The 144,179-nt window shown below is 35.0% G+C and overlaps 2 long non-coding RNA genes and 1 other non-coding gene across 3 annotated transcripts; 1 reads left to right on the forward strand and 2 right to left on the reverse strand.

Moving 5' to 3' along the window:
- Positions 1 to 50,511: 50,511 nt before the first annotated feature.
- Positions 50,512 to 57,893, reverse strand: LOC141577106 (uncharacterized). The gene is made up of 2 exons (XR_012505704.1): positions 57,806 to 57,893; positions 50,512 to 50,851 (listed from the first exon to the last, which is right to left on the reverse strand). It is a non-coding gene; the product is annotated as an uncharacterized LOC141577106 (long non-coding RNA).
- Positions 57,894 to 59,371: 1,478 nt separating this feature from the next.
- TRNAA-AGC (transfer RNA alanine (anticodon AGC)) lies at positions 59,372 to 59,443 on the forward strand. Its single transcript has one exon. It is a non-coding gene; the product is annotated as a tRNA-Ala (tRNA).
- Positions 59,444 to 78,288: 18,845 nt separating this feature from the next.
- On the reverse strand, positions 78,289 to 120,293 carry LOC123617332 (uncharacterized). The gene is made up of 3 exons (XR_006725452.2): positions 120,192 to 120,293; positions 119,926 to 120,097; positions 78,289 to 79,756 (listed from the first exon to the last, which is right to left on the reverse strand). It is a non-coding gene; the product is annotated as an uncharacterized LOC123617332 (long non-coding RNA).
- Positions 120,294 to 144,179: the final 23,886 nt, after the last annotated feature.

Genomic DNA, 144,179 nt, shown 5'->3' on the forward strand with positions numbered 1-144,179 from the left:
CCGCCCACCCTTTCCCAGTGCCAGTCACTCCGCTACTCTATGCAGCTGCCTATTGCACCTTGGGTCAGTGCTCCAAAGGCAAGCTTGTGGAAGACTGCTGAACAGCCCCATCCCTGCTCTGTGCCAAATCTCAGCTCCTTGTTTTTCTTGGTGGCGTGAGTTCTCTGAGGTGCCAGGGCAGAAAGATCCCATCTGCCTTGGGCTGTAAATAATGCCTAGGAGGTTGCAGAGCCCCCAGGTGCTGATTCAGGTATCAGCCCCAACCCCACCCAGGTGCTGGTCACAGAAGGAGATGGCGGCTGTGGCTGCGCCCCACCTCTCTTCTCACTTGAAGTGCCAGTAATGGCGCCATGGGTCTGAGGAGACAAAGGCTATGATGTCCCTCCCTCCAGGGCACACCAGCCGTGTTGCTTTGCTTTTCTCACAATTTATGAGTGACTGAGGTGGTTCTGCTCCATATCCCCTCCCAGCCACGGTGTGCAGCACCCTGCAGTCCCCTGGGGCTGCCTCAATGCAGCCGCCCCCATCCTCCACCTGGCTTGGGCGGCCTGTCCCGGCCCCCAGCTGCTGGCTCGCATCTCAGGCTGGGTGTCGTGGGGACACTCTGTGCCCATTTAACTCAGTTCTGTTGTTAAAGGGGTGCTCGGGGCAGATCTGAGCCTCGGAGGCTCCCCCTCTGTCCCGCTGACCTCTCTGTTGGAGAGGGGAGACCCAGCAAATGAGTGCCAGTCCTCCTTTGTCGCTCTCTCCCTGTGGGATTGGTCCTGCACTGTTTTACTTTTCCTTTTCTCCAACCAGATTTTTGGCATCTTTGTCTTTCGAAGAGGGCAATGTTCTGTCAGATTTCGGCAGGTGCTCTGGTTGGCAGAGTAGGTCCATAGATGTGAGTTTTGGTGTATTTGTGGGAGAGGGTGAGCTACAAGCATCCTTCTACTCTGCCATCTTGCTTCTCTCGAGAAGAGTATTTCTCGTACTGAAAATTTATCCTTTAGAACTACTTCTACTTCTTAGATCTACAGAGGAAGCTGACTCAAATAATTGAATCATGATCACCTCTTTTAAATTAAATATATGCATGGCTTTTGCATCAATGTTCTGATTTAATTAGTCCGAGTTTGTTTAACCATTCTTCATAGGACATGCTGTTGAAATCAGTATTCCTGATCTTGCCATTCCCCTTTCACACACACACACACACACACACACACACACACACACACACACACACACGATACTGAGAAGTGAAGTTAAATACTGGATAAAATCTGAAAAGTGCATGGTGTGAAGGTGCTAGCTTCTATATTTCTACAAAGCCCTAAGGTTACTTAGGCTTTTTTGATGGTTGTAACACTATTCAGTCACAGTGAGCTTTTCCCCACATTTTTTGCTTGAAATGTTCTCTTGTTGAATCATGTCTCTTTTTACATGTAACATTGTCTTAATCTGAGTCTGTGATGTGGGCTGAACCTGGATCTAGGTTTCCAGATGGGTAACACTGTACACGTGGACACTGAGCCTGAGAACTAGCTGGGAGACATTATTTCCCCCCTAGTAAATATGTTAATCAGATCATCAATGTCTTCATTAATTCCTGATTTAAAATAATTGAAAGGACAAGGTAAAGCATAAAGTCCCGAGACATATCCTTTGAAGTCTATATCAGATGATATTGTGAAAGACTGATGGATACACTTTGGAAATATAAGTGCGTAACATTTTGTGTTGATGTTCTCAGCTGGTAGAGAGGTGTCAGTATCCCTGCAGGAATTTAAAACATACACATTTCTTTCAGACCCTAGAGGACAGAAAGTCTCCCTCAGAATCTGAGTAATTTATGTGGAATGAGAAAATGGTTTGATCCTAGGTATTTTTCTGTTCAAATTTATTCATTCATCTAAGTGGTTGAGGTCTTACGATATGTCAAATCCTACCCTAAAGTCAATATTATGTGATGAGGGAAAAGATCATCTTTTCATCAAGTTAATGTTTTTATGACACCCCAGATTGTAGGGAGGATTTTCCCTTAATTTAGGGCCAGGCAGATGCTTAAATTAAACAGAATTAAATGTGTGTGATTACTCATCACCTCTAAAAGGAACTACTCTCATTGATTTTTAACCTGAAGACCTCTCATTCTCTGTTTTATCCCTCTTTTGAGAAAGTTGTAGATCTCTACAAAGAAATAATTCTTTACACTGTAAAACTGCATGAATGATGAGAAATGACAGCTGACAGGTTGAGAATTGAAGAATATTAGGGAGTGGTGGGGACTGTGGTAAACAGACAAGCACATTCTTTTCTTGTTGGAGAGTCATTCCATCCATCTAGCCAACTGTTGTCACATAGGAATGTGAGCCCAGTGTTGCCAGATCTTTCAGTTTCTTCAGCAGAAACCAGAAATCTGGGGGTTTTTATGTGAAATTTCCCAGTTTTAAATGTTGGTAACATTTTTTAAAACAGTATAGGAGCCAAATAAAACATAGCTGTGGGCCAGGTTCAGCTCTCAAGTTGCCAGTTTGAAATCTCTATTCTAGAGACATCAAGCTGGAGCTTGACTGAAAAAGCAACCTGCCCAGTAACGTTGCTCCCTGAGGACCTATGGCTCTTAACAGAAACAGAACCTTGATAAACCTTCGCTGGCACCCTGCCCTTCTGCATCCTGATTCTGAAGGTGGCAAGCCTGATACATTCCCTTAGGGAGTCTCACTGCATAGAATTTCACCATTAACTTTCCCACCAGACCATGAATTCCTCAAGAGAAGGGAAAGACTTTGTTCATGAGCAAATCATATGGTTAAGTGAGGCAGGCTAATTGCCATGGATGAACCTCATTGACCAAAAATTCTACAAGAGCATTTCCAACACTTCTTTCCCCAATTTTGAGAAACTACGCCCTTGAAATGCTGACTTACATTTTTTTTTTTTAATGTTGAGAGTGAGAGATAATATTTGATCTTTTGACTAAGCAGTCCTTCTAACTCAAAGGAGGAATTAAGTCTTTACTGTTAAAGGCATAGCACAGTGGAGAATAGAAACAAATTGATAAGCTGTCCATGATCAGGAAATAGTTACTGAGGTTCCCCCAAAGTGCCCCAAAGCTATAGAAACAGAATCAACCACACATGTTGTGGGGAGCAAGTGTCTCCTCAAAAGCCATCATGCATAAAAGGGACAGGTGTAGGTCAAAATCAGCACATGAGTCAGAGGTGCTGAGCCTCTTGGGTGGAAGTGGCATGTGTGCACTAACCAAAGCCATCTTGCATATGAGACTCAAGGCCACCATGGATCTGTTCCTGCAACTCTGGACTGCTGGCTCTCCTCTGAGACTACTCCAGAGACAGGTCTGAAATGAGCCCCTCTGTCACTGCCAGATTCTCCAATCTTCCGTTTCATGCCACTCCCAGAAATCCCAGTGAGGACCTTGGACCACATACACATTTAAAAAGAACACTGAAAGAAGAAACCTAATAAATGCCAAGGAGTTACTTATACAAGATAGGCTTTTGGGTAATCACATCTAGAATTGTAATTTGGGGCTAGTATCATTTTAGGAAAACAATTCTGAAATCAATGTCATAGTAATAACTATTATTTATAGAGTTGGGGGCCATATATGTCAGATATTATTCAGCTGTTACTTTGTTGAATCCTCACCACAAAAGTGATCAAGGACAATTTATGTGCTGGATGTGTGACATGTGTTAACTACTTACTACCCACCAAAAAATAAAATAATCAAAAAGCTATTATTATTTTACTTAACATTTGAGGAAAATGAGACTTAGAGAGGTTTAAATATTTTGCATAAATATACCTTGCTGGTTAAGAGATTAAGTATGGGTTTGAACTCTACCTCTGTGAAAGTGGTGAGTTTTCTATCACACTACAAAGTCTCTTTTGTTAGGGTCTAAAAATGTTAGTTTCACCTAGTGGTTTCTATTTAAGGAGCATCTCACCAGTCTTCCAATTGTCTCTATATACTCATGTATAAATTAGGAATAATTTACTTCTGCAAGTCACAGAAAATCTAACATTGGATTAAACAATATAGCAATTTGGGTTTTGTCAGAAGCCAGTTCGAGACAGAGACTAGCATCAGAAGTTTTTAGAAGGAGTGTTCTCAGAAAGATCAACTTAGGGGATGTGAAGAAAGCAAGACTCTGGAGAGAGAGAGTTGGGCTAAGATTATTTATAACAAGACCTCAGCCGAACTTGTGGGGAGCTCCACACATGGGACCACTCTTCAGAGACAGTTATCCTGTGCTGAAGGGAGATACCCAGGTATGTGCACTCACATCAGCCAGGCACTGGGTATGGGCTTCTCTAGCAAGGGGACGTCTCCTCAGCAAGGAGGTGTTCTTCAGCAGACACGATTCCGGAAGAGAGCTTGACAGCCGAGAGATGTCAGCTCATACTCGTTTTAGCAGCTGGTAGAATCAATCCTTCGATCTTGAAGGGGGGATACAGACATCCCATCACCTCATTTGCCATAAATAAATAAATATCTTCATTTTCTCCCATATGACAAGACTAGATATTATTAGCTGCTAAGGTTTTTGTTCAGCCATTCAATAATGTTAGGACTTCTGCATATCTGCTTCTCTAGTCTTTATTTTTTTAATTTTTTAAATTTTTTTGGTCTTTCTTTATGATTGCAACGTGACAACTCCAGTGCCAGGCGTCAAGATAAGAGAAAAGTGTAATACACTAATCATGATTCTCTTACCAAGACAGATAAAGTCCTCCAGCAGATGTACCTTTAATTTGTATAGTCCAAATTGGCCCAAATCTCAGGGCAAGGGAGATTGGCAAATTTCATAGTTCTCTGAAGGACACAGGGTTATCTTGATTGAGTTAGATTAATTTTATGAAGCTGGGCATATTGTTGCATGATATGGTTTATTAATAAGGGAAAAGGAGGGAATTAATATGTTGTAAGCAAAAAATAAGCAGTATTTCCGACAGGTCTTTTTATTCTTAGTTTGTAACCACACTGATCCCTAAACTGCCATATGCCTTAGAACCACAGACAGGGAATCTGAGTATTAGGGTCAGGAGAGGAAGGAGTCAAGGCTTGGAGAAGGGCAAGTACTACTCCGCTCAGCCTGGTGCTTTTCCCCACTCAGTCCCTCTGAATCTTTTGAATACACCTGACGATGAAGAATTAAGTTAGGATGGAACAGAGAATGGAGATAATACACGGAGGTTAGGGAAGAATTCCAACCTTACATGTAAGAGGCAACAAAAAGAATGATGGGAGAAATCCAGTTATACCTAATGAGAACTTAACTGTGCTTTCCTTTATATCAGTGTCTGTTTGCACCATCAAGAACATTTAGCTTCTTCTTCGCTGTTTCTCAGTGCTGATGTGTATTGGCATTGACGCTGGACAAGAGTGCATCTGTGGTAAATTAGCTTAGTAAGATTTGGAAATGGGGTCACAGAGTCCTAGTAATTTACGGCTGGAGAGACTGGAAATCGTCTCATGCAAACTCATCATTTCACACACAGGAAACTGAGATCAAGAAGGGGCAAGTTGCTCAAAATAGAGGTAAGAAATTTTTAAAAATCCTTTTTTTTTTTTTTCTTTTCCATTTAGCAACAGTGATGTGTTTTGCTGGTCTTGGATTTCTCTTTGGGCAAATTTTGACCAGAGTGTCATGGTCACACACACACAAAAAAGAAAATGATTCATTCGTATTCAGGAAAAAGAAACGTAGATAGTTTAAGGAATTTTCACAAGATTGAAGTCTACTTCATGAGCCAAAAAAATCAAACATTAGAAGTACCACCTTTTGACAAAGTAATTACTTTAAAGTAATACTTGATGATTGTTGCTAAATTCGCAGAACAATTAACATGTTTCTGAATCAGCAAAATAAAACAGATACTTCAGCAAGCATCTATTTAACTTGGTGATGTCCCAACTGCCCAAATCTAAACATAGATTTCAATGGCAAAAGTTTGTTTAATGGGAAAATCTATCCAAAGAGAAACATTTGTTTCATCTGTAGTGGGGAAATAGCCATCTGCTATTAGGTTAGCACAGAGAGCCAAGAGTTTTGCAAAAATTTCCACTGGCTGGTTGTCGCTTGTGATCCAAGTGAGGGAATTATTTGAAAAAAAAAAAATTCAATGGGGGTGGGTCAGTCACTTAAAAATGCTACTTTGGCAAAAATTTAATGAGTATTGGGTAGTTCAATACGTAACACTTTTCTGTTATTGGATGTGTTACATTTGGGAGTGTAAACAGAGCAGCATGAGCGAACTGGCATAGGCGAAGTGTCTTCTACATGGCAACATCATTTGCAATTGTGACTATTTTCAGATAGACTCTTAAGACGTGTGAAGATTTTTAGACTGACTTTTAGCTTACATTAATTAGCAAGCCATCCAAATTATTACTTTTCTTCTGCAGTAATTGCTTCAAAAATATGTATTAAATCCGATCAAAAGTTTGTCATAAAAATGTATGTTTAAGAGGCGACTCTAGAACTATTGTTGGTAAAACTTCCTCATTTTAAAAATGAAGTAACAAAAGCCAGATAGGGTAAATGACTTTGGCAAGACAACAGAGTTAATCAATGGTAAGCTTCCAGAACTTTCATTACATTTCATTTGTCTGTAAAGAAAGACAGGAGGCTCCTTCAGGCTGTACTGTCTTAACATAGTCTATAAAATTAGACTACTCATTGAACCAGCATGGTTCTTATTTGCAGAACAGGACAGTGTATGAGACACAGACCAAGGGATAGCTATTCAAAATTCACATATATCCTAAATTGCCATCAGAGACTCACTTCCCAGCTAAACTGAGATTATTCAACCTAAGTGTAAACAGTATGCTACATATGCAAAGAAAGCTCAAAGCCGAGTTCCCCCTCCACTCCTTTCCAACAAAATGTCACCTTGGGGATGTCCCTTCCCCCCATGCAGAAGCATCGCTGTTTTCAACATCATCCAAATCGACTTCTCTCATTTTTGTTGCCTAAACTAGGGGTCAAAATACTGGTGGCCTGCAGGCCATATGAACCACATAGATGTGTGTTGTTTTGGCTCATAAAAGGAATCAAAATTTAAATTAGAATGATTTATCTTTAATACACAGAATTCCCTATTCTGAAAAAAAAAGAAATTGAGGAATCTCATCTACATGGTTACAAGTGGTGAGAACCTCATAGGCCTTCCTTCCCTCCTTGAACAGCCCAAGCCCATTCTTGTTTCCCACCAAGGCCCATGGCCCCTGCTCCAACAGTCTGTGCAAATGAAATCAATACTAGTGTCAATTGTTTGCCTTAGTGACTTATGCTTTAGATATTCTCTCTACAGAAGTGTTTCAATATAAAAGCATCATTTGGGATTAAGTGTGTGTATGTGCTATATCGTTTACCTCTATATAACTCAGATTTATTTCTATTAGACATGAAATTAAAACAAAGGATTTCAAGAAAAGGAAAAAAAGGACACACATAGGAGAGAAACAGAAATGCTATACAATGTAGAGGTTTCTTATACTTATCAGAGAGGTAAATAACATACTTCAAAAGACCTTAAAAACAGAACTACATGAAGCACACTTCAATTATTGGGGTTCATATTGTCCATTTTGAATTATCAAGGTATTTCCCAATATGTGTACTATGTCTGTATACAACTAAAATCTTCAGGGGTTAAAAAAAAGAATACAGGGGAATTTAAAATCTGAATAGAGCAAATTTTGCATATTGCCTCTAGCACTTAGAGGCAAAATGAAATTCAGTAATGTGCAAAGATTTCTTGGGACTTCTGGTAGAAAATGAGGTATTGACATAATAAAAATCAAGGCACTGTATAATTAAATTAGATTTTATTAAAGTGATTCTAATATTCTGGTTCTTACTCATTCAAATTTTATTTCTTTTAGCTCTAGTTAGAGATGGATTACTTATAATAGTAATTAATTCAAATAAACTTGTTCTTTCCTCTTATAATTTATAACTAAATTTTGTTTTCAAACACAAAGTCATCATAGAAATAGATTTCTTTGACTTAGGCATCTTCAGTACAGGATATATGTGATGTTTGTTGCTCATCAGTCATTATTTTATTATGAAATATAATGTAGGCTTAACCAAACTTAACAAGAAGGAAACACTAGCACCAAAATTATTTTAAATGAAATATTTCATGACCTTTCTTAAGTATTGAGTTTATTAAACTGATAGGTAGAACTCTATGAAATCACTGATTACAAAAAATAACTCCTCCAATCAGGAGAGAACTAGAAAGTTTCATTTATTCTCATTTCCCTACTCCCTTCTCTTCTCCCCAAATTAGACAAGGCTTGACATGATTCATTTTTGAGTTTCCTGCAATTAAAATTTTTCTTTCCTTCTCTTTTTAATTATAAAATAATTAGGTAGAAACTCCAGTGCTATTCTCTTCTATTTTCTGTTAAATCCCTTCCCTGACTATGTCTTTCATGGTGAGAAAAAAATTGTAATGGAGCATGGGGAGCTGTTTCCTGTCTCTCACAGTCTTCATGGTCAGTCTCTAGCATCAGTTGAAAAAGACACAGACATCTCAGACAACACCCATGCCTGACATTAAAATAAAACATTTTATGTTAAAATAGTTACAAGTTTATTCCCCAATATTATAGTTAAAACCATGAGATTATTTTAATCAAGGGTTAGTCATGAAAACTGATGCTGCGAAAATCTTGAAGAGTAACATGACCATGCGACAAGCCCAGTGCCAACATCAAAGCAAGCTAAGATATGGGATGTTGCCACTTGGAAAACAGCTTTCAAGTTTTCTCCATATACCACCCAAAGAAAAGTAGAGCAATAAAAAATAGATAGGCAATGATAAAAAAGCTGAATGAGTATCCCCCTTAGTGTAATATCTCACAAGGTTGAAATAATTTATTTTTAAAAGGCACCTAATGTAAATGCATTTCCACTGAAAATCTTGAGTCATTTATAAAAATTGACTGTGTATATTATAAAAACAACTAATACATATTATGGATTTATGAGTTATATTTTGTAATATTCAAGTAAGTTACATATTTTTGTTCTTTCAGTAACTGGTTAAGTAAATATAATCATTATATTTATATTTGACTGTAGAGATGAAATAATTGGAAATAATCATGTACTGTGAAGGTCTAGCCATGGAACAAAAGCTATGGGAACGACTTACTGTTTGTAAATAGGTGGTATGACAATTTCCTATAAAACAACTTAGACTCAGGCATGAGCATGTGGAATAACTTATTAAATGCCCTAGCATATTTATGTTCTATTCTTTCTTTCTTTGTAGTTCTGGTAAATTTCAAATGCTATTGGATTTTGCTGTTGAATTAAAATGACTAAATCTCAATAAAACAACAAAAATACAACACTAAAATGATACTCAAAATCTTATTGTTAATAGAAATTTTTGCTATATTTAGTTTCATGGTTCTTTCTTGCTTCTTCCTCACATCTCTACTTAACTTTTCCTTTAAAAAACTCACAATTTGACTTTAGACAATACTACAAAGCTACAGAAGTCAAAACAATATGGTACTGGCACAAAAACAAACATAGATCGATGTAACACAATAGAAAGCCCAGAAATAAACTCATGCATTTATGGTCAATTATTCCATGAAAAAGAAGATGAGAATATACAATAGAGAAAAGACAGTCTCTTCAATGAGTGGTGTTTGGAAATCTGGACAGCTACATGTAAAAGAATAAAATTGCAACATCCTGTAACACTATGTACAAAAATGAACTTAAAATGAATTATTGAATGTAAGTCCTGAAACCATAAAACTCCTCGAGAGAAACATAGGCAGAACACTCTTTGATATAAATGGTAGCAATGTATTTTTGGATCTGTCTCCTAAAGCAAAGGAAATAAAAGCAAAAATAAACAAATGGGACCAGGTTAGACTTAAAAGCTTTTGCACAGCATAGTAAACCATCAACAAAACAAAAAAGACAACCTACAGAGTGGGAGGAAATATTTTCAAATGACATGGCCAATAAGGGGTTAATACCCAGACTATATAAGCAGCTCATACAACTCAACATAAAAAAAAAAAGAATAAAAAATAGGCAGAAAACTTGAATAAACATTTTTCCAAAGAGGACACGCAGATGGCCAAAAAGCACATGAAATGATGCTCAACACTGCTAATCATCAGGGAAATGTAAATCAAAACAACAGTGACATACCACCTCACGCCTATTAGAATGGCTAAGCTCAAAAAGAATGCAAATAAAAAATGTTGGCAAGGATGTGGAGAAAAGGGGACACTGTGCATTGTTGGTGGGAATGTAAATTGGTGCAGCTACTGTGGAAAACAGTATGGTGGTTTCTCAAAAAAGTGAAAATAGAACTCCCATATGACCCAGCAGTTCCACTCCTGGATATTTATCTGAAAGAAACAAAAAAGCTAATTTGGAAAGACACATGCACCCTAATGTTTATAGCAGCACTATTTACAATAGCCAAGATATGGAAGCAAAATGTCCATTAACGGATAAAGAAGATGTGAGATACACACACACACACAAACACACACACACACACACACACACACACACACACACACACAGAGTAGAATACTACTCAGCCATAAAAAGAAGGATTATCTCTTCAGCTGTTGATGAACCCTTGGGCTTCTTACAGACTGGAGATATTATGAATAAAGATGCTAGAAGCACTTTTGTTCAGGTGTTTTGTTGGATATATTTTTTTTTCTCTTAAGTAAATGCCTCGGAATGGTTATCCTGAGTCATACAGTACGTGTATTTTTAACTTTATTAAAAACTGTCCAACTGTTTTCCAAAGAGTGTACCATTTTTCACTTCCAACAGAAATACATAAAATGTCTAGTTGCTAAACATGCTCTCCAACAGAAAGAACTTATGATCTATTGACTTATGACTGATCTTTTAAAACTTTTAGCAGTTCCACTCATTGTATGTGGTATCTCTCTGAGAAAATTTTTAAAATTCAACTTTATTGAGGTACAATTTTTATACAATAAAATGCATTGACTGCGGTTTGATAAGTTTCTCTGAATGCACATATCAGTGTGATAATCACAATCAAGAAACAGAGTGTTTCTGTCTCCTACAAAGTTCCTTCATGCTTTTTTGTAGTCAACTTTCTCCACTCAACCCTGGCAACCACTGATCTGATTTCTGACAGTGGAGATTGGTTTTGCCTGTTCTAGATGTCATATACATGGAATCATAAAATGTATTCTTTTTTGTGTGTGTATCTGACTCCTTTCGCTCAGCATAATGCATTTGAGGTTTATCTATGTCATTTTGAGTATCAGTAATCCATTGCTTTTTATTTCCAGCTAGGATTCATGGCATGCTTATACACAATTTCTTTTCCATAGTAGTTGTTCCATTTTATATTTTCAACAGCAATATATGAGAGTCCCCATTGCTCCAGAATCTCTGTAACACTTGAGTTTGTTAATTTTTTTAGCCTTTTTAGTGTTTGTAAAGTCATTATCTCACTATAATTGTAATTTCTGTCTTCCTAATGATACTGTGCCATCTTACTTCTATTTGTCACTGCATATTTTCTTCTGTGAAATATCTGTTCAATTTTTTGCCTGATTTTTGAACTGCTTGCTCTTATTAATCTATAAGAGTTCTATATAAATTCTATGTTTAATGTTTATTGTTATTTCATAATGAGGAAAATGCCAGAATTAAATTTCGAAGTAAAATTTCAAATTATACAATTTATAGTAAAAACTAAACTTTGTGATACAGGCAAGAAACTAATACAATGAGATTAACATGCCTTTGTTTCCTTTTCTAAATGTTTCATCGTTAAATAAAAACATGACCATGGAGAAGAAGAAAAAAAGACGTTACTCAAAATGGAATGCAACTGAAGACATTTAATTTTTTTAGCTTTGTTGAGGTATAATTGACATACAAAAACTGCACACATTTAATGTATGTATTTTGATAAGTTTGGATGTATGCATACACCTGTTATACCATCACCACAAGCAAGACCCTGAACCACATATCTATCCTCTTATATAAAGAGTACAATATTGTTGTTAATTATGGAGACTGTTTTACAGCCAGTCCATAGAACTTACTCATCTTGCATAGCAGAAACTTTATACCCATTGAAAAACAATTCCCCATTTCCCTTTGCCCCAGTGCCTGGCAACCACCATTCTACCTCTGCTTCTATGAGTTTGACTCTTCTAGATTCCTAGTATAAGGAGTATTATGCAATATTTACCCTTCTGTGTGTGGCTTATTTTACTTAGCATAATGTCTTCAAGGTACATCCATATTGTGACAAATGGCAGAATTTTTTATTTGACTACATAACTAATCTTGCTAAGTTTATTTATGAGTTACAGGAAATATTTTGTAGATTATTTAGAATTTCCTACACACATATTTACTATTTGAAAAAAAAATCTGCATTGTATTGTATGTAAGTATGTATGTATGTGTTATTTATATTATTCCACTGGCTGGATCTTTTAGTGCAGGGATGCGTAAACATGATAAAATGTATATCACTGCCTTGTTCCTGATATTAAGCAGGATTGGTTCAGTCTTTCATTATTAAGTATGATTTTAACTGTAGAATTTTTCTTTATACATAAACTTTATCAGGTTGAGAAAATTTTCTCTTATCGACTCAATGTAATTAGTCTCCCTCAGCAACTTGTATTCTTTGTATCTTTTGTTTTTCATGTAACTTGTTTCTTCATTATTAAGTCTCAAATTCTTCTCTATGTGGTTCTTCTTTTGGTTTCACATGGGGTCTCCCATGTGGTTGCAGTAAGGTAGTATCTGGGGTGGGAGTAATGGAAGACTCAGTCAGAAGGCTAAGACAGCTGTCACTCTTTCCCCCAATATGTGGTCTTTGGGCATTTCCATAGAGTCTCTCCAGCTGGGTAACTGGCACCTTTTGTGGTGGCTCAGGGTTCCCAAGAGCTCAAAATTAGAAACCGGAAACTTTCTTAATGTATAGGTTAAGAATTGGCTCTTCATTCATTGTGGGCATTGACTACACAAGAGTTCAAATTATGGGAGGCTGGTTCACTGGGAGCCTTCTTTGGAGACGAGTTACCACAACCTGCCACCGTACATTTCATTTGTAGTATTTAAGTACTTTTCTTAGCTATTTCTGTAATATGGATTTCAGGTAACATCCCTCAGATACGATCTAACAGTCAAGATTGTAGATTACAAGTAACTTTTCTACCTATGTATCTCCCACTGACTTTTCTAAATTATTTAAATATAAATTACAGAAAATATATAATCATAGATCTGTACTCTTACTAATTTACATTTTGTGCATATTAACATAAATAGTAAAACTATAGTGCTAAACTCCTAGAAAAATATTTGAAACAAATATCAAGGTAATTTATTTATACAAAAACCTACATGAACATGAAAATAAACACTAAGCCTCTAATAAAACTAAAAGAAAAACTGGGAGACTGAATCAAAAATGCTCAAGAGTTAAGATACATGAATAACAATATGAATAAGAAATAAAGCTATGCTTAATTTTTTTAAAATTATTTATTACTTGAATTTATGCTTAATTTTAAATAATGCTATGTTTACAAAAACCAAAACAAACTGAAAAAAAAGACGTGCAAGTATTTCTAAACTAAAACTCTAGACTTAGGCTTGTCCTGCAGAGGATTTCTGCAGGTGTTTGCCTTCAGGAAATTTGTGCAAAAGAGAGACAGTGTGTCACAAAAGGATTTCTCCCTATGAAAGTAAGTGATTTCTACTGAAATAAATACAAAAAATTGTATAGATAAACAAGGTAAACATAACTGATAAATATTGTACTTGTGGAAGTAAAATTTGCTACAAGATGTTGTAGTTAAAGTAATTTCTTGATCATTTGAAGATGATTGTCTAATTGTGATTTAGTCAGTCTGGGACCTTATTCTCAGCTCCACCTTTCAGCCCTTGCTCACGCTGTTCAGATTCTCAGTAATTTATTTATTATGCTTTCTCTTCCCTTTTCTGGACATCTAAATTGGACAGTGGTAAGCACGGGTCATAACTCTCCAACAAAGCCTTCCTTAAGGATGTCGGTTCATAGGCAACCCTGTCTTCTTCTTTCTCATGCAACTGTCACGTTGAACCACTCAGGATTGTCATCTCTTACTCTTACTTCATTGTTATTTTTTCTTTTGTGATTTTCTCATTGAGATTCTTAATGCCTCTGTAACTAAAGACCAAGCCTTGTATCCATTGTTTCCCTCATATTTTAAACAGTGAAATCCTATTTTAAGACAGTAAATATTTGTTAAATTAGGCAGAATTCAATCTAAAAATGTTAATGTCTTTCTTCTGTTAGCCTAATTTTGACATATTTTTCACCAACTTCTCAAGTAAAAGTCAATAATTCAAAAATGAGGTTCAAAATAATTTGAACATGTAGTAGTCTGATCTTCAAGGATTCAGGTACAAGAAAGTGCACACACACACAAACACACAAGCCATAGTTCAGATTCTTCACATTGAAAAACAATGAAATATTTTATGTGCCACTTAACCAAACCATTTATTGTGTTCATTTTAAACTGTATTCTGCAAAAAGCATGGTGTTTTGATACTTACTAAAATAATAATTACTAATAATTCTTAAGCATTCAATTCCATTTGGCATCACTATGTCATTCAGCTCCACAAACTCCATAAATTTAGACGCTGAGCTGGAGAGAGCACTTAACTCATCCAGGCTTAGGTAGCTCTGGGAGGGCAGGGGGTGTGTCTGAGCATCACTGCATCCTTAGCAGCTGGCAGGAACAGTACTACATGAGTACTCTAGCAAATTTTCAGAGCCGATAATTAATTGCATTAAAGGATCTGCTTGGATATTTGCAAACATTATTAAATCATTTTCTCCACAAGCTTCGTATATTTTGGTGATTGCCATTATAACTCAACAAAGTTATTATTATAGAGGATAAAATCTACCTGGAAAAAAACTTCATTCGGGTCATTTATGCAAAAGGTTACTGTAGAAAGAACTTCAAATAACTTTTTATCTCTGAGTGGGGAAAGAAACAACCTACCCAAATCCAAACCTTCTTGTTAACAATAAATGGTTTTTCTGTTGTTAAAAATACAAGGAGCTGAGGCCAAAAAAGTGGAGACACCAAGTGAAGCAGAAAACACTGCTAAAGCACATATGTAGCAACATTTTCACTTACATTTGTTTTAAACAAGCAGTTACATTTTGTGGGAGACAAATGTCAAACCTACACAACCATTAATGAGGTGCCACTATAGTCTCATGATTCTAGTAGCAACTACTAAGGTCAGAAAAGCAAATTTCTGGCAAAGAGTCAAGGTGTGAACTCTAGCCATGAGATAGCGGTGGTGCCTTACCTTCAGGCCACATAGAGAGAAACACCCAATAAAAGCAGAGCTTGGTTCACATGAAGCAAGAAAATTCATATTATTAAATCACTATAGAACATAATTATTTGCTGCTTTACTGCTGACTTCCATTGGCTATTTGCCATTTATTATTCACTACTAACCTGTGCTTAGGTTAAGTGTTTGTCCTAGAAGCGAAAATGTGCCTTATACACTAGCAAGTCTCTTTGGTACCGAATGGTCAAAGTCCTTGATTGCGTGTATGTGTTGGTGGGGGGGGAGGGTGGGTAAGGTTTTAACCAGAATTTCAAGATACTGCATTTAGGGCAGAAATTCAGATTTGGGGGAAATACAATATTTTAATATATGTTTAATTATGTCTTAGATAAATTTAGAGAACAAGGAAGCCTCAAAATATTGGTCTCTTTGTTTGAGTCTTCTCTCTCCCCACCCCTCTACTGTTTGTTCTGAAATTCAGGGTATTTGAACCTTCCAATTTGATCTGATTTTCTTTTGAATAGAGAGCATGGTACAGGTAAGCCATAAATTGCATTATTCCACACTAAATACTTTTTAAAAGCATGGTAGGAACTAGCTGTTGCAAGAACTATTATTTATCCTAATTGATCCCAGCTGAGCTTGGAAGGGAGTCTGGCCCAAGAGCCTTCAAAGACTTGCCAAAAAGCTGTCAGGTTTGATAACTCACACCACTCTGAACTTGGCTCAGAGAGGTCAGTTACAGAGTGAACTCTAAGCTCCCCCCAATATCCAAACCTGCTGAAAAATGCAGATACGCTGCCAGCTGACTTGCAAGCCACTAGATCTTCAACTTTGTTTTAAGAGGCTCATGTGTTCTTGGAACTGGGGATGTGCTGCTTAGTAGTGAGAAGATGTTCCCATGTGGAGCTACAGAGCAGATGCGACTATCCTGTGTGCTGGGAGGCATCTGTTTTTTTTAAAAACATGCTTTAGACATTGGCCTAAAGATTTAGGATGAACAGGGGGTATAACAAAACCTTGAATTATGCTTCTTTGCTTAAATAACTGAATCCACCCATGAATTTGTATTTTATATTTTTATGTTACATTAATCTTGTTCACATAAATATCCTTATCTACGGATGACACAAAGGCTGACGTTGTGCTGCATTATCAGGGCTCCAGAGGAAGGATCTTCCCAGTTCATTTATAACATGAAGTTGTAAGCACCGTGAAGGAAAGAAAACAACATTTGTCTTTTCCTTGTTACAGCTTCTTTGCTTAACACAATCCTTGGTCTCATGATGAGCCCTCAGGAAACATTTGTTGGACAAATAAATAAATGCAGAAACAATTGTATGAATGAAGAAACCAGTTAGTCTATTTGAAGACTTTTCTTCTTCTTAGTTCAATAAACTTCCTCAAATAATAGATCTGTTAACTAACCGTATCATGTAAACATTTTGCAATACATGCCATCATGTTATAAACCTTAAATTTTCACAATGTTGTATGTCAATTATATCTCAATAAATCTGGGGAAAATATAATTTTTAAGTAAATAAATAAAATTCCTCACTATTGCCACTTTTGAAGACATTTTGGTAGAAATACATCATTTAAACTGTATGCCTTCAGCAGTCTGTTCAAATTTTACCTGCAGGTTTCTGAAATTTCATACTATTCATGGAGAATTTTTTAATGTTGCCCAGATATTGAGGAGATAATTTTATATTGGAAGTTTTTTTCTTTTCCTTTTTCTAATTTATGGATTTGTGCAGCTTCTTCATATTTTTACCTTCGTATCTGGAATCTGGCTTTGTATCATGATGGATGAAAGATGACCACATTCTTTGCTCTTCCTAATTGAGAGGAGGGGTCTCTTTTCTTTCTTCTTGAATCTGGATGGGTTCCATGACTCATGCTGACAGTAGATTGCCTTAGAAATGGCAAGGTATAACTTCCAAGCTTGAGCCATAAGAGAATTGCACTTCCCTTTGTCCCTGCTGTTGGAATGCCCCCGTGGAAGCCAGTGTAAGAAGCACAATGACCACCATCTTGTGAGGAAACCTAGTCTTCCTAAATGGAGAGGAAGAGAACACATGAAGGAACACATGGGTGCTAAATATCCGAGTGAACTTCCTGGACCTTCCAGCATAGTGAAGGAAGAGAGCGAATGATGCCAGTGCCATCTTGCCTGACAAGCCCACTCCTTCCCAAATTCCTGATCCAAGTATCATGAGCAAATTCAGTGTTTGTCAAGCGAAGCCAGTAAGTTTTGGGGTATTTTGTATACACAGCAGTATATAACACACTTGCACTTCCACTATGAAAAATATTACTCTTCTAAATACAATAGTTGAAAACATACCAAATATTCTCATAATATATACTTTGAGAAACATAAGAAACGACTCCATATTATAACTTGTTGCCAGCAAGAGCTCTCTGGAGATAAGTCTTTCATTCTAGTATGTATCTATAATGTTAACTTTTCTACACTCCTAGTTAGAAATAAAAATGATCAAAGCTTTACCCTGCCATTGTAACACTTTGTACTCAAAAGCTCAACTTTATAAAAATGACTTTTAAATGTAGATGTTTGCTAGAGTTTATTTTATTAACATTTTTAAACTTGATTATAGTCACACTAGACTTCAGTTGGTTATATTCTCTTTTCCATAAACAAATACCCCATGTCTCCGAGTTATTTATAAAAATGTTATTCAGTAAAGGGCTTCTCCCCTGCCTAACAATTGCAAAATGCCTTTCATTGTTTTTCTCTATGACTTGCTACGAAATAATTCAAACAACTATTGACTTAGCAATTGCTATTACAGCTAGGTTGGGCTGACACTGTAAGAAATGTTATATCTTACTACACTCTCTTTCTTTCTGCATTAGTCAGTGTTTGAGTTTGAATGTAAGCAAGAATCCAAACAAGAGTAAATTAAAATCCAAACAAGAGTAAATTAAACATAATAGAAGTCTGTTTTTTTCCATAAAATTCCAAGCAGCTCTGACGGCTCCACTCAGCAAAGTCAAAAAAGGCGCCTAAGTTCCCTCTATCAGGTGGCACTCTATTACCCCGTAGGATGCTGTACTTAACTTCAGGGTTGATCGTGGACCAGCGAGAAGAGACAAGGCTGCCGGGGATGGCACATCCTTTCCTACAAGGACGCTACCTAGAAGGTGAACTGATAACTTTCACCCAAATCCCAACAGGTCTAAGTTAGTCACATGATCATGCCTAGATGCAAGGGGGCTTGAAATACGTATTTTCATTCTGGGTATCTACTTATAGAGCTAACATTTTTATTGCTATGGGAAAAGGGAAATACAGATATTTAGATGCAACTAGTGTTTGTCACACTTCTTTATCCATAAAGGACTGAATAACTGATAAAAAGGTGATGTCCTTCCTTCTCCCTAACCAATGCTGAGGAGACTGGGGGGTGGAGTCCTGTCCCCTGAGTAGCACAAGTGCAGGAAACCAGCTCATTGCCTGAATGTTTCTGTATGTCTAGGTCAGTATCCTCTTTTCATCTGGTGAATCCAGGAGCCCCAAATAGCCCTGTGATGTTAATAACGGAGAGCAAACATTTCCAATTTTTGTACCTAGGACAGCTTTCACACAGCAGTTTTGGTTCATCATTTAGCCTCTGAGTTTTTCAGAGAAATATATGAATTTCTATTCAACATTAAATGTTTTTTGATTGCCTCTCCCAGGCACAATATGATTTTTTTAGAGAAACCTTATTAATATTCTTATGTAATAATTAGAAAAATGCGGGTTCTAATGCTCCTTTTCTTGGCCGCGTTTTGTATAAGAACTTCCTCCACACCTGCTCTGTAACTGGAAGTGACTTTTCTCTAACGGCTGAAATTCTCCTTATCTTTGGCTAGAGACCTTTTTTTCCATCTGGGTAAGGAAGAGGCATCCAAGATTACTTGCACACGACTATCGTTTTGAGACATCTTTTTCACCACTGATCTTTTCTGAGATATTTGCCGTAACATATAGTTTCTTCATCCTGACAGTCATCCAATCTACAACCTCTTAACAGTCTCATTTCTTGAATACTTGGTCCACTATTTTTCTCTCCCCCCTAGTCCGATTATTAGCTTCATCATCCAAGTGAGTGATTCTTCTAGCATGCTGGCTCAGAATGCTTCAATCCTTATAAAACCGAGGTCTGCCCATTTTATTTGGTATCTACAAACATAAATGATGTAACCTTGATTGAAATTATCACCTTTGTTTCGTCTCTCGCTACAGTTTTGAATGCTGAAATTTCTCTGCCTTGAAAGCGAAGAATTACAAGAGTAGTTCTTTTTAATATACTTTATCTCTCTCACTTCCATAACCCTATTAAGCCTGTTCTTTTTAAATCTTAATTCTAACATTTGCTGTTCCTTTATTCTCCAAATCCAAAGCCTACTTCTAATTTCACTCTCCTTCATTGCCAGCCAGGATACTAAAGGCAGCCATGTGATTTGTCACACAAGCCTCCAAAAGCATCAGTATACAGGCTACACCACAATGACTGCATTGACAATCTGTTATTATATCCACTGATTGATTTTTCTACGTCTGCTCTCCAAATTGCAGTTGCTAAAAACTCAAAAACATGCCGACCACATCCACTTCGAGTTAATGTTATTCTCATCGTTCCTCACTTAAAAAAAAATCATTATCATGTTCCTTTCAACAGGTGTTCCAAGTGGACTCTCAACTAACTGCCAATTCCCCTATTCTCAGAGGATCCAATTTCCTCCATCCTCCCCAAATAATGAAATCATACGACAAGAATTATTTTACTTCCACGAGTCCATTCCATAAACCTATGTTGAGGAACCTGCCCTGTGTCAGGTGCTAGAGATGAAGGGACATTAAGCCAGGATTCATCTATCACAAAGTTCATGCCTGGAAGGAGAAACACATGAACAGTAATTTTAAGTAAGTATGTTAAAGTTTACACATGTAGTTCTTCTTTCTCTCTTTCCTACTTTTTTTTTTCCTCTTTATCTTCATTTACTTTTTTTGCTTCCTACCTAGGAGAAACAAAAGCCCCCTCTACCTTCCAATGTTCTTTCCTTAAGCAACTAACATATGCCATCACCATACAAATTCTTGGATCTTTTGATGCTATGCTAATAAGTTCCTTCCTCCTTCACTGTGTCTATTTTTTTTAAAGTCTATGAACATTATCAAGTCCTAAGATGAAAATTGTCTTCCCTGGGTCCAGTTATTTCTCAATAATAATAGTTTAAAAATCATTTTCTCTACTCTGAGTATAATTTGTTCATTGTAAACTTAAAATCCAGCTTCATATCCACCATACACTGAAGTTTGCCTTGCCAACTTCCAATCCAATTATCTTTATTTTTTCTTTATCTTCTTAGAATATCTTACTTCCTGAAATTCTTTTCAACTGTTTTTTTTTTTAATTATTGTTCCTACCAGGAAAAATCTACTCATCTTTCACATGTTAGTGTTAGTGTTTCTCTTTTGTGAAGACATCTTGACACCACCAGCCTCTCAAATTAATATCTTTAATTTCACTTATTGTTTGCTCAGACTGCAATCACACCTAATTCACAATAGTTTATATTTTAGAAAAAGTTAATTAATTTGAGCAACGAAACAGAAATAAAATTCTAGACTATAATAAGTCATTGGATTTGATATATTTGAGTTAAATGAGAAAGTGAATCCAGTAAATAAATATGAGTGGTAGATTACTTATTGTGGAGGTCCTAGAAAGCCACACAAGCTTTCTGAACTCTAGTACCATTTCCCTCCATATTTATGGTGCCAGCCCCATTTCTTATTTTACCTTTTGGTAGGTAGTTTTGACAGTGGCAAGGGTGAGCTGGACAGAGTTATTTAATCAAATGTTAAAGAGGCAGTTTCTGGGACACTTGACATTTGTCGTAGGTTTACTATTTATTTCATTCTGATGTGTATTAGTATTTATTTGATTTTGATGCAATTTTCTGATAACACTGACCTGGATCATCTAACGTATTTCTTTTTCTTTCTTTTTTTTTTTTTTTTTCTCCAGCATTAAGATCTTCACTCTTTTTTTTTTTAACATTTTTTATTGATTTATAATCATTTTACAATGTTGTGTCAAATTCCAGTGTTCAGCACAATTTTTCAGTCATTCATGGACATATACACACTCATTGTCACATTTTTTTCTCTGTGAGTTATCATAACATTTTGTGTATATTTCCCTGTGCTATACAGTGTAATCTTGTTTATCTATTCTACAATTTTGAAATCCCATTCTACCATATGTGTGTATGTAGATCCCTTAGCTAGCTGGAACCAGTTTTAACAGACTTCAGAATTGTATGTATTCAAAGCTTCTTAAGTTAAACTAATTTGATGAGAAGAGTTTAACATCAGGATTGAGGATGATCTCCTGAAGCTTCATCCATAGGAAATCTGGATTGTGGAGATTACTTTCCTATGGCTATTTCCCTAGGGGTAGATGCCTGAATAAAGGGGGAAAAAATCAGTGTCCTTTATTTCAACACTTATAATTCTAAACTGCAAGTTATAGAATGTGCTTAGGGAAAATTTCAGAAACATTATTAATTATACACCAGCTTTAATAAATGAATATCAATTATCATTTTATTTTCCCTCTGCTTAATATGTCTTAGAGTAGAGTTTCTTTAGAACATATTGAAAGTGACCTTTCCATGACTTATACAACAAACTTGATTATTCATCTAATTGGTGGGAGTGAGATTATGGAAGTAATTTACTCTCTTCAATTGCATAAGTAAATCCACTGATGCGAAAGAAGACACATTATTTAACTAAAATGGTCTTTTGAAATGGAGGAAACTTTTATCTAATTACATACAATTGGATTTTATAAAGGTTTAAATTAGCCTTGACTACCACTTATCTGGGCAACAGTTTATCCTATATTCTGAGTCACTGAAGACTGCTGAGAAGCAAAAATGAAAGTTTTATCTTGCCAAAATTAGCAAAATAATGCTGTAAGATGCTCTTAGATAAGGTCAGGATAAAGTTCAAACTAACCTCATTTTAGCAATATCCTTCGGCAGTGGGAAGAAAGGGAGTTAACAAAGATTTCCTTAGGAGACTCCGGGCTGACCTATCAGGACCTGAAGTCGACAGAGATTTGGAGATATAAAATATGCCATGGCTTCTATAACAGGATAAATAGTAGTATTTTCCTATACCATGACTGACAGAATAATTTACTTGAATTTAAGTCTTAGAAAGCTCCATCTGCATCTTATATTGTCAAGAATTCTCAGTAAGATTCTAAACTATTTCACAAACTGCTGAAAACTGGAAAAGATCCAGGAGAAGCTCTTCTGCCACTGGAATTGTTCCTGTTGTCTGATTTGACGAGCCTCAACTATTGTTAAAAAAACACGTACACTTGCCCTACAGGAAAAGTTCCCTAAGCATAGAATATTAAAAATTGTTCCTAGAAAAACGTATTGAAAGTTAACAATTCCAAGTGTTATCTAGGATGTGAGTAACTGGCACCTTCATATGTTGCTGGTGGGTGTATAAAGTGATATAATTACTTTTGAAAGATTTGCTATTTCTTATAAAGTTAAACATACACCTACCCTATGACCATGTAATTTTACTCCTGGGTGTTTATCCAAGAGAAATGTTAATATATGTCCATGAAAAAACTTGAACAAGAATATGTGTAGTAGCTTTTATGCAAAATAGCCAAAGACCAGATATAATCCAAATATTTATCTACAGAAAAGTTAGTAAACAGATTGTGAAATAATATTCCATGCTGAAAAAGAATCAACAACTGATGGATACAACAAAACAGATGACTCTCACAAGCCTTATGCTAACAGAGAGATTCACAAATGAGGATATACAGTATGACTTCATTTATATGACACTTTAAAGTAAACCAGTGGTTTTCTGGTGCTTCAGACAGAGTAGGGATTGAGTGCAAAGATCTTGTGTAGTAGACATAATTGTGTATACACTCGTCAAAATGCACCTAACTATACAGGTAAAATATGCTCATTTTAATGTATGTAAATTTTATGTTACATATAATATATATCATGTTTAAATTGACTTAAAACTAGGAAATCAGTGAATACTATAACACATCAATCATTCTGATAAGAAAACCCATATGATCATTTCAATTGATTACAAAAATAAAAACAACTTTAACTCCCATTTTGATTAAAAAGAAAAGAAAAACAAAGGAAAACATGTATAAAGGTAAACTAGAGAGTTATTTTTTAAAATATGGTTAAGAATATATGAAATCAATAGCCATTAGTATATTTAATTATGAAATGGTTAAGACTTTCCAATAGGAGTTAGCTAAAAAAAGGAAAGAAGAAATTCCTCTATTAATGAGATGTTTAAGTATTGGAAAGAGATCAGTATTTGCAGACATTTTGATTAATTCTAGAAAACTCAAGATAGCTAAATAAAAACAAACAGAATTACGCAGGGGTGCAGTTAGGAGAATAAGAACAAACAGAGAAGGCTGAGGTTTCCTGCATAAATGATGAGTTAGAAGGAAATATCTACACACAAATTAAGTACACAAAAGAAGTGTATCTTTACAGGATAGTTATAAGAACTGTAGAAAGAATATTATAATAATTATGGGTATGTGCATATGTAATATTTTGAATGAATTGAAATATATTTTGGTTAAACTATTTATTGAAAGTCTAAACATTGTCAAGTGTCCCAGGATTAATTTACACTTTTCTGGTAGTCAGGCAGCAAGAAATGAGGACGTCAGTGTGACAGCTGTGAGGAACAGATTCTGCCAAGAACAGAAATGAACTTGGGAAAGGATCCCCAGCGCCAGATGAGAACACAGCTTGAACAGAGAGCCCAACCACAGTGCACTGGACTTCTGACCTACAGAACTTTGAGTTGCTAAATCTGTGATAATAAATTACACAGCAATAGAAAACTAATGTGACATGTACATATTCCCAGTCAGAGTCTGGGGGAAACATTTTTAATATTAACATGCTAAGTCGATTCATCTGGTGAAATGAAGTTTTTTTTTTTTAAGTTACAAATAATCTAAAGAAAAGTCAGAATAAAAAAGAAAGTACACTTTCAGATTTTATAGATATAATTGTGTTCTACTGTCTCAGTCATTTATAAATATATTGTGAAAGAGATGAAAAAGCCAATAGACAACCTCTAGTTTTCAAAATTCTTATTAAATGATTTTAAAATCATCAAAATTCATGAGACAGACATTTTTCACTCAATAAAATGTGCTTGAGAAATTACCCAGGAAATAAAACTAAATTAGATCCTAATCTTACAAAGATAATTATAGTTAGGTTAAATATTTTAAACAAACAAAAAAAATTAAACCACATAATCTAAGAGAAAATAAGCTTAGAATTTTCAGTGACTTTCTACATGTAAAACCAATGCAAGAAAATAAAAACTTCTGCATGGAAAAATATAAAATTAGAAAGATAAGTGAAATTGAGAAGTATTAGCAAGGAATATATCATTAACATAAAAAAGCTTTAAGAAATCATTGAGATAAAGGGGAAAACATACTGATGGACAGAATAAGATTCTCAGAGCAGTAGTAATAGAAACGGCTAGAAGCATGCTAGTAATAAAATAAGCCAAATAAAGTAAACTAGCTTTCATTTATGAAATTGATAAACATATTTTTAAAAGTAATAATGCCGAGGTAGATATGCCTATGCAATTTGATTCAGAGTTTTAAAATGTCCATAACCTTGGATGAGGTAATTTAACTTCTAGAAAACCTGTCATAAGAAAATAATCAGGAATGTTAAAAATTATTTACCCACATATTACTTATACTAATAAGACACTGGAAAGAATTTAAATACTTCATAGTATTGAACAAATAAGTTATCGTATTAACTACATGGCAAAAAATTCTGTACAGTTTAAAATGTAATTATAAAAAAATAATTACATGGGGGACATGCCCATGATTTGTTAAGTAACAAAGTGAGATGTAAAACTCTGTTATCTATTAGTCAACTATGTCTAAACAAAAATAACTGGAAGGAAACTCCCACATATGCATGATTATTTCAGGAGTTAAAGACTACAGGACTTTTTTTTTTTAATTATTCTTTAGGGTTTTCTTTCTTTCCTAGATTTCATTAACTTTTAATCAGAAACAGTTCTGCATAAATTCTTATTTTAGATGTTGCCTGCACCCTTGTTAGTGAAAATGTAGGGTGGCCCATCAGCATTAGCACCACCTGGGAGCCTGTGACCCATGGGGTAAAGGATAGGGGGGCTATTTAAAAATCAGATGATCCCCAGGGACCATTTGAGATTCCTCTATGGTCAAAGAAGCACTTTTTTCCCCTGCTTCCAAACATTTCACAATATTCATTGGTTTCCTCCATGTGTTTTACTTTAATATCTTTGTGTCTTAATTACTCCCATGTCTAAGCAGAGCAAAGCATTATTTTTTAAAGAAAAACATATTAGTATTTTGGCCATAGTTTTAGATAACAGTGGTCTTTGTATAAGTCTCTTATTTTTTTTAATGACAATGTTGATGATATTATTAGGGGACATAATGTTCTAAAAACTGATTTTGCTTTGAATGGACACATAAGATGTTGTCTTCGTAGACCTATACATAGTTCATTTAGACGGGAATTAAATGAAATCTCCCATTCGTCCAGACTTCACTTTCTCAATTGAAAAATCTTACTTTAAAAAAATTGAAGGGCGCCATTAATTATCCATTACTGGAAATCCATAATTTTAATCTGTGTATTAAAATTTATGGTTTGAATTTTCCATGAATATGCTGCACCCTTGGCTCTTAAAGAGAGATGTTAACAATGATCTAATCTAATTACTTTGACCATAAAGTTATGCAATCTAGCATAATTTCTCAAGATAAATATCTTCCTGCTAGAAAAAAAAGGTCTGCATAGATGAGGCTGCTGCTTCCTCTTATGAAACTGCAAGCACTGTTGAAGATAAATGTTGCTCATTGAAATACATTTCATTTTATTTTAACATTTTCAAACTTAGAGCTAATTCAGTACTAAAAACTCAGTCATTTATTCATCCAGAGTGACTTGTATACATACCTTTCTTCACTCATATGCCTTTCCACTTCTTTTCTTTAACTTATGCAGATTCCTCATGTGTAAAGGAGAAGAAACCATACTTGACATGGTGGGTTTTGAGAATTAAATGAGGTAATACTTGTTCCTCAGAGTTTACCTGTCAGATATATGGTGATATTCTGTAAATAGCAGCTATGGTTACTATAAATTTCCCATATACAAAGTATTTTAAAGTATAAGGCAATACAAATTTGGGGGAGTAGATAGAAATACAAATATTGTTATTTCTATAAAAGCTCTGTTAAGAACTTCTTAAAACACTTCCATCTAAATGTTGTAATATATTTTTATACTTTTATAATATGTTGAGATTTAATAACACTTATCAAAAGAAGCTTATTAGTTTCTTGACTATTAATTTTAAAGCAATTTATCTACAGCATTTCAATTAATCATAAATCGATTTTAACAAAATGTTCGTCAAGGAGGAGGAATAGATCAATGCTGCATTTTGGATTCATTATCCACTGTCCTAAGAATTAAAAGACTTCTTTTTAGACCCAATTTTTCAATTAACCAAATCATTTAATTTTCTTGAGCTTTAATTTCATCATCTATACTATGGCAAGATGAGCCAGTTTCTTGATAACTTTCTTCTGACTAAAAATTTCAAAAAGTCATTTATATCTCTCTAATCTGAATTTGGTTCCTTACCGTCAAGAATAAGGATTTTTACTTCTCTTATACTATTCAAAACATATATTGGAAAGTTTAAAATATATTTGCATTTCCAAAGTGCATGTCCTGAAAAAGATTTGGGAAGAACACAGCGATCCATAATCCAATATTCCAGAAACATACTGGATTTTTCAAATTTTGGTTTGTTTTCTTGGAAGTCTGAAGCTCATATCTGCTTTCCTGGTCTCTGCTTCAGCTAGTTTCTTGGGAAGCTGGAAATACTGAGACAATATGATTCTAGTGGGCTATTTAGTTAAAAGCGGAGAAACTCTCCAGCAGTAAGCTAGATTAAGTTCATCCAGGAAGATGGATTAAGTTTGCAATCATAAGCCTTCCTTGCTCTGTCTATCTGTCTGTCTGTCTGTCTATCTATCTAACGATCTAACTCTCTCATCTGTCAATAAATCTATATCTATCTACCTATCTTAATATCTAATTTGCTCCACAGCAAGCAAGCCAGTGCATTCCAAAGAGAGAAATTATGTGCATAGTAGTCACGTTTGCTTCTATTTCTTTGAAACAATAGTATTAAGACTGATGTAATGTCAATGAGACCAAAGCTATCTGTCAGTAGGTCAGAAACTGGATATACTGATGTATGAATGTTCTAACTGCTATTACACGAATATTTCATTTTTTTCCTTAAATAAAAAGCAACATATTGAATTGCTTTGTGAATGAATGTATTTAGTTTAAGTTGTAGACCATGGAATATATACTAACAGGATGGTGATTATAGTTAAACCAGATGGAGTTTCTGGGTGGTCAGTCTTCCAAGCCAAGCTCAGTCTAGGATCCATTGCAGCAAGGTAATTTGAATGAGTTCATAAAAGTTGTAGATCAATATTGTGTGGTCTATATTACATTGCAAAAAAAACCCTTAATATTTTTGTAGAGCTCTCGAATGCAAATATATTTATTTGGCATGTAAAAGTCCTGTTCATAAGATCAGTTAATGGATTACCTCAAAATATTTCAGACTATGAATTTAGTTGAATCAGGTTTAGAACTTGATCTAAATTAAATTCAATTTATATGAAAGTTCAGTTTCTAAATTTAGAGATAAACCAGATGTTGGGTCAGATTTATTCTCAGTTCTTTAAGAAAAGATAGCAAAATTGATGTAACACTTTTCAAACAAATTTGTTCATGCCTCTTCTCCTTAATACAACTTCTATGAGATTATATCCACATAAGTAAAAATAGGTATCATTACCAGAGAAGATTTATTTTAATAAATATAAATTCATACCATAGCTTTTATTTAAGGGATGCTTACTAAACAGAGAGCATCATTATAAGCTTTGTGTAGGGTGCTATTTGTGAAAATGTTTAAAAATCTTGAATAAAAATGTCTTATGCAAGTGGCATATTGAATTATTTGGCTAAAATGCTCCTTCCAGTTAGCAATATCAGAAGACTTTTTGATAAGAAGATCAGGTTGCTTTTCCAATGCATTTTTAAAGTTTTATCACTGTCATTTACAATGCACCTAACCGTTCAGAAATATAGCTAGTATTTTTCAGATATAACTGTAGCTTCAACAACACTATTACTGAGAAACAGAACTGGGTCTTCTGATCCCAAGTTCCTTGCTCTTTTCCCCAAACCACAGGATGTACCCTCAGAATTCTCTCATATTAATGCAGTTAATTGAGAAAAGAAGACCAAAGACAACAATTCATGTAATCAAGTGTAATTTCCAATTTGATATTTTCCCTGATTGATTTGCAAAATTTGCCTCATTTTAGTCTGACTGTGAGCATGTTTGCTGGCAGCTGATTTTTTTCAATTTATCTGCTATGAAATTGTAAAATTCACAACTTTTTGTGGTATGTCTGTGCACAGTAACTGGCAAGTGTTAGTTGGAACACAAGTTACTCAAGTGTTTTTGGATATGTTGTACAATGGTGTAAGGACAAGCCATTGGCTTTTGACTGTTATATCCTTGTCAATACTGATCCTATTTTTTAGAATTACACAACTTGTTCAGAGTTCTCGGAACTGCAGAATTTAGAGGAAAAGAATCAAGACTATAATATTTATCATTTGTAATTAGATCAAGCTTTTGAAAGTGACTTTAGTAATAATTGAATGACTTTGCAGACAAAATAATTGAGAGAGTATTAATTATACTCCTAAAAATCTTAACCTAACACATGGTGAATGCTGTTTTAATGTCATAATGTTAATTTATAGTCCCTGCAAAGTAATGCACATTTTACAAAATGTGCTTTAAATTTCCGCATTAGTACATTTACCGTTAGAATATTTAGTCTATAAAATACTTTTCATTGCATATTTTATTTCTTAAATGTATTATGCATAACATACACAAGTGGAATAATGTAAGTAATCTATCAGGACTGAAAGTCATTTTATCATCATCGACTAATCTGGAATGTCTGATTCACCATGCCAAAAATGTTCTGCCCCACAGGAGCTACTAGACCAAGCAGAATTTAAGGAGACCTAATTAGCCCCAGGGTGCGTGTATTAAATGTTGGGTCAAGTTATCAAACTTCTCTTGTTCTCCATGCATTCGTGCTGCTTATTTTACAATCCATTTTTGCCAAGAAATGTAGTCAGTATAAATTAATTTTGTACAATTACTTCAGTAAGACCTTTGAAAAATGTAGTTATATAAAACAGACCATTTAAACAAGCTCTTAATTAACAGCATAGTTCTTAATACAAAAACCAGTATCAAATTGTTGGTCTTAAGCAAAAGTAGAACAGTTAACCAATTAATGTATTTCACCCAGCCCATGGCAAACATTTTAGTGAAGCTGAAACTAAAAGCATTTGGAGACACATATCAGAGAAAGGTAGTAATTCACAATGGAACAGTTTATTTTTAATACATGTAATTTTTTTTTCTCTTAAACTCGATGTAGACCTAAACAACCAATTAGGATACACAGTAAATGTGAATTTGATATGTGTTTTAAAACAATAAATTTTAATAAATCTTTTATTTATTCATTCACAAAAAATATTTGTATTGAAATATGGAAAAATTCATACCAAACTATTGGCTGGTCATCTGTCAAGAAGGAAGTGGCATTTGATGGAAGAGGAAAAGTTTGGAGGGATTTTTATTTTTTCTTGGACATTTGTAATTATTTGCTATTTTTAATAAGGATAACATATTTGTGCATTACATAGTAATTAAATTAGTTTTTTTTTAATTGCAGTATAGTCAGTTATGATGTGTCAGTTTCTGGTATATAGCATAACGTCCCAGTCATGCATATATATATATATATATATATATATATATATATATATATATATATATATATATATATATATTCATTTCATATTCTTTTTTACATGGTATTTTAAAACAATTTAAATTAAATATAAAAGTTACATTTTACATTGACGCCTTATTTAGGCACCCAAGCTCTTAATTTGGGATGGGACATGTGTAATGAGAAAGGTACAGATATAGACACCTGTCATGGAAACCACATCCTTGCTTTGATTCTTTGCAATGATGTGCTGGTAAATGAGGTGGTTGCAGGGGAGCCCTGACTGGTGGCATTTGTGAAGTTTTATGGTGCCCATTTTCTTGACGTGGTCAATTTCAAGCTACCAACATGATGTCTCTGAATGTAAAACTCAAAGGGGCAGTGCAGTGGCACCCAGATATGACAGACAAACTCAAGAGCATAGAGAATAATAACACATAAAATAATTAGGAAGTGACGAATCTGAATATTTATGACTTTTGTTCATAATATAATTTGATTAATTTTACATTTGTATAATCTATTTTTTAATAATGCATCTAAAAACCAGCTTGCAAAATTCCTAGAAAGTTAAGAATCAGCTTTTGTAAGTCAGTACTGGTTGTTCCTAGCACACTATTGGTCCTTCGCCTCTTTGCTCCCCATGGTTGCCATGTTTCCTCAAGGGCCCATATACCAGTCATGGTTAGCACCTTGGCCATGCATGAGGCAGAAAACCAAACCAAGCCATGGAAAAGGCAAGAAGTGAATTTCTATCTTTCTGATCTATTTACTGTCAATGTGAACTTTTGATGGCAGGGAAATTAGAATACTTTAAGAATACTTAGAATACTTTAAGATTATGCTATTGTCTTGATAAGTTGGGGTAAAACAGAGCCATAATACATTATCTATCTATCTATTTATCTATCTATCTACCTACCTACCTATCATCTATCAATCTATAAGTGATGTTGATGTTTTATGGTGTTTGTGTGTATGTGTGATGTCTTAATTTGCTTTGCCTCTCCTGATGCCATGTTGAGTCATGGAAGTCCAGCCTGAGGTGCAGGATAATGCTGGAAATGTTAGTAGTACAGGTGATCTTCAACTTACTGTGTGTTTTCTTTCAGAACAAGATGCAGAGTGCGGATCTAAGTGGGTCGCTTGGCAGGATGATAGGGAAAGCAGAGAGGATCCAGCATGTCCCACAAAGAAATCCTGTGCACTCATGGCAGTGGATGTATGTCACATTCCAGAGCTCTGATGCTGTTAGCGTACCTTCTGAATGTCTCCGTTCTAACAAGGTTTGTTTAGAACTCACTCAGATGTAGATAAATGTCTTCTCTGTTTTGATTTGAATGTGACCATTTTCCTTATAGAATGCTATGAGTGGGTTGAGCCTAAATAGAGCCTCTTGAAATGATTTAATCTCCATAGCAGCCTACATCAACCTTAAAAACATGGCTGATTTGGTGACATTTGATCATCAAGATTACCATTAGTGTAGAAAAGTGTCAGTAATATCACCAATGTGTATTGATTTAAACCTTACTTTTTTCTTTCAAAAGAATATATTATATAATGGACTAGAAGAGAACTGTGACAGCTACATATCTTTTGATTCATTTAGTTCTCTGCCCAGAGCGAAAATGCCAGCATCAAAGGGACAGTCAGGAAAATGACTTCTCCAAGTATGAAGAAGGGAATTTCATTTCTCTGAGTTTCCAGTTTAGGAAGGACATGAAAAAGGACATGACCAGCAAGAGAAAACATGGATTTGGGGAAATTCTATGCTTTTTGTTCTTTATAAGATGGCCAGAAGTTTGCTGATGATATCATGCTTGAGTAACCTGCATGGCTTCAATCCTTTGAGTGATAAATTACGAAATTATAAAGAAAATGAATCTCATTTTTCCCCTAGTCAGAAAATTTAGTCATAGAGTTCCTCCAGATAAATTTTTCTCAACACTTCAAAATAGCTGTGATATGATGCAAAAGGGGACCTGTGTTTTCCATCATCATTATAAAAATGAACAATAAAACGACCAAATTAAGAGACATTTTATGCTTGATATAGTACAGTTTGAGCCAGAGTAGACTGAATATTTTTATAGTAAGAGGTTGATTTAGACCATAATAAACAATAAGCAATCCCTCCAATTTGCAAATTAAAAAGGTGCACTGTTGCAAGAGGGAAATGGATCAATAAATTCTGCAAATGAAGGCTACTTCTGCTGGAAGTTAGACTTCGATGTTAGACTCAGAAGCATTGCTATAAACCAGTGGACCAGCGGTTCTTGACCTTCGGCATGCGCTGGAATCCCACGGAGGCTGTGCCCCAGTTCCAGAGTTTCCGGCATGGTACATCGGGGACGGAGACCGAGATCTTGTATCTCTAACTTGTTCCCAGGTGATGCTGTTGGACTGGAGACCACAGGCTGAGAACCCCAGCTAGAACACTATGTATCAGAGGGAGATATGACCATTGATCTAAAGTTATAAAGAAATGCCTGGGCACAGAAGTTGCCAGATTCAGAATAACGTGTGTGTGCGTGTGTGAGTGTGTGTGTAAGCGCTCGCACGCATGTGTCGGGGAGAGTGATGTGGGAGGAGTATATAGAAATTTCAACCCTATTAGAAAAAATATTTCTAGTAATTTAGCTGAATAGGTTGATGAGTCTTTGCTGGGTCATTTGTTTATAGATTTTGTATGTCTTGGATGTTTCATAATTCACTTTTTAAAAAGAGAAAAAGTCATATTTACTAAATTAAGTTGTAATCACTCAATTTGTATAAAGTACTACCGATCAGGTACATACCAATTAACCAAAAAATACACAACTGCTGGCTTTTAAGATTCTTTTAATCACATAGTTTAAATAATATATCTGAAAACACTTAGAAATCCTTCAGAAACACACATATATAAAGTGACACCATACAGAAAGATACTGGTAATAATTTTGCTCTCTTCTATTCATTAGTTTATTTAACAAATATGCATTGACTGCCTAATATGTGTCAGAAACTGTTCTAAGCATGAGAATCCAACAGTGCCCAAACTGACAACAATCTTGCCCTCATGGAGCCCAGATTCTATATGTTATTTTATTTTTGCTTAGTAACAAGCAAAACAAACAAACACCACCACCATCAGACTTGAAGCTGGTGAAAAGAAAGACTAGTAAATCTGAATTTAAAAAAATAAATCCAGCTTTGAAATCTAAAAAGAGTAGTGAGAGAGTAAAGATAATTCTAAGATAAGGAATTTCTTCGGGATATGCTAGTAAGGAAAAGTGAGTCTCAGAGCAAATGTGCAAGTTGAAATTATAAGTTTAATACAATTTTCATGGGAAAAACTGGTAAGATGAAATTTTCCCCACTTTAAAGTCATAATTTTCCCCAATGTTTTTCTTCTAAATCAGCCGTATGTAACAGTTTTTTGCCCTCTATGAATATCTAATTCACACATGCGATGCATTTTTCAAGCTGCCATCTCTAAACAGAGCTAGAGGTTTGGGGGTGTGGGTAGAGGTGTTCAGATGGTTCCTCTCCCCAGCAAGCAAGCATTTCCCCTCCTAAGAATAATGTTTCCTTTTCATTGGGGAGTTAATGAACTAACTCATTAATAAAATATAATTTTCACATATTTCTTTACTGCTTCACTAATTTATTTACTTAACAAGTATGTTTCAGATGTCCAATAGGTTACTTACTAGCAAAGGGCACAGAGCTGGAGATAAAAAGATCAGTCAGTTATGATCCTGTTCTTTAACAGTTCCAGTGTGGAAAAAGGGGATGTGAAAGTAGATTAATTTCAATATGGACAGAGAAGCGACCTAATAAAGCCATGTGGTGGAAAAATCTTTGAGTAACATGAAATTCCACGAGGTGGAGCAGGCAAGGTTTCCCAGAGGGTATGCTGCTTTGGGCGGAGCCTTAAAGACATAGCAAAATGGCAATGGTGGAAGCATTTGACTTGGCCATGACTGCAACCAAGAAACCTGGAGAAAATTATTTAAATACTGGTATGTGGTGTGTGAGTGTGTGTGTGCGCGTGCGCACGTGCACACGCAATATTTTTTCCAGTTTCTGCTAAGTCTCAACAATATAAGACTTAGTTCTCAGAATATTAAATCCCCTACTGGGAGGCAGGAACTGCCATAATTGTCAGATATTCAAACATGCATTAGACATGGTCTTCCTTTCAATGAAGTTAGATTCCCATAGGAAATTCAACAAATTGCTCTTTACCTAAGGAACAGTAAACAAGTAAATTTTACTAGGTGAAAACTATAAAATAGTCCTTAGAAGAACTCTAAGTATCTTTCTTGCTCTTGGATTTTATGATTTCAGTGCTAAGAAAACTCAGTTTATGACATCACAGTAACTATTTCATATGTATTTTTTAAAGTCAAGTACTTTCTTATTTACGTATTGAGTTGTTTATTAAATTATTTCAGATACATTTTTAGCAGACTTGTATTACACTGTCTTATTTGGATATATCTGCAGGTAAATTCAAAATAAAACCAACCAATTGAATAAACAAAGCAAGAACTTTGGTTTTTCTCCAACTAGATGTTCCAGTGGTCTTTCTGTGTTCTCTGAAGTACAAAATCATATGTTGTAAACATATTTTATAATTATTCAACTAGTTATTGTTCTGGGTTATTTATACCTCCTCTATATTAACACAGATAGTGTTATGAGAGTAAAACAGTGTGTCTGTTATACTTTTATTTAATCTAATATAACTAAAATGGTAGCAACAAGAGGTCATTTTCCCAAATATATTATGAAAATATGTATGTTATTCACACAAAACAATCTAGGGATATGGTTCATGATAAATTTTTCTCTTTATAACAAGTTATATCCTGTTGGGGTATTACAGTTCTTGGAAAAAATATGAGTGCATTTTAAAGTTTTGTGTTCTAAATTGGATCACATTGTGCTGTAAACTGAATCCTTTAAAACAAGTTATTTTCTCTTCTTAGCAATATTGAAATGAATAATATGCATAATTTTTCTTAATTAGGTTTTAAATCCAGTGAAACCAGGAATTATGTTTGGCATCCTTTATAAAATTTATATTTAGCCATCATAGCTAACAAAGCTAGTTATGACTATTGGCATGAAAAATGAGTAACGCTTTCTTTTTACTTACTTGTAAAGTTCAGTTGTTTGCTTAGTAATATAGTTACCCCGCAAATTTCAGAATCACGATAAGAACCATACAGATGCCAAGATTTCACGTAAAATTACTTCACAGAAAATACACTATTTAAAATAAGTGTTTTGGTAGTCTTATAAGGGAGCAGACATGATAATCCCTTTATTTTACAAATACTTTTTTCCTTTTATCTCAGTGAGGAGGTAAAGGGGTAGAGGTATCACATATAAACTTTTAAACTATTCCATTGTTTATGTAATAGTAATATTTCAGGTGTGGACAGTCCATTAAGAAGGAGTTATCCAGAGCTCCTGGTACACAGCACTCCAAAACAAAAGTTATTATAATTTGTAACTCATCATAGGATTTACTAGCAGCATCAACACTCACCACACTCAGTAAAATGCTGGCTTAATACATTTCCTCATGGATTATCACATTTATAAGGTCAACTTTTCACTGTTAATTCTAAATCATATACTCAATTTTGTGCACATCAAATAAACTGATTTACAAAAGAATAATTTAACAATCTTATTTTTTTTTTATTTGTATGACAGCTGTCTACTGTAAAATCAAGTATCAATGTCTACTGGCATGCATTGAAGTTCTTATTGAGGAGATAAATGAGTGATAGTCCTGCCAGAGAGACAAAATACCCTCTCGAGCCCCTTTCTAGATTCTCATTCTTCAGTAAACAAGTTAGTAAGAAAGTGAATTTGCTATCAAGACTTTTCTCAGCTTGTTTCCAGGTTGGTTCTTTCATAGGCTACTTCCTGGTACCTTGTGTTTAAATGTAATGTTTGATAATTCCATAAATACGAACTAAAGTAGATCCCTCTTTGATTGTCCTTTCAACATAGTTTTCTTCCCTTTACTCTGCGTTGTCTACCTCTTCAGATCACTCTGAATATTAATATGGTTATCTCCTAGGAGGTTTACCTCTAATTTTCTGATGATTCTGTTTCTTATTATAACTGATAAGTTGCACTCTTGTAGTGATTTTGAATCCACACTGGGGGACACATTAGCTCAGCAAGAGAGATGGATCAAAGAACTGTTTTCTCCAACCATGCTCATTCCTAAACAGGATGGCAGAGATGATTATTTCTAAAATAAACCTGTATTTACTTCTGATCTTTTGTATTTATGCTTAACATTTAAAATAGAATCCCTCTTGTTTAATTGAAAAACTTTGGAAATCTTGTTAAATTTATGCCTTGAAATTAATTTTTGTTTCCTAAAACAATAAAACAGATTATTGAGCTGTAAGTAGGTTGACTCAACCAAAATCCAAGGTAAATATTAAAACTAGTTTCTTACAACTAGCCCTTTGGCATGTTTTCTTTCTGAAATTCTTAATTTATAAAGTTGGTTAAAAATGCCTGGGTATGTCCACTGATAACCTAAATTAGAACCTCATACCCTCTCACTTCCTCCCCAGTAGAACTCATTGCTTTCCAGAATGAATTTCATGTCTCCACTCTCTAATATACTGACCTTTGCTTGCTCTACCACTTTAGACAGTACAAATTAACATCCAAGATAAAATTCTAGCATATTTTGAAGTTACAGTTTAGCTTCTGAAGGTTGTTTTGGGATCCAAATTTCAAGTAACACTTTATTAGTGATCCAAAGGCTTGATAATATCATAATCTTTGTACATCTGATTCAGGTGTCCTGATACAAGATTACATACGGAAGTGGCAGGGTTTAGGGTAACTGTCTGCTCCAATGCAACAGTATTTTTTTTTTTTTGTATCTAATTTCCCTTCTCCCCCTTTCATTGTTTCTTGTTAATCATTATAGGGATTTAGTTTGGGGGGCTAGATTCAGGTTATACAGCTCAGTCAGTAATCATAACCTATGCTTTGTAAATTTACATCATGGCAAGACTAGTAGGTAGCAAGTTAGTTGCTTAAATATTAGAAGAAAGCAATACAAGTTTTCAAAAATTTAGAATCTGGATATGAAAATAAATTTTGGATTATTCTTCTAGCTATATCTCTTTATACTTCTTGCATAGCACTCATTTGGCATAATGTAAGTTTAATTTTTTTCAAAAGGAAAACATTTTAATCCCACAGAATACTTTGAAGTAATAATATGTTGTCATTATATTTTGCCAAATTTCAAGATGAAAAGTAATCATATAAGAAATAGATTGTTTTCACACTGACTCAGTATTTTGCTTTCATTGTGGTGTAGGTCTAAGGCAATTTTCAAAAAAAAATTAGGTATTTATTTTGTGTGATTTTCCTAGACCAAACTGTATCCTTTTTAAATTTTGGTACTTTATAATGGGAAACAATTTTGCAGCAAATTATACTGGTTGAATTTTACAGTTCTTCCTTGGACCATCTCATTCCCCGCCCCCATCTTTTCTTTCATCAAACAGCAATTACTCACAGTCCACACACCATATTACTTGATTTTTCTTTTTATGAGAATTTCTAGTCACACAGAAAAAATAATAATCTTCCTCCTAAATGTTCTATTATAGAGTTTTCCTTTCACAAAGCATCTATGTTCCCTATTACACTGATTAAAATCAGTTTCATGTAGTGCCAACAAGAGGATCATTTCTCTCCCTCAAAGGACTATTGTAAACACGTAATCTCTTTTATTTATATTATTCCCACTGTGTAAGGCCTCTTTTATGATATTTCTGATTCTAGGGTCCCATTGTCATGTCCCAGATCTTTATAGGTGCATAAAGTCTTTCTTCTTGCTCCAAGCTTTGCTTTAGAAATGGATGCAATCTGATTTTGACTTAGGCAGTCCGTACTGCAGACAGCAGCAACTGACTTATCAGGATCCAAACACCCTCCCTGACATCTGTGGGGAGTGGCACATCCAAATGAGACAGCAAGTCAGATTATCAGGTTACTTATGTTGTAGAGTTGCTACAAACGATGAGACAATGCCTAGTAAAAATAATCAATTGACAATCATTAGCTATTATTATCTTTTCAACATCAATCATTCTGAGTTGCTCATCCTTTCTCTCTTTTTATGGGGACCATATTGAATAGTTGAATAATAATAGAGCTGGCTAAAAAAATGACAGTTGACATGTTCCTTGATAAAGATTCAACCTAGACATATCTTTAACACATTCTTTTATTTTTATTTTTATTACTATATATTTTTCACAGTGTAGAAGCAAAACACAATCAATATCCAATATTATACAATATTTTGTATGTCACTCTCAAACATACCTACTAAAGAGTAGATTACATGCCAAGTTATTACTTAATTGGCTCTTAACTATTTTACATTCTGTAGATATTTTTGCTAGATTATCTTTTATTCTCATTAATTCTTATTATTATTATTATCATTATTATTAAAGTACAGTCAGTACATTGGTTGGGGGGTCTTACATGGGCTAGAATGTGTTGCAATTTGTTTCCCCCAATACAAAATTGAATCTAAGATTTTGCTACCTAAATATTTAGTATCTAACACAATGTAAAGACTGGATTATAGATAGTAAGGGTTGCATTTTCTACCTCATTTAGTCTCTTTCAAGCTGTCATACTCTCTGGTGCCATCCTTTCATCTTCAAGTTCCCAAGGAATCAAATAATGCTCCCCATTTGTTTACTAATTTTACACTCAAATCCAGTAACTATGACTCTTTTGCATCTGCCCCTTTACTGACTTTCCTTCTTAAAGCTGATTAGCATTCATCGAGCAGAGGTCCTTCATCAGCCTTTATTTGGGCATTTACAATAGCTAATATCATTGACCTCCCCTGCCTTTGATTCTCTCTTTTCCTCATGTCTCTGATGTGAGAAGGTTGCTTTTTTGTGTGTCAGTTGGTAGCTAGTTCCTCATCCTGCTCTTGTCCTCTAAAAAGATATATTTATCAATGTTCTTTCCTTGTCTGGTTTTCTTACAGCAGAGCCTCCACCTATAAGTTCAACCATTGCTTTCCAACTAGATGCCCCGCCAAGCTCAGTGCCAGCCTCAAGTTCTCATTCCAGGTCTTTACGTACTTTCATCATATGTCCGGGATGTCTCGCAGGCATCTTGAATTTAAAATCATCAAACTGATGTTTTCCCCACAAGCCAAACTCTTATTTTTGATGCTCCTATTTGTATTTGTGGCATGATCATTCTCCCAGTCATCCAGATTTGAAACGTCAGTCATCACAACACCTATTTCCCTTCATTTCTCACAGATAATCAATCTTATCCTAGTTAAAAAAAAAAATAGCATCTCTTGAATCTATCCCTTCATTTTTATCTCAAATTCCATTACCCTACATCAAACCCTAATTGCACTGTTCTGGCTTACTAAAATAATATTCCAGCTGGTTTTTATCACATCTGAATGCTGCTCAGACTTTGACCCCTAAAGATAAAGAGATATATTATGTACATGGTATACATTTCTTTGAACATCTAGGGCTCATTTGGGGGACTTTGAGAGCTTGTTTGGCGGTTCTAGCAGGGAACGCAGCTACTTGTATCCCCTTGAACAAAAGACAGTTCTCCTCTATCTGGGAAGGTCAACCTCTTCCACCGAGTGAGCACTCAGCTTCCAGCGGAATGCACATAGGACCCCTGCCTAGCCAGCCAGAGGAGCCAAATCTACCCTGGGGATAAATGGGGTGACAGCTGTCACAGCCAGATTGTCCTCACATCCTCATTTGGGGAACTTTAAACAACAGTAGTTAGAGAGGTTTCTATAGGTAGAAGAATAATAAGATCTGAAAGGTAGCTGGGAGTAAAATCTTAAATCCTAGAGCACTGAGAAATTTTAGTGAACATGCTTTATCTACAATGTTGAAGTTTTATCTTTAGTATCCATAGTACCTAGCAAAATGCTTTGCATATGTGAGATGCTCAAGAAATCCTTATATCAGGAAACAAAGGGAAATATGGCAAGTATATTAAATTATTAAAATGCACATTGATTTTTATCTCTTAAAAGTCTCTAGAACACAGGAAATATCTTAATTTTGTTTCCATACTTCAAGTATTTAAACAATAATATAAATTTTAATGCTTTTCTTAATTACCATTGAGTGTCATATATCCCCCTAACTTATAAACATATACATATGTATTTATTGTATTTATTGAATGTATTACATACATATATATGTATATGTGCTATATTCAAAGATAAGCTAATGATTCATTGAAAGAGCTTATCTGGTGCCAGAGTTTTGCTTTGCTTTTCGGTTCTTATTTTCAGTCTGCTTTCTTTACAGACCATCCATCTCTGCATAATAATTGAAGAATCTCCTGAGCTAAAAATAGTAACTTCTGGAAAAGAACTCGGCTCTTGGTACTTAGCCATCTTATTCATCTTATATGGTGGATACATTTACAACACAATGATTCAAATGCATGTGGCTTTAAAAACTTTTTCAGAAAATATGAGGTCATACATCATAGATTAATATTCTTCTCATGTCCCCCCTCATCCATACACAAATGTCTCTTGGGGTTAGTGATATTAATCCATTCCTGTGGTTTTGCAGTCCTGGAGAATATAGTGTAGCATGCCTCCTGGTTTAAAACAAAAAGCCTTATGGTGTTCTTTGGCTTTCTGTTCCCTTGGCTTTCTGCAGAGGCCAGCATCCATGGGAGGGATTTGCTTTGTTTTCCTAATTATCAGCATCTGGCTGAAACAGAGTCCAAAATGAGGAAAAGCAACACAGAGAACTTCAAGCCATGCTAATAACAGGTGTTCCCAAGGATCAAGTTCACGAACAACCCTAGGGGTAAGATGAGATGCACTTTACAGCTGAATTGTCTCTGAGACAGATCAAAAGCATCAGGAATTTGCATACAATAGTTGACTTGCTTCACTTCCCGGTATATTAAATGGATTTAACAATTTTTCAGAGGGCGATTTTGGGTAAAGAGAGTGAAAGATGTGCTAACGTGGAATGACTGCACAGGATAAATTCATGTTGGCTTTGATTGGTTACTCTTCCTCCTCTTACCACGTCTCACCCCCAGTACACACACACACACACGCTTGCACACAGACACAGGTACACATTCATGGGCATGCACACATTCCCATTGATAACCTTGTCTGAACCGTTGCAGTGACGTACAGAATCATCCATTGTAACTCATGTATGAATTAAATAGAATGCAGAAGAGCACCAAAACACATCATGAGGTAGCTCCCTGGTTTTGATTCGGAGTTGCAAGACACCGAAACACATCATGAGGTAGCTCCCTGGTTTTGATTCGGAGTTGCAAGACACCGAAACACATCATGAGGTAGCTCCCTGGTTTTGATTCGGAGTCGCAAGACTCTAAATTATTTCGAAAATTATCTTGAAATTATAAAAGCTGGTGAAAATGTTAGCATGATAGATTTAAGCCAAGAGAAGTACAAACTCTTAAATACCTCCTCATGAAAGTACCTTGAACAAAATATAAGCTATACAGCAGGTTTATAGCAAAATCATGATCCCAAAGAGGTTATCCCTCTTATGTAGGGTGCCAGCGTTATCGTTTTCACAACATGTGCATTCTACCAGAGCTTTTAGGAGGTGGATGAATTACCTCTTCAATTACCAATAGGGTTCTTTCATCAGCATGTAAAAACCTGCTACCTGCTAGTGGCCCAGAGTGTATCAAAGGTTAATCGATATTAGAGAGAGAAGCAGTGACAATAAGATGACTGAGCATTACAAGGGCAGACAGTTGAGAAAAGACACATCCCTTTGGCTCACTTTTCTCCCCACTCCAGCACACTGAAGAGGGCAAGGATGCGACAGCTCAGGGCCAGAGCTTGCCTCTCCCAACCCCAGCTTTCTGCGAACACCAGGTCTCAGCCCTAATCTAGGCTGGTTTAAGAGAAACAGATTCTTACGTTGAATTTGAGATTAAACTTTAAAGGGTGTATATTTGAATCCCATTTTGGAATCTGCTCACATGTCACTAAAAGGAAGAGAAAGGATGACTGACGGAGCATCGTGGAGGACAGTCATTGCAGGAAAGTAAAATTACATCCCCCAGTCGAAGCCCTGCATCACTTCACTCTCCTGTAGATAAGACTGAGTTGCTCTCTGTTGAGGAAACCTGGTGAAGTCTTGAAAAATTCTGGAAGTGACCCTGTTTATTCTCTTTTACCTTTTAACATAAATGTAAAAGAAAAAAAGGAATGTAAAAGAAAGAAAGGAAATTGCCTACTTTTCTGGGCAAATTGCAAATTCTGTATTTGAGACTATTAATTATTAGTCAATGACTAGATCCCAGTTTTGTTTGTCATGCCATTTTTATTATCAACAGCTGTATCTTGGGCACTCACGTTTTCTATGAGTTTATACTGTACGTGAACCCATTTTCTGCATAAACTTTGTCTTTTTCTGTCATTTTAAAATTTTCAGTTAATAATAATTAAAGACAAAATATGGTTTGCTACTCCCCAACTTGTACTGATTTCTCCTCTCCTCCTTCTTCTGTCTTCTTTTCTTCTTTTTCTTATAATAATAATTATTATTGTTATTATTATGATTCTTTTGCCAGTTCTTTTTCTTTAGATTGTTTTTTGGGGAAAGGTTATTACTGGTGGTGGGCCCAATATTACTGCACAGTTTCTGCTAAGATTTTCACATTTGCCTTTTAACTAAATCTGTGCTTTTGCAAATCTTGTTCAATAATAAGATTAACTTTCTCAGACATCTTTTTCTATGTCATCTGAACACTGTCTTGATGTATTGGTGCCATAAACATGTAACATCATCAATAATCTTTATCAATTAGTAGCATTTCCTAGGAAGAAAAATAATGTTTATAATGCCTTTCACCACACAAATTCTGCCTCACAAGAAAAGCTATTTAATAATGTAAGAGTTTGGGGAAATGTGCTTCCAAAAAAAAACCCCTAAATGTTTAGCTCAGTTGACCTAAAACATCTACAGAGAGATGAGTTTCCCTTTAACCTAAGCTGGAGTAGTGGTGACTCCCATCAGACTTCTCTTTACTATGTAGGATCTTTCTTCAAATTATAGATTTAAAGTAATCTTCAAATCTTCAAATTACAGATTTTTCTCTATTGGGACTTGATGTCTCCTAGGCTCCCTCAATTAAACATTTTTACTCCACCAAGAGTCTGAGTATAATATATCTCAACATAAATGTATCTATGTAAATCAATCATGCCGTAAATTCTCTTGAGTACATTTAAATGTGTTTTAAGACATGCTCCCGTCAGTAGTTCCCAAGTATAATACAGTCGTGGGGCTCCCACTATGTGGAAGTTGGTAAGTCCAACAGCTTGCATTCATACTCATATTAAAAGTTGTATTCACAGCACAACTTTGAGTATTCTTATTTGCTCTGTTTTTCTCATCTCTAGAAGCTTTCTAATCCCATGCCCCTGCTGTCTTTTGGCCATTTCCAGTTGCCACTCAAGATTTTTCAGTCTATCTAATTTTTAATTTTTCTGCCCACCATTTCCTTGTATCCGAGGTCTTCCTCTCAGAACATAGATTTATTCACTTATTTCAGCTTTCCTTACCTCCTGAGCTCCGGTCCTCAGATGAATGTTTTTCTAGCCTTTTGTTCAATGGTTAGCTAACTGGGCCTTCTACTCCTTTGGGTTTAGATCTTCTTGGTTAGTGAACTGAACAATCACTGTATTTTCTTTGTCTCAGCTCTAATGAACTTTATTTGAACTATAGTTTTTTCTTCTTCCTCTGACTGTAACTACTGCCCCTGAAAAAAGACAACCAAGATTTGAGGGTTCTGCTTAATCAAAATGTTAATATCCTTGAAAAATGGACTAACGTCAATGAGCCTGGCACCCAAGAAGAAACATTATTATACTTTCAATCTTTTTATAGAATTAAAAAATAAATAATTAAAGACTACAGCAGTGTTTTTTTTTTAATTCAGTCAACCAAATCAAGGCTGCTTTCTTTTTCCTTTTTTTTTTTTTCAAAAGGTTTGAGCTCAATAAAATGCACAGGATTCTTTGCCAAGCCTTTTTTTTTTTTTAATTTTTAAACCCATGGGTATTTCAAGGGAAATTCAACCCACATGTTCCTGATTCATTTACACTTAATTCATTAAAATGTTGTTTTGTAAGACCTATTTGATGTCCAAGGGCCTTATGTGTCTTTTTAGATGATTTTTATGCCATTTTTCCCCTTAAAAACAGGAAATGGTATTTTACTAAGAACTCAAACTGCAAAAGGCTTGAATTTCATATGAATCACAAAAGTACATCAAGGTGATTATATCGCTCCTGGGTCATATTTGCCATGGGAGAGCACCTCGAACAGGTGCTCTGAATAGACAGTGTCATTAATGAAATTTCAGATTTCCCCAACACAAAGTCTCCCAAGTGGAGGAGACTTCCAAAGTCAAACTGTAAAAGGGCATACACAACAAATCCATTTACCCTAATGTGCATATGAATGTAATGTTATTAATTAGGACAGGCGAAGTGTTAGAGCAGAGACATCTAACATCTGATAGCCCTGGGATATCACTGGACTCAATTTATTTAAATCTAAATTTTCCTTTTTTCCTCATCTCACCCCAAGAAAGGAGCTTGTAAGAAAAGCAGACAAGAGAGGAGAAGCAGACCATAAGAGATTAAGCCAACAGAAAGTGTGTATGCATTGACAATAAGAAACACTCTAATATAAAACATCACTTTTTCATTTTTTCTAAATTGAAGGGGAAACTTTTTAACCTGGAGACAGTTTGATAGCAATTATGCAGTATTTTATTTGTGACAAAGAAATGTCTGGGTGCCTGTGTAATGGGTCTGCATTTCCTCGGATCTGCTTTCTTTACCAGCACAGCACTGAAAACTCTGCCCTAGAACTTTTGAGTTCAAGAGCAGCTCTGAAGTCCCTAAGTAAAATCCAGCATCACAGCCACACCAAAGTGCTCTTCAGCCTGGTTTAATTTATGGTGTAGGCAAATCTCGAAAAAGAATACCAATACCCACTAAGAATAACCCACAGCACTAATTTGGATTAAATCTTCTGCAGCCAAAATCAAAACTATTAGAAACAGTAAATTTATGGACAATTCACTCATAACCAAATGACCTGATTTATCCAGGGCTGGATTCTATCCCAGGTAATATATATGAGATCCTTAAAGTGTTCTTGAGCTCACTTTTTCTTGTAGAAGTCTTTCAAGGTAGTCCTTTTAATTTCAATTTTGAATAGTCTAAAATACATATGACTATTAAAAGTTACTGTGATTAATATTTTGTATACACAATCTTTAAACACACAAAGAAAATATGACCCTCACCTTAGACTACTCATTAGAGACTTAGAAATTAATTAAAAGGCTCTTTTCTGAGCTCCGTTGAGTAGTGCTAAAGGCCATACTTAACATACGAATTGAAAGAAAAAAGTCATACTCTATGTTGCAAAAGAAAGCTAAAGTTAATGTTCTTTGTAGAACTCATTAAGCAACACAGACAACTAAAGGTGTCACTTAGGTGAGAAATAATGGCTTGGTCAAAGAACACTACCAGATCTTATTCTGTATGGATGCTTATGTAGACATGGATGTATTTTTTTTTTTAAATCACTGCATCAGTGAGCAATGCTGTATAACAAGTAACCCCAATATTTAGTGGTTAAGACAATATGCTTTTCTCATTTTTCACAAATTTAAAGTTGTCTGAGTGGTTCTGCTAATCTGGGCCATCCTTGACCAATCTCTGTTGAGTTTACTCATACATCTGAGGTCAGCTGGCTGATCTGAGAAGACTTCTGCTATCATGACCTGGGTATCCTCCTTATGGTCTTTCAGACTCCAACAGGCTAGCCTGGGCATGACCTCATGGCAATAACAGAAGTCTAAAACAGACTCTCTAGACTGCCTTTTCAAAGCCCTACTTGCGTCACATTAATCACTTCCTATTGGAAGTCTCATGGCTAAGCCTGGATTCAGAATAGGAGAAATCCCAAAAGGCATAACAGAAAGGGATGGATTCCAAGAAGCTGTTAACTTGAGCCACTAATACAATTGATAATTGTATTCATATATTCATGATTATCTAGAAAAATCCTTAAAGTATTTCCACAGGAAATCTTTTCTCAAAACATTCTTGTGTGAGTTAGCAGGTAGGTGAGGCATATGATTAACATGAATATAATATCTTCATTTTCATCATTCACATTTTCTGTATCTTATTTTTTCTCCAAGTCAATACAGTGAAATTATACTATGAAATTATTATGCCACTTCCCTTCCTCAAGAGTCTAGCTTTCCTTGATTCTCTGCTAGATTAGTTTATCTTTTATATGCTCTCTCACATTTTTTTTTCCTCTTCCAAAACTCATCTCTTTACTTGAACTTTATTAGATGGACATCTTTATTAGACTGCAGCTATTTTGTTGTTGTTAGGAATGTGGCTTTCATTTTTCATTCCAGTTTCTCACCACTTGGCTAAATTGGTGGTGTATACTAGGCAGTCAATATACAGTTAAATCTATCTTGGAAAACACAGTGGAATATGAAAGGCATGGAGACCAAAAGAGGGAAATTACAGAGAACGTACAAGAGGAAACAGCTAGACTAGGAAGGAATGAGGTTAGATATAGAACCCCAGTGTAAGAGGATATAATACAGTGCAGAATGCGCAAAGGGAGCCAAGATGCTAGAAGTGGAATGGATCAAGTCTGAAGTAGAAGAGGAAGTTGTAAAAGAGAAAAGAAAGAAACACAATAAACTGGTAAAGGGAAACAAAAGCAAGTAGTAAAGCTAAAGCTGTATTTACTTAAATCCAAAATATTTGGCTTGCTCATTGGAAATACTGGAATTTCCAAATAAAGCAAATACATGGATTGCAGTAATTAGAGCATCCACAATGTTCTGCCATACTCTAGTATTCACTCCTGGGCCACTAGCTGGCTCCCAGTGCCAAACCTTTCATGTAGCGTCATGTAACAAGCACTGAAACTAATGTTTTGCAAAGCACCCAAGCTCAACATCTGTATAGAAACCGTCTAACCGCAGTGCAGATTGTCTTCAAATGCAAATGAACAGTCCTTCTACACCAACCTTGTTTATTCTGACACCAGAAAAATTCCCATTACCCCAGAAACATAAATACATTGTGTAAACATCAACATGCATGGGTGTCCTTATCTTTCACAATATCTCATGATATTTGCCTTTAACACTGACGCATGATTCTGATTTCTTCACAGGAAGTAAATCTGGACTAAAACGAAATACCACATGATTAGTACGATGTCAAACATTTTTATAATACCTTAGAAACATTTATTAATCTCTAATTGTGACAAATTACCATTCTAAACTCTTTAAGAAATACAACTTCATTTAAGACTCATTTTTTCAAGAGGATTAAGATTTTTTGGAGGTGAGAGGCATGAAAAGAACTATAATTTTAAACAGGATATTAACTTTTACAAAAGGTATGCAAACATATTTCCATAGATGCCAAAAATATTATAGCATTGTTGTAATTGGAGCTAGTAGGGATGGTTTCATGTAAGAGTTGGCATGTAAATTAAAAAGAATGTTAATAGGCATGAATGGAAAAGTAAAAAAGGTTGAATAAAAGCAGGTGATAGAGGATAAGGTAAAATGGAATGGCTAGAAAAGCAGACTTACTGGGAAATTATATTAGAAAGTTAAATGGGAGTTGTGCTATTGAAGGCCATGGATACCAAACTAGGGATGTTAGCCAGTGATTTTGAAAACAGGGGAAAATGATGTTTTAGATTTCTGACTGCAATAAAATGTGGGTATTCTTTAACCAGAATCTATGAGTGAGTTCCAGAAGTTCAAGAACCTTCTGTAATTGTCTAAAAACATTTGATGTGAGCATTTTCTGAGACAAGTTTCACAGCTTTTATCATTCTCTCGCAAGCACCATGGTGATTCAACTTAAAAATCAGTGTGATCTGTTGGGAGACAATTCTTGAATAAGTTTATGTTTCTCCATGGTTAGAGCTTTATAAGCAGAGAACACTGGCAAACTGGCAATAGCTGAAGGTTAAATTAAAAGATAATTGGAATAGCAAAAAAGAATAAAAATAAATAAAACCTCCTTGGAAGTTATAGTTACAGGAAATACTTCTGGAGGCTAACAGAGTTTCATCTCTCTGGATGCATTTGCTTATATTTCGGAGTGATAAAGTAAGAACCTTCTCTTCCAGAGAGAATTTGTTTACATTTATTTATATTCAGAACAAAGGTTTCTTTTTCTTTCTTTTCTTTCTTTCCTTGCTCTCTCCTGTTTTCTTTCTCCTTCTTTCTCTCTCTCTGTCTCTCTCTCGGCTGAATTGACAGTACCTCCATGTAAATGCCAATTTTCATAATTTTGGGATCCCTCTTTTGTGGCCCCAACCTCACTGCAGAAACAGGGGACTTCTGCCTTTCCCCAAGTCTCCCCAGAGCAGCGTCAGGAACCAGCACAAGCTGCTTTCCAAGAAGTTGATCTTTTTCTCAATCTAGATTTTTGAAATCATATATGTACATTAAAGTGTAACAGAATTTTTTTGTTGTTGTTGATTCTTTAGGATTTTCTACATAGACACTCAAGTCATCTGCAAAGAAAGACAGTTTATTTCTTTTTCTCAACCAGTATACCTTGTATTTCCTTTCCTTGTATCATTGAATTAGCCAGGACTTCCAGAATGATGTTGAAAAAAGTAGTGAGAGTTACATCCTTGCTTTCTTCCTGATCTTAGTGAGGAAGCGTCTAGTGTCTCACAATTAAATACAATGTTAGCTGTCAACGTTTTGCAGAATTCTTCATCAAGTTTAAGAAGTTCCCCTTTGTTCCTAGTTTACTGAGAAATTTCAATAATATATTGTGGTCTTGGCTAATTCTCCTAATAAAATACTCATCATTTGCGGATTAAATAATTATTATATAAAACTGTAATTTTTAAACTGTGGTCTCCAAACCAGAAGCATCAGCCTGGTCTGGGGATTTACTAGAAATATACCTTCTTGGGATCTATCAGAGACATACTCTATCATTTCACCTATCTATAGTTGAACAAGCCCTCTGGGGATTCTAATGTGTCCTAAAGTTTAAATAACCACTGATACAGAAATCTTAACTTTTAATCAACTTAATAAACTCAAGAAATTTAAACACAATAAAGTGAAGAACTAGCAGAAAAAGTAAGAGAAATCAGCAAAGTGAGCATACGATTACAATTTTATGAAACTTTTTTATATTAACAATAATTGGTTAGGAAATGAAATACAAAAGTACATTAATGATATAATAATAAAACCTGAAAAATAATCTTTATGAATAAAAATATTGAAGTCTTACTGAATGTCAGAAATGTACATATGGTAAAAAAGTTTGCAAATATGAGATAAAATTTTAATTTAAGTAATAAATAAAATACATTTCAAATAAATAACTCAAAACATAAATGGGTAAAATATATGAACAAAGTTCATATAAATAGCCAATATACAAAACTGTTCAACCTCAAACATAATTATGGAATTTAATGCAGTAATAAAGTGTTTTTTATGTATTATATTGACAGTATGAAAGGCTTCCTATCCAGTATTGATCAGGATGTAGAAAAATTCTACACTCTTTACTGTGGGTTTGTAGATTGTCAAAGTTTTTGGTAGAGGAAAGGGAAATTTGGCATTACTCATTAAGATTAATGCTAAATTTGTTCTTTAGCTCAGTTTTTATACCGTAGGATTCTACTCTATAAGTATTTGTACACATATGCAGAAAGATGAAATTACATGTGTTTTCATCAAATAATTCACTGCTAGCAAAATTTATCAGTAATTTAAATGATTTCTAAGAGGGAAATAGTACAATAAACGTGTATGTCTGTGTGTATGCAAATGTATAGGAAAGGACTAGAAAAATGACCTCTGATAAATGAATTTTATTGACAAAAGGAAGAAGGAGAAATAGCATAACCAATCTGAGAAAGGGAATGCTTCTGTTCCCAATGTCATTGATCAATTTCAATTCCCTGCTTTCGGCCATGGGCTTTTGGTCTGGGAAGAGGTACCTGTTTCAGAGATTGAGGTACATGGTTTGAGTGTGTTTGCTGGTATTGGAACAGTAGAAAAAAGTTCTCATAGATTCAGAGTCACCAGGCAGACATACTCCGATCTCAGCAAGTCACAACCAGAGATGGGATATCCTCATCTTGCAACAAATGCAGAAAAAGTAGGGAGCCAACTTAAAGTGGGACTCAGCTGTCACTGAAAATGAGGAAGAACAAATATGAATGGATTTGAAATAATATCACTCAGGAGACAGCCTTCATAGTGAAAGAATGCAGTCTAATTTAGGCAGATGACAGAACCATTTTGATCGGAAAAGTCCTCACTCTTCTGATTCCTGTGTTCACAAGATTTATTGACAGATTCCTTTAAAGATTTCACATATGTGGTTATTAAAACCAGACAAGAAGAAAGTCAACCATGTAATAGCAATGAATAATTGCTATTTTTTATTTAAAATAATTTTAAGAATCATTATAACTAAATTTATTAATTTAGAACATGTTAACATATATAGCTACTGAATTTAGAAATAGATGTCACAAATTTCTAACATGACATTTATTGACAGAAAAAGAACAGAGCTTCTTGTTCTTAAAGAAATCCAAACTTTAGAATCATTTAGAGACATCAGTTACTCTAGCATGAAACCAGCAAAGTTAGATTAATCAGTAATACGTTTGGCTATAAGGGACTTTGCTAAACCCACCAAACTGGTACTGAAAATAATTTAAAATTTGTCATCGCTAACATGCCTCCAAGCTATTTGCAATGGAAAGTTGGATTCTTCTGACAGCTTACAGTGTCCGCTACTCATGTTAGGTTTCTATTATTCATTGTTTGTTTTTCAATTATTTATTAAACACATATTGTTTAAATAGCATTCTAGTACACATACAGTGTCTGCTATCCACAGTATTAATACTGAGTTGGAAAGACAAGACTGTTTACATGGATTGACTGACATCACCAGGAAACTTATTACTGAGTGACAATTCCTTAGAAAACATGGAGGGTTATGCGTATGGGAGTTACTGATTATATCATTTAATTTTTTTTTAATTTTATCATATTTTTGGAGGAGGATTGAGCCCAAGACCTCATGCACACTAAGCATGCACTCTACCCCTTGAGCTATACTCTCCCTCCATAATTTTTTTAATTGTTCTCTACCTAACTGGTTTTAATATTCTCAACAATGAATCTGGAAGTTTGAGCTGTGGAATTCAGAAGCATCTTGATCCTGGGAAATTGTCAGGGGGTGGGATAAAGGCAGTACTAGTTTGTCTTGGCTAATAGATTATAAATTTATAAAGAGAGAAGCTCTTTTATATAAACTTGTTCTCTTACAGTAATTATTATACACTTTTTAGAAATAGCTTTACTGAGATATAACTCACACGACATAGAATTCACATAAAGTACACTATTCACCGATTTTCTGTATAGTCACTGAGTTACACAATCATCACCAAATCAATTCTGGAGTATTTTCATCAATCCCAAAGAAATCTATACCCTTAAAGGGTGACCCTTCTTTTCTTCATTCCCACTAGTCCTATGAAACCACTAACATATTTTGCCTCTTTAGATTTGCCTATTCTGGACATTTCATACAAATGGGTCATACAACATATAGTCTTTCCTGACTGACTTCCTTCATTCAAAGTAATGTTTTCAAGGTTGATGTTGTAACATGTATCAGTACTCTGTTACTTTTTATTGCCAACTAATACTCCACTGAATGAATATACCACATTTTGTTTACTCAGTCATTAGTTGATAGAGATTTGGATCCTTTCTAATTTTGGGTTGCTATGAATAATGTGATCACAAATATTTATGTACAAATATTTTTGTGGGTATCTATTGTCATTGCTCTCAAGGATGTACCTAAGTGTGGAATTGCTGGATCACACAGTAACTGTGTTTAAACTTTTGTGGAACTGCCAGACGATTTTCCAAAGAGGCTGCACTATTTCACATGTTCACCAGAAGTATAAAACGTTCCAATTTGTCCAGATCCTTGCAGAACTTACTATTGTCTTTTTAAATTATAACCATCCTAATAGGTGCAAAATGGTATCTCATTGTAATTTTGATTTGCATTTTCTTGATGGTTAATAATGTCAAGGTCCTTCTTATTTGCCTAGTGACTATTTGCATATATGTGCATATTTGCATATCTTCTTTGGAAAAATGTCTATTTAGATCCTTTTCCTATTTTTAATTGGGTTATTTGAGTCCTTATTATTGAGTTCTAAGATTATTTACATGTTATTGATAAAAGTCCCTTATCAGGTATTTGATTTGTAAATGTTTTCTCTTATCTATGAGCTAACTTTATACTTTCTTCTTAGTGCATTTGAAATGCATAATTTTTAATTTTGAGGAAATCCAATTAATCTATTGTTTTCTTTTTCTTCATATATATTTTTATTGAAGTATAGTCCAATGTTGTGTCAATTTCTGGTGTACAGCACAATGCTTCAGTCATATATGAACGTATATATGTTTTCATACTCTTTTTCACCATAAGTTACTACAAGATAGTGAATATAGTTCCCTGTACTATATACAGTGTAAACTTGTTGTTTACCCATTTTATATATAGTAGTTAATGTCTGCATATCTCCAACTCCCAGTCTATTGTTTTCTTTGTTGTTTATGCTTTTGGTGTCATATCTAAGAAGGCATTGCCTAATCCAAAATCACAAAGATTTACACCTAGATTCTCTTTTAAGAATTATTTTATTAGCTGTTATATTTAGGTCTTTGATCCATTTAGGGGTAATTTTTGTGTATGGTGTGTCGTAGCTGTCCAACTTTATTCTTTTAGCACGTGGATTCTTAATTGTTCCAGAATCATTGACTGAAAAGTGCATTCTTCCTCCAGTTATTTGTTTTAACATCTTTATCAAAAGTCAATTGACCATCAATGTGAGGATTTACTTCTGGACTCTCAAATCTATCCCATTATGTCAGCGCTACACTGTCTTTATCACTGTGCTTTTGTAGTAAGTTTTGAAATCAGGAGTCCTCCAGGTAAGTCCTACAAATTTTGTCTTCTTTTTCAAGATTGTTTCAGTTCTTCTGAATTCCTTGAATTTCCAAATAAATTTTAGGCTCAATTTGTCAGTTACTGCAGATAGTCCACCTGGGATTTTAATAGGGTTAAAATCTCTCAATATGTAAATATATTTGGAAAGTATCACCATCTTAATGATATCAACATCTTATCTGTGGTTATGAGTCATCTCTACATTTTTTGGGGGTCTTCCATAGTTTCCTTCCACTTTAGTTGTTTTTAGAATACACATTTTGCAGTTCTTTTATTAAATTTATTCTTAAGTATTTTGATTTTTAAGTCTATAATAAATGTAATTATTTTCTTAAATTCATTTTTGAATTGTTCAAGTGTATGTACATACGATTGATTTTTCTATATTAATCTTGCATCCAACAGTCTTGGTGAACTCATTTCTCAATTATAATAGTTTTTAGTGGATCATTTAGTATTTTCTTCATATAAGATTTTATCTTCTGCAAATAGAGAAAATTATGCTTCTTTCTTTCCATTCTGGATGGAGTACAGTGAGTTGGGAGCATTTCTTCCCCTGCCTTTCATCTATCTACTGGGTCCACTTATTGGTTGTCTCCGTCCTCTGAATGTCACAGCTCATGTCAGGAAGCTCTCACCTGTGCCTGTTTCCTATGGGTGCCAGTTGTCAGCTATCCTCTTTTTTCCTTTAGGCCCCTAAGTGGTGATGGCTTCTTCCTATTCCTAGCCTTAAGGAAACACATCAATGGTTGTTCATTTCTAACCTTGCCCATATGACTTTTCTTTCCTTGCAATTTTCTTCTGAATTATTTTAATGTATTAAAATGTGTAAGAATTTAGAACATAGTATAAAATAATAAAGTAATTTACATCATTTGATATTATACTACTGCTTTCAATGCTAAATATCTGAGGTCCTAAGTCCTAAACTATTGCTAAGATACCTTTCTTTCAGGATTCAGAAAGCACAATCAAACTATATGTAACATTTCTGAATTGTACTGGGAATCATTATTTTGAGTAATTTTTTTCAGCATTCATATAGTTAAGAATTCGGAGTCTATTAAAGCATCTTTGAGTAATTCTGCATTCATCTTTCAATAGCTGGTTATATGTATAAGTCAAATACTACTGTATTTGACTTTGGAGTAATAACAAATTGTTTTTGAAAATTACATATTAGCTGTAATTTAAATGTGACTTAAGTTTAGCTGAGAGAAGAAAATGCTGGGCGTGAGTAACTACCAATGAGTGAAACGTCAAAGCAGTTCATATTGGAGTATTACTTCTGCTTGAAAATCCTCAATATAGCAGCCAATTTTACAATAGCTGTGTTGAAAGTCATCCTAACTTTTAAAGAAAATCAAGTGTAGAACAATTATCCTTTCCTTATCATTGTATTTAGTGTCTCAGACATACGACAGTTACTGAGTAAGACAGATTTTGCAAAAAAAAAAAAAAAAAAAAAAAAAAAAAGTCATTGGAGAGCAACCCCTTAGGAAGAAGAATTATAGATTGCAATTTGAAAATATTGTGCTTACATTTCAATGGCAGTATTTTCCACTTGTATTTAAAAGTCTAAGAATATTGGATATTAAAGAGAAAGCACTTGAGAATATATAGAATTTTGCTTTTGAAAAGTATCCAAATTTTGTTCGAGTCTTAAACCCAGCATGAAGATACTTTTCCATATAAGGTAAATATACTCTCTTCTTCTCTTGCTGCACAGCTATTACATGTAAGAAACCCAGGCCCTCTAGCCCTTGTCTGCTTCATGGAATTTACTATATTTTTCCATTATTCAACTAATAGACAGTTTCATTCCCTCTTCCCCACATCCTCCCTATAATTCAGCTTACAGAGATGTGTTGCTGGCCTGGGGAACGTTATCCTTCAACCTCTGCAGAGCTTGTACAGGACTCTGTATTCCTATTGCTTTGATCTTCCCAAGCTAAAAGAATGCAAATGTCGTTATTGGGGATCTCTTCAGAAAGATTCTAAATCAGGGGTAATTCCATCTCTTTGCATGAAGAATGATCATCTACAGAAGCCAGGAAGGTGAGGAGAACACATAAAACCCATGCATGTTTATCATAAGAAGGTTGCAGGATCTGAACACCCTATGAATTCATGGCTGGGGATGATGATAATGAATATAGAACACCTTATAGCTTCCAAAATATGTTTCAAATACACAATTTTATATAAAATCCACACTCACCTTTTAAGGAACAAAGCTATACTTGCAAAACTTATCCCCAAACACACACACCCTCACTCTCATCATTCTAAAAGCAATTTCTAGATGATTGATTCAAATTTGCCAAAGGATGATCTAAAACCTATCCTTCTGCTATTAGTGCTTCATGCATTATATAAGACAAAGAAAGAAAGACAGTGAGAGCTTGTTCTGAGGGAGTATCATTGTGCCTGGCATTCCATTCATCCATCACCGTCCATAGGGAATGGAAAAAGACATTCCTCTTTCAGCCTGTCAAATAACAAGCAGGATTTCAGGAAAACAAAACACAACATAACACAAAACTCTGAGAACTCAGTTTGGCCCCTGGACTTCAGGAGACACTGGAAGTGTTACAGCTTACAAGGATAAAGAGAAGTATATTTTTATGATAAAGCGAAAGAATGGATTTCCCAAGTATCAGATGCAAGAACATGCTGGGCTTGAGTTATTGCAAAAGAGATCATGATCAGGACAACCATGAAGAGAGGAAATGTGTCTCCAACAAGAAGTACCTACTTTATAGTAGTTGAAAGATCTCAGAAAGGATCTCTGAGGGACCTTCAGAACATCCCGTTGGAGAACAAGTCCACTTTCAGTATCAACCGAGCCCAACGCCACTAGAGAGCACTAACACCATGTTGCAATTGTGCCTTAACGAACCATAAGCCTATGTTCATTTCTTCCATATCATCTCACCTTGGCCCTATCAAGCAGTCTAGGCAGCAGAGGACAAGGTCAGGTAAGGAGAAGGAAACGTAGCCATTGGACTCTCTCCTTACACTGCAGGCTCCCAGGGCTATAGGCTCAAGTTAGGGGGGGACAAGAAACATTCACTAGACAGCTGTTTGAAATTTAGATTGCTACACTGGAATGGACTATAGTTATTGGGTGGGTTGGATCTTTCTTTATAACAAATCATAGGTCTTAATCACTAATCATAATTGTCAGCAGTGATATATTCTGCTGGAGGTTTTGTTTAGTAAACTTTTATTTAAGACAGAGTGGAAAGAATAAAACTGGTTTCTCCTACATACTAAGAAATCCAGAACGTTTTACTTGTATTTATAGAAATATTACTTTTACATCCAAGCATTCAGACAGACTCGCATGAACTTCCTTCTCACCGTATAAGATACCTATGTCTTTTGGCATTTACAAATGTTAGAAGCAGCAATGTCTTCTTTTTCTTCATCAAATTTTGATGGCCTTGTCAGTTTAACCCAAATCAACTGATCTATGCCAGATACACCAATATAAGTGTTAGCTCAGCCTGGTATGTTGCAGCCAGATGATTCTACAAGTCAAACACAGTGAGAGATGGGTATCTAATAAAATGTGGAACTTTTCTTTGAAACCCTATTTTGGGTAACTTCAAAAGTAAATGTTACTAAAAATGTAAGAGATTTAAATTTGTGTTATATGTAGTATATTTTAAAATTAAAACTTCATTGTAAATAGAGAAAGGGAAGCAGATATCAAAAACCTGTCCATGAAAAGGCATTTTATATGTTAGCAAGAGATGAACATGTTTTAATAAAGAAGGTACTGAATATACCTAAAGTATTTAATCTAATTTATACGTTACAGTTTGTTTTCAAAGTCAAGAAGCTCAAACTACTGATTTCATCTCCAGCAGGGGAGGTACTGGATATTCACAAATCTGGTCCTTGTTATTTAAGAGAAGAAAAAAACAGAAGAAAGACAATATCAGAAATGAACAGGGCAAGGCAGCTAAAAAGACAAGCAGTACAGAGATTCAGTATTTTAGTATTATGATTCAATTCAGAATTGAAATGCTATTACTTGTTCCTTTTAAGTCTGTTAGTCCCATAAAAGCAAACATACTCACTCATTTTCAGCTTATCAATCAGAAATATTTATTGAGAAACCATCGTCAGCCAGGCATTCTAGTCAGGCTCTAATTCTTTCACTATTTGAAATGAGGTTTAACTAGAAAGTTTACATGGAGTTAAAAAATGACCAAATATTTTAAATGACTCAAACTGAATAAGCTTTTGTTTAGTTCAGGTCTGTTAAATATCACGGTGGAGATGCCAGTCTTGCATAAAGTCAGCACTTAAATCAGTCAGCTATCTCACACAGATAAATAACACAAAGGCAAAGATAACATTTTAAACGAAATGGTCCTGAGAAGGTGAAGGCTGAGCTTTCTGGAAGCAGATCTATAAAAACACACAGACACACACACTCCCCTGTCTCTCTCTGTATACGTCCTTCCATCTATCTCTCTCTGTCTGTCTCTCATGTGCATTCATGTGTGGCACCCTGCCCCCTACTACTCAGGAAATCATTTCTTCAACTAACAATACACACATTTGGGGAAAATAAATGTGGAGGAAGTTAAGGGAGTCAGTTTCAGCGGTAGCAAAGAAAAAAAAAATGCTTATACTACTTGGCTCTTCTTAAATAGGATACTCGGGTTAGAAACAAAGATCATGCTGGAAAAGGAGTTTAATTATCACCAACCTTCTCAAAGCAAGACACAAAACAACCACTGTGAGATTCCAGGTCCATCAGCAATCTCTCGTACAGTTCACTCATCGCAAGGCCCCAGGATTTAAGTAGCACTCAGCCTCTCCCACTTCAAAGACCACAGGAAAACCCACCTCTTCAACAAAAGTCTCCTTTGAACCTATGTGGAGTGTTTTTTTTTTTTCCCTTTATTCTTCATCCTGGAAGTTAATTCTAGGGTTTGCTGATCCAATAATCTTGAACAATAGACCCTGCAAGCCTAAACACTTACTGGCTGACCTTCTCTCATTTAAAATAAAATAATGAACTACAGAAATGATCTCTGATGATATCACTGATATGTAGAATCTAAAAAAAAAAAAAAAATGACACAAACTCATTTATAAAACAGAAGCAAACTCACAGATGTAGAAAACAAACTTACAGTTACCAAGGGAGAAAGTGGGTGTGAAAGGATAAATTAAGAGTCCAAGATTTGCAGATACTAACTACCATGTATAAAATTGATAAACAACAGGGACCTACTGTATAGCACAGGGAAGTTTATTCAAGATCTTGTAGTAACCTATAATGAAAAAGAATATGAAAAAGAATATGCGTATCTGTATGTATGACTGAAACGTTATGCTGTTCACCAGTAACCGATGCAACATTGTAAACTGATTAGACTTCAGTAAAATAGAGAAACTTATTGTGAAGTAAGTTATGTCTTAGGTGTTGATTTTTATAAAAGCCTATGATTCGCGAGCTGTACCTGTTTACTTTGGTTCATGTTGTGGCCAAAAAAGTACCTTGCAGTAATAGAAAAATGAAAAAACAGTATGTGTTAGTATTTGCTGGGTTTCAAGGACTTGCGCTCCAACCGCATGACATGTGTTCTAAGAGTCCACGGCATGTGCCTTTTAAGTAGATTACCATAGGGGAGGGTATAGCTCAGTGGTAGAGCGTGTGCTTAGCATGCACAAGGTCCTGGGTTCAATCCCCAGTACCTTCATTAAAAAAATAAATAAATAAACCTCATCACCAACCCCCTCCAAAAAAAAAAAAAAAAAAAAGAAAGAGATTGCCGTAAAATATTTATGATCACTTTTCAAACTCTCTTGTCCATGTCTTGGTGTCAGGTAGATAATATTTATTTATCCCTGCTTATTTTTCTCAGGAAATATCATTTGCTTTGAAGACTCTTTTTTCATTTATGTGCAATTAAAAGGGCTGATGATTCATCGTATACAGGCACTGTGTTCATCTTCACCAAATGAAATAGAGGCTGAGTTTTACTCTGTTGTGCACATGACGAAAGTAAAACGCAGAGCTGTTAGGCAGCTGCCCAAGGTCCCACTGCAGGGAAGCAGGGGAGCCAGGGTCCTTGCTCAACTGCTTATTGTCTTAGCAATTTTGCCGTCTGCTGTCCACCTATCAGCAAACTCATCCTCCGCTAAGAGCCTTTTTCTGACCTCTTGAACTCCAAATCCTTTTCTGCAACCCTGAAGCTCTGACTGTGTCACGTGTTAGAAACAGATCATGTACCAGTTTCCACTGTTGGTTTTCTAGGTGGAATATGAGCTTGTAGCGGGCAGATCCCAAGTCTTGTAACATCAAAGATCTGGAGCTAATGTCATTCCTGTGACCCAAAGCCTAGGACCCAAACTGGTGTACATGAGAGATTTTTAAAATATAATTTTGAATAACACAGTCATAGATTATAATATCATTACTTTGTGATTAGTGCTTGCGTATTTACAGAGTGCTCATTGTCACACCGTGTGTGAGGAAGAAAACTGAAAGGGTTTATTTATTTTGCATCTGATAATGGTTCCTCAGTCATATCTGCCAAGAGCAGGCCCTGATTACAGGTAAGTGAGAATGTTTCCTCAGCCCCAGGGACCACAGATCGCTGAACGCAGAGGCAGATTCTGTTTCCTTGATATGTATAATGAGAAACAGTAATAATTCAGAAAAGCCTTTTTTAAAAAAAGTTAGAAGTAAAGGAGCTCTGTATCACTCTTCCTTTGATGTCAGGAAAAAAGACTCTAAGATAAGTGTTTTCCCCTCCGCCTCTGGCATGAATTATAATTTCTTCAAAATTTCCAATTCCAACCACTAGATGTCATGCAGAGACCACTAAGTAGAATATCTTGGACCTTTTCCGCATTACTCATTTCCAATTTTGTAAGCTGCGATATTTAAGGTGGTCTGGGAAAATTTTAGGCACCAGACATTAAATATGCAGGTCAGTGCAGTTTCTCTCACTGGATGATGCACGAACTGTATGTCAAAATCACACAGAATGAAAAAAGCGGTCCCACTCACTGCAATGCATTCTTTCAGGAAAATTAATGAAATGGGTTCATGCGAAAGATTCCATAGCCTTCTTCAAGTCATGTACTTTACCCTGGTAGGGGAAACCTGGAATTCAAACAACTGGAAAGAAAACATCATATACTAGAAAAAAAAAAAAATCAAAGGATTTGGACTCAGGAAACACTTGGATTAAATACTAGCTTGGCAAAGTGCTAATTGAGTGAATCTGGTACAATACTTAACTTCTATGAGTATCTGTTTTCTGGTCTGTAGTGTGAAAATAGTACATAACAAGCAATGACCGTGAAGATTTAATAAAATACTATATATCTATCATTCAGAAGAGTTCTTGGCATATATTGTTAGAGCTCAATACATCTTACCAATAGTTTAGATTTAGTGTCATCTTCAAAAATTAAAGCATGATATTAAAATGTTATAATAGAATTATAACATCTAATGGAAAAACTATAATTTAGAAGAGGAGAGGTAAGGACGGTTCACAGATGAGGTCAGTAGTGAGTTTGGTCTCAGAGGATGGAAAGGAGATCCTCGGGAAGAGAAGGAAGGACTTTCCAGATGATGGGAATGATAAGGCTTTGCTTGAAAAGAAGAAGCAAGCATGATTCTTTTGATAAATGTCCAGGGAGTGAAATGATAGTGCATGGTGAGTGAATAGTGTATATGTGAGTATGAGAATATACTTTTTTTCATCAGACAGGGGGGAAATTATAAACTTTCATGTAAGCCATTTTAAGGAATTTAAGTTTTTTTGGTATATACAACAGTCTGTTTTTAAAGAATTTAAAATTAGACGACTCACAGAGTTAGATGCATATTTAATGAAGATATCCCTGTTTTCAGTGTATAAGTTGCATTTGAGGGGTCTCAGATTAATTGGTTACAGCGGGTTTTGGGTCTGACATGAGAAAGGGTCAATGTGATAGAGCTGGAGTGAATTCCTAAGTCACATGGATCAAAGGTTAAGGAAAACAAAGACAAGGATTGGAGGCAGAGTTCAAGGTTTGTGCTTGGAGAGTATATGAGTGAAATATTAACTGAGATGCTGAAGAAAAGGAGACTCTGCCAGTTTAAAGGTGAGCAGGATGGGATGACTTGCCCCATTAGGTAACTGTCAGTACGTGTCTGGATCGCAGAGGATGGTTAACAACCAGTAAGTAGGAACTGAAGCCATGGGAAAAGGTTCAGTTGCTCAAAAAGATGGCTTTAGATGGAAAAGAGCATTTGGCTTCAGGCATAGGAAGATTTTAGAAATAAGTGAGTGAGAGAGGAGAAAGAGCCTGCAAAGGAAGCCGGGTATACAAGCAAAAAGAGGATTTCAAGATCACGCTTGATTGTTTAGAATCGCAAAAGCCTGCATTTACTGGGAAGAGAAAGTCAGGAGATAGGAAAAAGGGGAAATTGACCAATAAAAATTCTCAAAGTAGTGAAAGGAGATGAGATCCAAACCCAGACGAAGCTGATTGGCCAGATAAAGTCTCCCTTCCAACATATAATTAAAATATAAACAAAAATAAACCAAAATAAGTCTAAGGTAGGCCAACACAGTCTGTGGAAGAAAAAAATAAAACATCCCACCCACCACCCCACAAAACAAATTTTGAATCAAGAGAAAATTTATAAAACAGAAATCGTGGCCTCTATTACTGACTCATACCAGACATAAAAACTTCTCTTCAGTACATGAGATACATGTACATGTATACTTACATCTATTTCACAAACGTATGTATGACACATTATAAATATAAATATGTTATAATACATGCATTATATAGAACATATATTATATATGTAATATGGTGTGTGTGTGTGTGTATATATATATATATATATATATATATAAATTTTTTGAAACATAATGTCATAAAGAATTTCTCCTCTTATACTTTCTTTGCTTACATCCATAAATCCTGCAGTCATCTTAAAAGGAAGGGGCCAGTTTTTCTTAAACACTGTAACCTTCTGCTTACATATTTTATTTGGAAATAGTTGGATTAACTTTTCTTATGAAGAAATTTAAAAATAATTTTTCTGTTAAAATCAGTTTGAATTCTCTATTTAAACATCATATTGAGATTATTGCTCCAGAAAACTACATTAAATATTAAAAATGGCATTTAAATAACTCACTCAAAATTAAATAGTGCACTAAAATATGAAGCACTTAAATGCCTTTCATATTTTAATGAATTTAATGTAAATAACTTGTAATTTATGATATACTATGTAGGGTAGGATAAGGAATTTTTTAAGTATAAAAGAGGAAACTATGAAGAAAATTAATATGTTAGCAAAAAAGGGGAGATTGAGGTAGGCAAGTTACTTTTTAAGTCTTCAAACTTTCTTGGTTTTCAAGATGCTTTCCAAATCATAAATACATTTGATGGGTTTTGTAATTCGCTGAAGTGACTGGACTATTTGATAGAATTGTTTACAATGAGCACATTGACCCCCTATTTCTTAGCAATCTTTTACTCCCCTCAAACTATATATTTACACATTAAATTCCTGTTAGTAAGGATTTTGGTGACCCCTTCTTAAAAAGTAAGAGGAAAAGAAGGTAGAGAAAACAGATTTTATTTCTACTCCGAGCTTGATTGCAAATATGCACACCCCAACTACGTAATCCTGAACACAAGGATCTCATTGTTTATTTTCATAGTTGCTGCTTTATTTAAAATTTTGTCTCTAAAGTTTATATTTGGCAAGACCAATAATGAAAATAAGCTGGTTTATATTTTTCTTCTTCCAAGGTGTGCATGTGTATGTGTGTGTGGGTACGTTTTAATTCCTTGGGGCTTATCCAGATGAAGGTATCAGTCTTACAGACATGGCAACCCACGTAGGAGTGTTTATATACAGTGGGGTGGAGAAGACTGACTATGTCCAAATCCTAATTTAGATCACTTTCACCTTGGTAAAGTTAAAACTGTGTGACTCTTTTCAATTTCTTTCCTCCCCCGTCTCTCCTACACTCTCACTCAGAAAAGCATCAGGTTCAACTCAGGTGTACTTATTAATAAAATCCTTCAATTTCAGGTTTTTAAAAGTCATTGGAAATAGAGCCCATGTCCTTATAAATTTCCACAATAAAACGTTTACTTTTATGAGCTATGTGTACCTAGATGGTGATGTTATTGTTGGGGTGGGGGAAAGAAAGAGACCTTTTGGTAACTATGGCAACAGTGATGTTTCAGAAGAAATATGAACTCTTTTTCCTTGAAGAAATTATTTTCCTTGACTGGTACTTACTGGATCCAAGTCTAGAAAATGAATGGATTTTTTTTTTTTTTAAGATTCACTGTTTTAGTCTTTTTTTTTTTTTTCTTTTGGAAATTGTGTCTCATTCACATCTGACAAAATAAAGGGATTTAATTCGAGGCTGCAGAAATAAAACTGCTGTTGAAATTTACCAGCATCTAGTCCACATGAGGGTAAGCAACCACAGTAGGTTCCCATTTATCTAAAATTTAAGCCACGATAATGCTCAAACTGATTTTTTTCTTGTTCTTTTTTCCCTAAAAGATACCCAAAAAGGGAATGTTCTTATTACAGAGATTTATTGCAAAAGCCACTTCTGGTGTCAATCATTATATAATGATTCAAACTAAGTCCCGAATCCTAGTTTTGAACCGCTGATTTTCACTGCAAAGATTCTGAGATACTATATGACTCTGAATTACCCTCTAAATCACACATTTTTGTTTGACGTAATTTTAAGGCTAAATATGCCTTATTAACATATAAAGTTTTTCATAATGATGATAATAAGTATGGTCTGCTTCTAGCCATCGTCATATAAGAGGAGATCTCATTGTGAAATCAGGGAGGAGGTGATAGCACCAGTTGAAAGAGAGAGCTTAAATAGGACAACAGAATAAAATTTAATGGAACAAAAAGGAGTCAGAGATAGGACAAAAATACTCCATCACTACACAATCAGGCATCAAATTTTAGTGTGCTTGTGAATAAGATCCAGAGTTGGTGAACACATCCATGTACAGTCTGGCAGCAGTGGTAAGATGAGGAAACCGGGGTGGTTATGCAGTAATTTTATGGGATTTCTATGACTTTTAAAACATTTTTCTTTTATTGAATTATAGTTGACTTACAATATTATGTTAGTTTCAGGTATACAACAAAGTGATTCAGGGATCACTGATTCAGTGATTATATTCATTTTCAGATTCTTTTCCATCACAGGTTTTACAAGATATTGAATATAGTTCCCTGTGCTATACAGTAGGTCCTTGTTTATCTATTTTATATACAGTAGTGTGTATATGTTAATCCCAGACTCCTAATTTATCCCTCTCCCAACACCTTCTCCTTTGGTGTCTGTGAGTCTATTTCTGATTTGTAAATAAGTTCATTTGTATCATTTTTTTTTTAGATTCCACATATCAGTGATACCATTTGATATTTGTCTTTCTCTGTCTGACTTCCCTTAATATGATAATCTCTAGGTCCATTCATGTTGCTGCAAATGGCATTATTTCATTCTTTTTTATGGTTGAATGATATTCCAATGTATATATACACCACATCTTCTTCATCCATTCATCTGTTGATGGACATTTAGGGTGTTTCCATGTCTTGAATACTATAAATAATGCTGCTGTGAACATTGGGGTGCACATATCTTTTTGAATTAGCATTTTCTCTAGATATATGCCCAGAAGTGGGATTCCTGGATCATATTCCTATGACTTTTTAAAAGGTTTGATCTTTTGGACATTTCACAGAATGTGTAAGCATTGAATTCATCAGAATATTCAGTTGACAAAAAACATCCATTTTGTACTCATTCTAAATAAATTTTTAACATACGTAAGTATAAATTATCAAATACACACACATGATCTCATACACAAAGATAAACAACTCTCTAAGCATTGCTTCTGCTTGCAAGTAAGTAAGGACAAGGGTTTGCCTTCATGTCTTTTCTCCATTTAGATTAAAGCTGATGAGACTCAATGCTGTTTGCTACCAAGATAGCTTAGGCGTAACATTCTATTCACAATTTGTGGGGGGAAAATGCAAATGTCTGACTCTAATGGTAATTTTCCATTCTCTGCAATAGGTAGAAGAATATGTTTTGACTCATCTTCCTCTGAGTCTTCTTTGTAAGATAGCTTATTTTCTCCTCCTTGGAGGGGGATAGACAGAAAGAGGGATGATGTTAAATAGATAGATTGATAGATCAATAGGTAGATTTCCTTTAAAATAGACAGACATAGAGCAATGCTATTGCAATAGAAATTCCTGAACAAAATTGGACTGTCCTACTAAATGCTTCATTTGCAATTGATTAATTGCCAGCTGATTTTTTTCAAAAGGGAGCAAGTCCATCAAATCTATCATATGTCTAGCTATCTAACTAGCTATTGATCCATCTATCTGTATCTGAAACTGATTAGGATTATTTACACTATTCATGACAGTTTCTTTTTCATTTTCCTTTCTTGTTTTTTCCATTTCTTTTTAAGTCTCTACCATTCTTTGAGTCATCTTGATTTCACATCTACCTAGAAAGCTCCTATCCATTTTCTAAATCTTTGCCTTAAACCATTCTAAGTATTGCTTCTTTTTGCAATAAAGTAAAGGTAAGGTTTCAGTTCATATCTTTCTCCAATTAAATTAAAGTTGTGGAACTCTAATGCTATTTACTATTATGATAGCTTTTGCCTAACATTCTATTCCCTATTCAATCAATGAAATACAAAGGTGGTGTACTCTTCCCTCCAATAGGGGTGTGATTGTTTTGATGTCTATCTTTTCTTCTAATTCTTCTTTATACCATAGCTTACTTTTCCCTCCTCCTAATTCTAGGCTCTCTCTCTCTCCCCACTCTCTCTTGGTCTCTTTCTTTGTACAATAACAGCTATATCAGAACAATCCTCATTTATCTGGAGCCTTTTTTTCTTCAAGGAAGTCATCAAGAGGATGTGACCAAAGGTTGATCCATAAGATGCAGCCAGACAATCAGAGACCCCTCACCTCTTCCCTTGTCCTTGGAATATACATTCCAGCAGCTGTTTTAAAGACACAGCCTTGAGAGAAGTAATGTGTTATTGAAACCATCCAGACTGAATATGTGACTGAATCCAGTTAAAACCTCTATAAAAACTTTAAGCTGGTTACAAAGATCTACTGCCTATTAAACTTGCCATCTGTCAATCTGGAGTGATCTGCCTTTTTCTTTGGTCTGTCCTTGCCCTCCATGTATGGGAGCCAGTTTCAAATTTCACCTGAGGAACTCAAGATTGCAAACCAACAATTTTACAAATTCAAGTAATAATTTCTAATAATTATACTTTTAAAAGTATATTATGTGTCAGATAATGATATTTTGACTTGTCATTATCTCCATTTTAGAAATGAAGAGAAGTAGTTTGTGTGAATTTCCCACCACATTGCTTGTAACTGAATAGCTAGAATTTTAGAATCCCAGCTGTCTAAGTGCAGAGCTGGTTCGCTTACATACCTAAATTCTCACTGAAAGTGAAGGAAGAGTGTTCTTGTATATTCAACTGCAGGTATATAAATAATGGGTAAAACTAGATAAAAGTAAGTACGACTGAATTTGATAATAATCATAATTTGCAACTGCAAATTAATTCAATTAAACTAATATATCCATGTAAAGACACTTTTTTTTTTCACTTTTTAATGAAATAGTTAAACAACAGGATATTCTCATGTCCACTTGAGGGTTATATAAGTAGAAGAAATAGTTGATGGTGGTTAAGGTTGATGATCCGTTTAAGAACTAAAACGCATGTACGTAACACTAAGTATTAATATAAGGGATTATTTGATCAGTTGCAATATCTGAAGATATATTCAGAGCCTGAAGATAATTGTTTTCTTTAGACTGAAGACAGAAAAGTAATGGATGGACTGAAGAAAGGAAATAATAAAAATTCCTTTGCTGTTTATGTACTTCACTCAGGGGAAATAGTTATTTTAAGATAAACTTTGTCTTTAGAACACATTTAAAGTTACAGAAAAATTGTGAAGTTAGTTACAGAGATTTTCCACCTATTCCCCACCCAGTTTCCTTTACTATAAACAACTATTTAAGGTCTTTTGTTTTTCCATATAAACTTTAGATACTGTTTGTTGATATTTACAAAATGACTTTCTGGGATTTTGACTGAGATTGCATTGAATCTACAACATCAAATAGGGAAGAATTAGCATCTTAAAAATACTGAATCTTCTAAAATATGGACATTAAGCATCCCATCATTTATTTTTCTCATCAGCATTTTGTAGTTTTCCATTTATAGGACTTGTACATCTTTGTTAGATTTATATCTAAGAATTTCTTCTTTTTCATGCCATTGTAAATAGTATTTTTCAAAAATTTCAACTCTCCAATTGTTCTTCACTGATATTTATAAAAACAGTTAACGTTCGTATATTAATCTTATTTCCTGAGACTTTGTTATACTTGCTATTAGGTTCAGGAGGTCTTGTTGTTGTGGTTGTTGTTGTGTTGTTGTTGTTGTTATTTATTCCCTGGTATTTGTTACATAGACAATCATGTCATAGGAAAGCAAACCATTTTCTTCTTTTTTTTCTATTTGTAATTTTTAAATTTATTTTCTGTGTCCTATGAATTAGCTAAGATTTACAAGATGATGTTGAATAGGAATGTGAGAAAGAATATTCTTGCTATGTTCCCAGTCTTAGAAGAAAAGCTCCCAGTTTCTCAATGGTAAGTACAATGGCATCTGTAGGATTTGTGTGAATATTCATCAGATTGAGGGAGAGCTTTCACCTCTATTCTAGCTTGCTGGAAGTTTTTATTTTGAATAGATTTGGATTCAGTCAAATGCCTTTTCTGTCTTAATCAATAGGATTATATGATGTTCTTATTCATTAGTCTGTAATGTGGTGGATTACACTGATTTTTTTTGAAGTACAGTCAGTTGTAATGTGTCAATTTTTGATGTACAGCACAATGCCCCAGTCATGCATATACATACATATATTCATTTTTATATTCTTTTTCATTAAAGGTTATCACAAGATAGTGAATATAGTTCCCTGTGCTATACAGAAGAAACTTGTTTTTTAAAATCTATTTTTATATATAGCAGCTAACATTTACAAATTTCAAAGAAAGAGAAAGAAAAATACCAATATGATGTCACTCATATGAGAGATCTAATAGGAAAAAAAAGGGGAAAAAAAGGACACTGTGAACTCATCCACAAAACAGACATAGATGTTCAGACATAGTAAACAATCTTATGGTTACCAGGGAAAGGAGATGGGAAGGGATAAAGCTGGGAGTATGAGATTTGGATTACATTGACTTTTGAATGTAAAGCAGCTCTGCCTACCTGAAGGAAGTTCCACTTGACTATGGTATAGAATTCTCTTATATATTTTCAAATTTGATTTGATAATATTTTGTTGAGGAATTTTACATACATGCTCGTAAGAGATACTGATCTTTTGTTTTCCATTCTGTAATATCTTTATCTGCTTTTAATATTAAGGTAATTCTGGCTTCATAGAATGAATTAGGAAGTGTTCCCTCTGCTTCTACTTTCTAAAAGAGATTTTGGATAATTGATATGATTTCTGTCTTTAAATGCTTGATAAAATTCACTGATGAAATCATCTAGGCCTTGAGCTTCCTTATTTAAGGTTATTAATTATGAATTTAATTTATTTAATAACTATAGGCCTGTTCAGACTATCTATTTCCCCTTGTGTGCACTTCAGAAGTTTATGCAGTTCAAGGAATTTATCTATTTCAGCTAAATTATCAAATTTTTGGCTATAGAGTTATTCATTATATTTCTCAACATCTATAGAAAGAGTAATTATGACCCTGGTTTTATTTCAATGTTGGTAATTTGCATCTCTCTTTTTTCTTGTTACTTCTGGCTTGAAGTTTATCAATTTGACTTGTCTTTTTAAAGGAACAGTTTTTGTTTTGTTGGTTTTCCCTATTTTTTTCCTGTTTCCAATTTCATTGCCTTTTTTATCTGATTTTTCAAATTTCTTTTCTTCTGCTTGCTTTAGGCTAAATTCGACCTCATATTCGTGTTACTTTAAACACAGATACCTTTTACATTAATTAAGAATGGGCAAAATTAAAGATTTATTTTACCTTTATTAATGCTCTGACTCTTCCATTTCTTATATAGATTAGAATTTCTGATTATATTTGTTTTCTGTTGCTATTCAGATAAATTAACTGCAAACTAATGCATTAGAACAACACAGATTATTGTCTTCTTCTGGAAGTTTTTGTTTTTGTTTTTGTTTTTGTTGTGTGTTTGTGTGTGTGTGAGAGAGAATACAGATGCTAGAGGTAGTCATGGACATGTCACTCCAACCTTGCTTTCTTTATCCTATCTCCCTCTCTGACTCTTGTCTCCATCTTTTCCTTATTAGGGCATTTGTGATTTGATTCATCCTACAGGGCTAATCCATAATAATGACCCCATTTAGAGATTCTTAATCCAATGTGCAACATCTGTTTCACATGTAACGTACATATTCCCCAGTTAAGAGGATCACAACATATTCCTCTTACCATAGTCTCTCTTCTGGCCCCCATATATTCACATCTGTCATACATGCAAAATACATTCACTCCATCCAAATATTTTCTGACGTCTCTACAAAATACATACTCAATTTAAGGTTCAAAATCTCGTCTAAATCTCATCAGCTGAAAGTTTCTAATTTAATCACCTAAATCATTTACATCATGTGCAACTTAGACTCTGACTATGATCCATTCTGGGACAAAATTCTCCGTTCATGCATCTGTGAAATCAAAAACATGTGATTTACTACCAAGATACAACCATGGGACAGCCATAGAATATCAGCTACAGATACCTCCTTTAAAAAGGGAAGAAAAATGAAAGAAAATTTGTGGGGGGAGGACATAGCTCAGTGGTAGAGTGTGTGCTTATCATGCCCGAGGTCCTGGGCTCAAACTCCAGTAATTCCATTGAAATAAATAAATAAATAAACTTAATTATCACCTCCACAAAAATGATGTCACTGATCTTAAGACATTTAAAAGTCCAGGTGAGGAAATAACATTAATTTTCAAGGCTTGGGAATAAACTTCTGTGGGATCATGACTCTGCCTGCTGGGATCATGGCTCCACCCTCTGTGTTTAAATTCTTAGGGCTGGGCTCTGGGCTCAGATTTCTATTCTCAGGATCATCCTCGGTTTTCTGTCTGTTTGTTTGTCTGTTTCTGAAAAATAGAACATGTTTGCAGCTGAGTTATCTTACCAACCTCTTTTCTAACTATAGAATTTGAGGATTCCAAAGCCTTCCCTAGTTTTATATTTTTTCTGTCTCTTTTAGGCCAAGGTGTCAGTGCTTCTGGTGGTATAAATTTATCAAGACCCTTATGGATCTCCTGGATATGTAATGGGGATTTATTGGACAAGAGGCTTCTCTAAAGATCTTTTTCTAGATAATCTTATTTCTATTTAGCCTCTGCTGAGATGACTGAATGCATTCAGGAGATAAATGATGTCTCTTCAAAGTAACTTTGGTGTGACACAATTCTGTGAACTTCTGATTTTTCTGAGGTAATAGAAAAATGTCATCAGCCACCTTCTCAGGGTTTTTTTTTCCCCCCTCTAGATCATGCTTTCCTGATGGTGAAATTCTTAATTTTAAGTTCTTTTTATTCTATATACATGCTTCTCAACTCATCAAGTTTTGGATTCTTTTTGTTTATCAGTTCTTCTTTCAATGTATCTCTTTCTTTTTGCAATTACCCACAAGCTGTAAGGAGAAATAAGGCCATACCCTCAACACTCTCTTAGAAGTATACTCAGCTAAATATTCCATTTCATCACTTCTTGCTTAATTTAGCATGTAGTTCATTCATGTTTTCCACCACTGTATAACTCCAACTTCTAATGAAATGTTCTCATTTCTTCCTGAGTTTTCACTAGCAGCTCTTAATATACATACCTACCAACAGTTTGTTTATGATGATGTAAGTATTCCCTTAGACAGCACAGGTTTTCTTTAACATGTTTCTTACTTTATTCTAAGTTTTCTCCAGCACAGTCATTAACATTCATATTTATACTAACAATGTTCAAGACAATCTCAGTGTTTCTATTTATGCTTCTTCTTAACATGCTTTTTACATTTACCCATTGCTCCATTCCAAAGTCATTTCCTTGTAAATATTTATTATAACTATCTATCTATCTATCTATCTATCTATCTATCTATCTATCTATCTACCTACCTACCTACCTACCTTCCTACTTTCCAGGTACCAAAAATCTGTATTATTATCCAATTGCTGCTTAACAAATTATCACAAGCTTAGTGGTTATGGTTATTTACTATCTTGCTGTTTAATTATATTTATTTAAGTAGTTAGATATATTTAGGAGGATAATGTCAAATGTATTACCTTACTGCTCTGAACAACAGAAGCCAAAACTGTGTCTTATGGGGCTAAAATCAAGGTTAATTAAAAGCTTCATCCCTCTGAAAGCTCTGGGGAGAATTTATTCCTTCCCCTTTCCAGTTTCTAGAGCCTGTTTTCATTCTTTGGCTCATAATCATATATCGCTATGACCACTGCCTCTTTTGTTACATCCTCAACTCCTCCACCTCCTTCTTCTCCTTGTATTGACCTTTGTGATTGTATTTGATCTAGCTGGGTAATCTGGAAAAATTTCTCCATCTCAGATTTCTTATTTCAGTCACATGTAAAAAGTCCCTATTTGTACGTAAGATAACGTATTCACTGATTCAAAAGGTTGCAACATGTATCTCTTTAGACTGTCATTATTTTGTCTGGCATACTGACCTATATAATCTTCCTTCTCCATGAAGAATTTTTAAAAACTTTTTGTAGGGCTGGTCTGCTGGTAATGGCTTTCTATTTGAAAAAAAAAAAAAAGGCTTATTTCCCCCTTTACTTTTGAAGGATAATTTCACTGGATATAAAATTCTAAATTGGTGTCTTTTTTCTTTCAGTACTTTAAATATTTTACTCCACTGTCTTCTTATCTACATAGTGTCTGATAAGAAGTCAGCTGTAATTCATATTCTTGTTCCTCAATAGGCAATGTTTTATTTTTCTCTCGTCTTTCAAGATTTATTTTTGTCTTTGTTTTTCGATGTTTGAATATGATATATATATATATTGTGTGTGTGTGTGTGTGTGTGTGTGTGTGTGTGTGTGTGTGTGTGTTTGCTCTGCCTTGCATTCTCCATTCTTCCTGGATCTATGGTTTGATGTTTGTCATAAATTTTGGAAAATTCTTGGCCATTGTTATTTCAAATATTTCTTCTACCCAAGTCGTTCTCTTTTCTCTGGTATTTTAATAGCGTATAGGCTACATTTTTCAAAATTTCCTCATAATTCTTGAATGTTGTTTTTATTCTTTTTTTCTATATGAATTTTAGTTTTTGAAGTTTCTATTGACATATCTTAAAACTTATCAAATATTTCTTCCACCATGTCCAGTATACTCTTGTACACCAAAGACACTCTTCATTTATATTTTATAGTTTTTGATTTCTCTTTTTCCTTTGATTCTTTCTTGTAGTTTTCCTCATACTGCTTACTTTACCCATTCTTCCTGCTTGCTGTTTACTTTTTTCATTATCTCTTAAAATACTAATCAAAGTTATTTAAAATTTCTTGTATAATAGTTCCAAAATCTATGTGATATCTGAGTCTGGTCCTGATGTTCGCTTTATCTCCTAAGACTGGGATTTTTCTTATATTTAAGATTTCTTGTTATTTTTTAAAAGCCAGGGTGATAGGAGCTAAGGTAAAAGAAGTACTTAGTGTGAAGTTTTATAGTAACCTGGTTGGGGTGAAGTCTTTGTGTAATGCTTATTCTTGCATAGATGCCAAAGGCTTCAAATTCCTCTTGTGACTTTATTTTGTCTCATCTGTTGCCTTAGGGTTCCACTAACAAATCCTTCTCAGATAGGGCCTATGTCTTTTAGTTCTTTCACCTGCAATTCTCTGTTATTATGCTAGAGCCTTATTTCTGTGGTTATAAGGTGTAGGAGAGGGGAAGCTTTTATAATCTTTTGATACATCTTCATATTTTAGTGAGTTGAGACTGTGTGCTTGGGCTATAATCTTTACTAGTGTATCTTACTTGTTTCCCCACTTAAGAGAGACAGGATGGGTAAAAGGGTTTGAAGATGGGAAAATGTTATTTTCACAGACGGCATACGTCTGTGGGTAAAGTATTTTTCTCTCCCTATGACTAGAGCTACCAAGGAATCTTTCTTGACTTTTCAGTGTGAAAACACAGTGAGCCTCCTCGAGGTAAATTCCCTGAAAGTGTGGCTCATCTCCCTAAGACTCCCCCAGGAGTTTGTCACTCATTCCATATCCAAAGTTCAGCAATTCATCAAAATTATCATTTAGACATTCCTACCAGTATATGACTCCACTGGCATCTGCTCCAACTAAGCAGATCTCTGCTGTTGATTCTCTGCCTTTACCTTAGATTTCAGGATGGCAGTCTGTCCTCTAAGTTATAGTCTCTGATGAGTCCAAAGAGGTAATTTATTTTCAGTTTGTACAGCTTTTGTTGTTATAATGGTGAAAGTAAATAAAAACTAAATGTTTCAGAATATAGACCAAACTTACATTGATCGAATATATTTAAACAATTAGAGTATAAGTTTTAATGACTAAATAAGTTGAAAATGAACTCTAGGGGGAACTTTTTATGGTTTATATTTTTCTCTAGTACAAAAAATAAATAATTCTTTGGCAGACTTTTGGTCTAACTTCATTTATCAGGCAGTTCTACCCTGTGAAGAGTTTTATTTTAAACATATTTTTATATATTTGGTATATATTTTAATAAGTATTCCTGAAGGAATTGGAGAGAGAGGTATTAACTTAATAGAAAAAAATATGTCTCAGCAATGTTAATAAATAACTTGTGGGTGAGTTGTTATAGCATTGATCACTAGGTGTCCAGGAATTTTTCTTCACCTTGACCATGGGCCAAAATCTCAACCCAAGACACTACTACATCTAATTGGGTTTTTCTCTTATTCTACAGGTTCTTCAGGTTACAGGAATGTTGCTAGAATACTCACTGACCTTCCTTAAACTATTAAGGAGAATTTTAACAGGTCCCAGATAGGTTAGGAAAAGTATGAACAAAAATGAGCCTACCATATTCAGAACAAGTAAAATGCTTTAAGAAAGAGTACATTAAACATGGGCTAAACATGGTAAGTGTTCAAAAATACTAGAGTCAAAATAAAGACAGGCATAAAGCACAGAAAGAACAAAAGAATTCATTCTGGAAGAAAATGTAAGTGAAAGAGAAAAAGAGAAAAAAAGTTTCCATAAATGTTTCATGCTATAGGCAAACCTAAAGGGAATATGATTTTAATCAGAGAAGACATCAAATATGAGATAATTAAAAGTGTGAATGAACTGAAAGGAGAGACTATAAAAAGTGTATAGAAAACCAAAGTGACACCATTACAGAGCTGATTAACTAGAAACCATAGGAAACAGATTAGACAGTGTGGAAAATAAAATTAGCAACAGAAGAAAGCCATGAAGTAGTCCCAGTGAAATGAAGGAGAATGAGATAAAATAATCAAAAAAATGTTAATATCCACAGTAAATGGGAAATGTGGATCCAAAATAAAGATAAATGGTGTGTGACCAAAGTGAAAACCCATAAAATTAAATTTTAAAATAATTATATAATAGTAGAGAACATTTATGAAATTAAAAATAGTACCCACAGATCAAAAGCACACTGTTTTCAAGAAATTCATTAAAAGAACCAATTTCATGACATTCTGGTAAAGTGATTGAATTTCAAGGATAAAGAAAGAATTCATTAGGTATCCAAGAACTTACAAAGGGAATAAATCTGGTTGGGCTCAAATACATCCCTGGAAAAATGAAGTGCCAGAAGATAATAGAACAATATTTACAAAATTCTAGGGGAAAAGTATGTCTTGAGAATATTATAACCAGACCAGTCATTACCCAAGTACAAAATGGTAATACTGGCATACTTAATTATGTGAAAACTCAGAGACTATATTATCCCTTAATCTCTTTAGAATGAAACCATGTGAGAGACAAATGTAAAAGAACTAAATGGTGAACACTGAATCCATATACACATAAAATAGAGAGTAGATGTTGTGAGAAATATTTTCTAAAAGGCCACTCAATCAATCAATAAAAAAGTAAATATATTAAAAAGAATAATCATTGCTAACTTTTAGATTAATATTCTGTATTAACAGTTGTTCAATTTTCCTAATGCATAGTTTGGAATATGACAAAATTTTAAAATAATTCATTTTTTGTTAAAAATACAGTGATTTTTTTATCTGAAGGAGGACAAACTTCATGATGTAAGCATCACTTAATTTTATGAAATATCAAACATTATTGGAATTCATTGGAGCATTTTATTTTTTAGGAAATATCTGTTTGCATATACTAACCATGTATAAAGACGCTAAGGTTCTTAGATGGTTTAGAAAAAGACAGAAGCAAAGCTCTTAAAAATACTTAAGGTGGTTTGGCGAGCATCCTACCCACAGGGCTAGGCATTAGTACAGTGGTTATTTATTTAGAACTCAAAGACGCAAGGTGCTATGCTAAGCATTTTGACACTCTGTTCTTAAACCCTGAGATTCATATTGGACTACAGGATTTTCATTTAAATGGTTTCAAACCAAGACATCCTGTTCAATTTCTGAAAGTTAGCACAGGTATCAGGGACAGTGAAATACCTAAGAATTCTAAAATAACTTTTTGGTGTAGTAGTTTGGCCAAAAATTGCAGAAAAAGTAGAAAAAGTGGAGCTTGAGTTGCACTTGGATGAAATGTTGGGTTTGGAGAGGCAGAGATGAGGGTGGAGGCATTATAAACTTGGAAGACAGTACAGTAAAGGCACAAAGAAAGAAAAAAAAACCCTAGGTTCATTAAAGGGCTAGAGTGAGGAGTTTATAAAAGAAGTATGAGAATATAACAGTGGAAAATAGGTGGAATTGATTCCAGTTGTCAAGAGCCTTGAGTGCCTGTGAAATAATTTGGACATTTTAGTACTGGCAGAATGATCTTTGCAGAATTTAAGTGTGTGTAAAGGATCAAAACAAGATAAAGGTTTTGTGAAGATTAATCTACTGGCAATGGATGAGTTTGCTAAACAAGTAACTTTATTAATTCACAGTCTGGTTGTAATTGTTTCCATGAAGAAGGTTGTCTTCCACCATTCCCTGGGTTTCCTGTGAAAGGAACAGAGTCTTGATTTTTCTTTCTTTTTTTTTTTTTTTAGAGGTATTGTCAATTTCAGTTGAGTATTCACTTATACTTGTTCTGTGCTTTTGATAATTTCTAAGTATGTTTAGCTCTCTAATCCATCAGGAATATATTTTGTTAAAAGTTTTTAAATGAGGATATATTTTATAGCTATTATAACATACTTAGTGAATATTCTTACTTTTTCACATATATGTGATCTACCTTTATTATTTGTTACAAATTACATGGAAAGATCTTTTTCCAGGACACATCCTTCTTTCAGTCTCTCTCATTGACCCCTCTGGGCTGTATACTCTTTCCCCATCATGCACTGAAGTATAACTACTGCTTTATTGTCCAGATGCTTAAATACCTTTCCACTCATAGTGGGATTTGTGGACCAGTAGTGTCAGCATTTCCTGAGATCTTATTGTAAAACTGATTCTTAGATTACAGCCTGACCAACTGAGTTAAAAATCTACATTTTAAAATAGGTCTCCCAATAATCTTAGTGAGTATTAAAATCTGAGGAGCTCTGCTTCACAAGATGACAGCTCCTGGAGGGAAACAATTATTTACCTTGTTCATCATTGTATCTCCATTTCCTTGAACGGTGCCGGCATATAGTATTTGCTCAAAAAGTATTTAAGTGAATAAATGCATTAGATATTTTAATAATATAGATAAAAGATATTTGTGAATTATTACTAAGGAGCATAAACATGTCAATTTTAAAAAACTGAACATAATTTTTGAGGAGCTATATGAATGTTTATGAATGTTTAGAGTGCTGGTGAAATAAGGAGGTGTTATGAATTGTCACTTGCCTTCATTTTTTTGAAATTTTGTATAACATGATCCCTAGGTATTTATTTTTACCATAGCACAAAATTCAAACTGACTGCACATAAGACATTCATTTTGCCCAAGGCATGAAGGTCTTTGGAAACCTATCTTTCTTCGGGAAGCTTCCATTTCTGATGAGACATTCTTTCTCTGCATTCTTCTAGTCAAGGTCTTTATTTCTTCTTCCTGCTCACAGCTTAGTTTATTTTACCTCTCTGTTCACTATAATATTACCTCCCTAAGGGCAGGGACCTTTTCCAATTATTTTTTGAAACTTCAGACTAAGAATATTCATGTTCTGATTTATTTCATTCTTACCAGAACAAACAAACAAAAACTATTCATTTTATAAAGATCATACAGGAATTTATAAATATTTTTATTTTCCCAATTTGGTCATTGTTATGCTATTATCAGAACACAGTTTGATTACTCAGTTTCTCACTACACAAAAACATCAGCGCTCACCACATTTATTTTATTCTTAGGATTATTGCAATAGTCATAAAAACTGAAGAATGTAGAGAAACATATGCTTATAGAACTTAAACAATTACAAAAACTTTACACATATTTCATCACTTGATCCTCAAACTAACTCCTTCAGGTAAGATGTCACTGTCATGATTATCCCGAACACATGCAAAAGTGGAAAGTTGGAATGGCTAAGCAACTAATAAGCTGTGGAGCTGAGACTGAATTTTCAGTTTCAGACTGTAAATTTCAAAAATATTTCTATTTCATAATGAGATAAATTATATGGTTCCTAAACTAGGAGGTTAAATGGTTTCTTCATAAAAGGAGTTCTGGAAACAACATGAAACAGAAGAAAACAATGCCTGGTTTCTCTGGAAATTGTATTATGTGTCATCAATTTATTAATAAATCATCTTCTTGTGAATCCCTCATTTTATAAACCAGTGTGTGCAACAGTTTTAATTTTAGCTTACTTAAAGAAGCAGTAGAGATATTTAGAGGTTTGCTTATTACAAATTCCAAACTTTTTATTTGCTAGATTAGATATAGAGCCAACATGGTCTAGTGGGTCTGGGGTGGGGCTCATGTTTTTAGTGGGTTCAAAGATCCCATCATTTACAAAATTTGTTAATTTAATATTAAATTTGGTGGCAACACCACTTCCTTGAATGTATGCCAAAATTTTAAGATACCTTCCATTTTCACAGCAACTTTACAAAAGAGGAAATACAGTATTTATTCTGCTACCAGCATGAAAATGATTAAGCCAACCAGAGATATTTGCTCTTTGCAGAGTATCTGCTGCCCATTTATCCATTACAGTGTATCATTTAGAGAGCACTGCCAGTGCTCAATAAAGGCATCAACTGAAATCAGTACCATGGCAACACAAATTGTTTCCTTATGTGAAAAAAAGTCTCCATGCTGCTGATGGACAATTTAATATCTTGGTTTCTATGTTATTTCCCTGGAACCTAAAGTAGATTGAATTAGGCCTCAGTTAATTGTTCAGGATGACTCAAAGTTTTACTATATCATTTTGTCATTGAATGAACAAATTACTCAGAAGCAATTAACATCAATGGCACTATTATAATGAATATTCCCTAAACTGAGGTTTTCAGCTGCAAGTAATTGAATACACAACCCAAAGTGGACGTTAATTATATCAGAGAACACAAAGTACAGATGCGGGGTGGTTCCATGGTTGGTTCAGCAGCTCAATGGTATGATCCCCGTGCTGTGTGCTTTCCATCTCTGCACTTTTCTGCACTCCTACAAGCCCCATGCAAGTGCATATTTCCAAAATGGCCAAGTCATTCCAGGCATTGCAGGGACACGTGTTTGTGACCATGCCTTCTGAAAGAGAAGAGAATTTCTATCCTGAGTTTGTTTCCATTAAAGTAGAAAATCTTACTATGTGCTCTGCCCTCACCCTGAAGACATTCACGTTTCTTATCTTTTCAGGAGCAATTAACTTTGTTTATTTGACAAAAATTTATGATCATAAAACAAAGAAGTGCAGGAAATTTCTAAAATATATTAAAGAAAATATCAGACTTATTTTCTGGCTTTTGTATCTAATGTCTTACAACAGATTGTCCTTAGCAAAAAATTTATGAAGTGCTAATACAGTCTCCCAAATATGTCTTATTTCATCTCTGAAGTGAAAAAAACTATAAAGTACTCACTTTTCTCCCCATGAGTTTTGTCATAGTGATAATTAACCTGAAGAGCATTTATACAGAATTGCTATTGATGCAAAAGGCAGTTTTCCTCTCTTTCTCTACCTCCCTTCCTTCCTTCCTCCCTTTCTCTCTCTCTCTTTTTTTTTTTTTTTTGCCATATAAGGTAATATTAACAGGTTTGAGGAATTAAGACATGCAACATTTTGTGGGAAATTTTCTTGGCCTACCACACACTGATTCACTCATTCATTTATTTATCTATTCATTTAACAAATATTTAACAAATACACACATTGGACCAGGCACTGTTCTGATACTGGAGCTATAACAGTAACCTACATAGGCAAAGACTTTCTATACCTAGAGTTTGTGTACTAGCACAGGGGTTGGCAATTCTTTTCCATTAAGGACCAGATAGTAAATACTATTTGCAGACCACACAGTTCTCCCTCTGTTGGAACTACTAAACTCTGCTACTGTAAACAGGAAAGGAACCCCGAAATACAGAAATGAATGGTGTTTGCGTATTCCAGTAAAAAGTGTATCTACAAAAAGAGGAAGCATGCTAGATTTCTGCCATAGGTTGTCATTTGCTGATCTTCATTCTACACAGAAGACACGAGGGAAAGGGGATAATACGTAAATACTGAGTATGTCAGATGATGATAAATGATAGAAGTAAAGCATATTCAAAGGAGTAGAAAGTTCTAATGGTTTGCTAAATGCTGTAACAAATAAATCACAAAATGACAGTTGTTTCACAAATAGATGCTTCTCAGTATTTATATGAATTTCAATACTGAGGAAGGATCCTTATGGTCATTCATTCAGGAACCCAGTCTCCTGCTCCCTGGAGTCTCACCCTCCTAGGAACTTTAGAATTCCTTGCACAAAGTTGGTAGTTGAGGAAAGGGAGTCATGGGCATCACATAGTTTTTATAGGGCTGCATTGGAAGGATTAGTCAATTCAACTCACATTGTTTACACTTACATGCCTATAGCTCAATCTCCTGACCTCTCTTAACTTTAAGAAAAGCAAAAAATATAGTTGAGTTGGCTGTCCAGGAGCATGGAAAATAAAAAAAAAAAAAAGGATTGGGAACCAGTTGGCAATATTTGACTCAAGGGGTGTTGCTCTTTTAAATAGGCAGCCCAGGGAAATCCCTGCTGACTTGCCTGAAGACACTACAGAGCTATTGTAGCAGAAACTTTGAAATCACCCAGATATCTAGGCTGTCTCTATGCTTCTGAACGCTTTTCTCCTTTGCAGTCAGATTAGTCATGTCACAGAATGTTGGCCACTGACGCATGGGAAGAAGAGATATAAGCATTTTACAACCCAGTGCACAAGTCTCCTTACTTTCCCTCTCCACTTTTCTGTCACCAGAATGGAAGGACTCTAAGATGGTGGAATGACTTAAATCTCTGTTCAGAGAACAGCTGACTATGGGTGCTTCCCAACTCTCATTGGACTGTGACATTAGGCAAAAACTAATCTTTATTGTGTTAAACTTCTTAGAGGTGTGGTATATCCTTTAAAGTAGCACATGTTAATGACTTTGACCAATATTCCAGCTCTGTAGCTATAAGAGAGAAAAGAGTTCTAGGTGTTCAAGGATGCCAGGGTATGTGGAATGGATTTAGGGAAGGAGAGGAGTAAGAGATGAGGTCAGAGGACAAAATGGAAGCCATGTAGTGCCAATGTCAGATTTGGCTTGTACTCTGAGGAAGAAGATTTATATCATAAGGGAGATAAGGTATAACTTTCATTTAAGGATGATCAACTTGGTTACTTTGTTGAGAAGTGATGTGAGGAGAAGTGAGAGGAGAGCAGTGTTTTAAGAGGGTATTGTAATAATGTAGATATAAGGTGACGATGGCTTGAGAATAGATGGCAGTGATTGGGGGATTAATGTGCACTGTAAGAGAAAAGGATAAATCAAGGATGATCACTAGCTTTTCCACAGCAGCATATGGAAGAAAGTGTTTGCCATTAATTAAGAAGACTTCAAGCTCTTACTGGGGGAAGGGCGAAGTGAGAAAGACCAAATGTGAACATGAGATGCTTTTTAGGCATATTTAGAGTAAATATTTAAGGTAGATATTTCAACCTGGAAATATAACTTGAGAAAGTATCAGTGGATAGATGGTATAAGACTGGATGCTTTTAGAAGGGCAGTAAGTGTTTTAAAGAGAAGATACCAATTGACTGATTTCTAGGCACCGCAGAGTTCAGAGGCTGGAGAGTTAAAGAAGATCAAATGATGAAATCAGAATAGAATCTCTGGAGAGTAGGAGAAGAGTCAAGAAAATTGCACCCTAGAAATCAATTGTAAAACATTTCAGGAAAGAGACAGTGTTAGCTAATTCAAACACTGCTGAGAAATCAAGTAAGATGAGGACCATGGATTGACCTGAATTTAGCAACTCAGCAAGGTCAATGGTGGTCTTGGCAGGAGATCTTATAGTTAAGCCATGGAGTTGAGAGCCTTTGAGGACCAGATTAAGAAAAGAATTGTGAACAGGAAACAGTTTGAAGAGCTTTAAAATAAAGAAAAGAAGATTAATGGGGCAGAAAATGGAAGGGGATCGTGGATCAAGAGAGGCTTTTTTTTTTTTTTTTTTTTTTTTTTTTGCTGTGAGCTAATACAGCTGTATATAGAAATTATCTTTAAAAAGGAAAAAGTCGGTGATACATGAGAAAATGCAGACAGATGCTGGAATGGTATAACTGGAATCTAGTGAGAAGAGGTTCTTCTCGGATACAAGCATGAAAAAAATCTTTCACAATGGGAAGGAAGAAATCCAGGTATTGGGACAGATAGAGGTAGAGTGATGGTTTTCATGGAGGAAGTTTAGATAGTTCTCTTCTGATCTTTATTATTTTCTTTGTAAGTTAGGAACCAAGGTCATTAGATGATAGGAAAACAGATATTAGCAGGTAAGGGAAAAAGGAAAGAGATTGAAAATAATCTAGGGAAGTAAAAGAATCAAGGGAGAAGGAAACTAACTGTTGCATTAGTGGTGATCAATAACAGCCCACTTGAAGTTTGTCGAATGAATGAATGAAATCTAATGCCTTGAAATAGCAGTTGGTTTGGGAGGCACAGGAAGAACAGGAAGGAGTTGAGGTGAAAGAGAGAATAATGATCGGTTTCACGGATTGTGAGTATCAGGGACTTAGGAGGTATTTAATGTGGATGAGCTACTTATTCTTGAGGCTTTTATCCTCAAAAGTAAAACTGCAATATATAATTCCACGGAATCACTTCAATAACTTATGGAAAATGTTTAGCATAGTGCTTCCTATGTAGTAAGCACTCCCTATGTATATAGTGATTATTGCTATATAGAGGGAAACATGGATTATTTTTACTTTAATTCCTTGGCTTAAAAAATATTTGCCAGCATCACATATGTCTGGATATTTCTATATGTTATTACCAAAATAGTACTTTTCTGACTAAAATAAAAGGCATTGTACTGAATTGAGAGGAAAAATTAAGTTAAATACATGTTTCAGGGACTTCCAAGAAAAATCAGGGTTCTTTCATTATTTAAAGCCCAAATTTGCATAAAATTATTTTCTACAATATTAACATCCTCTAGTATGTAAAACCTTCCTAGAAGTTTCTCTTCTAGGTTATATATTTTATCAACCTGTGTCTACAAACATAATGAACTAGAGGCAATCATGGTGGCTGACAACACTGGCTTTAGTAGAATGGATTAGATTCCATGTAATTAATACAGAGCTCTCTGAGAGATGTGCAGACTGATTAGAGTTGTACAAATACATAGGGAACCTGTGTTCTTCAGCTTCTCCTGCTCACTTGCCATCTCTCCATCATTCCCTTTTAATTAAAAGATTAGTGGATAGTTTTGGGGGAAAAAAAATCACAAGGGAGAATTTTCCTGTCTCCTACTATGGTTTCAGGTAGTGGAGTTATTAAAAACAAGAACATCTTGCCAGCAAGACTTGGATAAAATACAAATCTCATCTTTTCATATATGTGGCTTTTTTTTTTCCCTTGACCTGCGAGAAACATGATGAGATCTGCTCTATATAATTAGGGTTTTAAGGTAGGCAGTGTGTTGGAGTTTTTCTGTATATTTGGTACATTTTTTTGGTATATCTATATTTAATACCAGGTTCTTGATTACAACTGAGTTAGGTATATATTTTGAATTTCTTAAAGTGGATCAGACTTGCTCACCCCACTTCTCGGCTATCTCTAATAGATTTCAGCAGTCTCTTGATTTTCTTTATTCAGGTTGGCTAACTCTTATACTCAGTTGAATAGATAAGCAAAAAAACACATAGGTTTTAAGGGCAAGCATATATGAAAAAATTTACAGTGATTTGGAAAGAGCATTGAATTAGACATGGGACTTGGGTCTTAATTGGGGTTCTGCAGCAATATGTTGGGGTTTTGTGTCCTTATGCTTAAAATGAGAATTTAATCTTGAAGATCTCCAATGGTCCTTCCAAGGTGAATATTCTACAGGGTTTACATGAATGTGGGTTGATTACTGGAGTTGATCCAAGAATGTTTGCAGGTGTGTCGTAGGTCCCAAAGAGAGTGGGAAAGAAAGACTAAGGCCAGGTGTGCCTTGTCTGTAGGCATGCATGTCTCTGTATGTGTGTTTTTATATTTGGAAAAGAGACACATAGAAAAGTCTAGAGCCAACCTAGCTAGGGGCATTAGCTACATTCTCAGCAAGATGTAAATCCTGAAAGGTTTAAGATTTTGCCAGAAGTCAGGTGAGGAAAGTGAAGAAATATCTTCTTCCCTCAGGAATGAGACTGGAGTGATACCATTAGTGGTCCCTACTCTTGACTTACTGCTCCTTGACATCCACAGAGCCTTTAAGACAGGCCGGAGGAGGCATGACTCGGCTATGCCCCAAGAGACATTCATCTCAAGTCACACCAAAAGGAAATGATTTAGTGGAAATTAAGTAAATTTCCAATTCTTTTTTATTTTGTGTGATAAATAGGTATGGGTTTTGAGTTGGCCTAAATTAAAGAAGACATTTCAAGAATTCACTTTAAGAAAAAAATCTACATTATTATTTTTTTATACATTCACATACAAAAATTAGTTTGTGTTATATTTGATAATTTTTATCATAAAGAAGACAAAATAATAATGATTTATTAGGCTATATTTGAACATGAAATATATTTTGAGGTCACTGCTTTTATTCTAATGCTAAATACTGTTATAAATAGACCAAAACATATATAGTGGCTTAATAAAGAGAAAGGCATCTCTCGCTCACGCAATAATATCAAGGGAAAAGGCAGCAGTGTTGGGAGGGCTGGACAGCCTTCCTCCACACAGTGTTCCAGGCTGACTGAGACCCTGCCAACTTCAACATACAGTTTTGTTGGGCATCCTGGTTTCATCTTGGATCATGCAAGTTAGAAGTGGGAAGAGTATAGAGGGCATTAGTGGGACATTTTTATAGGCCAGGATCAGAAGTGATGTAATATCATTTCTGCTGAACATTCCATTGGCTGGAAATCAATCCCATGGATGCTCCCAGCTGCAAGTAAGGCTGAGAAATGTGATCAAGCCATGAGCCCAGGAAGAAGAAATAAATGTGGATTTGGGTGAATTATTAGCAGCCTTTGCCCTGAATGTTTTCTATGTTAAGTCTGATTACCACAAGGAAGACAAATCTCAAAGATTTATTATGACAACATTGATTGCTGATTTTATTTTAAGGTCACTGGTATTCAATATTCTAAGTAGGCCAGTGATCTGGAATAGTTATTGTTAAAAACAAAATATAGTAAATCATGTAAGTAACTTAATACAGTGGAATTTTTGATGTAAATACTTATTAATTGCTATGATTTGTCATTGTTAACATTATTATAGTTGCAATAGTAATAATAATGAGGTTTAAACTTAATCCAGGATCTCATCAAATGGTACATAATAAAACAGGAAGATAGACAATGGCTAATCAATCTGCACTGACAGCTAAGAACAAATCTTAAACTCATATTTGTATGTCATCTGATATTTTTTTACTTCTATACTGTAACATGATGATGGAAAAAGACATATCAGTAAAATTTTATGTGCACTTTTAGAATTTTAATAAATATTGACTTTATTCATTTATTGTCTCCCTTTGATTTTATATCATCTTGGTTTCTTCTGATATGAATTGTCATTTCAAAAGATGATAAAAAATAAAATTATCAGTAAATAAAATTTATCTTAATGCTAGTATTCAATGAAAATTTAATTTACCTTATATTAGTATTATTAAATCAGGCACCAAATATATATATATCCCTCATGTACTGGAGAAAGTAAATTTTTGGATGAAGATAATGAACATTGCTTTAAAAGCATCAAAAAAGAAAGAATTGTAAAAATAAATAAATTGCCATTGCAAATCTGTAAAGCAGATTTATAACATTCCTTGCTTGCCATTTAATTAGTAAAACTAGAATTTTAATTAAATTTTGCCAATATGCTAATTTGAATGAGAAAATGTGGTATTCTTGCAAGAAGTTAAAAGAATTAGCTCAATACATGTTGCATACGAACTGCCAACGTTCTACATCTTGACTTGATTTTGTGGTACTCTATTACATCTTGTCTATATTTTATGAAGAAAATTATATGCTCTCTGAATGTGAGATTTTGTAAAGGTCTCTGGATGGCTCCTGAATGGCCAAAGCTTACTTTATTATAGGTTTTGACATTCTGCATAAATTTATAAATCATGATATGTTGAATCTTTAATAGAAATTGAAATGATAGGGATAATTGTGGCAGCAAAGATATATATTACTAAGTTTTTTTGTAAGTGGATAGCTAGTGCAGAAAGCTGTACCTAGAAAGTGATATATGTTGGAGGGTGTTTATGAGTGTATGTATTATATAGCATCCATAGTGTCAAATTATACTATCATTAAGTAGACTTAAGACATGGTAGATATATAGAAATTCCACCAAGATTCATAAGTATAATCTTTTCCTTCTTAGGAATGAAGAAGCACTCACTGTTTTCTGTTTTCCACAAAATATGTTGCACTAATAACACTCATGTCTAGGATAACAAAATCTCTTAAAGGAGTATAACTTAAAATAATCAAGAAACAAATGAAAGGCAAATATATCTGGGGGAAAGAATCTATTTCCATCTTTATAAAATATTTAGAATTGTGTTATTGCATAGTTAAAGACGTTTTCCAAATGAATTTTAAACAGCATGTTAAAGCCAAAAGTTTCTACAGTGATTTTTACAAGTGATGCCTCACTGACATGACTGAACCTTGAATATTTCAAGCCAAAATCAAGTCGTGGCTATCATATTTCCTACCATCTTGTTTCTTGTCTCTCAATTGCTAAGTTATTTTACTCAGATCTCCAGTCTTAGCTACCAGCTTCTGGGATGCCACTGTCTTCAGGAGTCATTCAGTGAGTAATTAAATCAATTCTGGTTGTGGTATGTATATTTTACCTTGTGCCTCAGTCTTAGTAATCTGGCTTCTGCCTTGCCTGAAACCAGTTTAACTCCTATGGCTTATTTGTAAGAGTCCCCCACTCCCACCTGTTTCCTTTGTGCCTAAATTTCCGACTTGAGGTTTTGACTCCTGTTCTACAGCTGTGGAATTGGCTAGAACGCTGCTCCCTGGACTCAGAACACCATTTTTGTCCCTGGTTTGGATTATGACCAGTGATATTTTCTCTATTCCTCTAATTTTCTGCATACCTTTTAGGAAAATATTTATTCTCCCCGACCTTCCTGGGTGTTACAATTTTGGGGGAATTTTATCATTGCCATTGCATATTCCAAACAACAGCATTGATTCCTAGCACGTAAAGCAGGGGATTACCACTTTTCTATCTAACATCAGATCTTGAGGTGTCGCTGAAATGAGTCAGTATATGACAGAAGGTAAACATACGGTAAAACTGAGTCTCCTTATTTAGCCCTCTTGTTACTGATTTACCATCATTTTTTCCAAGGGACAGAGCATTCTGGGAAAGTGTATTTATTCCTAGGAGCCTAGATCTTAATATATTTCTATATAATGCATTTATTGCATATTTTAAGGAAGCTGGATAAATGGAAATTTGATGGGGCTCTGTCTTGGGGTTCTAGGTAGTATTTATATGAAAGGCTTAAAAAGAAGACAAGTTATTGAGTTAAAGTTGCTACCATCTGTTGGAAATGTATCGTTAGCTAAAATATGCTTGATTGCTTTTTGTTAGGGTTTTTTTGTTCATTTTGTTTTCCCTCAAATCATTCACCGTGCATGTTATCCTGTCTTCTCCTAACAAGACTTCAGTAATGTGTCACTAGATAGCAAATCACTTGCTCAACTGGTAGAGTAAAATAAACCCATCCCTGGGCACCATGGAGGCGCCTGCCCACTGCTGTCACCTGGAAGCCTTGGCTTGAGGGACCACAGTCAGGCAAAAGAAAGCCTTGTTAATGTCTGGGGGCAGCTGGTGGGCAATCAGCTCTCCTTCACGATACTGGAGGCATCTAGGCACAATGGCAAGAAAGAGTCCTATTCTGCCCCAAATCCAAACCCAGTGCTACTTTTGCTTTTTGTGGTTCTTGTTGCTGCTTCAGGAGAATATATATGTCACTCTTTATACCTCCTGTTATTGGCCCAGATCTCTGCCAAAACAGAGATTCAAATAACCAGGGTTCCCAATTCATTAACTGCTAGACATCATTTCCTCCTATTCAACACACCAAAAAAATCTGAAGGAGGAGAGAATAAGAAGAATGAGGTAAGACACAATAATCAGCATTGATTAGTAATCAATAGTGATGCTTCATTTATTATGTCCAAGTGTCTAGGATACCAGAATTGCCAGGACTGATTTCCTACAGATACCATCAGAGAACTGTTAGGCTTTGTTAAAAGATAGATATTTTCTGGAACCTTCTCTGAGGCCCCATCTCTATTCTATTACTCTTAAGAGCAGTCAGGCAGTTCTAGGTGCTTTACAAATTGAAAAAATATTAAGTCAAAAATATAATCTGGAAATTTCCTATACCCTTCCTCAGATTTCAGTCTTCTCAACTTCAGTTAAATGTATCATAGCTTTTACTTAATCAATCAAGCTATCAAAGCCCCCACAGGATAATAAAATGTTTCCCAAAACCACTTTTTTGTAACTAAATAAATAAACAGAACAAGAACAAAGTCGTGTAAGGGAGACTCCATCATGTTGCGAACTGACCTAAAGAAGAACACTATAATGTTTTCTTAAGTATCTTTATATACGTGGGGAAGAGAGAGCATGAGCCACGTTGCAGCATCAGCCAAGGAACTAGAGATCAGTTGGAATTTCCTCACATTTTGCGCTGGTCTCTTATCTAGAATGGACTCAAATGCACATGTTTATTACTGGTGCTGGAAATTTGCCTCTGAAGTTCAGATTTATGATTCACCAGGAATAAATTATAGCGTTGCCTTCCAAATCGCACCAAAATACAGAACCCGTCATTATAAACTCAAGTTACTGATCCAATGGGCCCCTGGACTTCTTGATTGTGAAGTTGTATCATGATAGGAACAAGCCTCCCTCCTTCCAAAATGAGCGTAATTCCTGTGCTTTGATGTTCTCGCCAGTCCTGTTGTATTAGAGTCCTATTCCTTGTTACAGTAGCTCAGGGCTTTATTGCCTTCATGATAATCTCATATCCTTTTGATTTGCAAAATGCCCTCATCTGTTCCCAGGTGTGATGGCTCATTTCGTGTGTCAGCTTGGTTAGGGGACAGTATTTGGTCAAACATTATTCTAGATGTTTCTTGAAGGTATTTTTTTAGATGAGATTAACACTTAAATCAGTAGACTTTGGGCGAACCAGATTACCCTTCATGACGTGTGTGAACATCATCCAATCAGCTGAAGGCCTTAATGGGAAAAGACTGGCCTCCTTCAAAGAAGAGGGAATCTGCCAGAAGAGTGCTTTCAAATGCAAAATGCAGCATCAATGCTTCCCTGGGTCTAAAGCCTGCCAGTCTACCCCGCAGAGTTTTGGACTTGTCAGCCTCCACAATTGTGTGAGCCAATTCCTTAAAATAAATCTCTCTTTCTCTTTCTTTGTTTCATATGTATCTACATATATATCTCACATTTCCTATTAGTCCTGTTATTCTGAAGAATCCTTATGAATAGTAATGTATCAGGCAAAAAGTTTATCTGTTTTATAAATATAAATGGTTCTAAATGACTCTCCTAGCCACAATTACCTCCACTCAGTGGGTACAATTTCTCCCAGTCTCTCATAAGTACATTCGATTTTCACACTTTATTAGAGAAAGAGTACTCTAATTCCTTTACACTCATTACCAGCTTAGCACAAATCAATCTGTCATAACATTTTGACTCAAGAGGCTGGGCAGGAGGATTGGTTTAATTACCACTAAGTGGTTCAAAAAAGTCTTATCTACAAAGCAGGAAGAAAATAACCTCTTGTGAGTTTGGTACCCAGTACCAGACTAAGGCAGACAAGGAAGCAAGACAGAATTCCTACTGTGCTCAAGTAAGACTCATTGAGGAATTAGCAACAACAAAAAAAAGCAAATAAAACACTGAGCAAAATATCAGGAGAGAATGGGAAAATGGGAGTGTTGGATAGGTTCGGTATAGTAATACATAGTCCAGAGCAATGTCTGTTGAGAAAACAATAAACACAGATGCAAACAGAGAACAATTTCCATGAAAGGCAATTTTTCTGTGATGACAGCAATATCCATCCCATGGTCTAGACATGAATTCCAAGTTAATAAATTTAGGCAAGTTAGTTACCTTCTCAGAGTTTCAGTTTTCCCATTTGTTTCACACTAATATTAAGGTCCCAAGATTTTAAAGAAATTTGACACATAAAATAGTAATTTGTCCCAACCCTGGCTGTGCAAAGACCTTAAAAAAGATTGCAGAGTTTTGTAAAAGTGTAGTCTCCTGGACTCTACCCCGGATATACTGAATTAGAACTTCTGAAGTGTGAAACTCTGAACTATCCCTGGAAAATGACTGGGGATACTAATGCTGTTGCTGAATGGATCTGCCTTTGAGATTCACTGAGCTCTACAGCATCTTGTCCACTGTATACATGGTCCAGAGAAAGTGCCCAAAGAAGAATGAACCTGAGTGAGTAGTAGAAACAAAACAAAAAAACATTTACTTTAATTCAGAGGGGATAATTGGTCCCTCAGCAGAGTCAGTACTAGCCTGTACAGACCAGCACTGAAAGGACAGTGGTTTCTGTTGTGTGTGGACGTGTGTCCTGTACTCCACAGCTATAGAATTCAGCTGGAGGATATGATCAGACATAGTCAGAAAATATTTTTAAGTCAGTTTATCAAAAGTGAGAGCCCATTTTCCTGGTGCTAGTTTCTCCTCCTCACCCTGATCCCCTCCCCGGCCCTGTGGGCTTCTTTAAGCCCTAGTAGCTAAACTGAGCACTTGAACATTACATGTAATGATACTCTAAATCAAGAAGGAATGTTGTAGGGGGTGGGAGTATAGCTCAAGTGGTAGAGCACATGCTTACCATGGATGAGGTCCTGTGTTCAGTCCCCAGTACCTCCTCTAAAAGTAAATAAATAAACTTAATTATCTCCTCTTACAAACAAACAAAAAAAAAGAAGAATATGGAAGTGAAATTGAAAGCAGAAGCCATATTGCTTGATATACAAATTTTTCAGAGCATGAAGGGAGGACTAAAATATATTAAGCTTTGCCTTATATAACCAGTTTTATTTTACATATTATGCCATATATATATATATAGTTTTATATACAGAACTACTTTATTTTATTGACTGGCCCTCTAGAGAAGCCTATTTCATGTGAAAATCACACATTAAAAAAAAAGACAAAGATATATTATTCTTTTTAATAATATGAGATAACAATGCTACCATTCAACTGAAATAGCCCTTCATGAGCTTGGCAGTGATCCCTTTCTTGCTAATATCAAGCTGTTCACCATTTTGAATTACTCTTCCAATCTGCTTTCTTTATTATCGATCGCTTACTCCTTCTGAAAATATACTACTTTCTCAGCTGTCCTTATATAATAATTGAACTCCTCTGATGGCTCTGCCAACTTCTCCCCTGGGTCCTGTGTTTCTCCTCATACGACTTTTCTATCTGGCCTCCTTTCAGTCCACATTCCATCCATCACTGAACCCAGTTACTACAATGGAATATGGTTTACCAGCCCTGATCTGTTAGCTCTCTTGCCTAACTCCCAGATTTACCCATTGTGGTACTAGTTAACCAGTTTCCCATGCTGGCTAAATCAACAAAGTCCCCTTTGATCTTTTACTTTCCCTCATTCTGTAGATCCATTCAGTCATGTAAACCCATGTTTTCTATTTTGGGAAATATTGTAAATCTAAAGTTTTCCATTATTAAGTCAAATCTATATCAATTTGTTCCTGGATAACTACGGAAACTCCTTAATCTTTCTTGAATCCAAGTTACCCCAGCAACACAATCAAATTTATAAATTTTTCAAAATTAATTTTCAGACATCAGTTACATTATGCAATCAACATGTGCTAAATTCCCATTATATATGGAATTTTGTGTTTGATTTTATATGACATAACAAAGTCAAAGAATGGATCATAAGACCCAACTTTCAAGGAAAGTACCATTTATTAGATAATATAAATTCATTAGATAGCTAAAAAGCAAAATTAAACACATGAAATTGCATAATAGATGAATATTCACAGATTTCTAAGAAAGTTATGGTATCGAGGAAGGGGAGGAAATGTCAATTCCCATAGATTTTTAATATATGCTGCATTTAAACTGGCAGAATTCTTAGAATAAATAGTTAGCATTTAAGAGGTGCAAGTATAGTAAGTGGAGGAATTGTGTGCAATATTTAGAAGTCTTAATAAGTTTGCTCTGAGATTAAGAATGGGCTACAAATAGACAATCAAAGATCAAAAATAATGGCTGAGGCTAGACCATTGACCGAACATCAATTAATACATACGTAGATAGATAAATAGATTCATAGATACAAACAAAAATATATACAGATATTAGATGAGACAATAGAAAATTGGATGGATAGAATGATAGATATATAGCTACAAAAATAACATTATGCATAAGGATAATGAAATTTAAAGGCCTCCAGGAGAGATTTTCAAGGAAATTACTTTGAATAACTTTTAAAGTTTTATTACATAGGATGAAGTGTCACCTGCTGATGTTTCAGTAAAAGGGTTAGGAGCTGAGGATCTGACAAGAAATTAAATGCAGAGCAAAATTTCCAGGTTTTTTTTGTTTGTTTGTTTGTTTGTTTGTTTGTTTGTTTGGTAATAGGAACGAGGTAAGGGTGACTCTACAGATATTTTTATTTGCAGGTGAGATTTCTAGAAATTGAGAGGATTCTCTACAGGAAACTTGTAGTTCATAAATAGAAGACATTTCACTGAGAACAATACCACAAAAGTAATTCATTTATTTTTTCCATACTTTAATTTTATTTTCTTAAATAAATCACAACATCGTTATATCTCACACATTTGAAGTTTCTCATCATGCAAAAAATGCAAAACTTTTATTTTTTTTCTTGCTAGATATTTAAGCATTTGAGTGTAGTGATTATGTGACTTTTTAAGATTCTATTTAAAAATAAGAGGGCCTGTTTCTGTTTTAGTGATAATTTCTCAAGAGGAAGAAAGAGTAAACATTTTTTCATTTGTTTTATCCATTTGAACCCTGACAAAAATCCACATGGAGAGATCTAGAGTGGATACTAACCTTCAAATTTAAATAAGACATTTTGCATTTTCCAGTTCCTGTGTAGATAGATAAAAAGATAACTTTTAATTCAGTCAACCTTTTATTCATTACTTGATATAAAAATGTAATCTCATTTGGGTGTTTTTAGCCATTGTATTTATGGCCAAAATCATTTCTTAATGAACAAAAATACTAATATTTTTAGTAATGTTGAATTCCATTGTTAAAAACAAGGCAACAGGCCCCAAATGGAGTCACTTATGCTAGGCCCCACAACATAACAAAGACAGTTTTAGCAGTCTCAGGAATGGAATCCTAGACCAGTCAAGCAGGAATCTTCTGATCAGTACCAGTACCAGTTAGTAATCTGCCTGATAGACTCCAGCCATTACTAAAGGAACATGAATTTGCAACAACCAACCTTGTTCCCTTTTAGTTAAGTCTAGTAAGTCTTTCATCTCATATAACTCCTTGGAGTCCCTTTCTATCTGTTAGATTGGATGATTCCTGATGCAAATCAAATTTTGCTCAAATAAACTGAAAAATTTTAATATCCTCAGTTTATATTTTACCACCATCAAGCTGAAAGTCAAACTCAGACCTCTTAAGTGATCTGGATTATGCACAATATTTACTGTGACAGATGTCTAGCTAGTGAACATCTACCTTCATTTAACTTTTATACTTCATTTAACTGGTATTGCTAGAAAAGACTTTTACAACCTTTGGCTACTTCACAGTCTCAAAAATGCAATTATGGATTCCAGTAGACCTTCTAAATAATTTTCCACTTCTCTGCCTATCTCAATCAAGTCTCCAGCAACAAAATCAGTAGTGCAGTTCCTCCACGTATCACATCAATATTGCTTATGGAGAAAAATTCCTTGAAAGATTTATTCTCGACATTAATTTTAAGAATTTAATAGATCTAGTAAATGATTGATGCGCTAACCTTCTGACCATTTTAAGGCAATGTTTGCGCATGACTAAACAAATAGATCTTTGCAGAGCATAATAACATACACGTCTGCTCTCTGCTTTCTTGATTGATTTGGATCACTGTACAATCATTAAGCTGAAGTCTCTCTTAAAAGGTAGAAGGGACTGCTGGCAGGGAGCCACTTTGGCAAGCTCTTCTATGTTGTGGTCTTGTTCATCTGCAGAGACATGGATTAAGATAGAATTATAGGAAATCCTATTGAGGTGAAGGCCTACTGGATAAGAACAGGGAAAATTAATTTAAGCCTCTCGACTCCTTCAACATAACCTTTTAAAATACCAGGTTACAGTGTGTTCATTTCACTTGTAATTCTGATATGAGATACTAATGGAAATGACATTTGAAAAGGGACTGACTTTTGCGTATAAACTATCACTGGTATGTCCTAATAGTACCTTTCCATGTGGGCCTTAAATAGGATAACATTTTCCAGGTTAAGAGCACAGATTAGAAGCTATTGAATTCTAAACCTGTGAAGATAAGCATGAACAATCTCTATCCCTTAGAGAGTTAAAAGCTCTGAAATGTTGATTTATAGATTAAAATATTAACCCAGCACTGTTATGGACGTCATAATTTTTCTGTTGTTGCTTTAATGGAGCCTTTAAAAGGCATCATTGTTCTTCCTTGGCCTTTAAAAGCTCATTGTAATGATACTAACTGATGCTTTACAAAGAGAAGGGGCCAATTTAGCAGAAAGACAGCCTTGAAATAATTAATTGAATCTCTTTAGTTCATGCCCCTCGCATCTTGGTTAGCCATAGATCAGAGGCCACCTGACCTAATAGTAATACTAATATTTATAGCCATTTATCTGCTCCTCGCACAGTCCTATAATAGCGCTCACTTTGTAGATTAGGAGCTGAGAGGATTTAAGTAACTTTTCCAAACTCATAGAGTCAGTCAGTGATGGATCCAGGAGATGAATTAAAATCAACCTGAAATCAACTCTCGCTGATGTATTTTCTAGTAGTGTCAGCTCTACGTGTAGCTCATATTGTTGCTGGTAGATGTAGCCAGTGTTCCAGGTTTTTGCCCCAACCCAGAGAGAATTCAGAGACAAGACACAGAGGTGAAGGAAGTAAAGTGGGGATTTATTAAGGGATAAGATAGCACACTCTCAAGGGTAGCGCGGGCAGGCGCAGGTGAGCAGCTGCGCTGTTTCTTTGGCAAGTTGGTTACTAGGGTGTAAAAATGAATGGGAGGAGTATTCATTGAAGAGGAAAGGGTCTGGGGTCGTATTTCCTGATTTTCATCCCAACTCCACCTTCCCAATGGGAGGAGGGATTTTTGTCCTTATTTAGTCTAGATCAGAAGTGCCATGGTGTCAGTGCGTGATGGGTACTTCTCATCTGCAAGGCTAATTTTATTGATATGAAGGCATAATGAGCAAAAGGTTACATTCAGACACTAGAGACTCCTACTTTTCCCCACCTTTCTTTGTCAGCCTTTAGGCCACTTGTCACCCTAAAATGTGTGAATGCCTATCAGCCCAGAGGTTCCCGCTTTTCTTTCTCTGCCCAGAGATGCCCATTGTTTGCATGATACAGGATTTTCTGTATTTGGCCAGTGCTCCACCTTTCTGCCCAATTTCTGCCACTTGGCCTGTGTCCTCCTTTCTCTGCTCATATCTAGCTATCTGCTTACTCTAACAATACTGCCCTCAGGAATTTAAAAAAAGAAAAGAAAAAAGAAAAAGAGGAGAAAGAAAAGAACAGAAATAAAAGAAACGACTCTTAGAGTTTCGGCAGAAATATCCCTTGATGCCCTGACATAAAGGCAGGACTTTAGATGCCAGGGGCACAGATGTGTCGCCTGAATGAAATGGCTGCTGGCCAGACAGCCAGATACCCATCCAGAGAAGGCTCCGTTCTGGTGCTGGGAGAATAAAGTGGGGGAGGGACAGTAAATGAACGGTGTGCCCAATAAAACAAAAAGGACACATGTTGCTTGCTCAGCTCGCTTACTATTTTAACCAAACTTTTGGAAGCCATAGCTAATGAAAGCATCCAAAAAACGTTTGAATAGTTGCTGTATGAAACAGGCTGGAAAATGAGGATGGAAAGACAAACAGAATAAATGATACCGTGGGTCTGTGTGTCCTTCATGCTGCAGTGAGAATATCTCAGGTCACTGGAAACTTCCAGGGAAGATGGCAACCTCTTTGGAGCAATTGTTTTGGGGTTTTTTTTCCAACTGTTTCTATATTTTGATCTGCCTAACTATTTTAGCCTCTAATGGGGAAATGGGCAACAGAAATATCATGCTGAAAAAAATCAGAAATAATATTTTCAAAGGCTAGACATGTACTCTTTGCTTTAGAAATAGCTTGTGTTTAATTAACTCAAAACGACCTCAGACTTGGCCAGGACGAACCTGCCTCTTCTCTACTTAATGCTCAGTCCTAATTGATTTAGCTCTCTTTGTCTTTTCTTTACTGTGTGCATGGTAGTGGGTAGTAAGGGCAGGAAAGGAAAAAAGGAGATGGCAATTTTAAAATGTCAGCTTATTTTCCATTTATTCTTTCTATTATGAACAAAGCATGTAAATCAACATTTGACATAAAAACTTCTGTGACATAAATGGTATACAATGTTCAAGTCATGAGCACGAAATATCTTTAGTTCACATAGTGTTTAACTGTGTGTATGTGTGTGTGAACTGATATGTTTATTTTTCTTTCTATCTAATGGGTGATTCAAATGGACTTTATCCATTATCTCCACCCTCAGGAAAACTGAAACATTGTTGATATTGCTGATTACTATGTATATATTTTATACAGATGCACTAGAATACACTAGATTTTCCAAGAGTGTATAAATACTGCTTTCTTGAGAAGAGTTATCTGCCTAACAGACAGGGAAAAAAAGACATGGCTGCTTGGTGCTTTCTAATCCAAGTCTGGTATGAAGAACGCGTAAGAGAATGCTTGGAAGACCATAGTGAGAAGATGCTTTGGAGAACTGACTCTAAGGATCCCATAGACACTAGTGTCTGCTTTTTCAGGTAATATCTGAATAGGACTTTCAGTTCAGGCAGGGCTTAGGCTCTGGAATGTGTGGATGGTCAGGGGAAAGCTGCCACTGACGAACCTGACTCAACGCGGATGCTGGGCAGGACCAAACAAATACAGACGAGGGACGACATGGTGTTGTATCCACAGAGTAGAAGATGAGGGGGAGGAGGTGGCTGCTGAGGGCAATGCTTGCCTCAGAGGCTTGCAGGATGACAGCGCTCAGTGGGGAATGAAGGCCAGTGAGCTTATCAAGGCAGCCCAGGGGATAAATAGCCAATATTTGGAATTGACACCCCAGAGAGCAGTGACACTGGTTTCCAAACGTACCAGTGAGGTAGGATGTGTGCTTTCCTTGTCAGCCTGCCTCTCTTGTAGCAGAATGAGTGGTCAGGAGCAGAAGAACAATGAGAAAAAATACTAATAAATATGCATACACACATGCATGCATACACAAACACGTGGATGGGTGCACAAATTTATACACACATTCCAGCACTCTTGGTCTCTGCAAGATTGCAAGTTCAAGTCAGGAGGCCTAGGCTGGATTCATGTGAGTGTGTGTCCTCATGTGTACACAGAATCTTGGACATGGCTGTGAGATTAAAGTTTAGGTTTGAAGTTTGATCTTGGCTAACTTCAATTTGCGAAAAGTCAGAGAACATTTCTAGCCATACAATTTTCACTGTGACACGTATCATATGCTTATACATAAGCTATCCTGGTGCCTGTTTGCTTGTGCACTAAATATACTTCAGGAGAAACACGTTTGCTTTATAACACATGCACACAACAAATTTTCACACAATGAAACATTCTTTTTGTAATTTGTTGATATTTATGGTTACTCTCTACCTATCAGTAATGAATCTCAAAATTTAATGAGAAATTTAAAACTGTCTCACTTTTTTTGAATTGGAAGGAAGCCTGTTCTTGTGAAATTTCATGTGTAATTATCAAATTTTTTTCCAAATATAATGAGAAAGCTGATTTGTCAATAAGCTTTTGTTGCTCGTCATTCGTACTGTACTGATAAATATTAGATGTAAACAATTCTCTTATTTATGTCTAATTTTGTTTGAACTATTTCCCACCTTAGTAACATAATTTTTATATTATTCAGGTATAATCTATAGTGTATTTACCCCTTGACCATAAAGGCTATATGATAATTTTTTAAAGCTATGAGGATAATTCTTTGATCATCTTTCATTAAACTGAATGAGCAGTTGCAATGTGAATTTTAGAGCTAGTTGGATAATGGAGATTACTACTTGGGACGGATAAAAGAAAGTGAAGGGATTCAAAATATACACGTGTAACTGCCTCATCATTATGCCACAATTCACTCATAGGTGGGCCTCCGTGAATCATGAGGCATGAATAATTCCAGGAGTGAGGAGGAAGTATGCCTGTCAGGACCACCACCTAAAGTCATGACTTTTATTTTCCTCGTTCACCAATGTGTTATTGTGTTCAAAGCTCAATTATTTATTGATCATGCCTTCCTAGGGGAAAAACATGACTAGCAATTTGATTTTCACCTCTATTTGCTTCATCTTCTTTAGTATAATACAGGTTTGGCTAAATTCACAATGCATCATTTGAAATTTCTTGGTTTTACTTGCTGTTCTTTATCTAACTCAGTGGGTTAGGGTTATTATATTTTTTACATGATTTTTTTTTTTACAAGTTAAGTGTTTTCTCCTGGTACAGAAGAACATAGATATTTAAGCCCCCGAGGTAAAGATGATCCTTACGTCCTTTTGTGCTTTTAATTTTCAGCCTGTGTAGTTTTAATTCTCATCTCCACTGAGCTTGTGTGGACAGTATCTGTAGAAATTCATTTCAGTCAATAAATCCACTATCTAAGCAGCAGCACAACTCGAAGGGTCACACTCCTGGCAGGCAGAAGTGATGTCATAAAGTCACTAGCTGTTGATTGCCAGTGGTAGATGATGAGACGTTTGGGAACTGACAGGTGGTGAGAGATTATTGCTGTCCTGTAAAGCAAGATGTCAAGAAGCATTCCCAGCTGTTTTCCAGATGACAGACTGGTTGGGAATATTTGCCGTGAAATGGTCATTCTCATTTCTCACTCAAACATTTCAGCAGTGACTTCTGCATTTACTCTAGAGATAAAGGAAGAAAAGCACACAGAAGCAAGCATCCGGTCAATCTTGTAGAGAGCCACTAGAAGTTTCCTTCCTTTCTAGCTACATGTATTTCCTTCTGATGGTTATTTTACATGATCTGGGGCATTTCATCTCATTATCAGTAGTGCCTGGGCCAACGACCCTTATGAGATGGATTTTGGAGTTCTACTTTGTTGCCTTCTCCAAACAGAACTATTCTTTTTTAAGAATGTCTGAACATCTCATGGAATAAACCCTGTCTGGATTTTCCACCTGCCCTTTTCTTTTTTTAAATCTTTAGGGTAATGCTGACATCATTGCTTGAGAGTTTCAGTGTGAATGCACAAAAAGGGACTCTCAAACAGACTCGTGTTAGTAGCTCACCCTCGGAATGAGCTGTTCTGTAGACAGTAACTCTTTCTTACGTGGCCAACTCAAGATAATCAACTGTGAAAGCAATTCGGAGTGTATTTCAAGAGTCTGTAGAAAAGTTCCCAGTGGGCTTGGAAGGTAACTGAAATTGTATCAGTAAACAAATAGAAATGGAAGACTAATATCACCCCAAGATTAAGTACTTAAAGACTAAAGAATTATACAGAAAGTTAAGAAGAGACTAATATATTTAGGTGGAAGCCTAGTGGAAAATTAAAACTAAATTTGATGAAAGAATGGTTTCTAACTGTAACATAAGAAGCTCTATTAAATATTTTCCATCTTTTAGGTGCTGTCTACATGTAATAGTATTCAAAGTTTTAAATGTAGATCATTCATAGACTTTGGATCACTTGGCACATACATGCAACATAACTGCGATTTCACAGGAAGGCAGAATGACTTGCTCAGCTATTTCCCTCCATTCTCATTTATAGACCTCTGTATCTGCTCATAATGACAATTCTGTCCTCTATGGCTACTCTAGATAACCATCACTTATTTAATTAACTTGAATACATAATAAAATTAACATTTTGGTAGCATACAAAATACTCTGATCAACAAACTTAAAATACAAAGAATCCATTTAAGTATTATAGGAGTTTTCTCTCCAAGGTTAAGACTGGAGATCTGTGTTCCATTTGTTGATACAAAAGCTGGCTTGAAAAATGGCAAAATTTCTTCACGTAAATCCCACGTACGTCACTAGTTACACACTACTTCTTTCTAACATTCAGGAGAAGCCAAATCATAATGTTTACATAAACCTATTCATTTACTTCAAAATACCCACAAAAAGAAATGTGACAAAATTTAAACAGCAATACTACTATTTAGTTATTTTTTTCCATGAAAATCAAACTGAGTTATTTTTCCCAAAAATATTCTCCAAAGAAAGCAGAGCTTTACCTTATCGTGTTAACTTGGGAATTTTCCATGAAAGATTGTAAAGTATGTGTAGAGTTTAAAAGGTATATTACAGTATATTGCTACTCCAAAAAATGCCTTTAAATGGTTTTAAAATTCCAGTGCTCTACCTGAATGTTCCATGCAATATTCTTAATTGCCTTACAGGTCCCCTATAATTCTGGGTTGGAAAAAAAGGCAAAACTGTAGCAGGCAGGCCAAAAATTCATTCCTTCATATTATGATTCATAAATATAAAGTCACAGCAATGTTAGAACAAATTGTTGTTTGTTTCCATTGGGAAAAAATGGACTCAAAATGCTTTTATCATATTTTACATCCTCAATATAGTGATTTGTTACTAAAGATAATATGAGTGGTTCCCATTTGAGAAAATTACTTATGTGTTAAATGACTTGTAAGGTAATATCTACATTGAAGTGGTTCCAGGACTTGAATTCAAACACAACATAGAAGCTAATGGCCAGGGCAAAACAACTCACCAGTGGTTTAATAGAAAATAATTGAGTCTGCAACATACCCGTGGTCTTCAGCCTAAGTTGATTATTCTGAAATATTCACAAATAAATGTTATTACACATTTTTTTCCAAATAATATTTACTGGAGTGTAACTGGTACTGGTGGAATTTGAGTTCATGACTTGTTTAAGGTCATGAGAGAATTGTAAATGTTTGAACTGCAATCCATTCTTATCTTTCTTCCCTCTTCACTAAAGTTAAGAAAGCGGGTGAGTATGTATCTGTATTTTGCACTGGTGACGATAAAAGAAATTGAAATATACAGGTTCCCACATGGCTACAAGGAAGAGATTGGATTTATGTCATGGCTTTAATTCTCCTACAGATGACCTAAGCAATATTTTCAAGTGCAAGTAATAAATACTACTAGAAATATAAAATATTTTGCTATTTCAACAAAAGAGATAAAAAAACACGGTGTGGACTTCCATTAGGTATTATTGCTATCACTGTTATATAATGGACAGTCTTTAGGCTTAAGCAAACTTTCTCTTTTTTTTCTTGCTTATTTCTTTGTTTTCCCCCTAAATTAGGAGTATTATCCGAGTTTCCCTCTTCATCAGCTGGCTGATACTTCATTGTGGCCCTCTCCACAGTCAGACTGTGGAATAGAAGCAGTAACTACCCCAACACTTTTTAGTTGCCCCTAAGGAAAGCCACCCAGTCTCTTTGCACTGTAAACTTTTACTGCTCAGCACCCTGGGGAAACACATAAAGAACAGAAATATTTCAAGTGAAAAGGTTCAAAATTCTCATAATGTATATTATGAGCAAAGAGCAGAATTTTAGAGTCCGGTTGCTAAGGTTAGGTGAGCAGTTTCACTGCGTATTACATAGCTTTGTGGCTGTGGTCAAGATATTTAACTGCTCCCTTTTCTCGCTATTATAAAGAAGACAATCTTATGCCCACCTCGCATGGTGTTGTATAGATTAAATGAAATCATGCCTGTACACAGTGCCTGACATATAGGAGTAATTGATTCAACAGTTGTCAGCTATCCCAGTTATATATTCCATCAGATATCTGCATGCCTGAGATACCCATTCTCTTGCTCTCTCTCCCCTCGTTGCCTCCTAATTTCTGTTTTCAGGCCTCAATTTCTGTGTAAGCCAAATAAATCAACAAATCTTTTGTCCTGATTTACTACTGTCCCTTTTGTTGGTTGGTGAAGATGAAGACAAAAAACACGGGTGTCCCCTTACTCAAAATGAGCACAATGGATCTTTAGAAATTTTCAGATTTGGTAACTTTTCTTCTAGGATTCAGTTTCCTCCAAAGAATTATTCCTGTAATGAGTTATTGCAAGTAAAACACTTAGATCAGTGGCACATAGTAGTGTTTATTTAATGTCATCAATTACTATTCACCATTATTATTATTACTCTTATTGTTTACTATCATCATTATCATCATTATTATTCATTGGGGGTATTTTTTACAATGGTTGAAATTGCAGTAAATCTTAAATTTTACCTACTCTGCAGTGGATTCTTGAAGTAATTCACAGTTCTTAAGTATATGCACCTCCATATACCATCCTCTTCTTAAAACACTCAGCAGCTAAGATAGTCCCTTAACATTTCTCTTTCCTGAGACGTATGGTGAGAGAAAATAATAGAAATAACATAAAATCCTCAAGGTACAGACAATGTTTCCCCAATGTTGAAAAGAGCCACAGGTAGGGGAACTTCCCAGTGACATACTCAATATATAAATGTCTAGATTAGGAAAATTATGTTTGCCATTAAGAAATGTGTTATACACTAACACACATCAGAGATATGATGTGGTAGGCAGCATAACTAAATCCATGACATAATTAAGCATCAAAACAGGCTTTTACTATATTATAATTTTTTTAAATATAGTAGAACAAAATATGAAAACTGTGTGTTGTTGAAATTACTCAGCAAACCAGTTTTTCTGATTGTCCAATGTGTTTTGTCTTTCATTTATTTATTTTTTTCAAATGGCTGGAATCTAGCCATTCACGTGTACTTCAAAGCAGAAAATGTTCATACTGAAGATGACTTTTTGGATATTTAGGGTAAATATTTCATTAAATGTAGTGTGAAAGAAATATCTTGCAATATAAGTGAAGTTCCAGGATAGTAGAAGACACTAGCTACCTGAACAACTTTTGATTTAGTTTTGGGAGACTTTAAGCAAGTCATTGCATTAGGAGGGAAGACAGGGAGGAGGAAGGAAAAAGAGGAGAAAAAATGAGGAGACAGGAGGAAATGTTAAGGAAACAATTCTGTTAGTCAGTCTGGAATCCTCGAGTGCCTCCCTGGGAAGCCCTGCTGAAGCTTTTTTGGGCAAACCAAAGGGATTATTATTGCCTTATATGTAGCAATGGAATGAGCAATGATAGACTTTCTTAATGTTCACTCATTCATTCAACAAATATTCATTGAGCACCTGTACATGTCAGGCATTGTTTTAGGTTCTGGGGATATTGTAGCTAACAAAATCAGCAACCATCCCTGAACTTATGTAGTTTATTTTCTATGGGGAAGGTTGGAAGAGACACATAGTAAAGTACATAAGTATTATATGTATACACACACACACACACACAAACACACACACAAACACATATAATATGGCGGTGATAAGTATGATAAAAAAATGAAGCAGTAGTAAAGAAGGATGAGGAACACTTATGCACAAAACTTAGTCAATTAGAGAAACCCTCTCAAGTCCTGAAAGAAAGAAGGGAATGAGCCATATGGATAATTGTGGGGAGGAAGTTTGCAGAAAAAAAGGAAACAGAAGACTCAAAGGCCTGGGTTGGAAGTATACAGGCATGGATAAACTATGGTGCACAAGTCAGTGTGTCTTTGGAGGAGTGAGCAAAAGTGGGGGTAGGAAGAGATAGACTGAGCAGAAAGAGAAAAGGAAGCCAAGTTAACAGAGTACAATTTTCTCTTATTTTAATCAAAATCTAATTATATCAAGAGCAGTTGAATTACAGAGCACCCTCCCTTTTTTCATGTCTCTCATCTTAACTTCACTTGATGGATATTTGATAATGCCATTCAGTCTTCTAGCTCAAGAGTAAATCACTTAGGGAATAGAAGGCCATTGTAAGGCAGCCAGTGATGGCTTAGAAGAGAGGAAAGTCATGAGCTGACTTGGATTTTTTTGAAGATCACTCTGGATGGCTATGCCAAGAGTAGGTGGCACAGAGTGAAAGCAAAGGCCAACCAAGAAACCATGGCAATAATTTAAGTGAGAGATGATGGAGACTTGGACCAAGGTGGTAACAGTGGAGGTGGTGAAAAGGACTGGATCCAGGAATAAGTTTTTTGAAGGTAGAGGGTTTGGAAGGATACAGTTGTTGATGATTGAGATGTGAAAGGCTGCAAGAGGATAATATTATGGTAAAAAAAATTAGGATCAGCTTTGGACACATGGAATTTGAAATGCCTATCATTAGGATACCAATACTAATGAAAGTGAGTATGCTGTTGACTGATATGTAATTGACACAATTCGTACCACTTTGTTATTCATTCCACAGATAATTGTTGAAGGCTTACTTGTGTGACCAATACCATGGCTGGCACAGAGTGTGTCTCAAGAGTAAGAAAAATGTATTTGGAGAAATTAATATTAAAGACAAAATTAAGAGAATAGTCAGATACTCATAGATCTATTCATTGTAGCTTGATGTATAGTGCGTGTGAATAACATATATTATCCTATCTGATTGACCTAAATTATAATAGGTGAATAACAAGCAGGAAGGGATCACCAGCCACTCCTAGATCTGTTTCTTATTTACAGCATTTATACCTGCCTTGTTTAGTTTACACGTTTATCTGGCATCAGGAATGAGAATTAATTTGGCCCCTACAACTTCTGGCCACAGTGACTCCCTAACACCTAAGAGCAAGCTGTAGATAACTTTTTCAAAATCAAATTCCTAATAAAGGTGTAAGAGAAAGGAAAGGAACTCCAAATTAATACAGTATAGTTTTCTTATTATAATTTAATCAAAACTTAATCTATGACAAGATGATGAGTTACACCTATTCTGTCTCCCTTCACCTCTCTCATCCTAATTTTGTCTGCTGAATACTTGATCATCTCATTCCAACTGTAGTTCAAGAGTCATTTAAGATTCCCTTCTTTGGGCTTTAGAGGGATTTCAGTTCCGGAAAGATCTAATTTGTTAGTCTTCTCTGTGGGCATGTACCAACTCTTAGGAAATGCTGCACCAGTTCAAACCCATTATATTTTTTAATATATTGAATATTTTCTTTCATTTTCGAGGGCATATTTAAGAGCCAAATTTAAATGAAGTCATCAACTTTGATGAAACTTGGCTTAGTTGTGGGGCCTATTTTTTAAACTAATGTCTGTCTAGACTATGTTCATTATTTTGGCCAGACGTAAAGACTGATGCCATCTTGTTCTGGAATAGACCTGCTCAAGTCTTTGCCAGCAGCCATGGCAGGGGATTTTAGTTTTGAATGAATTTTTTTTTTTATCAGCAGGCCCTTGAATGCCCTATCAAGATCCTCTGAGGAACATCACCAATTCTCACCATTTGCAGCCTTTCCTGATTCCTGTTAATACCTCTACCTCCTTTTTAATGTTTACTCTCCATCTCTCTCTAAACAATAGTTCCACTTAGCTTAATATCTTCACAGAAATCTCATATTTTAAACATGAAACATGCTGAATAGGTTATTCTAGAAATAATAAACACACTTTTTTAGAAATAAGAAATACTATTGTTTTTAAAAACAATAAATGTTACTGTTTTTAGACATAAACTGATTGCTAAATTTTATTAATCTAAAATGATAAAGCAGATATGTCAGTTTATAAAACTTACAAGTCTACAGATAAAAAGTGTTGTGTCAGCATCTATTTCTGTGTTTTGACAAGTTGTTTCTGACAGTAAAGTAACTAAATGAAATGGAAGGAATTTGGTAATAATCATACAGAATGATTTACTTTACTGCCTCTGACAAGAGTGACTTGAATGAGGTAGACTTTTCGATTACTATTTGAAGAAACTCAGCAATGATCACTGAGGACCCTGCAAATGCTGTTAACACCAAAAATCTTATTAATTTGTTAACAGCTATATATAATTTTTATACTTTCCTTAAGAGGAAACTACTATACTACTATGTAAACAAGTAGTCTAGTTAGAAAGGATAATTTATGGAAAGTTTTTTTGAACATGTGAACTCATAATAAAGCTGGAAAAATTTTGCATGCTTTCTGCTGAGGGATAGAATTTGGAAAAATCCATTTTGAAATGTTTCAATTTAAGATAAAATCTAGCTACAGTAATAATGTTATTAATATGATAAAATAAATATTATTTTGATATTAAAATTGTATTTCTTTTGTTTTAATATGTAGTTCAATATGGATACACAAAAATAATCATTCAGTCACATATTTATCCATTCAACCACTTTCTGTCTAGAGAATCACTAGGATGATGAATAAATTACTCTACTAGGTCTTAGATATTTAGGATGTACCAAAAAGTAAATTGTTAACATTGGGTGTTTTTGTAGAGGTGTCTGTAGCTTCTATGGAATTAAAAAGAAAGATTAGAGAATTGATAATAAGAGAGAGGAATCAAGCAAATCTTTAGTGTATAGTCGTTTCTACTCAGGAAAAGGAAAGAAGTGGAAGGTGAAAAAGTATGAGAAAAGGCAAAATGATGCAATGTGTTCTATAGAAAAGAGAAACTCATGCAAGAAACCTTTGCAAAGATCTGGAAAAGAGAGTGCAGGTGCTAAGTTTGAGAAGCTATGAGTATCTCACAGCATTAGAACCCCAGCTAAATTTAGGGTAGTGGTAAGAAAGTAAGACTGGAAAGAAAATCTGGGACAAGTTCTTCATGTACTACATAGAATATTTTAAAAAGTTAAGAACATTCTGTGTGTGTGTGCGTGTGTGTGTGTACAGGAGGTGGCAGTGCACACTGCATGAAGAGAAGGTTGGGAAAGGGTTAGTGGTGGGGTTTACATTTCAGAAAGATTCTTGGATACAATGTAGAGAATGGCATGGATAAGGATAGGATAAAATAATTTGGAAGTAATCTAGTTCAGAACTGATATAGAGATGGTAAGAAAGGAAAATGACAATTGTGGAATAGAAGATTCCATCCTAAAAGAAATAATAAAGTAGGAATTACCAGTCACAACTACAAATGGATTAAAAAAAATAGATGGATTTAAGACTACATTTCTTGCCTGCAGAGTTTATTCAAAAAAGCCAAAGAGAAGTAGTCCATAGGGAACAACAAGCCCCTGTTAACGTGCAGAGTAGGTGGGAAGTGTCCGAGGTGGAGAATGTATGTGTAGGCATTTGGGATAATGTAAAAGTCTTTTTACCTGCTTCACAGTTTGGTTTTATGATGGCTCCGATTATATTATTACATAGGGAAGATGGGCTAAAGAAACTCCAACAACTTTCATGGTTTCATGCTTGTATAACCAACCAAGAGTTGTTAGAAAATATTCCAGTTATCCATTACTGCGTGACATTCCCTCTCCTAGAAATAAAACCTTAATGGCTTGAAATAACAATAATCATGGATTTTGCTTATGAATCTACAACTTGTGCAAGATTAAGTAAAGACAATTCCTGTCTGCTCCTCAGCGAGGCTGACTCTCACTCCTAAGGGCTGAACAGCTGAGGCTGTCTGGACATCTCTCTCTCTTCTTTTCAGGTCATCTCAGGATTCTCCATGAGTTTTTCAGCAGCTGGTTGCAGTCCAGCTTCTTATATGACATCTCAAAAACCCGAGAACCAGTGTTCTAAGATATCTAGAGGAAGCTCTGTGGTGTCTTCTGAGCTAGCCTCAGAGGTCTAAGGCAGTCACTTCTCTGCATTCTATTGGTCAAACAAGTCATTAAGTCCAGCCCATATTCCAGGGGAGAGGAATTAGACCCCACTCTCAAGATAAAAGGTAGAGAAATACTTCGGGCCAATATTTCTCTTAAGTAAGGCGCTCGAAGTTTTTATTTTTTAACTCTTTCCCATGAAGAAGAATGACTTGCTAGTACCAACTTCAAAAGCTAATAAGAGTCATTACAACACAACCACAATATCATATATTTATTATATGTTATGGACCTAAAATTGACCTGAGCAGATTTTTACTAAGGAAACAGTGCAATTTCTTTATAAACAATGACCAACTCCTTCCCTTTAAAAGTGAGAGAATACGAGGAAATATAACTATGAGTACTTGTTATAGGTAAATTATCATTTACACTGCAAGAAATTTAAACATTCTGTTAGTCATTTTAACGTGATGCACAGAGATAGGCATTCAAGATGGGAGGATAAACATACAAAAAGACCAAAGACCCAAGGGGCTGAAGGGCTAAGAGTGGTGTTAATCTGGAACTTGTCCCTGACAGAATGAGGAACCGAAGGACACAGGGTCCCTGAAATGGACAAATGGTGGTGATAAGGAAAAGACCTGCGTGATGAGTGATGACCTAAAGTCAGAGATGTTCTTTAGTGATGGAATGCAGTTAAGTCAGAACTATGTGGTTTTAAAGAGCATGGTGGAGGCCAAGTTCCATGGGAGCACGTAAAGTTTTCAGGAGTCTTGGGCCAAGGAATTGGCGGGGGTTTGGATCATTGTGCAACCTGGATGTCTTTGCCATGCATGTGTCAGGGCTGAAGGCTTGCTGCATTAGAAAGAAAGGAATTTTCCAACAGTAAGCAGTATTCGATGTTGGAATGTTCTACCCGCGGCCTTTAAATAGAACAAATGTCAATTGTCAATTGTAATCCTGTTGGAAGTTAGAATGAGAGACACTTGATGTTTGTTCTAGAGTTTTTATTATAGGATATCATCAAAACATTTAGAACTAAATGTTCTTAAATCACTATTTTAATTTACCCAAAAAAGGAATATTTAGACATTAGCATCTTGGTTTGGAAATTTCTAAGCTGATTTACACAAAGTAGACAACTAAATGTTTGTTGACAAGAAATGCAATTGCTCTAAACAAATCTTTGTATGACTCCAAAGACTTCTATAATCCTATCTCAAAAAATATTAATGAGATGTATATTTTCTTTTTTAATTTTTTCAAGAAAGAGGAATATAATGATGCCTGTTTCCAATGTCACTGCTAGAGAAAGGAATCATTTTTTTAAATTTGTAAGACAATAATTTTATTGAATTTTTTATAGTTTTAATAAAATTATTGTTCTACACAAAAAGATGTTCTACACAAAAATGCTTTTGAAATTTGTAAAAATGAAGTTGGAGGTTCAAATATTCAGGAACAATGTAGATGCAGAATTTGAGAATAGTTTCAGCTCCTGTGTTAAATTATTGAAATGAGTACAAAGTTGAACTGCCCTGAGGTCATATTTAAGCAGTTCACTAAGTCAACATTATATAAATCTTTGTTTATTCTTCTGATTCTCAAAGATTAGGCTTAATGTCAACATTAAAAATTAACAGGAAGAATGTATCCAAATGCTAGAGGAAGTGTTTAGGAGTAAGTGAGATAACAGTATACAGGAAGGGAAGGAGGTGAGGAAGGAAAAAGTCAAATTCAAAATGGAAACGACAAACAATTTACATTTCCCGACCTCATACTTAAATGCAGACTTATTAGCTATTCATTAACCTCTAGTCAACCTATGAGAATGTCCTGTGGATTTTAAAGTTTCAATATCTAAGATATAGTTAGAGCTTTAAGGAAAAAGCCAAAACCAAACTCTTCACCTAGCCATTATAAATTAATGTAATTTCAACCTTTTGAGTTAATATACAATAGCGATTTAGCAAGTAGCAAATGGATTACATGAAAAATACATTCAAACCTGCATAAACTTAAGTTGGCTTTCGAAAAACAATTTTAATTTCTTCTGCTTCATGGAAAGACTGAGTGTAATTTCTTTTGACTCACTTTAATCTTTTTTAAAAAAAACCTGGTTTATATGCACACAGTTATGTTCAACTAGTTATCCTCATGATTATTAATTTCCACAATGTCTGCACACTGTTTCAATGGCAGTAGAAAGGAATATACAATTAGAGATATTTTCAGTTCACCAATTGGTAAAGTATCTCATTGGATGATAAAATAGTCCAGACAACATCTAATGCACTACATTCCCAACCCATGGAAGATTTTAATGATTAAGAAAAAGTACAGCTTGTGTCTTACTAACTAAACTGCAAGGGTCTTGAAACTGGAAATTGGGTCTTAGCAAGGTCTATATCCCTTGATACCTATCGGCCTGACTCAGAGCACTATTTATTGAATTGGATAAAATCTTGATAAGTTCAGCTTTGGGAAAATATCATTAACTCATTAAATTCATAACCCAGGAGAACATTTGCTTCTATAAAAAAATTAACTGAGGTAGAGTACTTGTCTTTCACCATCAGGCACTAGCATTCAGGTACAGAAAATGCAAGATTAGAAAGGATATAGTCATTTGAAATGACAGCGCTGGAATTTCAAATGGCATGGCTAGCTTCAGAATTGGCTTGAAAACATATACAGAGCCTCAGAAATGATTGATTTCTCAAATATTTTTAGATTCAACCCTGTTTGATTAAGAGAGCCTCAACTGAATTATAGTAGCATTAATGATTTTAAGATGTTTTATACAATGGAGTTACTTTTGCTAGATTCTATGCGGTGGAAGATTAGGGGCAGGGTTGTAAATATGTTCGATTTCCATGGATCTTCCAAAGCCTGGCTAAAGAAAAATCTGTCTACTCAACTTCCTTTTCTTTCTGGCAAAAAGTTGTTTTTTTACTAATTATCCCCAGCTGTACCAGATTCTGTATTTCTTATTTTTAACTTAACATGGTCCTACATCTGTGTACTTCTTATATGGAATATTGAGTCTTAAAATGGGAAATCCTTTGGGAGGGGGTGAGGACAATTATGATTGTCTAAAAAGAAAAGAAATATGAAAACGTGAACCTGAACAATAGTCCTTTCTAGTCTTCCTATCCATTGCCAGTCAACTACTTAAAACTATTTTATTGGTATTTATCTACGATAGCAATGGAGGCTATACTCTTTTTGAATGTCGAGAATTTTTATACAATTCAATTTTTTTAATCACATATTTTTCTTCCTCTTAATTTTCTTTCAGAAGAAGTCAGTGTGTCAATCCACAATTTTAAATGCAACAACTACAGATTTTGCCTACAGTATTCAAGGTTCGTCAGAGGATTCTTGACATTCCCTGGTGAAGGATGGCAGTAAAATTGCAATACATAAGACTTTGGTGCTTATTACTTTACAGGATTTGAGTGATGAGGCTAGAAACACAGAAGAGGCACATAGCACTATTAGAGTTAAATTGGAGAGAGACTATCCCAGGAAAAAAACAACTATTTTTATATAAATATGGAAGCACAGAGTACTTTTATTATGAATAAGAAAGCACATAGTAGACTGGGGAGAGTTTTACCCTATTCTGTACCTGCTCACTTTGTGTTTGCACAGGTTGACGTTATTTTCTTGCTTTTGTCACAACTTCATCATTTATGCTTCAGCAAAAACAACGAAGAAAAATTAACAGTCATCCCTTTGACTTTTAGCTGGTGCATTTCCTGGTAATTTCACAAGTTTGAAAATGACAATTTGGGTAAATGTTAAAACAATATGCATTTCCATAAGCTGTAATACAATTCTTTGTAAATGGCGAAAACACACTGACCTTTTAATCAGAAAAACTTGCTAATTTGAAAACCACGAAACCCAGGCAACAGTTCCTTCTCCAAGATGCTTGACATGAACAATAATAAGGAAATTCAGTCACATTTGATATTTTGCAGATGTTAGTGCAAAAATGATAGCTTTATTTTTGTAAATGTATCTTGAAAAGAACCACGTTGTTGAATTCTCTTGTTTTAAATGATCTGTCTCTAATTTCTGTGGGCTTTCTATGTAGATAAAAATATCTTTGGCCAAAGTGATAATGTTTACAAGTCTTTCACTTCCATTTTTTCTCCCACTGCTTTCTTTATTGCATATAATATTTTATGTTAAAAAGTAACCAGTGATTGGTACATGCTGTTTTTTTGTTTTTTTATATTACTGCATTTTCTCTATTATATGAAATACTTGCTGTAGTTCTACTGATTAATGATTCTACATTGGTAGAACTTTGTAGTGTTGATCAGTTTTTGTATTGTTGGGATAATTTTTACCTAAGCTTGATTTTTTTAAACAAATGTCATCGTTTGAAATTATCTAATATTCCATTTGGGATTTTGCACTTACATTCTTAAATGAATTTTATCTTACATTTCATTTGCCAGTTTAAAAACAGAGTTATACTGTCTTCTTTGAAAGTAAAAGCTGGACAGAATTTATGATTTGTACAATAGAAGAATTAATTATTGTTTGAAATTCTGTAGAGCTCAAGAGTAAAACCATCTTGGGTTTTGGTAGGGAAGGAGAAATTAATTTGTTTTTTAATTATTATTTAAAATTCTTTGATTCTGTTTGTTCACTCAAGCTTTCAAGTTTTCGGTGCCATTTTGTCATTTTATAATCTAGAAATGTGTTTATTTCTTCCAGGCTTTCAAATATATTACTCTATTTTTCAGCACCATGTCTTTTTATTACATTTTAAACTTTGTATTGTTTAGTAAATTACCTCTTACATTCTGTAGTTTTACTTGTATATTCTCTCTTATTTTTTCTTAATCATGTTGCCAGAACTGATTTTATTAATTTCTTTAAATACTTATGTTTATAATTTTTAGTCAATTACTATTGCATTTTTTATTTCTGTCCCTTTCCTTATTATTTTCCTTTCTGCTTTTAAAAGCTCTTGCCTTTCTTTGCTGTTTTTTTTTTAATTTAGTTTGAATGTTTAGCTAATTTAGATTACACTGACTTTTAAGTGACAATTTGGCTACACATAAAATTTAGATTTAACATTCTTTTCCTTCAACGTGGGAAAATACTACATTATTGACTGTATAGATTTTGATTTCTTGTAAGAAGTGTGTTGTTTATCTGATTCTTCTACCTTTATTAGTGGTTTGGTTTTTTTTTGTTGTTGTTATTTTGGTAAGCTGTAAATTTTTCTTTTGATTTATGTTCTTAAATTTCTTTACATATTCAGTATGGGCTTTTACCTTACCCTCTCAGCAATCTATGATGTCTTTCAACCTGCAGTCTTTCCTTTTCCTTTAATTCCGGAATGTGATATTATTTCCTAAAATATTTTCCTCTTCCAGTGACTTTCCCCTCAGCTCTCTGGTACCCTATTACTAAGATATTGGCATGTCTACTACTATCTGCAACCTCTGTTACTTTTTTTTTGGTATGGTTTCTTTTTCTTTATCCTCTCTCTATCTTTCGGGGAGAGTTTCACTATCTGATATTCCAGTGCACTAGTTTATTAAGCTGCATACGTCCTGCTACTTATTCCATTTACTGAGTTTTTATTCAAATGCTTGTTTAACTCATATCTAATATGTCAACTTTTACTTTTTTACAAGTTCTTGTGCTTGATTCATTATTGTCAACATTTTTCATTGTCTCTTGAGAATAGGTTATATCTTGTAGAGAAAGTTTGGACCATAGTTCTTTCAATAGTTCTGCCTTTGGTGGTGTAGGGTGTACAGTTTTGTATACTTTCTTTTATAGTGATCAGGAATTGGCAAGTTATAGTTTATAGGCCCATATTGGACCACCACCTGCATTTATAAATAAAGCTTTGTTGGAACACACCGACACCTATTTGTTTTTCTATCATCTGTAGCTAATTTCACACACAACAGAGTTGAGTAGTTGGAACAGAGACCATATGGCCTGCAAGGTCTAATATATTTACTATTTGTCCCTTTAGGGAAAGAGTTTGCTGAGATCAATCCAGTTAATTTCACCTTTGAGCTCATCTCTCCGGGGGTGGGATTAGCTACCCTGTCTGTTAAAGTGTATTGGGGAAGATAGGAAGTCTGGCTCTACCCGTTTCCCTTGCTCTTTTTTAGGTGGTGTTCTAGAAAACAACCCCCACATAAAAATTTAAAAATCTTCTGTCAGCTTCCTGAGACTGCCCTGAGAGAGGAAGATGTCTCCTTTTTTGGTTTGTTTCTTTGCTTTGTTTGTTTGTTTCCTCTGTTATCCTTGAGATGCAAAGAGTGCTGGGATTAAGAGGAAAAAAAAATTATAGAAGAGAAACCATTCAGTTTAGTATGGTTTCTATAAGCTCCTTACAGCACTAATGTCTTTATACATTTATAAATTTTACTCAGTAACACTGGGGAGCCTGGCATCTTGCAGAGATTCCCATCCTTCTCAAGGCAACTTCAAGAGAAAAGAACACGACTCCAAAGCTCCTATCCAGTTTTCCCTCCAACTACTATGATTGCAAACCCGTTTACCTACACTGCTGACACCCCCTCTCCTAACCCAACTCCTGTCACCTTCCACACATATATATATATCAGCCTATGATAGTTTCAATTTCCCAGATGGTATCATATTTTTTTTGTTTTTTTTAAATTCCAGGAATTCATGCTTCACTTTCGCTCACAAATACAAAGCTTATTATATTTTGGGTGTGGGGAATGCAATTCAGGTGTAATCCCATATTAAGAGTATTCAGGTATAAACCTATGTCATCTATTAGCAAGCTTCAGCTAAGAATGAGAAGGTTTTTCTTTAGTTTAACTGGTTAACCACGGAGAACTCCCAGAGTCTCAAAAATGCAATGCTAGTTAATAACGTGAGCTCTCTGTGTTCCCCAGGAACGGATGCCAGCCTCCATTAAAATATTTTGGTTTATAGCTTTCCTCTGAATGGAAGTTGAGGGTTGCCAGTTACTCTTAGCACACTGTTACCCTAGATAATGTGGTCACCCACACTATACAGTAACTATTGCAAAGTTATTCATTCTCCTCAGATTCTCCACCTCAGGCTCTTTCCTTTCACCCTCCACTGCACAGATGGTTGTGATACTTACCCCAGAGAAAGGAGAACCCATTCGAGCATCCTGCTAATGACTTTCCCATCAGCATACATACTTCAGAATGTCTTGTCTCAACTCCATACTGGTAACAGTCAGTTGCTATCTTACATACACTTCTATGTTCCAAAGGCTGGTTTGACTTAGTCCACCCAAAATCATAATCATGATCTTCAATGTTAAACCAAATTCTCCTGATTCTCCCTTTGCGTTTCCACTCTTACTATATAGCACAGTCACCCATCCAACGGCTGAGGTTAGAAATCTGGGTGTCCATAAAACACTCTCATTTACACTCATCAATAATTCTGACATTTTTTTCCTGTCAATCCCTCTGGAATCTATTTATTTATCTCCTTCTCTATTGCCACCATCTAGCTCAAGCAATAAAATTCTGTCACCTATACTGATGTGACAGCCTCTGAATTGGCCTCACCGTTGATATTTCTACCTTTTCCAATCTCTTCTTCATACTCCAGTCAAACAGGTTGATCCTTTAAAGACTGAGAGTATGATTGTGTTACTATTTAAGTTGCAACATTCTTTAGGACAAACCACATAATCCTTAATAAGGTCCATTAGGCTCTACGTTTCATGACCTCTGCTGATACCCAGCTACACTGAAGGAAGCATTTCTGTTGCATCCCATTTTACAAATGAGGACCAAAAACTCAGAGAGGTGAAGAAATCTACTTAAGCTTGCCAAACATGCTGTGATGTCTAGATCTTCGAGACAAACTCTATCATCTTCATCTTCAATACTGCTCTTAAATATTACACTATGTTCATCTAAAACGCAGGAATTAAATAACTGTATACCTGTTAAGAATCAAAATTTAAATATTAATGCTATTATCTTAATTTGCTTCCTGAAGACTCCTACTATCTTGTCAGTGCAACATTCAGCACTTTTCTGATTTAAACCATAAATTTGCCTACTGTACCTTATGGTGTTTTCTTGCTTGGGTGAGGCATGGCTGGTAGTCGATACCTGAGAGACATCTTATTGATGGTGATGGTGTGGATTAAGTGAGCAAAACTATAGTATTCTGCTTCTTGTTTTATATCAACCACTGTAAAATCTTACATTTTTTAATCAATGCTCTGAATAATGTGAAATATATTTTCTTCAATCATTAAATTGATGTACTGTTTTATCAAAGGAGATTGATTTTACATTCATTTTAAGTAAATAATAAAATAGAAATCTGTGTACACTATAATTAGTATTTGGGTAATTATTTATTACAGTTTTTGTATTATTACTGAGACAATATATGTCCAACTAAACAGATGAATTAAAAGTTTAAACTCTTTAGGTTTGACTAAAGTACAAGAAAAGTTTGGCATATTACTTTATTTTCCTTAAAATGATAAAGTCATTTACATTTCGACTTGTGCTTTTGTGTGAGTACTTAATTTCTTAAAAAATTACTTTTTAGAGTCAAGTTCAAATAATCAAGACACTGTCAAAGCATCAATTTTCTTTTCTTGACCAGTGCTAAGCCCTAGTGATGCTTTAGTTTAAATGGGTTCAAATTTCAAAGTCCATTAACATTAAGTCAAATTTTCATCTCATATATTCAAATTGAAGCAGCACCTTGACTTACACTTCATATTTATAGCCATGATGTAAATATTATCAACAGGTATTGATAATGAATTTCTAAATTTTATATAAGAACAATACTACTGAGATAATCAGTAAATATATTGCTTTACTTAGAGATTCTACTTCTGTAATTATTTTCCTTAGTAGTGTAAGATCTTGTTGTCCCTCTAGATCTTTAGTCAGGACCCAAACTCAATTCAGTACAAGTGAAATGGACATTAACTATCATTTTAGCATCCCAACACCATAAACTACATGAGTAAGCACTTCATATTTGTATTAATAATTTGTATATCTTATATACTTTAAAATATATCTGATGTAAGAATACAATGAAGGAAGCCATTTGCTAGAATCAGAAATGTTAAAGGAGGAAGGAGAAGACCAACATTGTCATTCCTTAAAGAAGTCCCTGCTCTCTTCTGGTGTAGCTGACTCTCACACCAATGTTTGGCACAAGGGAAAAAAAAAATGCAAGACCAGGTTTGACTTTGGCATTTGCCCCATTCTATTCACTCAAGTCATTGGAAAGCAGTCATTAAGCGGGGTTTCCTCTTTCCTTGGTCTTCTCTCTTCAAGAGCTCATAGGATCATCAGACAGAGAAGCTGGCCAGAGTGCTGTATATTGTGTTCCACTGGATTTTGTAACTGTCTGTTTTGCTACATATCCAACTGAGCAGCTGTTGTCCTCTTAGGATAGGTTGTTTTGTGAATTATCAATCAACCAAAGAAGTCTCTGTCTTCTCCCTCCCTTCCCCTGTCTTCTTTCTCCATTCCTCCCTGCACCCCCACCTCTCTCTCCCTTTCTCTCATACATATTCTTAAATTAAACCCAAAGTTGTCCTTACTTTGAGTTGCTTTTCCTATTCTGCTCTTTTTTCAAAAAATAATAGCGAGGCTTATCTCTCAATGGTAGGATTTTCCCTTTTAAAAATGCACTCCTATTTTTCAAAATTACTTCACTAAGTATATTTTGTAATTAAAAAACAATATTACCAGACAATTTCTGGTGTTGATGAGGTTAAAGTAAAATGTGCGCAATCATATACTGCTGATGGGAATCATTCCAAAAGATCCTTAGTAACAGAGACCACAGCCACCGCGTGAGACTCGAATTACTTGCTTGGGCAAGTCTCAGTCACTGTGTTCATTTCAGCTTTAGAGTTAGAAATACCACGTGCCAATGCATGAAAATGTGTCGGTGGGTACACACATTTATTAGAAGAAAATTGATATATTAAATAAGAACATCAAAGAGAATATTTTAATAAAAGCACAGTAGGAACAGAGACTTGAGCTTGTACACTTTGCAGCTTAAGGAAACATAATAAGCTTGCTGATGTCCCCCAGTTAATGAACTTTAAGAGCTTAGTTTTAGGCTGCATTAAAGATATATTTCTTATATTTGTGATACTTTGAACTCATTTTAACATGGCTCTCTTTACCCCAAATGTTGATATTTAGAAACAAAATTTTAATATAGTAGAAAAAGAATCTTATAAGAAATGGCAAAATTCTGCTAGCAAAAACAGAAAAAGTACACATAACTCCACCATTTAGATAATATAACCTAAAATTTGGAGAGTATTTCTCACCAGTCTTTCTATAAATAAATACATAATATGTCTATAAATTATGTAAATATACTTATATATTATCAATTGGTACATGTGACTATTTGTAAACGCTTTGCTGTTATTCTACACCTGTGTCATTAAATATTCTTCTAATGCATGAATTCTCATGTCTGTACACATTGTATTTTACAAATATTCCATGATTTATTTCACCATTTCTCTATTACTGAAAATTAAAATTATTGGAAAAAATGTGTTTGTGGAGAAAGAGAACAGATTAGTGGTTGCCGGAGGTGGGTTCGGGGAGTGGTTGTGAAATGAGTGAAAGGTTTCAAAATGTACACATTTCCAGTTATAAAGTAAATGTCTGGGGAATGTAATATACAGCAAGGTGACTATGGTTAATAATGCTCTATTGCATATTTGAATGTTGCTAACAGAGTAAATCTTAAATTCTCATCACATGAAAAAGAATTTGTAACTATGTATGGAGATGCATATTAACCAGACTTATGGTGGTGATCATTTTGCAATATTTAAAAATATTAAATTATTATGTCATACACCTGAAACTAATATATTATTTCAATTCCACCTCAATTAAAAAATTTAAGATTATGGATTATAGTAATGTTTTGCTATTATACATGTAATAAACTATGTCAATAAATACTCACATTTCTTTCTGATAATGTCTTTAATATGAATTGGTAGACATGAAAAGCTGGATTAAATGGTGTAAATATTTTAAGCCTTTTGAAATGGGCTGTCAAACTATTATGATTAATACATATTATTTCATATTCTTACAACATACATATAAACATATTGTTTTAGCATCAATATGTATACACAACACTTTATTTTCTTACCTATTTCTAAATCTGGTTCAGAAGTGTAGGTCGGGCTCAGACATGCCCAGGCAGGCCAGGGGAGTTTCACATGGCTGCTTTGGCTCCCGCTTTGACTCCTTCTCCAAAATTCTCAAGATCTAGTAATCCCCTGGTCATGAACTCCATGGAAGATTATTACAAAGCTGTATGGCTAAAAAAGAATTCAGGTTAATTAGCTTTCGTTTTTCTTCTACCCATTGTGTGATGCTTTAAAGAGTCTGCTGCTTTAATTTAAAATCTCTTACAAGAGCAACTGAGCATTTGCCATTTTTTTTTTATATCCTCCAACATTCTGATCCTTTCAACTCTGTCCAACATCTCTACACAGCACATGACTCCAGTTAAAAGCCTCCACTAATGCTTGATGGCATTACTTTCACCACTGATTATATCAAAATAAATTGGAGGCTTCGTACCTTTACAAATGAGTTAAAGCTTAAAAATGTTGGCTTATTTGTCTCTCCACAGCTTTTCACTGTCATGAGTTATCTATCTTTGGAAGTAACCATGTGACTTATACACATATACCTTATAAGCACTTAATAATGACCTAGGTAGTCACTTCATTACCAAAGAAAGTAAAATTTCTAAAGTTAATTTAGCCTCTTACTATAAAGGGATCTAATTCTACACCAGTCCAACCGTTACCATTTCTCACCAGGACAATGTCAAGTGCTCAAATGTTTCCTCCTTCTGTCATGGAGTGTGTGGCATGGTGGTGTGGTGGTGGGGGGGGGGGTCCTTCACTATTTTAAATGCTCACATGACATGTCATTTTCGCCTGAAAATTTATTTACTTAACATAATATAGCATTTTGGGAAAAGCAAAGTTTACTAAAGTCCTGTGAGCTGGCCTTGAGATAAGTTAAGGCCGTGGGACCCAAGGCCATGACTACAGAGCACATTTGTAGTATGCAGTAAATAATTGCTCCACGCATGCATCAATTATATAAGCTTTAGAACAAAGAAAATAGAAGTATGCATGTGCTAGAGATATTCTGTAAGCCTAATGAACAAAGAAACTCAGACCGCGCATGTGCTGACAGGAAAACACATGAAAGCAGGACAGGTGCATCATAGGCACGCACCTCCCTGTGGCAATAAAGTGTTGTTAACCCCAGGGTATCTCTGGCTGAAGTCTGTCCAGTGGTATGGCAACTCCTCGTGCATTTTTTCATTTGGGCCGCTCACCTCCTAGAACCCCATGTCAGCCTCCCTCGGCTGACAAGTCCCCACTGTGACTAGCTGGTTACACAAGCCTGGAAAATTTATTTTAACCCTGTAATCCTTCATTTCTTCATTTGTGGAACAGGGATGATGATTTACTGGCCTTCTATAAATGTTACGGTAGATCAGATACTAACATATTCAGGAAACCTGAAGTAGACAAAAGTTGCTTTACATTTTTCATCATGATGTAAAAAACAGAGGAGTAATTGGTTATTCCCAGAGACTGGGAGGTGAAAAGCTTAGCAGCCTGCTACAAATTTCTAAGGTCTTGTGCTAATTTTTAAGTTAATGTCTCATTCTATTCCTCAATGTATGTATTATTCTCATAGGAATGTGATGCATTTCTTGCTCCCACTCTCCCACATCTTAAACAAAAATGGATGCTCCCAAAAAGGAGACCTCGTTTGCCTTATTTGAAAAGTACAGAAGTTCATGTAGGCCAACCATTATTATTATTTTATTTTGTGCAAGATTTGGCTTTCAAAGCCTAACCTTCACTTGCCTTGCCTCATTGCTGTTCACATGTTTCCATTAGATCAGAATGCCCACCACTCCCCACCATCCTATTCCACACTGCTGTCCACACAGTGCTCTGGGCATGGTCCTTACCTTGGGGAAATTCCTTTTCTTGGAATATTCCTAAGGAGCCCTGGAATATCTTGGATTAACATTTATATTAACTATTTCTCTTTCAAAATTGAAATATTCTTGTGGGATAAAATACATCAATACAACTTTTTACATCTCAGCCTAAATTAAAATTTGAAGTTCACACACTTAAGAATAGTCTTTTTTTTTTCCTAGAGAACTTGACATTTTTCACCTAATGTGGTTTCTGAATGACGAAGGTTAAAAAAAAAAAATCCCAAAATGCAAAACAAAACAATAAACCCAAGAGGGCACAGACATTGACTGAGTGTGTGTACTACATGAGAGTCACTAGGAAAGGCAATCGTGTTCATTCACATTGTGAACGAAAAATACTGCAAACCATATTGTTGCCAAAAGATCGGCCACTGTTCCTGATGAATTAAATAACCCAGAGACAATGTCTTGGAGCTTAGAAGAACAGAGGTAATTTTATTGCTTTGCCGGGCAAAGGGAACTCAGAGCAGGCTAGTGCCTTCAAAACTGTGAACCCACCTTGGGAACGGGGTGGGGTGGTTATATAGCCAGAGCTCAAACAATAAAGCGTCCATAAGAAGCAACAGAATCATTTTCTCATCAGAAGACTTAGAATGGCAACACGATGCCTCCAGGCGACCAATTCTATAGAGGCCAGCAGTTAGTTCTCTTTATCTCGTAAGCACTCTAGGTGTGGTCTTCTTGGTAATTCAGGCTATTTTGTAAGGTTACAGTCCTGTGAACTCCTTGGAGAAGGACTCAGAGAACAAGCATGATTATTACTTTCAATGACTGGAGTAAAGTAGACACAGTAAGATCAATAGCTTTAGTTTTAACAATGGGCCTGGAGCTGTGAGTAGCAACCAGTCAGTTGACCGTTAAGGGCAAGCATAAGAATAAGCAATCTGTTAGCCCAAGTGTGGCCATTTTATTAATCCTCCTTCAATATGAGTAAACAAATAATGCTGAAACCATCAAGTCATCAGCGGCTGCCGCCACCCCCCAGTGAAGACAAGCCTGCAGCCCGGCCTCTGCAGCCACTCACAGTGGTGCACCCTGAGGGGACTCAGAATAAGAAAGGACAGGATACTGGCCTTAGATAGCTAGGTGCTTGTCAAAGGAATGAATTCAATGAGCCCAAATGTTTGCTTCCTCCCATACATAGAAAAGCGCTAAATTCTTTAACTTGAGATGCCTGGTTTTCTTTAGATAACAAGTAATCTTTTACTGTTCCAACTACCTGATCTTTGTTGTAAAGCTCCTATATAGCCTAGCGCCTCCTTTACCTCTTCGGAGATGTCCCTCAGAGTGATCCGAGAGGCTGTCATCCCAGGTTTAGTACTCCTGCCAGATAAAACATAACTCTCTACTTTCAGGTTGCACATTTATTTCAGTCAACAATATCTATCCTTTAAACTCTCTGTCAAGTCAAGGAGATACATATAATCAGTAATCAATCAAAATACACAGACATTGTAAATATCAGAAGGATTAATTTGTCAGTCATAGTGCTAAAGAAGATCAAGTAAAAACCTATTGAATTTCACTGAGTTAACCTAATTCTTCTATTCTTCTCTTTATTTTGATGAAATGATGAACGATCTGACTGCTCTTCTTTATTACCAGTATCAGGTAGCATAGAAGAGGCACAGAGGGTGGTTAGTTAGGTTTTTCCCAGAACATATCCTATTGCAACTATGAGGCTGTCAACTGAAATCAATGCACAGCCTAAAAGTCAAGAGTTATGTTTTATTTGGTGGACATTTCTGAGGACTTGAACCCCTTCTGAGACAGGAGGGAAGAGGGCAGGGCACAGCCACTCAAGGAATGACAGCAATTTAACACCAAAATGGTAGAAGATTCATCTCCTACTTGGCCTTGAGGATTAAGAGGTTTAACTTCTAGTAGACCTTAAGCTTCATTATATGCTCATTGTAAAAGGGTGATCAAATAACACGCCCACAGGCGCCATGACAGCCCCAAGGCCAAAGAATGGGCGGTGGCCCAATCCCTGGGAATCCCAGCCCCTTCCCCAGGGCAGTTGGATTGATCCCACCTGTAGGCGTGTGAAGCTACTGAGCCCATAAAAAGTGACAACACCACGCCTAGGGGCCTTTGTGCTCTCTCCCCTCTTTGGAGACAGCCCGCACTCTGTCTGTGGAGCGTGTACCTACTTTTACTTTAACCTGAGCACCCAATTCCCACACCTCTTTCCTTGCCTTTCTCTTGCCTTACACTCTATGCAGTATGTATCTCTCTAAATAAATCTACCTTTACTCAACAGTGGCTCACACTCGAATTCTTTCCTGCGCGAAGCCAAGGACCCACACTTGGCGGGGCACGTCCCAGGGGCTCAGCCAAGACCTAGGACTCCTCACCCCTCACATCTGTTTTGCTGCACCACTTCGAGCCCGGGATAACAGCCTCTCTCAGAAGGCTCTGAGGGACTGCTCCGAAGAGGTAGGAGAGGAGCCAGGTTATATAGGAGCTTTACAACAAAGACCAGGTAATTGGAACATTAAAAGATTACTTGTTAACTAAAGAAAAAACAGGCATTTGAGGTTAAAGAATTTAGTGCTTTTAAATGTATGGGAGGAAGCAAACATTTGGGCTCATTGAATTCATTCCTTTGACAAGCACCTAGCTCTCTAGGGCCAGTATCCTGTCCTCTTATTCTGAGTCCCCTCAGGGTGCACCATTGTGAGTGGCTGCAGAGGCCGAGCTGCAGGCTTGTCTTCACTGGGGGATGGCGGCAGCCGCTGATGACTTGATGGTTTCAGCGTTCTTTGTTTACTGATATGGTTTGCAGTACTTTTCATTCACAAGGCTATTCTTAAAACTCTGGGATATTAAGAAAAACAAATATGGAAGCGTAATAGCAGAGAAAGGCATTATATTGAATAGTATATTCATTGGAATTTAGCAACGACACTTGAATAATTTCTGTTTAGTGACTTAGTTGAGTTAAACCAAGCTAAACTTTCCCCAATCTTATTTTCATGACAATGCCATTCTTAAGTGAAGTATTACAGCATTTGACTGAATAAATCCTATGTTAATGGTGAACCCACTGAGGAAAAAAGAACCACACAGACCTTAACAAATCATAAATTTTACATATTTGCTTTGTTTTGCCTTGTTTTCACAAACATATTGATTGTACTTGATACAGCTTGGAACACCCTCTGGGTAATGTTCAGCTAACATTGCCTGGAAAAACACAGGGGATGAAAAATAGCATACAAAGATGTCCAAGGGTTAAATCAGAATTCCTACAAATTACAAGACATTTTTGCAAAAGGCTACTGTGAAAAAATAAATTGTAAGCAAATGTTTTTGATGACTTTCCAGAATGTCAATTTACATTTCTTAAATAAAAACCAAGAGCAAAGGCATTGTTTCTTCCTTTCTTCTTTCCTATACTTCCTGACTGGTTCTCCTGGGAGAAGTTTCTTAGTAAAATCACTTGTTCTCAAATCCTAAGCTCAGGGTCTACTTCTGAGAGATCTTGACCTAAGATGGCCTCAGAAATGTTTATAACCACATTCAATATCTGTTATTTTAAATATTAACCAATCATGTGACAATGATGTTCATAGTAGTCCTGACTTATCAAGGCAAATGAATTGATGCCATTAAAAAATACTTACTTCCTCAACTCAATTTCTTGATTTAAAATCTTTGCAACTACTTTTTTCATAGTTTGTATTTACTTAATTTGACAAGAGTGTCTTATGTTTAGTCATTTATTTACATATTTAGTTCATTTGCTATGCTTTACAAGGAAAATATATTTCACTAAATTCCTGTCTTAATTAAACCTCGGATACCATAATCAGATGAAAATCATTAAAAAAGTAAAATTACTTAATGGCAATTTTAACACTATAGCTAATTTTATATGATTGTTGCAAATTACCATAAGATATATATATTTTTCCTATAAGTTTCAAATAAAATATTTTGTACACTAAATAAATTTATACAAAATAAGTGTCTTGTTTGAATTTGATGAAGCCATACAGTGAATGGTATTGATGTGTTTTATTTAACAAAATTTGTTTTTTCAGTTCAACTTTTTTTTTTGCTTTTATAACCTTAAGTTTCTAAAACAGATATAACTTTATTAATAGGTGACAACCCATAATCATCAAAGTATTATGTTAAGACATAAGCAATTAAGAAATATTTTGAAATGCTAGAATTATATATTGTTCAGTTCTATAGAACACAGCTATAAGTTCATGAAACACACAAGTGCTTTGAAATTCAGTGGCAAATGATTTCATTGGTAAATAGTTTTTGCTTACTTTTTCCCTTCAGAACAGGCTCTAACAAGGTCTATACTCTGAAACTCCCTAAGATCTCTAAAGTCAGCAGTTACTCTTGAAATAGGACATTTCCTTTGGTGATGACCTCATTTGAAAGGTCAAGGAGTGAATAGGAAATTCTTAGAATGAAATGGCATTGCCAAGAGAAGGAAGAAAATCACTTACTTATTTTCAAAGGACTCTTTTGTTGGAAGGTCAGATTAGGGTTTTCCATCCTCTGTTTTATTACCTCATAGATTCCTATGCCTCAAGTGTATTTCTCCAGATAAATTTGACAAAGAATGACAACAACGGACATCTAATTCAAAGAATCTGAAATAGAATTTTCTTAAATTTATCATGGCTTAATTTATGTACGGGTTATATCAAATACTCTGGATACTCATCCTCTTAATCTGAAAGAGGGCTTTGGTGGGTTTAGGACACAAATGATAGAACTTCCAGTAGTAAGTAAAAGAAAAAGATGTTTTGCTATTTTTTTATCTTATTTTTTGCTTCATCTTATCCTAGTCTGGTAGATGACAAATGTCCACAGCAGATGTTAACTATGAATTACTAGATTTGTTAGAATACATTTATTAGAATCTATTAGATTAGAATAGAATTATTAGAATAGATTTGTTGAAAACTATACTATTATTTGTTCTCCACTTGTCATTTGTCCATTTGTGACGACAGGGAAGCAGATGATCTAAACGAAACATCATGCATGATGCCTGGAACATGCTAAGTGCTCGGTAGATGTCAGCTTCCTTTGTCCTCTTGCCTTCTTGTCTGTGAAGGAGAACTGTTAAATCAGGTACTTGTGGGGCATGAGACTATTTCTTTCTAGGATTAAGGGTTTGGGGAAAGCTTAGGCAGATGACTATTACTTGCATGCTAATTGAAATGGTAACTTAATTTAGAGTTCAAGATGAAGGGATTTTAGTGTCGAATGTCATGCTGTTACATTTACTTTTAGGCATTTTCTGAGGCACGGTGTGGCCTTCTAACTTCCCACAAAGCCAGGTGTTTCTTGCTGTAAAGAGCAGACTTGTGTTTATTTTATTGGGTGCATGTGTATTCCACACAAATGTCAAAAACAACTGAGCAACAACTGAGAGCACATCTGCATCTGCCTCTGGTGATGTGCTCGTCTCCCCCCAGGGAGAGTAAGGCGTGTAGGTATTTCACAGTGTCTGCTCCTCATGATCATCTGGGGACCCCGGGCTTCTCAGACTCCCTTTTTTAAATTTTTTTGTGATATCCACATTGAAAAAGAAATAACGTTCTAATGTGTCTTCAAGGATATTTTTCAAAGTGACATCTCATTCAATTGACTCATTTGAAAGGGAAAGTGACATGCCACTTGGTCTGGGTAGGGGGCAAGACAGAGGAATGTATAGAAATGTATAAAGGGAAAAACAAAAATCACCATTCCAAGAAGAGTCCATGCAATACAATTGCTTATTCATTAGAAAAGCCATTATTACATGTCAAATACTGTCATTGGGGAGATAAAATCTCCAAGAAATGAGACCTGATTGTTTCTTTAAGGACCTTGCAGAATATCCAGTCTATAGACTGGGAAGTTGATCTCTAATCTTGTTCCAAGAACCGTATGTTCAATTTCAAATTCCCAGCACAAGGTAGGTGAGAAATAGACATTTTTTGAAAGAATCAATTAAAACATTGGACAGGAATACTTTCTTTTTATGTGAAGTGCCATGATTACCATACTGCTAAAGTTAGTCACAGATGGCTGTGCATGGAAGTACTGGGCCATTTTGCCCTCTACCTGGTTGTACATGCAAATAAAGTGAATGGCTTCTATTTCTGAATACTTTTTACAAGCTCTCTAATAAAAATCACATTTAGAGAAGAAAATGAAGGCAACAACTAGAATTATAGATTTTACAACTTTGCAATATTCAATTTTCTTTAAACAAACTTTGTTTTGTTAATTTTCTTCAATAAATGAAGCACTTTGCTCTCTTGAAATAAGCTGTAAGCTAATAAAAGTAGATATTAAATTAATTCAATATGATAAATATCATATAACTATAAATTTATATAATGAAATCAGACAGTTGACCTATTGATTATACATTTCCTAAACGTTAAACTATATCAGATGGAATTTAGGCACTCTGTGGCATCATGATAATCTCTCAAACTGGTGGTCACAAATTTTAGATTCCTAGATTTATCAGAAAAGACATACTTGTCTCCTTTTAAGTGTTACTGAGAAATGAAGTTCCATTATATTTTACTGTATATTCGTATTCTGGAGAATGAAGGATAAAAGGATTCTGTCTGTCATGTTGTTTCCAAAGAACTGGAGCTGAACTGGAACTTTATTTCTGCCACCTGCATGTCTTGTGACCTAGATCGAATGTCCCACTTTTTTTTCTATTGACAGCCTCACCAGTACAACTTGAATAATAATGGTCATACACTCCTAGAGGGAGTGGTGAGAGGTTTAAATTATACAATGTGTAAAATGCAATGTCTAGCATGTAATGCATTCTCTGTGTACATTACTTCTTTCCCTTCACACTCTGTGAATGGTTTCTACACTCATGCATCATCTTCTACAAGCATAGTGACTGTGGAGTGGTACCAGGTAAAGTTAAGGCAGGACAGGACAATGAGGAACAGGCATGCACCCTGGTGATGTAATATGATGCTCCTTGGGGCCACTCCTGTCCCAGCCATCTTCAGTTATCAGAGAAGATCCTGCAGAGCAGTCATGGGAGAGGTTCTTCCTTTCTGGGTCTTACAAGGCAGTAGCTCCCAACACAAGAAATTCTGATTCATCATGTCTGGGCCTGTTCTCAGGAATTTGTATTTTTAAAAAGTTTCTCAACTAACTCTAATTTTTCTTTTTTTTGTGTGTGGGGGGAGGTAATTAGGTTTGTTTATTTACTTATTGATTGATTGATTTAATGAAAGTACTAGGGATTGAATCTAGGACCTTGTGCCTGCTAAGTACGTACTCTACCACTGAGCTATAACCTACCCCTTCTCAAAGAAATTCTAATGTGAGCAGCATTTAGTCATCTCTGCTCTATGACATGTATCCAATCTAAAGGCTATAACTGGTCTTTGCAGAGCAGATTATTAGGTCTTGTTTTGGGAGCTTAACAATAATTACAAGAATAGATTCTTCATTTTGAAAAAGATCCTGAATCCATTCTGCTGTCTTGAAGTGAACTGGACTTAATGTGTTTGGTCCTAAACGTCTGTTTTCTAATTTTGTTCTCCAAAGTTACCTTCATTAAAAAAAATAAAAAAATAAAATAAAAATAAATACAAATAAACAATAGCAAATATTCTGGATGTACCTTACACACAAAAATACCTGGTTCATTAGCAGTTACAGAGTATGACCTTCATGTTAAAAATCCTTTACTAAAATATGGATATCATCTGCTGAGAGAATTAAGATGATTATTTCTTTGGAAACTGTCCTGAAGATATAGTTTATTACCCTGAGATATATTTTTGCTGCTTCTGGCAGAACATTCCGTTCCACTTGGTTGTTTAAATTAAATTTTATTTATTATCATTAACTTTCCAGTTAAGAACATTCTGGTTGAAATTGTTCTTATGTGATGGTATCCATCTGCCTCTTCTATTTTGCATTGGAAACTAAGAGAATTGAAATATATTTTGGCTTTAAATTCTGTCCTTACATTTAATTACAATGAAGTTCACGTTTGATATTAAATCTTTCATTCTCTTTCAAATTCTGAATAATTGTAGTACTCATATTGTCCCTAGAGCATCTGGGTCTGTCAATAACATATTACAGTCTGTGTGACTGTCCTACCAGGCAAATAGACTTGTTATAAACATATGTACACATGGGTAGTATCTTGCCAAGGATTAATTCTAAGCAGTGGGAAGACTTTTAAACAAAACTCTCACCCTCTTTTGTGTGTGTGTGTGTGTGTGTGTGTGCAGAAATATTTACTAACATTGACAAGTGTTATCTAATTTTAGATGAGTTTACAATTTTAGAAGAAAAATGTGTATCTATATTTAACTATACTAAGTAAACATTATTATTGAGCTGATGAATGAAATTCAACTTGTTAAGATGCTCTGTTCCCAGGCAAACAACTAAGTTACATTGATTTGATATTATTACACTAATACTATCTGCCTTTTTAAATTAGGAAACCTTTTTATTGTAAATTTTGTGAGTTGTGTGAACTAATTGGGGACAGTCTTACCATAGTTTCTATTTTGCTGAGTCCAGAGCACATGTGCCAAACATGTTTTTCCTCAAAACTTTCACGTGTGTGTCAAATAAAATTTAATCCTTATGTTTTTCATTTATGTTTGTTTACTCTTAAAGTCATCAAAATGTTGTTATGTAAGAGCTTTTTGAACTCCAAGAGACATTACAGGGCTCCCAAAGTCCCAAGAAAACACTCTGCTGAAATTAAAATATTTAATCTTCTGGATATTCACTTTTCTATCTTTAATATACATTCAAAGAAACCAAAATAATAGGTTATATTCCCCTTTTTTTCTTTTTGATTGGAATTTCCAATAATTCAAAGTCAACATAAATTTTAAATAAATAATTTGAAAACAATGTGGATTGTGACTCACCAGATTTGCAACCTATTACTCTGGCTTCAATATTCTCATGGTTGTAATTCTGAAAATGTGTACACAAAACCCATTGTAAAGGAGGATGAAATGTGCACAAATTCATCACAGAGTCTTGGGTAACACAAATACTGAAGACAAGAAGAAAAGGAGGGAGAATCACTCGTTTTTGAAAGATTTAAAAAAAAACATTGTGGTGGATAATGAGAGCACATAAATTAAGGAAGCTAAGCAGAGATGGCTGAAGCCTCAAGTAATAGAGGAGGAAACTTCAGTGCAGATGGAGGCCAGTCTTCTTTGACTAAATGTCTCCCAGACTCAAGAAGATTAAAAATATAGAATATCTACAATCGTGAAGATTAATTGAAGGACTGTGTAAGAAACAATTTCACCATGGTTCTGCTGACCAGGAGGCATCTTTTTTGAGGGCTGGGGGGAAAAAAAAAATATATATATATATATATATATATATATATATATATGTATTTATTTCCAAGTCTTGTTGGACTACAATTCAGCCCAGCTTGCCTTCTTAGCCAGGTGAATTTGTATCATGAAAAGCACATGTCAAACTTGATCTACCTTCATAAAAGTAGCTAGAAATTCAAAGAAAAGAAATAGAGTCATAGTCGTCTCTTCCAAAGAAAGTAAACCAACAAATTGGAGGATGCTTACAATGGATATGAGTACCACTGATACACATCTTCCTCTTTTAGTTTTAAGATGCTGCACAACCTTAGATTTGCTCTTCAAATTTGTTATTTAAAAGCAAAACCCATTAATTAGCAGTCCATGTCCTGTCCAGTAAGTACATCTGAGCAGCAAGCCAGAGTTCCCATTTAAGGAAGGACTTGGCAGAAAACGTACAATAATATCTATCCAGAAGTGAGCAAAAAAAAAAAAAAAAAGAATCTTCAACAAAAGATCACAGGGACATAAAGAGCATGAAACAGAAAGACCAAGATATAGACACAGGACAGTTCATCCAAATTACCCAGAGATAGCTCAGTAAACAAAATAAACTTAAAATAATGGAAGTCAGGGGAGAAATTATTGCTGCCAAATAATAAGAACAGAATGTCACAAAAGGGATGATCAAAGTAAAAGCTCTTGGAAATTAAATATATAATTGCTAAAATTAAAAAGAAGAACCAATAGATAAATATGAAAAAAAAAAGTAGAGAAAATTTTCCCAGGAAAAAGGAGGTAGGGAGGAAAAGTAAATAAGAGAAAGGTTAACTAAGAGACATATCATCAATCTAGGGAGTGTTTTTCAATATTTACTTTTTGGATGAAGTATTCTTTGTTAATTGCTGGACATTTATCACTGATGTTCAGAGGCTTGGGATGGCTGTGGCTGTAAAAACGTGAAACCTCTCCACATGTTTTCAAACCCGTCCTAGTGGGGAGACTCATCTGATAGCTGACAGATCTAGGAGGCTCATACACAACTTGTATAAGCTCAAGGGAAGGGCAAACATACACACACATACACACACACACACACACGCACACACAGACACAGAGAGCCTAGAACCAATATCTGCCTGTAGGAATACAGCCAAGCAGTAATTCTGAAAAACCCTCCTTTTATAAAACACCTGCAAAACCTAGATTAAAATATATGTACAGTTGTATAATTGCATAACTGCTGGTAAGAACTTAAAGAAAATTCCTAGGAGCGACACCATAATAAACCAGTTCCAAACACATGGTTGGCCTGAGGGTATTTTCCAATCTCAGGAATAAAAACATTTTGTTAGATGCAGCAGTAATGTGCTAAATAATATAGTTAATGTATGGGCATAATAACAGTCTTAAGGGCTAGAAGTTTATACAAAACTGTTGGCTCTGAGTATTCCTCCTCTGTCATATGCTAACATCTCCCTTAGAAATGTAACTTTTTCTCAACTATTGCTTGAAATTCCATTATATATATAACAGTTACTGATATATTTGCTTGATTTATTTGCTTACGAGATTTGTGGATAGAGTTATATGTTAATGTAACACACTCTATGCAATATTTCTTGACTCTTTTTTTGTTTTCTATTCAAAATTCCTAAGATTCATATCAAGAGATATCAAGAAAAATATCAAGATATCAAGATATTGTCCCTTCACTGAATTTTTACAGTTACGCAGTGCTCTACTATGTGAACTATATTTTTTCCTCTACAATGGACATTTAAATTATCATATTGTTGTCATGAACAATGCTGCTATGGACATTCTGTGACTTAAAAACCATTGTAAATAATATGGCTCTCTTTTCATGAAAAGGTGTGGACTATTTCCTCTAACCTGGATTAGCCTGTGATGCTGTTAACCAATGAAATGTGGATACCTTGTCAGTTTCAGATCTATCTGAATTTCAGATCCATTTGAGGATTTAGTTTCAGCCTTGTATCATACAGATCTGAGCTGCAATGTAGTCCACATACAGTCACCAAGTAGCTTATCTCTACCCCAATACTATACTGTCACTGCTATATAAGAAAACCTAGAAAGTAATTCAACAAATACTTATTAAATGACTGAATTAATATTGCTCTACAATAAGTTCTGAACTATGAAACACAAGTCCTCTCACCTCACTCTTTCTCAAGAGAACCATGCCTAATTCTGGGTCCCTGATCAGTCATACACATTTTATATTCAACTTACTAAGTGACTTAATATACAATGTTGGCTTTTCAATCTTAATTATGGAAACCTCATTATTAATCTTCAACAATCATCAATATTTTAAAATCATATTTTACATGTTCCATTTTTTTTCCTGAAATATTTTAAAACAAATCTCAAACACCCTTCAATTTTGTTAATACATACTTTAGTATTTATCTCTAAGAAATCCAGACTTAGCATAATTTCAATGTTATTATCAAGCAAGATCAAATTAAAACAATTCCTTAATATAATATATACTCCATTTTCAAACTTCCCCAGTTATCTCAAAAGTATTTTTTTTTTTTGATCATTGAGTAGCTTAATGAGGTCCCAAGCAAGGACTACCCATTGCCTTTGGCTCTTGGGCTTCTCTTTCTTTCTCTTTAAATATAAAAGTCTCTTCTTCCTCCATTAAAAATCATTTTCAGGACCAATTTTTATTTTTATTTTCAATTAATCAAAAGTATTTGGTACACAGAATGTATAAGTAAATAGAAAGTAATAATGAAATTTCACCCAATAAGTACATTTGTGAGAAGTGTCAAGGTACTGCTCATAATAGTGGTAAATTCTAGGGCTCATTCTCCAGGACCATAGAAGTGACTGATGTTTTGTCACATGGATATTGTATTTGCTCTCTCATAATTGACATTTCACATGGTTCTCTACCCTCTGATTCCTTCAACTTTCATTCCTCACCTTCATCTCTTTCCTCTCTAAGGGAGTTCTTTCTGACTCCAGACCGTTTGGGCCATAAATATATTGACAATAGACAACAGTGGCAAATAACAACAAAAGCAGCTCTAACTTTCTCCTGCTTACTTCCTGGGATATGTCCCAATCACATACCAGGACTCAAAATATATACTTCTTTCTTCATGTATATTTCTACTATTTCAGGTTTTATGATAGATATATTAAAACAAGATAGGAATTAACCACCAAATCCTTCCTCTTCAATGAAACAGAAAGAGCAAATTACTCTTTAAAGGAATGAATTCCAGAACATTCTGTTATTTGTGATGATTTTTATTCATACCAAAGACCTATATCTACTTCAACTAGAATTTGCAGGTTAAAAGACTGATTATTCTTCTAACATCTTTGGAATCTGAAAACTACAGTTGACGTGAAATTGTATCATAGGATTGAATATCTTAAATGAACATGCTTTTGAGAACATGTGATGGGTTTTGATTTTTTTTAAACCATGCTCTTGACCTCAAAAGCCACTTGCTTGTTAGCAACACTGTGAAAAATACTCACAAGCTTATCACCTCTTGGGACTTCAGGTCACCCTGCACGTGCCCCATCATTCTGTGATGAAATCATTTATTTCTTTTCAATTTGAATAGCATTAATCAGATCAAAATGTTCCCTCTAAAGAATTGTCTTCAATTCAAGGAAAGAATTCAAACATTCATTTAAAAAGTCTTTACAATATACCACATTGTAATTCACTTTGCATGACAAAGTGCAAATAACAGAAATACTCAAATGCTATTTTGAAAGTCTACACACAGTGAACTAGTTCAGAACCTGATTAGAAATATGTACTTTTTTACTTTTACTATGATAATGCTGACAGTATATTTTAAATAGTCCACTATATATGTGTTTAAAAACTAACAAATTATATAACTATTTAATCTTGGCATACTCCTTTGTATTGAGTTGGTTCCTGTGGTTTTCCATGGTTTGAATGCAAGAACTTTGACTAAGACATCAATATGTGTATTGGTCATAAAGTTTATTATCCTGTTCGTGACATGATGGATATGAAAAGGGTAGAAAAAGGCTATTCATAATTTTTCAGAATATTAAGCACAAGCCAGGACTACCCTGATTACACTGATACATATGGACATTCTATTTATAAAGGCATTTTATAGAGATGTTAATAAATATTCAAAGACTACAAAGTTTCTCCCACTGTTAAACACTTGAGCAGTTTTCCCCCAACAATTCACTTAACTGTCTCTCTCTAATAAATATTCTTCTTTTAAAAGGTTTAAAATGTGTTTTTTAAAGTATAATGTTAATTTTTGATTTATTTTGTTAAACTTAGCTTGCCCTGCCTGGAATCACAAAAATTAAAGTCCATGATGACTAAGAGTAAGGTTCATTCTGGTTTCCTTTTCCTTCTTCTCCAGTGAAAACTATTTCCAGTTTAAGTATTTTACATATAAGAATTAATGGAAGGAAATATCACTCCCTGACCAGACCATCAACATTCCATATGATAATGTTAAATTACTGTTCCAAGGAGCTAAACAATTGGTGTATTCCACATTTTGAAAATTGTTAGCAAGTGTTCAGTATGTAATAATGGAACCTACATTGTTCAAGGCATGGAAGGAATTAGAAATAAAATATCCAGCCCTAACCTCAATATAATTATAATTTTCCTAAAGTTCAAAGCATGCTTACAGCAACAACAACAGCAATAATAAAGCAATAAGAAGCAGTAAATGGCAATAGAGAAAATAAACACCAGAAGGGAGTTCACTGGAGGTTGGGATAATCCTGGATCTGAAGACTGGAAGTTGGTCTTAAAGAATTGTAAGATTTAAAATAGAGGACTTTTTTAAAGCATGGTTAAAGGTCAAAGGTCAAAAACATAAAAGTCACATTTTAAAACATCAGTAAAATATGGTCTTAAAATTACCCAGGCAAGAGTTTTGAATCCTTTTGGGTTGATCTCCCATAAAGTAGAGAACTTGCCTTGCAGCAAGGCAGATGCACTTGAATTTGCCCTGGAAAGAGGCCTCCTCCAAGGGTTGAGGAAGAGTTTAGATTTTCTCGTCTGCATTCCACCCTTCTCCACTCCCTGAAGACTGACAGTCAGGGATTTGTGAAGTGGGCATTTATCCACTAATAAGAACAGTTCTGGGACGATTTGTTCAATTCAGGCAAGCTACAGAGAAACCATCTGTGGGTGACTACTTCTGCATGAAATTTTGAATAAACTTGAAATAATGTCCTAGAGGCAAAATTCTCTTCTTTCTCTGTCATAAGTAATCCTGAGACAAAAGAGCCTCCAGCTAGAATATGCATGTGTCCTTCAGCTTGGTAAAAAAAAAGAAATCTGTATTAAACATTGTCTCCTCTTTCCAACATATTGGCTCCTTTAAAGTTAATCAGTGTTAGCTCTCAATGTTGATTCTCAAGTTGTAGGAGGGACTAAATTTAGATGATGACCTCCGGATTAAGGTTAACTGGGTAAGGACTATAAAGCCAAGGTGTTTCAGAACAAAACTGGGTACCTACCGTCAAGTTGTTTGCCCATCCCCCAAGGATTTTTGACTTTGTACTCTTTTTTTATTTTTTGTACTCATAATATGATTTATTATAGTCTATGATTTATTTTATTTTTAATTGAATTTTTTTTTTAATTTTTTGACTTTGTACTTTTAAAGGAGCTTACACAGAGCGATTCAACAATGTGAGTGAGCCTCAGGTGAGAGAAACATTCCTTATACTGCTGTCTGAAATAGAAATCAATATAATCTTATTAGAAAGATTTAGAAATACAGAGTTTAGCAATGCATATTTAGAGATGTAAATCCACTTGACTCTCTCAACTCTATAAAAAATGCTATCCACATGAATACCTCCAGAGGAAAATATTTTTAAAAGAATTAAAATTCCTATGTATGGGTGGTGGAATTATAAGTTTTTTTTTCTGAATGTCAAAACTAATTCTCTATAGCTTATCAATCAAGAGATTGAGCAGATGGGATGGTTCTTTACCCTCATTATTTTCTTTCTTTTTCTTAAATCTTGAATCAGTTTTTTAATCTATTTATTTATTTATTTGGGGGGAGTAATTTATATTTATTTATTTATTTGCTTTTAGATGAGGTACTGGGGATTGAACCCGGGACCTCGTGCATGCTAAGCACACACTCTACAACTTGAGCTATACACTAACCCCCTTGTTATTTTTACTGTTTTGTAACATATCTAAAAAGTTTTCTCATCATATGCACGCACACACACACACCCACACACACACAAAGACATATCTCTTAAAAGAAGACAAAAACCTTCTAATAAATCAGTCTAGAGCTTTTCCTTTTCAAATGGAGAAGCGGTTTTCAAGAAGAGTGATTGTACCTAAGTGTTTGGGTCAGAGCTATACCTCTCAGCCTTGTTTGCCTGTGTTAGGTCTTTTCTTCCTTCTCATTAAAAAACAATCAGTGTTTGATATGAATCACTGAAAGGATGGGGTGGTGGGATTACACGTACGGTGTGCAAACACTCACAGTCACTACTGTTTCTATGCATGCAAAATTATTTCCTCCTTTTCCTCTTCAATGCCACTTGCTTTGGTATTCTAGATGTTAAGAAAATAGCATGTACCTATTAATGCAATTATATCCTGCTGATGAAATACAATTATGGAAATATCTCATTCATATCAAATTTGCCTCTTATTTATAATATTGTAATCTAGCTCAGTAGTATGTTAACTACTATGTTCATATTTACTAGATACTACTTTTTTATTATAGTAATGAGAATTATTTTATTAAATAATATTTAACCTTTTATTACTATGTAACAATACTATTTTATTATATAATACCCTTTTATTATATTGATGCTAATAAATGTTATTTTATTATTAATAAGATATTATGATTAATAAAAGTAATATTTCATAAGTGGTATTTTGCTAAAGTCAGAAAATCAGCTTATGTCACTTACTCTAACTTCCAATTTGATCAAATATGGATATTTAGTCTGTACTCATAGCTTCTGCAAAAGGATAAAGACCTGTTGCCTGTGGTCTCTGGTAAAAGGTCACCAAATCAATATGACAGTGACAAAGGTTGAAGTAAATCGGCTTAAATAGGAAACTTTCAGGAAAAGTAAGTTACAGAAGAAACAATTTGTATAACCATTTCATCTGTGGTAATTATTGAGTATATTTATGTTCTAAATTTCTAAACTCCTGATATTTAAACTAAAAGATATTTAACAAGCTCTACCCCTAAATATTTATAAACCACATATATTAATCACATATTTATATGTGGATAAAAATCACATAGAAGTTTTAGCGCCCTGAAAATGTAATAGGAAGACAATTTAACTTATTCTACTACAAATTAATCACTAAAGGGATGTTGCCTATAAGCTAAAATTATACATAATGGCAGATTTCTGGGACTCCTGTCTCCCATGATGAGTATCAAGCTAAACTACCTTTGTTCAGCTCACAGGAAACATTCTGACCAGGCCTACCTGTGAAAGACTGCAAGAAGGAAGTAATTAGCACATGTCCTCTGGAGTCTGACCAGAACTAGGACTTTACTTCCTCCTCTTTCAGTATAAAAGAAGCCTGAATTCTAACTTAGGGAAGATGGTCCTTTGGGACAGTAGTCCACCATCTTCTTGATCTGCTGGCTTTCCAAATGAAGTCACTATTTCATACCCCAGCAATTTGTCTCTCGATTTATTGGCCTGTTGTGTGGCTAGCAGCATGAGCTTTGGCTCAGTAACAAGAATATCACCAAAATTGTCTATTTGAGGTATTTCTTTTTATAAATAAGGAAAGATAGGTACATAACTAACACTAGATAAGTGAATAGAATCCATGACTCCACAACTCCAGTCCAGAGAATTTTCCAAGTGTGCAAGACTTACTATGCTAAATTCTGGGGGTTCTTAAACTAGCGGTGGTGCCATGTAGTCTTAAAACTGACAAACAAATGCAGACTCTCTTCTCATGTGGTGCCCAGCATGTGCCATGTACCTGATGCTACCACCTGTTGTAAAATACATGGAAGTCAAAGAGGAATAAAACGAGGGATGATCTACTCAGCAACATGTTCTCTACAAGGTCCCTTCAATATTTAACCCAGTTACTTGTTACAGCCACCTTTAGAATGATACTTTGCAATCCCTACGATACAAATGAGGATACTGGATTCACAGATTTGAGTCACGAACTCAAAAAAGCAAAATCAAAGTTTTAACCAAATTGTCTGATTATAAAAATTCCAGGTGGTCTCTCCTGACTCAGAAGGTATCTATGACTCTTTAGTAAAGTATTTGGCTTAAGATTCACGACATTGTTTGTCTTTTTATTATTATTATTATTTTTATTTAGAGAGAACGATCGATGTCATTCTGAAGAGAGATGTCTATCAATCAAGTAAAGAATTTGTATTTATTCTTGTTCAACGTACTTGAGACAGGAAATCAATGACACTCTCAAAACAGAATAATGAGAAAGTTATCGACACCAATATTAAACAAAGGCACAGGCTAGGTATAGGGGAACTTCAGAGGAAGCTAGGCCAGCACCAGTGAAGCTATTAGCTAGCCTAGACTTAAAAGCAGGGACCGATTACTGGAGCCTGGATAAGGGTCATAGAAAACAAGCTGCTTTGAGAGGAGTAGAGACCTATGCCTGGAGGCAACCCCACAGGAAGGCAACAGAAGGTTTACCTAATACCGTAAGTGACTCTCATTCCTCCCTCTGATGGTAGGTGAGGACTCCCGGCCATTTACTTGATCACCAACTCAATGCAAACAAATCAGCTGATGGAGTGCCAGTAAAGCAATGCCAACTCAGGCTATATTAGTAGATAGATAGCTTTCAGGACTAGGAGATTGTTGCTACGCACTATTCTGAGTTGGCCCTTTAGCACAGTTTTGCTCATTTCTGGGAAATTCATTTTAAGAAAACATTGGGAAAAAAATGCACTTTGAAAGAAAGAACACCCATATGGCAGAGCCCAGAATAGGCTAGACACTGAGGAAAAAGACAAGGAAAAGTGTGCTATAGCCAAAGTATATTAAAAACCCATTCATGGTTAATGAAGGAAGAGAAATACCACTCAGATTATTTTAAGCCAAAAAGGGAGATCTTGGCTCACTTAATGAAGAAGACCGAGGAGGGTCTTGTTTTGTGCCAACCTCTAGAAATTTCTCTCTACTAGAGACACAGCATATACTTCTGATCACCCCAACCACATGCCACCAAGACAGTCTCACCAAGGCTACAAGGAGTAAAGGAAGTAATGAAAGCTTAAAGAAGGGATGTGGCCAGAGAAAAACAACATATTCACTGCAGGACATGAGCAGGGTCCTTAAAAGATGCTCATGGGCAAAGAGAATTAGTCTTGGTCTATGTAGGTCCACAGGACTTAAATTGGACACTTACAGAGGGTCAGATAGTGACTAAATTATTTAAATCTGTTTATAAATGAAATCAGCACTGAGACACCTATCACTAGAAGTGCTTCAGCAAAGAGTAAAAAAATGTTTCTTTCTAGGTCTAAGGGTCTCTGTGTGATCTATTAGAGAGTAGAGCTTGACAACACATTTGTTTTTTCCAGCAAGCATTTAAAATTCTGTTTCTTTCTCCACCAGATTCCCCCAGAGTTCAACATGTGGAAGAGAATCTCCTTGCTCCGGGCACAGTGATATTGCAATGAATCACAGAATTACTTATTAGAAAGCACAAAATGTGCATGAACTGACAATGAGTAGGCTGTAGGGATAAGAAGCATGGAAAGAAATGTTTTCTTTTTACGTAAAGCAAACCAAAACAAAACTCATCACTCTGTCCTTTGCTGAAAGAAGGTGGAGAATGAAAGCAGTTATCAGTAATACACAACATTATGCAGTTCTCAATAAGAAAAAGACTTCGGTAAATCATTAAAAAGAATGATTTCTCATCTCAGTACTACTTCGAAGTAAGCACCGTAGCTGTCCAAAAGATCTCGTGTTCTGCTCTGTTGAAAAACAAAACAAAACAAGGCAAAGACATCAGTTCAGTATGTTGTAAAGAATTTAGAATGGATTGAAAGAGAACAAGACAGTCTTATGGACAAAAAAATCAAGTACTTGTTCGTAAAAGTGTATTAAATCTGAGACTAAAATTAAGATTGCACTTGAAAGAAGAAAGATGAATACTGAATATTTGATGTACCTTTCTAAGATTAAGTTTATTAAAAGAAGATTATTAATCCTTGATAAATGTGCATGATTATACACTAGTGTTTCTCATGCAGTGGTTCTTTTATTGAATGTTTCTTATCTTTAAATGTTAGTTAATCTCCAGAAATGGCAGTATAAATACATTGTGCATTCTTGGGGCTTTTTAAAAGGTTATAAAAATGACTTAGGTTATTTATTGCATGCATTTATAAATTAACCCAAGTGTAAATAAATGTCTGTGAACAAATAGAAAATGTTCCATTTTCTACCAAAGTGCTCTGTGATGATATTTAACTATTTATACCCTGGATTTGTCAAATAGTAATGAGAAAACATTTCTCTACTTCACTGGGATCTTGAAGGACTAACTTCAGTTACACTGAAAAAATTCAGTAACCTTCTCAGAAGAAGTCCTTATAAATATTTCTAAGACATTCTTGTTATTATAAAACCACTATTGAGTGAATTTCTCTGGGAATAGGATGTTCCAGTTAATTTAATTTAATTTTCTGTTGATCTAAGCATTAGTGGATAGAAACTATTTTATTTCTGTCTACATTGTTAAAATGGTTTATAAAACCTCTTGCATGAACACAGTCCAGGGACTGTTAACAATCCTCTGTATAATAATTTATAATTTGCTACTATTTATACAGTATCGATAATGTATTGAAAATTGAACTATGCTCATACTGACACCAGTTGAGATGGGTTGTTGATTGATCATCCTTGAAATTAAATTGTCTTTGTCCATGTACCCTCTCCTTGTATTTAAAGTCATAGTTATCTGGATTCTAGTTTGATTGTTACTTATTACTCTTTAAAAGCAGTTGTAATACAAGCTCACTAAAAATTTCAGGGAGAAAGTATTCTAAAATTTGAAAGAATTTCATGGAATATTAAGAAAAAATAGTAAATATAATCAATCTCACAATAAAAAAAAGAAAGTGCTTTATGTTGATATCTCATTACCATCACATATTCTCTGTTCTACCAATGCTTTCAACTGATAGACAAATTCATTTGGGATTGCACCTCTTCTCTGTCTTTTCTTTATTTCAAGGCTGATGCTAAACAACCATTTTCCTATAATTTGAGTAGCAGCTAATCATGTGATTTTACTGAACATGCAGATTAGAAATCCGATTGTCTGGTGTCTGTCCTTTCCAACATTATTTAAATTCTTTAAATAATTTTAATTATTTAATTAAAAATTTTAAATTAAGGCACTAGCAGAGGAAAGCTAGTAAACACTAGTTCATTTTCCTAGTTGATTGTAGGTATGTATTAATTCATTAAGCTTCAGATTATATAGCTGGAGCCAGACCAAAAGAAGGAGATTTCTGCTTCTGGCTAGGATGTAAGAAGTTGGAAGGAACATTGCTTGCATTCTAACAGTAAGATAAAGTGAAATAAACTATAAGATCATAACTTTTTTGAGTTTACCAGGAAGCTGAGGCTGTAATCCACCCAAATTATTCCAATTCCACAGAGAAACATGCCCATACACGAGGAGATAAGGCAGTCTAGATAACCAGCGTCAGAGCACTGGGGGAAGCAGAGGCTGCTTAGCAGATACTAAAAATGGAAACAAGAAAAACAAAATCAGCTGAAATTCTAGCAAATTATTAAAGATCAAGCGTAAACAACTATTGTCCATGTAAGACCAGAAGGACGGGGGCCCAGACCGCAACATCATTCTCATTATCTTACAAGCTTTTTTTTTTTAAATGAACCTCTCTTAGTAACTCAAAAGAAAATATGGAGGCAGGGCTGCAGACCAAAAAGAGCTCCTCTCTTTGGTGGAATCTTGCAGAAAATGATCCTTAGCTGCTGGGGGGAAGATACAAAGCCCTATTTCCCTTAAACTCTTTTCTCCTATGAAACAAAAACCTGTAGCTCCCAGCAGAGAAACAACACGCCATCACCTTAAGGGCATAGCAAAGACATTGTCACTGGGGAAATGGAAGAGAAACCTTTGTATTCCAGGATGGGGTTAAGAAAGCTGTGCTGGGCTTAGAATCTTCATCCAAGCTCTATTAGAGGTTTGCTTCAAATGGGTTAAGATTAGGGAATACCTGGTAAAGACCAATACAAATCAAAGACAAAGTGTGGGTGACATGGGGAGAAAAAATGCTGAGAAAGTTCCCCCACTTTGCTCCCCATGAGGCTGGGCACACACAATCTGCCTAAACTGAGGCTAAAACTGGACAGCAGTAAATTCTTGCTGGCCAACACTCTAGCCCAGAATCCTATAACAGACAAAAGCAGTCTACCACTGTGGGGAAGAAATAGCATGGAGCGAGACCCCCTATAGTGCAGGTACGCAGAGATGATGAAAGTTGAGGGTGGACCACAAACATTGAGAAAAAATACTACCCACCCCCCCACCAATCAGCACTCCAGCCACAAAGCAACAGTCCTGATAAAAGTATGTGAAGACTATAAGAAATGGTAGAAGAAATAGCAATGGAAAAACACAAACTCTGTTCAACTGAAAAATGTTCGATTAACACAAAAGACATCAGGAAAGAGGAGAGGTAAGGATTGAAAGCAGAGGTAAGAGAAAGCAAACAAATGATAAAGTGGTAGACATAATTCCAAATATCAAGAATTATGTTAAATGTAAATGATCTAAAAATCAATTAAAATTCAGAGATTGTCAGAATGGGCAAAAAAATTATCCAAATATATTCTGCTTATAAAAAAGTTACTTGATACAAATAAGTTAAAAGTATAAGGATAAAAATAGATATATCATGGAAACATTAATCAAAATAGAACTGAAGTGACTAAATAAATATCAGACAA

Source organism: Camelus bactrianus, chromosome 1, assembly GCF_048773025.1.
Source record: "Camelus bactrianus isolate YW-2024 breed Bactrian camel chromosome 1, ASM4877302v1, whole genome shotgun sequence".
NCBI classification, from domain to species: Eukaryota; Metazoa; Chordata; class Mammalia; order Artiodactyla; family Camelidae; genus Camelus; species Camelus bactrianus.